Source organism: Bactrocera neohumeralis, unplaced genomic scaffold (genome assembly GCF_024586455.1).
Source record: "Bactrocera neohumeralis isolate Rockhampton unplaced genomic scaffold, APGP_CSIRO_Bneo_wtdbg2-racon-allhic-juicebox.fasta_v2 cluster09, whole genome shotgun sequence".
In the NCBI taxonomy this organism is placed as follows: Eukaryota; Metazoa; Arthropoda; class Insecta; order Diptera; family Tephritidae; genus Bactrocera; species Bactrocera neohumeralis.
In genome coordinates, this window is record NW_026089622.1 from 21,724,711 (window position 1) to 21,868,889 (window position 144,179).

Consider the following 144,179-nt stretch of genomic DNA (forward strand, 5'->3'; position numbering starts at 1 on the left):
CAAACACAAAGTACTCTTCTTTGCCTCCATTTTCATCGAAAGTTTCTGCAATAGAATTTAAATATGAATATAAAAATATAACTAGAAATCTATTAAACGTATTTCACTTACGAGGAGTGGCAGTGGCGACAGTGAAGGCCTCATGGGGGGAGTCTGCTTAAGAAGCTTCAAAAAATCGATATTTTTTTGCTTAAATCTCTTTAGAATTTATCTAAGAATATGTCCCCAAAGTTATAGATGGGTATTCAAAATACTTTCGAAGCAAGAAGGGAAATAGTGACCGAGTGCCTAGAAAATAGACATATTAACGCTTGGACAAAAAACGAAAATTTGACGCGTGATTTTTCGGTTTTTCACTTTTACGATTTTTTTTTAATTAGCGGGTAGGATAAAAAAAAACTAAACGTCGTATGGAATTAGGCAAATTTTATTATCTTTCGCATTAAATTACCTTCCGTTTAAGTCTAAAAAACTAAGAAAAGTCAAGTTTGAACATATTTTTAAACAACATAGAGTAAAATATTGTTGGTCAAAAACCACCGGCTAAATGAGTCTCAGACCCCCCTCACAATATTTCACTCCCAGACCACACACATTGCATACACCACATCATCATTACATTCCACATCACGCGCACACAATATCACGACAGCACGAATCCAACACACATGAGGACATCGTACAAAAATAACAAAAGAAACTGACGGACAGAGTGCCAGCCTCTTTCTCGGATCGCTTGCGTTCCTCCGGACTTATTTTCGCCTACAATTTCGGTGCGCATTTTTTCAACTTTCAACCTACAACTATTGCAGAGTCCTACGAGCCGTACCGGACGGCACCATTGGGTAAAATATAAAAATAGGCAAGTGAAGTTAAACAAAAAGAAAAAATGTTTTTAATAAATCTTATATATAAAAATGAATCGTAAAATGTGTTGCTAAGCGCATAACTCAACAACGCCTGAACCAATTTGGCCATTCTTTTTTTCTAAATGTTCGCTGAGGTTCAGGGATGGTTTATACGGAGAGAAAAATTCGAATAAATGCCGGAAAACCCCTAAAAACAGCCCTTTTCTTTTTCCCATACAATCGAATGAATGTTTATTTATTAGCTAATGCTCGAGAATGGCTGAACCAATCTTGATCAAATTTTCAGAGGTTGTTCGCTGTGGATCGGGGAAGGTTTAGAAATAAAAAAAAGTATACCTTTTGTGAGGAAAAGTCGGAAAATTGGATAATTCCAAAAAGTAATTTTTTTTCATACAATTTTTTTTTTTTTAATTTTTTTGCTTTGTTTTTCAATTATTTGAATCGTTAAAATTTTTCGTTCGCTTTCTTTATTCCGGCTATTAAAAAGAAATGATTGAAAGTTATTCAGTGAAAACGTTATGTGTAGATTTTCTACGATGCCACGAAAAGGTCACGCTAATATCGCTCGGCGTTATTTTTGGCGTCAACACAAATTGGCTGTCCAAGGCACATGACCGAATACTCCCAGGATACGATGACATAAATGCGGAATTATGGATCGCGGTCAATCAGCAAGCGATCGTCACGATGTCACAGCACGACTTTTCAAACAATAGTTACGATGTTTGATGGACTTTAAGCAACGTACAGTGCCGCACATAAGTATTGGCACAGCAACCATTTTGTTTTTTTCGGCTATTTTAAAAGCAGACTAATAGGTTATTTGGTGTAAATATATTTTCCCTTGTTAATTCCATTCATTAACTACCACCTACACTAATTTTTTATAATAATTCATTTTTAATTATGCTTTTTAATTCACATTCATAAAAAATAAGCAATTTCTACGACACAAAAATATTGGCACACCCGGTCTGTTAATTAAAAAATACTCAATCTGGCCACTCCTTTTCCGAGAATACAACACTTTTCTTTTCATTTATTAACATAGACATACGGTTTGGGAGTATTTCAAAGTGATGCTCGACAAAAATATTGATTTTGAAGCAAATATAACAACCCAAGATATCTTAGAAGATGAAGTTCATACATTTACGAAAGCTATTCAGGAATCGGCTTGGAGAAGTACTCCTGTTCCTAAACAAAAAATCTTTTATATTAAATATCCATCGGACATTTTAGATCTCATAAAGAAAAAGAGAAAACTACGCAAAAAATGGCAAATCACGCGATTTTCCCAATATAAAAAAGAACTGAACAATTTAACCAAGCTTCTCAGTACTAAAATAAAGTTATTCACGAATCAAAATGTTTCTAATTATATTGAGAAACTAACGCCAAACAAACAATCCGATTATTCCCTTTGAAAAGCAGTAAAAAATGCTAGGAAACCAATATTGTCAAATGCACCTCTCAGAAAGCCAAACGGATCCTGGGCCAAAAGCGACGAAGAAAAAGCGGAAGTTTTTTCAGAGAAACTCGCTAAAACGTTTAGTCCTATTCTATTCCATGGAACTTTACCTCAGATGGAAGGATCGCAATGCGTTGAAGAAATCCAACCAGCAACAATTAAAGAAGTGGAAAATATAATTAAAAGTAGATTTAAACCAAGAAAAGCGCCCGGTTTCGACTTGGTGACAGCTGAGGTACTGAAAAATCTAACACGGAAAGCATTAGAAAAACTTACATCGATAATAAACGCTTGCTTAAATCTCAGATACGTTCCATTGTCATGGAAGGTATCTGAAATCATTATAGTACAAAAACCCAGGAAAAGCGCACAGGAAGCATCATCATATCGTCCAATCTCACTGTTGCCTATTTTGTCCAAATTACTTGAAGTTATAATTATAAAAAGACTTCAGAACATAATTGAAGAAAAGGACCTTATACCAATTCATCAGTTTGGATTTAGATCGCAACATTCTACAATCGATCAAGTTCATCGAATAACAGATATAATTGAGGATGCGATGGAAAAAAAAGCAAATCTGCACAGCTGTTTTTCTTGATGTATCTCAGGCGTTTGACAAAGTATGGCACCAGGGCTTACTTCATAAATTAAGACTTCTCTTCCCACAGCATCTTACTGAGCTACTTGCCTCTTACGTTAGCAACCGCTACTTCAGAATCAATCAGGGACAATCATGTACTGCGTTACAGCCAATAAAAACAGGAGTACCCCAAGGAAGCGTCCTGGGACCACTCTTATACATTTTGTTTACTAGCGACATGCCTGTTTGGCGGCACAATCGCCACATTTGCAGATGATACCTGCATCATTACTACTGGTAAAAATGTAGTAGAGTCGTCGAACAGAATGCAGTCTTCAATCAACCTAATTGTAGAATGGACACAAAAATGGAATATTACTCTCAACGAGTTGAAGTCAATACATACAAACTTCACTAACAAAACTGATACGTATATCCCCTTATATATTGGGAATGAAGTAATTCCGTACTCCACCTCGGCGAAATATCTTGGTTTGACGCTGGATGCAAAGTTAAAGTGGAAGGAACATATACAAAGAAAAGTTGCAGAACTAAAACTAAAATACAACAAAATAAATTGGTTAATCGGCAAGAAATCACCTCTAACAACCTCAAATAAAATTTTAGTCTACAATCAAACGTTAAAGCCCATTTGGACATACGGAATTCAGCTATGGGGATGCGCTGCACCGTTATACATCGAAATAGTGCAAAGATTCCAAAGTAAAGTCCTGCGAAAAATTGTTAATGCCCCGTGGTACATACGGAACTCAGATCTACATCGTGATCTTCACATAAAAATGGTTCGGGAAGTCATTCGCGAAACGGCATCGAAACATGCCACAAGGTTGCAAAACCACGTAAACGCTGAAGCCCGACAACTAGGAGAGGCTAGAAATAGCAGGCGCAGATTGAAAAGAACAAAGTTTTAATACAAAGTTTATTTTTGAAAAAGGTTCTTACCAGAGCTTTTATTGTTTTACCGTATATGTTATGGAAAATATTGCTTGTTAGTACATTTGTCACTAGTTGCAATTCGAATGAAATGTAAAACCATATCTTGTTACGTTTCAATAAAACACAAAAAAAATTTATTAACAATTATTCAAATTTTCAACCAGTTTTGCTTTGTGAAATTCGTTTGTGTTCAATAACGTGAAAAGCTAAATTTTTTTATAAAAATGTCTTCAAAACAAAAAGAAACCACTATATCTCAGCGAAAAATTATTTTACATATGCACAACCAAGGCAACTCGTGAAATTGGTGAAATGATGGACAGAAGCCGGTTCACAATTCGCAATATCATAAAGCGGTTTAAAGGAGCATCATGTTTAAAAAGTGCTGAGCGTACCGGTCGTCCTCAGGTTTTAAGCGATCGCGAAAAGCAGCACATTGTTCGAAAAGTCAAAATAGATCCGAAAATATTAGAAGAGTACTACATTCGGCTGGCTATAATTCGCGTGTTGCCCAAAAGAAGCCGTTGATATCTTCACGTAACCAGAAGAAGCGCCTAGACTACGCAAAAGAGTATAACAAAAAACCAAACACATTCTGGGACCAAGTACTCTTCTCAGACGAGAGTAAGTACAATATCTTTCGGAGCGATGGTCGTACTTCGGTGTGGAGAAAGCCAAACACTGAATTTGAAAAACAAAATCTTGCTCCAACAGTGAAATACGGTGGTGGTGGTGTGATGGTGTGGGGAAGCAGCCCACCCACGACGAGGAGTGCCGTGTCGCAGCGGAGAGAAAACAGGCTGCCTACCTCGCAAAGTTACGATTGACCACAACACGTGCGGGATGGAATAGATACCGAGAGCTGAAGAGGGAAGCGAGACGCATTGGCAGACAGAAGAAGAAAGAGGTCAAAATGCGTGAGTACGAGGAGCTTGATAAGCTGGCCGACAGGGATAATGCTCGAAAATTCTACAAAAAAAATGCGGCGGCTTACAGAAGGTTTCAAAACTGGAGCATACTCTTGTAGAACCCCCAAAGGTGATCTAGTCACCGATGACCAGAGCATACTTAAATTATGGAGGGAACACTTCTTCAGCCTGCTGAATGGAAGTGAACATACAATGCCAGGAGAAGGCGAATCCGATTCCCCAATCGACGACGATGGAGCAGACGTTCCATTACCCCACCTTGGAGAAGTTTGAATAGCAATTGCCCGCCTGAAAAACAACAAAGCGGCAGGGGTCGACGGATTGCCGGCAGAGCTATTCAAACACGGCGGCGAAGAACTGATAAGGTGCATGCATCAGCTTCTTTGTAAAATATGGTCGGACGAAAGCATGCTCAACGATTGGAATTTAAGTGTGCTATGCCCAATCCATGAAAAAGGAGACCCCACAATCTGCGCCAACTACCGTGGGATTAGCCTCCTCAACATCGCGTATAAGGTTCTATCGAGCGTATTGTGTGAAAGATTAAAGCCCACCGTCAACAAACTGATTGGACCTTATCAGTGTGGCTATAGACCTGGCAAATCAACAACCGACCAGATATTCACCATGTGCAGAATCTTGGAAAAGACCCGTGAAAGGAGAATCGACACACACCATCTCTTCGGCGATTTCAAAGCTGCTTTCGACAGCACGAAAAGAAGCTGCCCTTATGCCGCGATGTCTGAATTTGGTATCCCCGCAAAACTAATACGGCTGTGTAAACTGACGTTGAGCAACACGAAAAGCTCCGTTCGGATCAGGAAGGACCTCTCCGAGCCGTTCGATACCAAACGAGGTTTCAGACAAGGCGACTCCCTATCGTGCGACTATTTCAACCTGCTTCTGGAGAAAATAATTCGAGCTGCAGAACTAAATAGAGAAGAACATTTTGTTAGTGTAAAAGCAAAAATATGCTCGCTTATTTGCAATTGCAAAGATGCAAAACCATTTGCACCAGATTCTGAATTGCCCTAATTAATTTTGCTAGAATTGGAAATTTTTACTCGGGAACTTTAAACTTGAACAATATTGACGATTTGATTTTAAATAAAATTATTGATGTTCCTGTCATAACTATGTATGTATATTAAAATATCCAGATATCCACCTTTGTTCGTACAGGAATGCGGTAATCAGAATTTATAAATTACTCATCATTAATAATAAATGTAAATTAAACGATTTAATTCCGTTAGTCCATAACGGATCTATTACAAATTGCAAAAAAAATGGCAGAATGCGAAAATGAATTTATAAGAATATTTAAGTGTAAAAACAATGTAGGAATAAACATTTGTAGACACGAATTGCAAGATAATTGTACCATCCTTTTACTAGATGAGGAAAAGGCAAATGAAATGAAATGAAGGCATTTCATTTTAACTCCCCTCTGTTTGAGCCAATATCATTCTCTTCTTCTTCTTCTTTACTGGCGTAGACACCGTTTACGCGATTATAGCCGAGTTAACAACAGCGCGCCAGCCGTTTCCCCTTTTCGCTACTTGGCGCCAATTGGATATTATAAGCGAAGCCAGGTCCTTCTCCACTTGGTCCTTCCAACTCTTCCTCTGCTTTAATCGGCGGGTACTGCGTCGAATACTTTCAGAGCCGGAGTGTTTTCGTCCATCGGGACAACATGACCTAGCCAGCGTAGCCGCTGTCTTTTAATACAGACTTATAGAGTTTGGTTTTTGTTTGTCGAGAGAGAACTTTACTTCTCAATTGCCTACTCAGTCCAAAGTGGCACCTGTTGGTAAGAGTTATCCTGCGTTGGATTTCCATGCTGAAATTATTGGTGATGTTTACCCTGGTTCCTAAGTATACGAAGCTATCTACAACTTCAAAGTTATGATTTCAACAGTGACGTGAGAGCCACGTCGCGTGTGCGACGACTGTTTGCTTGATGACAGGAGATATTTCGTCTTGCTCTCGTTCACTGCCGGACCCATTTGCTTTGCTTCCTTGTCCAGTCTGGAGAAAGCAGAACTAACGGCGGGGGTTTTGAGGCCGATGATATCAATATCATCGGCATTCGCCTACACTCTTATAAAAGATTGTACCTGCTCGATTACGTTCTGCAGTTTGAATTATTTTCTCCAGCAGCAGATTGAAGAAGTCGCACGATAGGGAGTCGCCTTGTCTGCAACCTAGTTTGGTATCGAACGGCTCGGAGAGGTCCTTCCCGATCCTGACAGAACTTTTGGTGTTGCTCATCGTCAGTTTACACAGCCGTACTATTTTTGCGCCGATAACAAATTCAGACATCGCGGCATAAAGGCAGTTACTTTTCGTGCTGCCGAAAGCAGCTGTGAAATCGATGAAGAGGTGGTGTGTGTCGATTCTCCTTTCACGGGTCTTTTCCAAAATTTGGGGCATGAATATCTGGTCGGTTGTTGATTTGCCAGGTATAAGGCCGCACTGATAAGAGCCAATAAGTTTATTGACGGTGGGCTTTAATCTTTCTTACAATACGCTCGAAAGAACCTTATACGCGATGTTGAGGAGGCTTGTCCCACGGTATTTGGCGCAGATTGTGGGGCCTCCCTTTTTATGGATTGGTCATAGCACATTTAAAATCCAATCGTTGGGCATGCTTTCCTCCGAGCATATTTTACAAACAAGCTGATGCAGCTGAAGCAGTTCTTCGCAGCCGTGTTTGAATTGCTCGGCCGGCAATCCATCTTTTTTATTTTGCAATATCTTTTTATTTATTGAATCTGCTTTTGGTTTTAAAAGCCTAAAAATAAGTTATAAAATCTTAAATCTATTTAAAAACTAGACAAGCTCAAGCAAGTGGTTGAGCTGTTTTGGTGATATGTTGCTCCTGAGTACGCAGGCTTATCTCTCCTTTTAAGGCGTGTTTGATCGCGGGAACCCAAAGCATTAGCTAAAGGGTTTGGGTGATCTCGGAGTTTAGATATATATTTTATCCTGCTGTCTTCTACTTCTTTCTTTACCATAGAAATACCAAGGTCTTTATGGATATTTTCATTACGCATGTACCATGGTGAACACGTGATTGTTCTAAGCATTTTTGATTGGAACCTTTGTATTATATCAATACTAGTTGCACAGGTCGCACCCCACAGTTGCATGCCTTACATCCAAATCGGCTTTATGACCACATTATATCGGGTGATTTTTTAAGAGCTTTATAACTTTTTTTTAAAAAAAAACGCATAAAATTTGCAAAATCTCATCGGTTCTTTATTTGAAACGTTAGATTGGTTCATGACATTTACTTTTTGAAGATAATTTCATTTAAATGTTGACCGCGGCTGTGTCTTAGGTGGTCCATTCGGAAAGTCCAATTTTGGGCAACTTTTTCGAGCATTTCGGCCGGAATAGCCCGAATTTCTTCGGAAATGTTGTCTTCCAAAGCTGGAATAGTTGCTGGCTTATTTCTGTAGACTTTAGACTTGACGTAGCCCCACAAAAATAGTCTAAAGGCGTTAAATCGCATGATCTTGGTGGCCAACTGCCCATGCATCCCGAAAAATGCACTGTTTGGTGTGGTTTGTACGCTGGTGGAATCATTGGACCGTATTTTTTCAAAGATGCTGTTGGACGCAACGTTACGGTGAATGGCGATCGCTATCGTTCGATGCTAACAAACTTTTTGTTGCCAAAAATGGAAGAACTGAACTTGGTTGACATGTGGTTTCAACAAGATGGCGCTACATGCCACACAGCTCGCGATTCTATGGCCATTTTGAGGGAAAACTTCGGAGAACAATTCATCTCAAGAAATGGACCCGTAAGTTGGCCACCAAGATCATGCGATTTAACGCCTTTAGACTATTTTTTGTGGGGCTACGTCAAGTCTAAAGTCTACAGAAATAAGCCAGCAACTATTCCAGCTTTGGAAGACAACATTTCCGAAGAAATTCGGGCTATTCCGGCCGAAATGCTCGAAAAAGTTGCCCAAAATTGGACTTTCCGAATGGACCACCTAAGACGCAGCCGCGGTCAACATTTAAATGAAATTATCTTCAAAAAGTAAATGTCATGAACCAATCTAACGTTTCAAATAAAGAACCGATGAGATTTTGCAAATTTTATGCGTTTTTTTTTAAAAAAAAAAAAGTTATCAAGCTCTTAAAAAATCACCCGATATAAAAGCACTTTGTTGTCTATGCTAAGTTTGGAGTTTTTATTTAAAAGCCAATTTAAATTTGCAGCTTATTTTACTAGGTATGTGTTTTCTCCACGTAAGTCTTCTATATAGGTGAATACCAAGATAAGTTACTTCGTTTGCTTAGGGTACTAAAATATTGTTCTTTTTTACTGCCGGACACATTTTTGGTCTTAGCGAAAACGTAGCATGCTTGCTTTTTTGTTCATTCACATTTATACGCCAGCTGGCTAGCCATTCTTCGACTGACCTTAAGTGCTCGGCTAATATTCTTGATGCTATTATGTGGCACTTGTTACGGCTCACTAAAGCTGGGTCATCCGCAAAATTTGAGGTCAATATATTATTAGTATAGAGTTGGGCCTAAAACACTGCCCTGTAGTACACCAGTGTCGTTCGTCAGATATGAAATCTCCCACTTTTACCATAAATTGTCTACTTTTTAAATAAGACTCCAATGCTTTATACAATTCTAAAGGTAGAATGTTTTTAGTCTTGTATAAAAGGCCTTCATGCCACACCTTATCAAACACCTGAGTCACGAACATATGTACATAGCTGAACAGTACTTTCTACGCTCATATGCTTTTTTTATTTCGTTAGTAAATCTATTTACTTGCTCTATCGTGTTATGTTTTTAACGAACCCCGAATTGGTGCGTTGATATTATATTATTTTCGTGGAGGAAATGAGTCATCTTTGAGTAACACTTTTTCAAATATTTTAGAAATATAAGGTAAGAGACTTGTGGGTCTGTAGGTAGAGGACTTTGTTTAATTCACATTCATCTATCATGATAATCTGCGACTTTTTTGACGAAATTGGATAGTATCCGCAACAAAGAGACTTAACTACCATTCACTGTCACTCACCTTTTCTCATTTACAAGCTTTTCTATTTCATTATACGTGATCTTTCTAAAACCAACTGGTTTATTGTTTCTTTTTGTTGTTGCCAATACAGCTGATTTAGTTATTACATCATTAAATTCTCTTACAATTCCATCAATGTTTCTTCCCGTATATATTTTGCAATCAATATTGAAGTGGCTGCTGACATATTTTCTATACTTTAACCAGTTAGTTTTGTGAGATGTTAGAGAAACTTTTGGCTCAAATATCATGGGCTGTTCGTATAACTTTATTAGTACAGGAAATTGATCAGATGATAAGTCTGCACATGTATCAGCTGTCATAAGCCGTTTATCAATATTTTTGACTACGGCAAAATCTATTAAGTCTGGTATTTTTTTCTATCACTGAACCAGTAGTATGTCGGCTTACAAGGAGATATTATATCCAGGTTAATATGCTGATTCATAATAGTGCAGTACAGCTGCGACGAAATCCACTGTTATTGGGTTATAACGTCGTATACGAAAGTGTGCGACGGCAGAAAAAGCTAATTCACTAGCATCAACGAGTATGTGCAATTGTATTTCGGAAGATGGTTTTCTGTCACCCTTTCCGATGCACACATACCTTCCTCAATGTTAGTAGAACTATCCATCAAATATTTTAGAAAGACAGGGTAGAAGACTGATTGGTCTGTATGAAGATGACTCTGTTAAGTCTTTCCCAGGTTTATCTCTCAAGATAATTTACGACTTTTTCCATGAAATTGGATAGTATCCGAGATTAAGAATTGCATTGAAGAGCAAAGAGAGCACTTCTACAGCAATATTTGATAACTCAATTAGCATTTTAATATTATTATATGGTAATATTACCATGTCCTAGTGACTTTTTTGGGTTAAATTCTTTTATGATTCCAATAATTTCAGAGGGTGAAGTCTTAAAAGACTCGAGTGACTCGTTAACTGTGTTGGGTAAGCTGGACAGCTCAAATTTGTTCTTTGGGCAATTACGTTGAAATACCTTTTCTAGGTGATTTGCAAAACAATTAGCCTTTTCCTCGTCACTGGGAGCATAATTTCCACCCATGTCTCGTAAAGGCATGTTGGATTCAATTGGTGGCTTCATGGACTTTTGGGCTTTCCAAACTGAAGTTTGCTTGCTTGAATTTGGACAAAGCTTCAGCGCTTTTTTTAATTTACGTACAGCTGATTTAAATTGAAGCTGAGCGATTTATCTGCCATATTCGTCTTGCACGCCTTTTGTCGTTTAGAAGCTTTTCGATTTCTCTATTAGATATTTTTCTGAAACCAAGAGGCTTATAGTTTTCGTTAGGCGTTGCTACGACAGCTGCGCTATGATCAATTAATCTGGTATTTTGTTACGATCACTAGACCAATATGTCGGCGTACCAGGAGATATTATTTCGAGGTTATTGTGCCTATTTATAACAGTTTGATACAGCTGCTGACCTTTTGGATTAATTAGTCGGGAATCGTGTGTTTTGCATTGATATCTCCACCTGCTAGATATATATGACCTAGTGTTCAAAAAAACTTTTTAAATTGGTTGTCTGTAATTTTAAACCGAAGTGGGTCGTCAAATTTAACTCCCCGCAGCGTTTTTTTATAGATATTGTTGTAGCTTGTATCACGGTGTAAAAAAATTGTTTTTAATCGTAAGGTGAGTTTCTGACAATAGGATTACATCAATGTTGTTTTCATCCAGAAATCTAATAAGTTCCAGTTTATGTTGGGTACCACCGTAAGTATTCCATATACAAATGTTCAATACACTCATTATTTAATTAAAAAAGTTTGCAAGTTTGCAAAAGTTTTGGTTTTGCATTGTAATTTAATGCTTCCATTTGGTTGGTTTGGGACAATTGCATTTGTGCAGTACTGCCTTTGACCACGTTTTCATAGCTCCTTTGTGTAGCATTGTCTTTAGGAATTACTGGTCTTGAAATATGGACGGGGACTTCAATATTTTCGCTAGAAGGAATATTCATCATTTGATTACGACGTGATTGAATGCCCTGTGATAACTTCGATTTCCAACCTTTATATACAGGGCAACCCCTGTAGTTAGCAGTGTGATTTCCTCCACAATTGCTGCATTTTTTATTTAAATCCTCTTTTTATACTCTCGCAACAATGTTGCTAAGGAGAGTATTATAGTTTTGTTCACATAACGGTTGTTTGTAAGTCCTAAAACTAAAAGAGTCAGATATAGGATTATATATACCAAAGTGATCAGGGTGACGAGTAGAGTCGAAATCCGGATGTCTGTCTGTCCGTCCGTCCGTCTGTCCGTCCATCTGTCCGTCCGTCCGTCTGTCCGTCCGTCCGTCCGTGCAAGCTGTAACTTGAGTAAAAATTGAGATATCATGATGAAACTTGGTACACGTATTCCTTGCCTCCATAAGAAGGTTAAGTTCGAAGATGGGCAAAAGCGGCCAACTGCCACGCCCACAAAATGGCGGAAACCGAAAACCTATAAAGTGTCATAACTAAGCCATAAATAGAGATATTAAAGTGAAATTTAGCACAAAGGATCGCATTAGGGAGGGGCATATTTGGACGCAATTTTTTTGGAAAAGTGGGCGTGGCCCCGCCCCCTACCAAGTTTTTTGTACATATCTCGGAAACTACTACAGCTTTGTCAACCAAACTCTACAGAGTCGTCTTTTTCAGGCATTTCCATACACAGTTCAAAAATGGAAGAAATCGGATAATAACCACGCCCACCTCCCATACAAAGGTTATGTTGAAAATCACTAAAAGTGCGTTAACCGCCTAACAAAAAACGTCAGAAACACTAAATTTTACGGAAGAAATTGCAGAAGGAAGCTGCACCCAGGCTTTTTTTAAAAATTGAAAATGGGCGTGGCCTCGCCCACTTATGGACCAAAAACCATATCTCAGGAACTGCTAGACCGATTTCAATGAAATTCGGTATATAATATTTTCTTAACACTCTAATGACATGTACGAAATATGGGTGAAATCGGTTAACAACCACGCCCTCTTCGAATATAACGCTATTTTGAATTCCATCTGATGCCTTTTCTGTATAATACTAGTATATATGTACTTTAGGAACCAATGATGATAGCGGAATAAAACTTTACAAAAATACGGTATTTGAAAAATATGTAAATGACGGATAATGAAATATCGATTATCACTTTATCATGCGAGAGTATAAAATGTTCGGTGACACCCTTACTTGTTTTGCCATGCATTCGTCGATGGATTGAAATGGACTGTCGCTTCTTACACGCATGAAGCGGTTTTTCATGCACGCGATGACTTCAGCAAAATAGTAATCTTTTTGGAGCATTGTTTGGTTCGTTGCAATCATTCAAATATAACTTCGAAGAAACTAATGTGAAGCGATAACGAGAAATACTATTTTTTATCAATTAATTTCCCATTGACACTTGTTTGCTCCAATAATCCCGTAAAGACGGTAAATGATTGTAGTGCATGACAATTAATACACCTAGAAATACCAAAATTTCATGTTCATCCGTTAGGGCCCAATTAGCATTTTCCTCTCTATTCAGTTTTCTTATTCGCTGAGTTGTACACTGTACGATGAAAATGCACAAACTTTTTGGGAAAAGCTTTCTGAATGCATTGAACTCGACAGCTCCTCAAGGAAAAGATCAGAACTTGCAAATCTCTTTTCAAAGGCATTTCAAATTTGGGTTCAAAGTTCACCCCTTCCATTAGGTAACTGATTCATTTGCGGCATTTTCACATAGTTCTTCTTCCTCTGCGGAAATTGAACCTAAGTCGTCTTCAGGCTGTTCTTCGTCGTCCGATTCAGAATAGGTACCATCCCTGCCATCTTCGCCCGCTTCAGTAATATTTACCTCGTCTGACGAAGTTACATAGCTGCTCTCAGAAAGACTAAAATCTTCATCGTCGAAGCTTTCGCACAATACTATATATCTGCCATCTCTTCTTCTGTGTACTTTTTTGACATCTGTAAAAACAATATTGGGACAAATAAATCCCATATTAAACTCATATTGTGGTAATACACCCCAAGAATTTAAATTTTTATAAAACTCACCGTTCTGAATATTTTTTAAATGTTTTAAAAATATATAGATTTTCGAATCCAGGTGGGATATATTGTTCCAGTAGGCGCGACAGGTTTAAAAAAACAGCAGTTTTTTGTTAACCCAAAACGTATTATAACCTACAACGCTCACATCGCATACCTACAAAGAAGGGATGCAACACCTTATGATCACCTCAGGGGTTCCATGGCCAGAAACGATTCTTTTACACATGGCTCAAGCAGCTCACTACTTCCGGTCTTTGACCAAGTATCCTCTGGGTAGCCTAAGAACATCCGTTTAAAGGCGAGCTAAAGTGAGAAGGCAAAACATCCCCTGCATAGGGTTGTGCGCTAGGTTTGAGACCCGCCACGTAAAACAACCCCCCCAGTGAATAGGTATAACCAGCCTCGGATGAGAGACCCCCCTTTTAATGACGACCATTGCAAACGAAATAAGGACTACGAATTGAGGGCATGCACCTGGAATGTCCGGTCCCTTAATTGGGAAGGTGCCGCTGCCCTGCTGGTTGATGTCCTCGTAAAAACGAAGGCTGACATCACCACCGTCCAAGAAATGCGATGGACGGGACAAGGACAGAGACGAGTAGGTCCTTGTGACATTTACTACAGTGGCCATATAAAGGAGCGCAACTTTGGTGTAGGATTCGTGGTGGGAGAGAGACTACGTCGCCGAGTACTATCATTCACTGCGGTGAATGAACGTCTAGCCACAATCCGCATCAAAGCGAGGTTCTTCAACATATCGCTGATTTGCGCCCACGCCCCGACGGAAGAGAAGGACGATGTGACCAAAGATGCCTTTTATGAGTGCTTGGAGCGCACTTATGAAGGCGCCAGGGTGGGGTGGGCAAAGAAGGTGTCTTTGGCACTACGGTCGGTAAATTCGGCCTCCACGACGAAACATCCCCTAATGGGTTGAGGCTGATTGACTTCGCCGGGGCCCGAAATATGGTTATCTGTGGTACTAGATTCCAGCACAAGAAAATACATCAAGCTACCTGACTGTCTCCGGATCGCAAAACCACCAACCAGATCGGTCATGTTGTTATAGACGGAAGACACGTCTCTAGTGTTCTAGACGTGTGTACGCTCCGAGGTCCTAACATTGACTCGGACCACTATATTGGTGCAGCCAAGCTTCGGACGCGCATCTGTGCAGCAAAAAACGCACGTCAACAAACACAAGGAAGGCTCGACGTCGAGAAGCTGCAATCACAAAAGACAGCCGAACGATTTTCTACTCGGCTTGCACTCCTGCTCTGTGAGAGCACTCGTCAACAACTCGGTATAAGGCAATTGTGGGACGGCATTTCAAATTCCTTACGTACAGCTGCAACCGAAACCATTTTTTTTCGGAAAGTGCAAAAGACCAGCTGGTACGAAGAGGAGTGATGTGTCGCAGCGGAGAGAAAACAGGCTGACTACCTCGTAACGTTATGATCGACCACAACACAGGCGGGATGGCATAGATATCGAGAGTTGAAGAGGGAAGCGAGACGCATTTGCAAACAGAAAAAGAAAGAGGCCGAAATGCGTGAGTATGCAGAGCTTGATAAGCTGGCCGACAGGCGTAATGCTCGAAATTTCTACCAAAAATTGCGGCGGCTTACAGAAGGTTTCAAGACCGGAGCATACTCTTGTAGAACCCCCAAAGATGATCTAGTTACTGATGCCCAGAGCATAGTTAAATTATGGAGGGAACACTTCTCCAGCCTGCTGAATGGCAGTGAACGCACAACACCAGGAGAAGGAGAACCCGATTCCCCAATCGATGACGATGGAGCAGACGTCCCATTTCCCGACCATGAAGAAGTTCGAATAGCAATTACCTGCCTGAAGAACAACAAGGCGGCAGGGGCCGACGGATTGCCGGCCGAGCTATTCAAACACGGCGGCGAAGAACTGATAAGGAGCATGCATCAGCTTCTTTGTAAAATATGGTCGGACGAAAGCATGCCCAACGATTGGAATTTAAGTGTGCTATGCCCAATCCATAAAAAACGAGACCCCACAATCTGCGCCAACTACCGTGGGATTAGCCTCCTCAACATCGCATATAAGGTTCTATCGAGCGTATTGTGTGAAAGATTAAAGCCCACCGTCAACAAACTGATTGGACCTTATGTGGCTTCAGACCTGGAAAATCAAAACCCGACCAGATATTCACCATGCGCCAAATCTTGGAAAAGACCCGTGAAAGGAGAATCGACACACATCTCCTCTTCGTCGATTTCAAAGCTGCTTTCGATAGCACGAAATGGAGCTGCCTTTATGCCGCGATGTCTGAATTTGGTATCCCCGCAAAACTAATACGGCTGTGTAAGCTGACGTTGAGCAACATCAAAAGCTCCGTCAGAATCGGGAAGGACCTCTCCGAGCCGTTCGATAACAAACGAGGTTTCAGACAAGGCGATTCCCTATCGTGTGACTTTTTCAACCTGCTTTTGGAGAAATTATTTCGAGCCGCAGAACTAAATAGAGAAGGTACCATCTTCTATAAGAGTGTACAGCTGTTGGCGTATGCCGATGATATTGATATCATCGGCCTTGACACCCGCGCCGTTAGTTCTGCTTTCTTTAGACTGGACAAGGAAGCAAAACAAAGGGGTCTGGCAGTGAACGAGAGCAAGACGAAATATCTCCTGTCATCAAACAAACAGTCGTCGCGCTCGCGACTTGGCACGCATGTCACTGTTGACAGTCAAAACTTTGAAGTTGTAGATAATTTCGTCTATCTTGGAACCAGCGTAAACAGCACCAACAACGTCAGCCTAGATATCCAACGCAGGATAACTCTTGCCAACAGGTGCTACTTCGGACTGAGTAGGCAATTGAGAAGTAAAGTTCTCTTTGTTTGAATGTTTTTGGGTGAGCTGTATGTGACGAATTTCGCAAACGAATGTATCTGCTATCCTGTTGTCCCTCCTTTTTGTTTAGTGGGTTGGTGTACTGATGAGGTGAGTTCCGTTGAAGTGTCATCAGCTAAGGTGAATAGAGCAGTGTTATTAGGATGTGCCACTTTTACTAAGTACAGGGGGTGGATGTTTAACTCATTTAAGCATCCTGGGCACCCTAGGCGCATATTTTGTCTAGTTTTGTATGTAGACAAGAAACATGTTATTCGGCATACTGTTGGTGGAATAGCCGAGGGCGCAGAATATTAGCTGTAAGAAGCGATTTTGGTTTTAATAAAAAATTGTATTTTGTGGAATTATTGGTGCTTGAGGTAGTAATTGTTTTTGCGTGTTTTGACGACTTATTGTATTACATTATTATAGCAAAAAATTTGTTTGCTTTTGTTAATTTTATTGGCGGTTTTTTAGAATTTCTTATTTTAACGGTTTGGTATACCTATTGTTGCCTTTTTTGTATGATCGGCAATTGTTTGCATTTAATTTATTGTCGGCTTATGAAGGATTGTAATTCCACGCCCGGTTCAGATATGGCCAGAATGGGTACTTCTTAGCCCAGGAGTTAGGGCCGTGACAGTGGAGGGATCTTGCGTGAGAGTGGCCGGGAATGGAGAACGTTCGCCTCCTGAAATAGAATTCTTCATAATTTATTTGAAGCTTTGTACAGCTGATTCCCATAACCCACTCATATGAGGGACGCTTGGATAGATGCGATAAAAGCGGCCTTAGCTTTGTAAACGTAAGTGCGTCGCATTGGGGGTATTGTGATCCCTTAACTTCCAATTTTGATTTTATTTATTTTCGAAAATTTAAACCTCTATGGGACAGAATGTATAAAATGTGTAGATTTTTCGACTTTTGGAGACAATTTTGTTATATTTTATGTTTAAGTGCATATGCACTAATTTGGCGTTTAGTAGCGTGCCACATAACTTCAGATTTTTTAAGCAGCTTTTGGTGTCTTTGAGCAATATGGTATCTCTTGGCAATTTTTTGAATTATGGGTTTCGGGCTTTGCTTTTGTAATTAAACCCGTAGCACTTTTTGTGTAAGCGCTTCTTTGGAATGAGATAGGATATCTGCTGTAATAAAGCATTGAGTTGTGTCTTTTTAAAAATATAAGCAATTTAATTTGCTCTTGAAATTTTTAAAATTGTGTGCATTGGACAAGCAGTTTGTACAGAGTCTATTTGATCTGACAAAGTTGTTCTTTTCGTTAATATTTAATATTAATATCGTTTTGTATTTACTTGCAGTGATGATATTTTTATTTATATTTTATTTTGAGTATCTGTTTCAATTGTAAATTACTATTAAAAACCGCGCTTTTTATTTATTAAAATATTCGATGTCCGAAAGTTGTGTATTTAGGTATACCCTAATACCTTGACTTGCATGTATATGCGTATGTCGTACTTATATTTTGTCTCTCATCTGAGGCTGATTGCTAATTTCCATTGGGGGTGTTTTTTTTACGTGGCGGCTCCCAAACCCATCGCATAACCCTATGGGGGATGTTTCGCTTTCTCACTTTAGCTCGCCTTCAAACGGATGTTTTTAGGCTACCCAGAGGATACCTGGTCAAAGACTTGAAGTCGTGAGATGCTTGAGCCATATGTAAAAGAATCGTTTCTGGCCACTCCCAAGTGAATGGCGATCAGAGAACTTCCCTCACTTGCGTGAACTTCTACACATGACTCCATCCTTCTATCATACTCATGCACCTAAATCACTCAACACATCCAGCTGTAAAGAAGCAATAATGCATCGAAACATACATATCTCTGCAGCTAATAGATTACACAACCCGATAAAATTAAAAAAAAATGTTTGCTTCTTTGAATTTATCAACTGATTCTAGTTATGTAATTTGGATGCGCCGAATTCAAATCTGTAATCAGTTTGTCTTTATCAGCTCTAGTTTTCATGATATAGCTTTTTTATACCCTCCATTTATCTTATGACCTGAAAAAAAATTTCGCCAAAAAAATTTCGCGTTAACAATTTATCAACAGATTCTAGTTAATTTGGGTGCGCTGAATTCAAATCTGTAATCAGTATGTCTCTGTCAGCTCTAGTTTTCATGATATAGCTTTTTATTTTTTTTTCAGTTGATAAATTCAAAGAAGCGAATTGAGTGTCGGCCTGTGTTATCATTATATTTATCAGAGAAGGTAAAAACACATCGAAACATATATTATATATTGAGGCAGAAGGTACATATGTCTATGTATGCACAACAGAACAACATCCGTGTTCTGCGAGCGAATTGTACTTTAGCCTTAGTAGTGCCATTAACCAAGAATGTACATATACAAGGAGCATTCCAAAGTAAACAGGACTTTTTGAATCTAGCGCCCCCTGATGGCGCCATCTATATCTTTATCGATTGTCCAGTGAGAATTTCGTGATATATAATCGATTGGAAGTGAAGTTATTGAGTTTCGAACGAAAAACCAACATTAAATTTTGTTTTAAAATTAGTAAAACCTTTACCGAAACGTTTCAATTGATAAAACAAGTTTATGGCGATGATTGTCTATCTCGTAGCAGAGTGCACGAGTTTTTTCAACGTTTTCAAAGTGATCGTGAGGACATAAATGACGATTAACATGTGGGCCAATCAAAATCCGTGATCAACGGAAATTCCATCGAAACTGTGCGTAAATTCATCAAAAATCAGCCGAAATCATCATTGCAATTCATGGAAATGGAATTAAACATCTCCAAAGCATCGATTTGTCGCATTTTGACTGTACATTTGGGCTTAGGAAAGGTGTGTGACGGTTTGTTCCACACAAATTGACTGCCGACCAAAAATTGCTCAGAATCCAACATTAGAAGGACATCATTAAAGAAGTCAAAAAGTCAAAAACTTCTTTTACAATATTGTGACTAGTGACGAAACGAGGTGTTTCCAATATGATCCCGAAACGAAAGGCCAGAGTGCTGAATGGAAGGCACCGGACGAGCCGAAATCCAAAAAATCGCGCATGCAGATATCAAAAGTGTAGCTGATTTGTTTTTTATGATTCCAAGGGTATAGTCTACAAAGAATTTGTTCAACCGGGCCAGGCGTTATTGACGTATTCTTCCTTGTAGTTTTGAAGCGTTTGGTGAGCCGTATTCGACGTGTTCGGCCCGGATATCGCGAAGATGAAAGTTGGCGTTTGTGACCGATTATTTGATCAAAAATCACATTTTAGCCATTAATCACTCTCCGCATTCACCTGATATTGCACCGTGCGACTTCTTTCTTTTTGGAAAAATGCATTTGCCCATGAAAGGAAAGCGTTTTGTAGACGTAGAGGCCATTCAAAAAGCTTGCACTGGCATCCTGGCGGCCATACCGGCCAACGAGCTAAAACACTCGTTCGACATGCTTTTGGACCGTTCAAAAAGCTGTATTGAAGCAGAAAGAAACTATTTTGAACAAAATAAATTGATTTTGCCGAAAAAGCCATTTGTTTTATTTTTTCTTTAAAGTCCTGTTTACTTTGGAACTCACCTTGTATTATACTCAAAAAAATAAATTCAGTAGTAAATAAATAGCATGTATTATTTAATTGGCGCGCAGGACAGAAAGTTTGGACTGGAGAGAAACTTGTAGAGAGGGACAAGACGCACGCACACATACGAAAATACATTGCTTCCAAAACTACTTGGTGGAAATCAATGTGAGTTGTACGCATTTCCTTTAATATTTTGTATATATATGTATATATGTATTTTTAACATTTTACACTTACGGTATTTTACGATAAATTCGTCTAAATAAAAAACAAACAACAACAGGGAAGGTCTAAGAATTGAACTGAACATTTAATACTTTTGTGTTGTGTCGACAAAACTGTATATAAAAAATGTTACAAAAAAATTTAACATTCGTTGTTTGACGAAATCGTTAAAAGATTACAATAAAATTGATATATTACTAGCTGACCCCGCAGCCGTTGTTCTGCGTGAAATTATGTGTTTTGAAATGAAAAGAAAGTTAAATTTTTCATTTCTTTTTTTCAATGTAACGCAGCTTGATAAACAACATTTTTGGTTTATGTTCCGGTGTACAGAAAAGATGGCTTTCCAACTCGTGAGCACACCACGTATATCTGACGGTGTGAAACACATAGCATTTCGAAATTTATGCCACACACTATCCGACTCTCATTGCGTCCTGTTGATTGTCATCTCAAATGCAATTTTCGCTGGAAACGGAATACGTTTGAACTGAAAATGCAAAACGTTAGAACTCAAAGGAATTCTTATCAAGCATTCTGCCCCCTTGTCTTCAATAGCGCAGATTGCGGAACATAATAGCGGCAGATCCAACTTTGAGACGCAAATGATGCGGTGGCATACCAAGCCTGTCCAAGGGATTTAGAAATTCCACTGAATAATTCACGGCGTCGTCTTCATTGTCAAGACGATCGATCGATTTGTCTCAGCGCAAGTCTCCCGGAATTTGACTCTAAATCTTTCAGTTTAAGTCAACAACTATTTTTGGCAGTTAACATTGTGCGTACTTAAGGAATCGTAGTAACGCTAATTTGGCCAATGTCCGTACATTCATGATGAGTTCATCTTTCGTGAAATGATAAAAGGAAAATGTAATTGATATCAAACCACCGGAAGTATCAACCTGAATTGACCCATTTCCAAATTTTAGCGAAGACGATGTAAAATGTCTTCGACAATGCCATTTTTGTTCGTATCCCATAATTGACGCGGATTTGAAGACTGATATATCGAAATGTTTATCGCGAAAAGTGTGCGAACTTCATTTGCATTCCAGTGATTAACATGTTCCAGTAATTGTAATTGCTGGCTAACTTCTCCAAAACTTGCACATACCGTACCATTCACAGTACGCAATGACTCAAATGAAGTTGAACCGCGTACATTAATCAATAGCAACCGAAGGTAGAAACAATCGTCGTTTTTCGAGTGGATTGTGTAAATTCGTCCTAATGCATTAGTTGAGAACACACCTGGATGCCCATCTACTGGTTGGCCTTGCTTTCTGCGTATAGTTACGACGATGTATTCCAGGTATAATATCAAGGTATTTCCGAATGGAGCAATGTTCTCGCAAACGGATCACAGACGAAAGTTGAGAAAAAACTCGTCAATGTTAACTTAGTTGCTGGCGGTGTTTCACTGTCTGTACTGGGCTGAAATACACTCTTTGGCCACTCTCCAAATTAACTACGAGACGCACAACAGTCGGAAAGCGTTCATGAATTGCAAAAGTAAATATCCTACAACCGCCATGTTGCTTCCTTTAGTGACGTAATTACAAACGCATTTTATCAATAAACTAAATAGCAATACTCAACATTGATATGAGATTTGAATGTGAATTAGACAATATGGTGAATATAGTACGATCCGTGTGCCGTCCACTTCGATATTCACTATTCTGAATTGAATGCTAAATGTTCTTCCATTGTCGTCCGATGAACGACGCCGATAGAGTGGATATCCATCTTTTCTAGTTTGTGTTTCCGAAAAAAAAGCACGTGGATATTGTTTGGTGCATTTATTTTCAGATATTCAAACCGAAGTGGGATTGTGGTGTCCGCAAGGCCCATGAACCATATTGGTTTTCATCACTTCGTATAATACTCGATCTTTCTCTGCATCAGGAATTTCCGCAGAAATGATTTCATCAATTTTGATCTGATGTAACCACCATCCACCATCCAAAGAATGATGTGCGCGTGCAGCCACTTTTGTTTTTTAGAGACAGAGTACATCTTATCTAACGGCACCACATATATATATGTACGTTGCTTCAAGATAAAGTTCATCAAACATCGTAACTGTTGTTTGAAAAGTCGTTCTGTGACATTGTGACGATCGCTTGCTGATTGACCGCGATCTATAACTCCGGACGTACATATGTCACCGCATCCTGGGAGTACTTCTTACCTTGCCTTGCATTGGGCTGCCATACGTTCGTGGTAAAAAGAACGCCGACCGATATTAGGGCGACCTCTTCGCAATTGATCAATTTGTGTGGAACACACGTAGAGTGTAAGGCAAGCTACTGAAAATAAACGATTCAAATAATTTACAAATCAAAATATTGAAAAACAAAACAAACAAAAATTTGAAAAAAAAATTTTATGGAAAAAAGTTACTTTTTGGAATTATCAAATTTTCCGACTGTTCCTCATGAAAAGTATAAGGTATTTTTATTTCTAAACCTTCCCCGATCTACAACGAACAACCTCTAAAAATTTCATCAAGATTGGTGCAGCCGTTCTCTTAGCGTTACTAACAAATAAACATTCATTCGTTTGTATGGGAAAAAGAAAAGGGCTGTTTTTAGGAGTTTTCCGGCAATTATTCAAATTTTTCTTGCCGTAAAAACCATCCTTGAACCTCAACGAACCTTTAAAAAAAAAGAATTGGCAAGGTTGGTCCAGGCGTTGTTGAGTTATGCACTTAGCAACACATTTTGTGATTCATTATACCCTGAACAGGGTATATTAAGTTTGTCACGAAGTTTGTAACACCCAGAAGGAATCGTCGGAGACCCTATAAAGTATATATATAAATGATCAGTATGTTGAGCTGAGTCGATTTAGCCATGTCCGTCTGTCTGTCCGTCTGTCCGTCTGTCTGTATATATACGAACTAGTCTCTCAGTTTTTAAGATATCGTTTTGAAATTTTGCAAACATCATTTTCTCTTCAAGAAGCTGCTCATTTGTCGGAACGGCCGATATCGGGCTACTATAACATATAGCTGCCATACAAACTGAACGATCGGAATCAAGTTCTTGTAGGGAAACTTTCACATTTGTCAAGATATATTCACGAAATTTGGTACAGATTATTTTCTAAGGCAACAATGTAATCTCCGAAGAAATTGATCAGATCGGTTAACTATAGCGTATAGCTACCATACAAACTGAACGATCGGAATCAAGTTCTTGTATGGACAACTTTCACATTTGACAAGATATATTCACGAAACTTGATACATGTTATTTTCTAAGGCAATAATGTAATATGGGAAGAAATTGTTCAGATCGGTTAACTATAGCATATAGCTGCCATACAAACTGAACGATCGGAATCAAGTTCTTGTATAGACAACTTTCGCATTTGACAAGATATATTCACGAAACTTGATACATGTTATTTTCTAAGGCAACAATGTAATCTCCGAGGAAATTGTTCAGATCGGTTAAAACTTTCACATTTGACAAGATATATTCACGAAATTTGGTATATGTTATTTTCTAAAAGCAACAATGTAATCTCCGGAATCAAGTTCTTGTATGGAAAACTTTCACATTTGACAAGATATATTCACGAAATTTGGTATATGTTATTTTCTAAAGCAACAATGTAATCTCCGAGGAAATTGTTCAGATCGGTTAACTATAGCATATAGCTGCCATACAAACTGAACGATCGGAATCAAGTTCTTGTATGGACAACTTTCACATTTGACAAGATATATTCACGAAACTTGATATATGTTATTTTCTAAGGCAACAATGTAATCTCCGAGGAAATTGTTCAGATCGGTTAACTATAGCATATAGCTGCCATACAAACTGAACGATCGGAATCAAGTTCTTGTATGGACAACTTTCACATTTGACAAGATATATTCACGAAATTTGGTATATGTTATTTTCTAAGGCAACAATGTAATCTCCGATGAAATTGTTCAGATCGGTTAACTATAGCGTATAGCTACCATACAAACTGAACGATCGGAATCAAGTTCTTGTATGGACAACTTTCACATTTGACAAGATATATTCACGAAACTTGATATATGTTATTTTCTAAGGCAACAATGTAATCTCCGAGGAAATTGTTCAGATCGGTTAACTATAGCATATAGCTGCCATACAAACTGAACGATCGGAATCAAGTTCTTGTATGGACAACTTTCACATTTGACAAGATATATTCACGAAACTTGATATATGTTATTTTCTAAGGCAACAATGTAATCTCCGAGGAAATTGTTCAGATCGGTTAACTATAGCGTATAGCTACCATACAAACTGAACGATCGGAATCAAGTTCTTGTATGGACAACTTTCACATTTGAAAATATATATTCACGAAACTTGACATATGTTGTTTTCTAAGGCAACAATGTAATCTCCGAAGAAATTGTTCAGATCGGTTAACTATAGCATATAGCTGCCATACAAACTGAACGATCGGAAACAAGTTCTTGTATGGAAAACTTTCACATTTGACAAGATATATATTCACGAAATTTGGTATATGTTATTTTCTAAGGCAACAATGTAATCTGCGAAGAAATTGTTCAGATCGGTTAACTATAGCATATAGCTGCCATACAAACTGAACGATCGGAATCAAGTTCTTGTATGGACAACTTTCACATTTGACAAGATATATTCACGAAACTTGATATATGGCTTTTTCTAAGGCAACAATGTAATCTCTAAAAAACTTGTTTAGAACGGATTACTATAGCATATAGCTTCCATACAAACTGAACACATAGTTACTAACAGAAATGCACCTGTGAAGGGTATTTAGCTTCGGTGCAACCGAAGTTAACGTTTTTTCTTGTTTTTATATACACTTAAATAAGAATAAACGTATATTATAAATCATAGACTAAAGTGGTTTTATAACTATATTTTACTTATTCACCTTACCGTCAGTGAAGACGCAAAATTTCTTAATTAATTTCACTAAAATATCACACATTTAGACCAACCTAAACGGTTCAAAATAGGCGGGAGGTTCGAAATCACTAGATAGGATGTTTTTATCTAGTTTTGGCATTGCTACATATTAATATAAAACGATACTTTCTGAGTTTCAAAACGTACCTTTACTATTAGAATGAGAAAACTGTTATCGGGAAAGACTGTGCTCCAAACTTCTGTCATATATTTCACAGATTGGCAAACATTTAAATAAAAATAATAAAAGTTCGCAATAAAAACTGAGGTCTACATTTTCGATATCTAGCAACTTGAACAGCTTTATTTGATTTTGACAATTCTTGGTCATAAGGGGGCACTACTTGTTCAAGGTTTTATTCCGATTCAATTATTGGTTATTGATTTACATACTGAATAGTCAAAGAATGAGAATTAATGTAAAAAGTATTTTTTATGCAAAATAGTCGTGGCTTTTGTCTGATTTTGTAAATAAACATATGTGGTAAAGTAGGTACCGAGCTCATGGTCCTATTTGGACTCTGGCTTCTATTTATATACTTAACGCACATTTAGCTCTTTTTATTTTTTAACAAATATATTATGGGAGGGGGCGGTATTATAATCCGATTACAGCCATATTTACATTTTCGTAGGAAGTGCTAAACAGATATGTCCTGAGTAAGTTTAGTTGATTTAGATTAAGTAGTTGGGAGATATACCGGTAAACCTGGTATACATTAAACCTAATAAACGCCACGCCCACCGGAGAAAAAAATTATGGTTGACAGATCAACACAGCTATCTCATATTCTCATAAGAGGTGAATACCCCAAAGCGGCTGCGAGAAGCATCGACTTACCCCCCACAAAAAAACCGAAAAAACTACTAAAAAGGTGCAACAAATGACCAGAGAGCTCACGACAGTAATACAAGAAAACATTACTGGTCAATATAGCGCACGTGAAACATGGGTGGATGCTGTGAAAAAAAAAAAGAAACCGATTCAGAAGAAAATAAGAACGAAACCGGACTCTATCATAATAACTAAGAAGGAGGGTGCGTCATATGCTGATATTCTCCGGAAGATAAAGAGCGACAGCGATCTTGAAGAGTTGGGATCAAACGTGACCCACATACGGAAGACGATGAAAGGAGACCTACTGATCGAGTTGAAAAATCAGGCGTACAAGAGAGCCGAGTCATTTCAAAGCGTCCTAGAGGAAGCGGTGGGTGAAATGGCGCTGATACAGCCAAAAACCCATAACGTTACAATAGTGTGTAAGGACTTAGACACCGGAAAAAATCTCCAAGGCATTAAAAAAAGAGTGTGGGAGCCAAAACCGGGAGAAATCAAGTGTCAAAAGCATAAGAAAAACCCGGATTGGCACACAAATAGGTCGAATTTGTCTGCGCGCTCAGGAAGCTAAAGCTGCACCAAAATTGGGCAAAGTTAAGATAGGGTGGTCTATCTGTCGTCTCCGAGAATATTCACCTATTACTCGATGTTTTAGGGGTTTCCAACTGGGTCATAACCACACAAATGTGTTAGTCAGACAGACCGGTCTGCCCTCTGTACACGTTGCGGAGCTGCAGGGCACGTGGCAAAGGTGTGCAAAAATGTCACGAGCTGTATGCTTTGCAAAGGAGAGCACTCCGTCTTAAGTATGGCCTATACGAAGCACGTAGAAATGATGAAAAAATGAAAAACATAGCCATACTAAGCGAGCAATATAGACAGCGTTCAGAAAACATTTGGAGTAAAGATAGAAGTGGCAAGGCAGCAATATGGGCCTGCAACGAACAAGCTTTCTCATCACGCTCCAAAAAAGTCCATAACGGCTTTACATGGGCGAAGATACAAGGAATATATTTTGTAAGCTGCTATGCTCGTCCTAGCCCAACAAGTAGCGAAATTGAAGATTTTCTCCTGAAGCTGTCTATAGAGAGCAGAAACACATCACCAATAATAATAGTGGGTGATTTTAACGCATGTCTACTGTTGGGGTAGCAGAATTACAAATCACCGTGGTCGCCTCATTCTATAAATTTTGAGTCACATAAACCTCACGATTTTAAACAATTTCACAAAAAATACGTTTCAAAAGGGTAATAAAGGTTCTATAATAGACTTAATGTTTGCTAATGACAGGCTTCACAGACATACAAAGTGGAAGGTGTGAGATGTTTACACAAATAGCGACCATATTGCTGTAATTACTGAAGTTTCGTTCTCCCAAGAATGGGAAATGTTTCGGAGAAATTCCTCTCGAAAACGCAACTGGCGTGAAAGAAATTTGATACCGACGTCCTTGAGAGTGCCTGGAGTGCCGCAAAGGCACAAAAGGTGAAGACGCCCACTTAGTATCTGCTGTGGAGAAGGAGCTAGTTGCTGCATGCGACGCAACTAGGCGCAGGTCGAGATATTATAACAATCGAAAGCCGGTATACTGGCGGAGTGACGAAATTGCCTAGCTGAGGAAGCTCTGTCCCTCAGCTAGACGCCGCGTATAGCGTAACCAGGAAGGGGAAAATTAAATCTGCTTCAGAGAAGCATTTAAATGTCCAAAAAGGTCCTGAAGTCAGCCATTATCCGTAGTAAGAGATCCTGTTTCGAAAAGCTCTGTGAAGAAGCGAACATAGACCCGTGAGGAACGGCATAAAAAATTTGTATGTCGAAGTTCAAAAATAAGTCGCAGCAACCTTAGAATGCATCATTTATGAAAAATGTTGTCGAAGTGTTATCCCCATACATGCCTCCATTTCCTTTATTAAACAAAACGAAGCTACGGAGCCACCCCTATTAGTCACAGAAGACGAACTATTGGTTAAAAAAAAATCAAAAACTCTAAAGCGCCTGGAATAGATGGTATACCAAATAGAGCCCTTAAAGAAGCCATAACTCTTAGACCCAGTTTATTTGTTAACATGTACAGTGCGTGTATTTTAGAAGAGGTGTTCTTCGATCCGTGGCAGATAGAGTCTGGTTCTACTCCCAAAGCCAAAAAAGTCACCAGAAGAACCTTCATCATATCGACCTCTTTGCATGCTCGACCCGATTGGGGAAGTGTTCGAAAGCATTATAAGAAACCGCTTGGAGTTAGCAATCCGAAAAGCCTGCGGATTTTCAAAGAGACAATACGGTTTTATAAAAAAAGAGGTCCCCCATTGACGCAATAAGTGGAGAAGATGGAAAGGTGGTACAAAAAATACTGCGCGCTAATAACCCTGGATGTGAAGAATGCGTTCAACTCCGCAAAGTCCGCAAATATAATAAAAGCTCTACACGATATCCACGCTCCTCATTATCTGATAAATATATAATGAGTTACTTTCAAAATAGGCTTTTCGATACGGACGAGAGCACTCAGAGCTACGCTATCTCCAGTGGAGTACCGCAAGGCTGGCATTTAGTTCCATTGCCATGGAACCGGATGTATGACGGGGTCTTAAGATTTTCGCAATCAAAAAATGTGAAAACAGTCGCATATGCCGATGACCTCATAGTGGTAGCAGTAGCTAAACATCTGGATGACCACCGGATGCAATGCAATGACAACATAAATGGTTTACGTCGATGGTTTGCTACCAAGAGTCTAGAGCTTACGTTGCAGAAAACAGAAGTCTTGCTCATAAGCTCTAGGAAAATTGAAGAAAAAATATCGCTCACTTTAGGAGAATGTCAGATTACTTCATAACCAAAGATGAAGTACCTTGGTGGGATAGTGGACTCAAGGCTCAAATTCAAGGAACACTTGGAAAATACGGAATGAAAAGCAAATTAAATCTTTGTATAATGCTTTATCTAGAATGATGGCGAAAAAAGGCTGTGTGCGTTCCAGCCGACGATGTTTAATAGCTAAGGTAATGAGTTCAGTTATACTATATGGGGCTCCAATATGGATACAGGCGCTAGACATAAAATCATATCCTATACCAATCAACATGCAGTGCACATAGTCTTTCTGCAATACGCGTGATAAATGCTTACCCAACCATATCAAATGACGCTGCTGGGGTATTAGGCAGTATTGCACCGAATGACATCCACAGGAGAGAATCGAAAGCATCACAATGTGGCAGCAGCGGTAAAACTACTTTTTTAAAATATTTTTTTGTTTTAATTTTTTATAAAATTTTTTTATTTAAATATTTTTTTTTTTGCTTCAGAAGCTACCTTATCAAATATCGTCAAAACTTTAGTCTATACTGTCCGACGTGTACAGAGTGTATAGAAAACTCTGAATACGTGTTCTTTATTGCCCTGGGATTTCAAGTATAAGAGAAAAGCTGAAAAATATCCTTGGAGGTAGTATAACGATAAAAATTTGACTGCACTTATGTGTGAGTCCTCTGTAAAATGGAAAGCTGTCAGCGAAGCGGCAGCACTAATTATGACAAGACTGAGACATTAACAACAGTTTAGGCAATAGAGAAGACTTTAATGTCTTCTTCTCTCCCACGAAGTAATGCTTTGTCCAGTGGTCCCGTGGGAGAGACATGAGACGGGTTAGGTTTAGCGAAATAAAGTCCGGCACTCTGGCTTTCGATGCTTCCTCCTACTAAAAAAAAATTTCAGACATCTCACTGAACTGGAATAGAAATTAAACGCCTGTGCAAATTTTGTATTGGCCACAAGGGGCTTAGCTAAATTATAATATCAAACACAGTTCTATTTTTCTATAGATTCACAAAGAACTGCATATAGCAGTCCAAGTCCGATCTCTGGATCAGCCATCTAACTTAACAAAACCTAACTTGAATAAAAATTTGAATGACAGTTAAAATCTATACAAGGCATTAATGAATTCTTATGTACATACGTTATGACGCCAATCAACTCTGTAAACGAATGGGTGTGCATTTATTACACAGTCAAAATAGACATCTGCCCCTTCTCTAATTGTATTTTGCTTTAAAGATGTTCCAAGTCGTATTTGAACTTCCGGAATATCTGTAATGAAATAAAAAAGAAATATTCATAAAAGTTGAATATTGTAATAGAATTTACTAAATGCAAGTAAAACAGGCTAAGTTCGGTTGCCACCGAACCTTTTTATTCTCTTGTAACTTGCAAGAATCAAAGCAAGGGAAGTACCTTAAGATGTAAAACGTCAACCTGACGATCGGAATCTAAGCAATTTTATGTATATACATACATATATTTTTGTTAGAAAAATTGAACTCATTATACAATATGTATCTGGGAGTTAGGGTAGCATCGACCCGATTTTATCTACTTTTTTCAAGCTTTTAATATGTCGCATACCAAAAAAATGTTTGCTGTGATTCACTATGATACCATCAACACGCGTATAGAGTAAATTCAGCTGGATATTATATATTTTTTACTGGTGGCTAGGTCAAGTCAATTGCTAAAACTTTATTTATTTTAGGCAGAAGAATGCACTGTTATGAGTAAAACACGCTTTATAATTTTCATTGAGATAGCTCAAGTATTGGTCGATATACTTATTATATCATATATTCGGTATATGAGGGCTCAGGGAAATACTGCCCGATTCAAAACATTTTTGATACAACGAGACACTATTGTAACAGTACCGTTATTTGGGGAGTGAGTGGGGTTATCCCCTGATTTCGTACGTTTTCGTACTGTCGGTAAGGGTTCGTATAATATTTGCGCTAGGCTAATTTGGTTGATGTAGATTTAGTGGTTTAGGAGATATGTAAATTAAACTTGCGAGAAGTTGCGGCCACGCCCACTTTTTCTAGAGTTTTTGCCCACTGGTGCTACTGCCATCCCCTGTGTCAAATTACAGTTCTATATCTTAATTTAGTGACTAGTTATGGTACGTTAAAGTTTTCGGTAAATGACCATATAAGGAACCCATATACCAAGTTTCATCAAGATATCTCAATTCAAGTTCAAATCAAGTTGCAGATTGCACTGACGTACAGACAGACAGTTAACCGGACAACTTTTCTCGTCATCCTGATCATTCATATATATTTAACCCTATATCTCCTTCACTTAGTTTCAGGTAATAAAAACAACCGTTAGGTGAACAAAACTATTATACACTGTAGCCACAGGTTGCAAGAGTATAAAAACAAAATAGATATTTCATAACTATTCATATTTTAGTACAGTATAACTACTCCATATACGTCTGCAGATATGTATATGTGTCAATATGGTCTTCTTCAGATACTGGGGTCGAATCGTTACATCCGTGCACGGATCGGCAAACATACGAAAGAAAGTTACGTGATACGCCAATCGTATGCGGTGATTGGCATTATGACATACGATAGCAAACGGATCGTAATGTATTTTAAATTCACTAAAGTTTTTAATATCCACATTGCTTTGGATCATATGTTTAGGTCACAATAGATGTAGAACTGTCAAAACTGTTGCAAAATTTTCAATAAACTAACAAAAGCTACTTAAATATCAAAATTAATCCAACTTTGTTTTTTCATTTGAGCTCTAGTGAAAGTGATGGGGATAAAAAACTAGTGCGGAGATAGCTAAGAGATCGTAGCAATAGCGTAGGTATAAACAAGTAAGGAAGGGCTAAGTTCGGGTGTCACCGAACATTTTATACTCTCGCATGATTAAATGATAATCGAGATTTCATTATACGTCATTAACATATTTTTCAAATACCGTATTTTTGTAAAGTTTTATTCCGCTATCATCATTGGTTCCTAATGTATGTACTCGTATTATACAGAAAAGGCATCATATGGAATTCAAAATAGCGTTATATTGGAAGAAGGCGTAGTTGTGAACCGATTTCACCTATATTTTGTACATGTCATCAGAGTGTTAAGAAAATATTATATACCGAATTTCATTGAAATCGGTTTAGTAGTTCCTGAGATATGGTTTTTGGTCCATAAGTGGGCGAGGCCACGCCCATTTTCAATTTTTAAAAAACGCCTGGATGCAGCTTCCTTCTGCAATTTCTTCCGTAAAATTTAGTGTTTCTGACGTTTTTTGTTAGTCCGTTAACGCACTTTTAGTGATTTTCAACATAACCTTTGTATGGCAGGTGGGCGTGGTTATTATCCGATTTCTTCCATTTTTGAACTGTGTATGGAAGTGCCTGAAAAAAACGGCTTTGTAGAGTTTGGTTGACATAGCTATAGTATTTTCTGAGATATGTACAAAAAACTTAGTAGGGGGCGGGGCCACGCCCACTTTTCCAAAAAAATTATGTCCAACTATGCCCCTCCCTAATGCAATCCTTTGTGCCAAATTTTACTTTAATATCTTTATTTATGGCTTAGTTATGACACTTTATAGGTTTTCGGTTTCCGCCATTTTGTGGGCGTGGCAGTGGGCCGATTTTGCCCATCTTCGAACTTAACCTTCTTATGGAGCCAAGAAATACGTGTACAAAGTTTCATTAAGATATCTCAATTTTTACTCAAGTTACAGCTTGCACGTACGGACGGACAGACGGACGGACGGACAGACAGACATCCGGATTTCAACTCTACTCGTCACCCTGATCACTTTGGTATATATAACCCTATATCTGACTCTTTTAGTTTTAGGACTTACAAACAACCGTTATGTGAACAAAACTATAATACTCTCCTTAGCAACTTTGTTGCGAGAGTATAAAAAAATTATGAATCCTCATTAACAAAATTTTCCTTGTAGATGTATCGTTGAACATAGCATTGGAATCTTAAAAAGACGGTGGAGAATTTCAGGAAATTAGCAAGAGAGGAAGGTATCACCCCACAAAAGTGGAAGATTTGCTAACGTTTGTGAGGCGTTACATAACATCTGCATAAAATTTACAACAAGTTGCGACCCTCAAATTTGCGATTCTTGTCACACACAAGAAATGGACACCGGGGCAAATAAAGTATTATTTAATAAATTTAATTCAGAAATGTATATGCTCTTAACCTTGCAAATAATTTTATTTTTATTGTCAACTCAAATACAAAAATTTTGTTCATATATGTAAATAAATTTACCAACGACGATGCGAACGAACGGATACGTTTATATACTCGTTCACGTATGTCGTCATACCAGATTACGATAGAAGCGCTACGATCACGTATGTCATAATACGAAATACAGGCTTTTACGTGACGAGTGATATGTTCACGGATGTAACGATTCGACCCCTGAATTTTTTGAAGCTTTTATTTAGATATTGCGTATGAATATGGACCAAATTAGAAGCGATAAAGCAATGTATTAATATAAAAATTTGGTGGGTTATAAGATCACCACTTTTCATATTTCTCTACATACTCTTCGGTTGAAGATTAGTTTTGCTTTTAAAATCGTATATTCAAATCACCACGCTATAACTTTTATAAATAAATCATTTTATGAAATTACCATAATATTTCACCACCCGTTCATTATAAAACAAAATAATTTCACGCTATTCGAGATTAAAATTTTTAGTAAGAACTGACACTCTACTCGGCACTTTCATTAGAATTGCCTTCTGGCACTCCTGCAGCCCTTATATAGATCGTTACCAAACAAATTTCTCTGTGTAGATGATTCTAGAAAGTTATAAAGGATTCTGTTTGATTCTGACATTGTTTTCACCACATTGAAAAAAGTGGAAAAAATTTGATAATAAAACGCATTTCTTCAACTTCACATATCAAATGAACAAAAGAGGATTCATGGAAAAGTAAATACTTTAGTTTTAGTTTTAAATAATTGTTACCCTAATACAGTACAATCTCACATAAGCGGATACTAATAGGACCAATGATTTCATTATAAAACCAAAACCAAAAGGCTAATTTTGGGTGCAACCGAACATTTTGTACTCTTACAACTTGCTAGAATGTAACGCTGGGAAATCCCTTAAAATGTAAAACGTCAAGAAACAGTCGTCGCACTCGTGACTAGACGTGGGTACCTGTTGTCGACAGCCTTACCCCACGGCGCTGAAAAGCACAAGACAATGCCAGGCATTTTCAGTACCAATTGGCAGTGTGGAATGTACACACTAACCACTTTGGTAGAGTTCGAGGCCCTTCTAAAGCCTCCGCCGTACTTTGGGTAAGGCACCCGAGTGCAATGACACTCCACATTCTACTTCACTCCACTGACAAAGTGTCAGTTTTTTCCGCATTTGGGTTTTAACCACAACCACCACGATACTCCCCGAGGGCCCGTCGTATGAGCAGGTTAGAACGAACTTCAAGGTCTCTTGCTCCCCGTGGTACCAGACTTAAGTATCCGGTCAGACCTCGTAGCCAAAACTACCACCAGTTGAGCTTCCATACAGCTCTGGACTGGTGGCCAGGGGTTGAACCCCATACACACACCACTCATACAAAAATTAACCCAAATTGCCAGCTAAACGCCTTCGCCGCTTAAGCAACCGACAAGTGGAGTTCACTCCGCTAATATATGTTCATCCATCCAGTCCACCTAATCCACCTAATCCCCATACCCCCCTGATGTCTGAGTTCGTCGTGCATTTTGTATTCCAGTACTCTGCCCCCGCCCAACAAAAACGACCTGACTTATAGGTCCTTCTGATACATAAATGTATTCAGAGGCCCATGCGCCGTAAGCAGAAAACCCAGACTCAGACAAAGTTTGAAGTTTGGGTTATCTTCAACAAACTCAACGTCCCGAATGTACTCATAAGTCACTCGGCCATTAGAAGTATTGTCCCAACGTTCTTGCCACCTACACCTGATTACCTAGAAGCCTCCTGCTCTCTAGATAACCCTCCTCCTCCACATCATGATCGGAAATCCAGTCATTCCGCAGCATTGACACACTCGAGCCCCTCTTTAACCTAAATGGAATAGCACGTTGAATAAAAAATCAGGTCAACAGGGTGTGCACCTAACAGAACCTGCATAGCATCCGTTTAGACGGTGCGACATACAGGCAAAAAAGCAAGCATGATACGACGCTAAATTGAGAGGAGCTTGGGGTCCAGTCTGTCGAGACTGCTTCTCACCACACAGCTGCTCCATAACTGGCACAGGCTACAAACCAGCCACGATATATGGTGCGAACATGCCTTTTCCCTGACCGAATATCAAATTAAAGAACTTACAAAAAATAATTGCCATTCAAAAATTCGTTATAAATGTAAATTATTTGTTTTAAAAATAATTTTTGTTTGCTATAATTTACACCTAATACCCGGAATTGAGTAAGGATTTGGAAGTATCAATTATTTTATATTTTCCTCAGATTTCCAGCTATCCATAAAAGATAGATAGGATAAGATAAATAACTTTTAAAAACCCCATTATTTATTTCTTTACGAATTACTTATTATTTCAAATCTCGTTTCTTCACCGTCTTCACCAAACTTTCAAATATCACTTCCAACTTTTAAAATTCAAAATTTCTTTTTGCGCTCTTGTTGAGCTATATAAGCTTTATTACTTATCACTTCAATTGCAAATTGTACAATGTTTTCTTATAAATAAATATTTTTACACTTTACGCTTCTTTGATGCAAATAGGCACACTACACCAATTACTATCGCATATAGCGATATTAAAAGTTAAATGTTATTAAGCCAAAGTTAAATATATAAACTGAATGATGAAAGCCGAATAAAAACGAATAATCTTGATATATAATGACCGGATGATGCAAAGGATGCAACGTTCAGGAAAAATGTTCAAATAGACGTTGCGGGCAAGTTGCCTGCTGGACCGCTGGTGGACGTACGGGATGGAGGTCGGAGAAACGTAAACGGTGAATATAATTGATGTGTCGATGCGAACTTTCTAGAATGTTAAAATGGACGGGTTTTTTAAATAGACGATTTCAAATAGACGATTGCGAATAGACGATGCGTGCAGCGGCGAACGTGACTTCTAGAAGAATGTAGAACCAAAAAACGGCACAGCGTCACCTTCTCGTTGGTATAAGATGAAAAATGGAACAAAAACAGTTTGGTGTGGAGATGATCAATGATGCCATAATTAACATGTGGATGTGGAGAGTGTTGTATTCACTGGTCAGTGATGCCCTGTTTTTTTCTACTTAACATGTTGATGTGGAGAGTGTTGTATTCACTTATCAGTGATGCCCTTTAGTTATAGTTCAACATCCCGGCCCCCCTAGGCGAGTACTAGCCTAGTAGACGCTGTAGTGCCTGTAACGTAGCTACAACGCCGCTCAGGCCGGTGGGGCGGTGAGGTTGTAGCCTTATTTGGTTTCGCGTGGATGTCGTATTGAGGGGGCGCCAGGACCATCCAGCTTCTGGATGCCATGCCACACGGTTAGACTGCGATCGTCGGGTGGCCGTACGGCGGCGGAGGACAGTGGGTGAGCCAGGATGTCCGGCGTTCCGGTGGAGTAACGTATGATGCGGTCTTTCACACAACCGGCACAAGGTATCAGATTCGCATTCAAGCGTGGCGTGTGACTGGGCCAAGCAGTTTAAATAATGCCCATGTGCCTGTGCCACCTTCTGACGTTGTACGGGTAACATTCCCTTGATAATAGAGCAATGCTGCAGCCTATGTGAACGGCAACAGAGCGGACATCTGGTGCGGTGCGGTTTCGGAGGCGCCGGCGTCGCTGCTGCGCGTGTTGAGCTTCGTGCCACGGTTGGCGGCGTTGCTGCCGTGATGGTTCGGGGCGCTGCTACTGGAACAGTTCCAGAGCGAGGCACAGTAACAGCCGAACCGAGAGTTGGCGTGGGGGTTACAGGTGTATCGGCATCCATATCAATCTGTGAGAAGAAAGAGAAAATCGTAATGATTATAATTTGATTGCCTGTAAGCGTGCATGAACAGGGTGCCACGTTAGGGGGCATGACTAAATGATCGTCCGTCTATGGGGTTGCGATATATATGTAGGTCTACGTTTGTCTCACGGCTTGAAGCTTATTGTAATTATCTTTGCGGTTTTTTCTTAATGATATTATTAATTTATTTTCTTTTTCCCGTCTTTTCAGATCGGTTTAGGAATGATTATTATTTACGGTTTCGTAAGTGGCAGCAGTTGGTAAGAAACATAATTTGACAAGCGGCCGGGTTAGCGTTCCGTTTTGCGTACGGAGATCCACCACCCGGATGTGACCGTCTGAACCGTAGTGAAGTTTCTCTATGCGGCCAAGCGCCATTCTGTGGGGGGGGGGGAGACAATCGTCGTGGACTAGTACACAATCTCCAAGCATTGGAGCCTGTTCTGGAATTTTCCATTTATACCTTTTGTGAAGGTCTTTTAAATACTCTTCTTTCCATCGTCGGCTGAAATTATGATGGAGAATTTTAATTCGTTCCCATCTGTTTAGTAAGGATGGCGACTCCATGCCTGGCTCAGGTGTGGCCAGAATGGGCGCTCCTTTAAGAAAATGCCCTGGGGTAAGGGCAGCAAAGTCGGAGGGATCTTGCGAGAGTGCAGCGAGAGGCCGTGAGTTGAGAACGGCTTCGATTCTTGTTAACAATGTCGTGAATTCTTCATAATTGAATTTGAGGTTGCCAGCGAGCTTCCTGAAATGAGATTTAAAGCTCTTTACCGCTGATTCCCATAAACCACCCATATGAGGAGCGCTTGGGAGGATGAATTGCCAGTTTATACCTTGAGGGGCGTATTTTTGAACAATGTCAGGTGAGACATGTTCCATGAACTCCACAAACTGTTTCTCAGTAGCTCTTTGAGCTCCAATAAATGTTTTGCCATTATCGCTCATGATTTTTGAGGGAAACCCACGTCTTGCAACGAAGCGAGCAAATGCGGCAAGAAAAGCCTCCATGGTCAGATTAGTACAAAGCTCTAGGTGTATTGCTTTTGTTGTGAAACAGAGTTGCGGTTGCAACTAAACCCGTGGCTCTTTTTGAGAAAGCGCTAGTTTGGGGTGTTTTGGGGAAATTATTGAAGTGCAACATTGAATGATGCCTTTCGTGGCAATATACGCAATTGAATTTGCTTTCGCAATTATTTAGATTGTGAGAATGGGACAAACAATTTCTGCAGAGTCTTTTTGATCCGACAAAGTTGTTCCTTTCATTAGTATTCAATTTTTTAAACTTATCGCAAGATTTGAGTTTATGCCCTCCTGAGCATAGTTCGCATGACGTATGATTGTTTTGTTCGGAAGTGAACGATTGTGTTTTGAAAAAACTACGATTTAAGTTGTTGTTGTTATTAGCTTGGTGTCGCATGAAGCTGCGATTTAGGTCATGTTGAACGTTTTTAGTTCTGACCATTTTTTTATCTACCCGTTCCGCGATTTCATATTGGGTAGTTAGGAAATCTTTCATCTGTTGCCACGTTGGGCACTTTCTTCGCGAAGAGAGCGATTGCTCCCACAAAAGCAACGATTTTTCTGGTAATGCCGCGGAGCATATGTTTACCAGTATGGGGTCCCAATTGTCAGTGGGAATATTTTGTGTCGTTAGAACCGATAAACAATTCGAAACAGTGGATTGAAGTTTTATGAATTCTTCACTTGTTTCTCTCTGAATTTTTGGTAAATTCATCAATATGGTCACTTGTTTGTCGACCAGTATTCTTTCATTCTCGTATCGTTCTTTTAAAGCTTCCCAAGCTAAATTGAAATTGTTGTCATTAAGAGCGAACTGTTTTACTATGACGCCTGCTTGACCTTTAGTTTTGTATCGGAGGTGATACAATTTTTGTGCATTAGATAATTTTGGGTGGTTTATGTAAACGGCGGTGAACATGTCCCGGAAGGACGGCCATTGTTCATAACCCCCTTGAAAAATTTCTGTGTCACATGCTGGCACTTTGAGGTGAATACCTGAACCTGCCTCTTGGGCCTGTGTTTGTGGTAGTTCTACTCTTAGTTGTGGATTTGGTGCGATTGACCTTGTTAATTTTAATTGATCAGAGATCATGGCTTTTGTCTCTTCATATTGGTCAAGACAATTTTCATATTTGGAGTAAGCCGAGGTTTTGAAATTTTCCGGAAGATCCGAATCATCCGTTTCTACAATGGCGTCATAGGCCGCTTGGAGACGTGTCCAAAAATTGTCAAGGTTTTGATTCTTGATTTCTAGTACCGATTCAGAATTATTTAGAATCGGTGAAGATGAGAATCGAGTGCAGTATCGTATTAAGCTGTCACTCTCTGATAAAAATTTAGCGTATGAAATATCTTTACCCCGTTTTCGTTTTGTAGCACCTTGCTTCGAGCGTGTAGCTTCTGCCGGTGTACATGGACTTTTTTCATACGAAATCATTTTTGGTATTTTTAGAAATTGATGAGACTTAGAATCCTTTGAATCTGTGTTCATTTAGATGAAAAATGGTAATATATGTATATATACAATTTCTGATTTAAAGCAAACGGATAAATTTAGAGAACCGTAAAGCTCTTTCACGTCGATAAGAGCTTTAATTTCTGTTAAAAGTAATAAATTGCGCGTTTTTCAGATTTAGCGTTTAAGCGGTTGTATGTAGTTTGGTTTTAAACTTTATATATTATATATATGCGGACTTATCTGAATGTCCCTGTTTGTGAACTCGTTAAAGCGGTCAGTACACTTTGTCAATATGTATGCACGATATGTGCTCAAAGTAATCCTGCTTGTTCTAAGACGAAGAACAAGAAATAGTTGCCGGTATGGTTTAATATATGTACTATGTGTATGTACAGATTAATGCGTATGTAAATTTTATTTTATTAATGTATGTGAATATATATATATGGATATAAATATTGAAGATGGTATATGTTAACTTGTAATATATGGTAATGTATGTATATTGAATATCTATGTATGTTTGATTTTATTTTGTGTATTTAGCAGGTATGTACACCTATGTGTATANCTTTTTTTCTTTTTTTTGTTTTTTACACAACCGCTTTGCAATACTTTGGACTAGTATTGCCAATATGGGCTTCAAACATACATATATACAGTGCTGAGATACTAATGGGAATCGATACGACTCACTTTGGGGGGTGTAAATGTTTCCATATAGGGGGGGGGGGGGGGGGTTGTTTAATTAAATTTTTTTTTTTTTTTTTTTTTGTTTTTGTTCGTATAGTAGATATCAATATTTATTTCACCTTAATATCGATAACTATTTTCCAACACCAATAATAGTTAAGGGGGCAGAAAACTTTGGAGAAGCTAGCCACATACAAAATCTTCACTGCTTTTACTTTATTGCTTTTTTGTTATATTCTTTCACTTTACATTTACACCACCTCTTTCATTTGCTTGGGAATTTATTAAAAAATGTTGTTGTAATCTGTATGCACTGTATGTGACTCTTTCTGTTTCCACTTCGTAAAATAAAAATTTGTTGCAATACGTTTTCGTTTTCTGCGTATTTGTGAAAACTAATTGATTTTACAAGTGAACTCTTTTGTTTGCCTTTTGCAGAAAAATAAGTACACAAATTTATGTGGAGATCTGCTACACGCCGCGCTATCAACCGAATCACTTGTCGTCGTTTGTTTTTTTTTTTTTTTGTACGATTGCATAATATGTGTATATGTGTTCACTTTGTCACTGTACCCTTCCGAAAATCTTTGTCTCTTGTGTAAAAGTTGTAACTGTATTTTTTTTTTTGTTTTAAGCGCATATATATATAACTGTATATATATATATATATTTATGTATATCAATGTATACTGTTTTGTTTTACCGCACTTTATAACCGTTGTTTTAGAGGTATTTATTATATATGTATAAAAAATTTTTTTTTTTTTCCAATACCGCACACCGTCAAGAATTTGAATAAATTGCTGCCCAAATTTGCACACAAAGGCGTTAATCACTTATGCGCATCCTGCATCATTGTTTCTCACAATAATTCACAAAACCAACCGACTTCAAAAAAAATTAAGCAAACTTCTCGATCATATCATGAATTTTTCGTTTTTTTTTTTGAAGATTCACAGTAAATCACAATATTCTTGACGTTGTGAAATTTTTAATCAAATGCACGAATTTACCACAGCCACGAAACTTTTCACCATTCACTTCCTTAGCCGTTTTGATTTTAGTTTTTCACCACAGTGCCTTTCTTTTTCTCTCGAAGGACCATATTTATTTCTTTACGAATTACTTATTATTTCAAATCTCGTTTCTTCACCGTCTTCACCAAACTTTCAAATATCACTTCCAACTTTTAAAATTCAAAATTTCTTTTTGCGCTCTTGTTGAGCTATATAAGCTTTATTACTTATCACTTCAATTGCAAATTGCATGTACAATGTTTTCTTATAAATAAATATTTTTACACTTTACGCTTCTTTGATGCAAATAGGCACACTACACCAATTACTATCGCATATAGCGATATTAAAAGTTAAATGTTATTAAGCCAAAGTTAAATATATAAACTGAATGATGAAAGCCGAATAAAAACGAATAATCTTGATATATAATGACCGGATGATGCAAAGGATGCAACGTTCAGGAAAAATGTTCAAATAGACGTTGCGGGCAAGTTGCCTGCTGGACCGCTGGTGGACGTACGGGATGGAGGTCGGAGAAACGGTGAATATAATTGATGTGTCGATGCGAACTTTCTAGAATGTTAAAATGGACGGGTTTTTTAAATAGACGATTTCAAATAGACGATTGCGAATATTAGACGATGCGTGCAGCGGCGAACGTGACTTCTAGAGAATGTAGAACCAAAAAAACGGCACAGCGTCACCTTCTCGTTGGTATAAGATGAAAAATGGAACAAAAACAGTTTGGTGTGGAGATGATCAATGATGCCCTAATTAACATGTGGATGTGGAGAGTGTTGTATTCACTGGTCAGTGATGCCCTGTTTTTTTCTACTTAACATGTTGATGTGGAGAGTGTTGTATTCACTGATCAGTGATGCCCTTTGTTATAGTTCATCTCAACACCCATAATTCCTATTATTATCAAGTAGTTAGAAATTTAAACTTCTTTTTAATTATTAATTCTCCATACAGCCAGTTTTTTCAATATTATTGATCACAAAAAGAGAAGAAACATAAAATTAAGAAATTAAATAACATCAAATAATATTAAGCATTGCCTACAGTAAGAATGACTAGCAATCCGAATAACTAAATTAGAGATAAATTACTGAAGTTGGATCATTTTTATTTCCTCATCAACCTGTTCTAATTGCTTACGCATATTTTTTCAAGGATACCATTTTTTTACTTTCAATTCTGTACTTGAATAGTAGCTAATTTTATTTTCTTCTCTAATAATTTCGTTGTCTGCTCATTTTATTTTCGCTGTTTTAATGTTTCAGTATAACGAGCAATGCACATCTGAGCTTCGAGAATAAGTTTTTGGGTAATCCCAACATTTTCAATTCCTCCGTGGAGAGTAACCGCATCATATATACACCTTCTAGCCACTAAAAATTCTTCTTTAAGATTTTCCATCAAGCATTCCTTATTTAATGAAAAACCTCTCTCCACATTAGCATTGCCGTGAAAAAGAGTAGTTACGACTTTCATTACTTTTCCAACATTTTCAGATGGTGGAAAATCTTCAAAAATTTGAATCCGAAACGATCCAGTCGTTCTTTTGATGTTAAAAAGTTTTTCAACAATTCTTTAACTACAGACTTAGAGCATATATTTTAAATTCACCATTGACTTCATCGACACTAACACTATCAATCCATTTATGTTTAGTCAATGTCAGTAATAAATTTTTCAATCGCTGTTCACAAACTTCCCAGTTTTCTAAAACACCTTCCGGGTCAAAACATCTGCTCGCTTTTGTCACTTTATAAGCTAGTGGTGAACGCTCTTGTAGCTTCAAAATGAATTTTTCCAAACACTTCTTACATTGCTGCCGGAATTCAAGAATTTCGAGTTGACTTTTATTTTTTATGTTAGATAATGCAATAGTGGTAGCTATCCCAAGATCAATTCGTTTAGGAGATAGTAAGTTCTTATCATTGCTTAAATCAATTTCATGCACAGTTTTTGCCGTTTTCATAATATCATGGTCAACAATGCGATTTACTAGTATATTGGTAAAGGCATTGTAAAGTAAAGGAGCCAAAGGTGCATCTGTTTGAAACTCTGTGGGGAATGGGTTGATATACGTATCATTAGCTAATGATCGAAAAAAAGTGAATTGTGCTGACAATAAAGGATCTTCAAACATTTTTACTATTGTTTGAAAACTTTCATACGTTGGCTATTTTTTCGGTGCAGCTTCAAGTTTTATAATGTATGTTGTCAGGAATGGAAGCATATCTAATGCTTGTTTTGCTACATTACTATTGTTTAACCAATGCACTGAACAAAATTTAAGTGGGAATAAATTTGAACCAGTTATTTCTGTATAAATTTCACGTCTTGCTGGTGAGTCTTTAAATAAATAATACGTAGATTACAAAAATTTCATAATATTCCATTCAGTTTCTCTTATATCTTCATCGTATGAAGCCCACAACTTCCCATTTCCAATATTTCTGGATCGTTTATATCGGTTTTTATTAATCCCTTCAGGTCTTTTAAGAACTTAAAATTGACATTAGCTCCATCCATAGAAAGAAAGAAGATATAGAGATATACCTTTTAAAAAAGCAGTTGCTAAATCTTGCGATTGTGTGAGTCCTAAAAAAAACTGACGTTAAAGACAGGGTCTTGACTTCTTTGGCATTTTTTGACTAATAACTTACATTTATGTCCATTTGTTGTTTTTCGCTATTTTATTCAGAGACTCGTCAAATCCTACAGTCAGGAAATCACAAATATTAAATATCCAATTTTGTCTCTGTAATTGCATTTTTGAGCTATTGCACCGTTTGGAAAAGAGAGTCGAGGAAAAGTTTCACGTGTTGTCCAGCTGAGCGCGGGGATGAATGTGTCATAACAGCTGAAATAGTCCATAGTATTTGTTTGGTCAGAAGCATGCCACTGCTCAAAATCGGATAACCGTGACCATGAATTAGATTATTCACCTTTGTGAGAGCACCGCTTATGCATATGCTCATCAATTCGCATCCCATATACATATGTTACGGTTTTCTGCGATTTGTACATAATTGCATTTTTTGTATGTTCTCATTACCACTTGCACTTTGCAAGCAGGTACATTTATACAAGTTAACTCGAAACGCAAACCACCAAAATACCAAGTCAGCATTGTCTGCCTAACATCCATTTCAGGCAATGCTGAACATTAACACCACCCCAGTCCATGACCAACGGCACGAGTTATGATCCAACGACAAGCAACAACAAACGATACTCACAAGCTATCGTAGCCGTGGGATCCGCTGGCGCAGCACAAATATAGCGCAAACAAGCGACGACTTACACTACACGCAAGTCTGCGTAATCGTGGGATTCGCTAACTCTGCATCTGACAAAACATAGCGACGACAGTGACGACGGCAGCGGCAGTGAGGACGGCTTAGGCTTAGACTTAAGAGTAAGAACGTTTTAGAGTTTAGTTCTGATCGAGCCTGAATAAAGCGCACTAGTGCCTAAAAATAATTGGCGCCCAACCGGGTAAAGGAAATACGAAGGATTCTCCAGAAAGTAAAAATCACCAAGGCATTTTGCGGTGGAGTGTCTTTAATGACTTCAAGGGACCCAAGGACTCATAAAGAATCGCTACACTCTTTAAAAACGTATCCTACAAGGACTCCAAGGATCCGAGGATTCATCAGAAAGCAGTTTATAATAAAAAACATGTTTCGAGTATTGTAAGTAGAGTGCTTATTAAAATAAAACATTATAATTTCTTTTGAATTAAAACTAAGTTTTCAAAATAGACGGAAAGGAATTTATTTTAGAAAATAAAGAGCTAATCATAAAATTTTATGAAACAACTTTTCCAGAGTTCAATAAAAAAGAAACAGTGTTGTCTTTTCTCAAAAACATTGTGTTTAGAAACAGAATTTGTGAAGAAAATTGTAATAAATAACTGAAATTATCTAGCCATGTCAACAAAAGAGTGTGATTGATTGATTCGACTATAGGAACGGTTACAAGTCTATTCACTTTTAATTTCCAAGTCTATGAGTGACTCGGAATTAGAAAACCTCTTAGAAAGAATTATTAAACTACAGGTGACCAGTAAAATGGATTCAAATCAGGTAGCCGCAGTGGTTCAAGCAGCCGTCTCAAGCGCTCTTGAACAACAAAGACAGACTTTCGAGGTTAAGCTCCAAAGATTAACGGAGCAAATCACTACATTGACCACTGGTCAAACGCCAAAAATATACCAACCGGTAAAAATATTACCGAATGTAAAGTGTGACGAACCCCTTGATCTGGTAAAATCATTACCAGAATTTGACGGTCAAATCAGTAGATATGTGTCTTGGCGACAAGCTGCCCATACAACTTACGAAGTTTTCAGAAGTTACCAGGGAAGTTCTAGACACTACCAAGCAGTTGGTATAATTAGAAATAAAATAAAAGCTTCTGCTGATGTCTGATTTTGGCATCCTTCAACACTGTTTTAAATTTCGACGCAATAATTGCGAGACTAGACTTTGCGTACGCAGACAAACGACCGATATATTTAATCGAACAACAATTATCCACCTTACGACAGGGTAACCTATCAGTGCTTCGATATTTCGACGAGGTTGAGAAAATATTAACTCTCCTCACGAATAAAACCATAATGACCCATGAGGGTCAAGTATCAGAATCAATTTGCAAAAAATACGCTTTAAGAGTTTTTATATCAGGCCTTAAAAGACCTTTATGTGACACACTAATTGCCTTTCGCCCCAAAGACCTACCTTGCGCTCTGGCATTAGCCCAGGAGGTGGAGTCAAATAGGGAAAGGTACTTATTTGCTTCAAATTTCGCAACGTCTATTGAAGACCAATATAAACTAGGAATAAACACTAATTCGGAGAAAAAGATGCAACAGCAACAAAAAAATCCGCATTTTGCAAATAAACAGCACAGAACAAATGATACTAGGACTAACAAGCAAGAACAAGTGACCCCATGGACGTTGACCCATCGGTTTCAAGACTAAGACAAAATGTAAATTGGCGTAGGGAACCATCACAGAAAGCCAACCAATACCAACAATAGAATCAAAGTAATAGTAGACAGGGTTATAGTTCAAATCAACAGCAGGGAAAACGACAGCCAGATTCAGATAGGGTTACTGGACCAAAGATGCAACGCATTAATACCTTAAATCAAGAAAAGATTAGTGAGGCAACTTATAATCAGGAAGCCGAAGATGAAGCTGAAGATCTCGAGGAGGAGCAATTGAATTTTTTAGAGGGAAGTTCCTACTCCCGTGGATTGAGCGAGGAGTAGGTTATCGAGGAAAAAAATTAAATTATTAGTGGACACAGGAGCTTCGAAAAATTACATCAAACCATTACCTGAGCTAAAAAATATAATTCCACACTATTTATAGTAAAGTCTTTGCACGGCAATAGTCCTGTAACACAAAAGTGTAGAATTAAGATGTTTGGCGTAACTGCAGATTTCTTTATACTACCAAATATAACAACATTCGACGGCATAATTGGGCTCGATTTGCTCAATCAGGTAAACGCCCAAATGGACCTCAGTACGGGTACAATAAAGCACGATTCTGGAACTGAAAAGCTCTTGTTCCATGAATGTAAAATGTAAACTTTATCAACATAAAAAGTGAAGAATTCCATCTTCAGTTCGTGAGCAATTTTGTGAAATTATCAAAGTAGAAATAAGGCGTTTGCTGACCCTAACAAACTTCAACACTAATAATTGGTACAATCAGAACAAAAACCGAACCGGTCTACTCGAGACTTTACCCATATCCTAAGGGTGTAGCCGACTTTGTAAACAATGAAGTGGCTGAACTTCTCGTCAATGGTATCATTCGACCCTCAAAGTCCCCTTACAATAAACCAATTTGGGTCGTTGATAAGAAGGGAGTAGATCAAACGGGAAATAAGAAGAAACGTCTTGTGATTGATTTCAGGAAACTGAATGAGGTCACAGTCGAAGATAAATACCCTATGCCAAACGCAATGGTAATCTTGTCAACCTTAAGAGGTGCACAATATTTTACCACCCTCGACCTTAAATCTGGGTTTCACCAGATCGAGTTAGCAGAAAGAGACAGGGAGAAAACCGCTTTCTCCGTTAACAACGGTAAATATGAATTTTGTCGTTTACCTTTTGGGCTAAGAAACGCCCCAAGCATCTTCCAGAGAGCAATCGACGATGTCCTCAGGGAGCAAATTGGCAAAACCTGCCACGTTTACGTTGACGATGTAATTGTCTATTCAAAAACTGCAGAAGACCATTTGAAAGATATCGAATGGGTGTTGCGGATTCTCTATGAGGCAAATATGAGAATATCCGCCGAAAAATCGAAATTCTTCAAGACCGATTTAGAATACCTAGGACTTGTTGTCTCAAGGGGAGGTGTGAAAACAAGCCCCGATAAAGTCAATGGAATCAAATGTTATGAGCAGCCAACCACTCTTCGAGGACTACGTTCCTTTCTTGGATTGGCTAGTTACTATCGATGTTTCATTAAAGATTTTGCCAGCCTTGCAAAACCTCTGACTGATATGCTAAAGGGAGAAAATGGCAAAGTAAGTGCCACACAGTCCAAAAAAATTAAAATTCAACTAGCACCAGAAGGTATAGATGCATTTAATAAACTTAGAGAAATTCTGGCATCAGAAGATGTCACGTTAGCTTATCCCGACTTCACTAAGCCATTTGACTTAACAACCGATGCATCCTCAAGGGTTTGGGGGCCGTCCTTTCACAAGAGAAAAAACCCATTACCATGATCTCAAGAACACTTAGAGATAGAGAAGAGCATTTGGCAACAAATGAAAGAGAACTCTTGACGATCGTATGGGCTCTTAACACTTTGAGGAACTACCTGTACGGTGTTAACCAGTTGAATATCTACACTGACCACCAGCCTCTGACGTTTGCGGTTTCTGATAAAAACCCGAACGCAAAAATCAAACGATGGAAGTCTCTAATAGAAAGTTTCAACGCAAAAATTTTCTATAAACCAGGAAAGGAAAACCATGTCGCTGACGCGTTGTCCAGACAGCACATGAATATGGTAGGAATTGAAATGGATGCAAGCTCCGACTGCGCCGCCATGCACAGTGAGGAGTCACTGACCTACACTATAGAGACGGTGGATAAGCCCGTAAATTGCTATAGAAACCAGATAATTCTTCAAGAAAGCGAAATCCAGTCAAAACAGACCTTTATAATATTTGGTTCAAAAAGCAGACATGTAATTTCATTACTAAAAACGCTGCAAGAAGTCATTAATGTGGCGTAGTTAACACAATACATTGCAGCCTACCAGTGTTGGAAAAAATTCAACACCGACTGGTAGAACTTCACCCCAACGTAAGATTCCGTCATACCGAAAAGATGGTTACGGACAAGAAATTATATTTGCTGAACACAACAGAGCTCATAGTGCAGCGCAAGAAAATGTAAAGCAGATCTGGGCTGACTATTTTTTCCCGAAGATGGATAAAAAGGCAAGGGAAATAGTAGCAAATTGCCGAATATGTTCAAAGTCTAAATACAGTAGACATCCCAAGAAGCATGTTATTGCGGCAACACCGGTTCCATGTAATCCTGGTGAAATATTACACGTCGATAAGTTTTCTAAATTTGCTATAGTGCAAAAAATCGCGTCTAGAACCATCATAGACGTAAAACCACCTATACTACAGCTAATAAACATTTTTCCAAACGTTAAAACTATATACTGTGACAACGAAAAGTCACTTAACTCAAATGCTATAAAATCAACTTTGCTAAATTACAACAATGTGAAAATCGCCAAGGCCCCTCCACTGCATAGCACCTCAAACGGGCAAGTGGAACGTTTTCACAGTACCTAAACTGAAATAGCTAGGTGTCTAAAACTAGAAAGAAATCTCGATAACACTGTTGACTTGATTTTGCTTGCCACCATAGAATATAATAAGACAATTCATTCAGTAACCCACGAAAAACCAATGGACATCCTTCATCCCAGCTCAGCTAACATTACGGAACTAGTTCGAAATCGTATCGAAAAAGCACAGGCCAGTGATCGTGAATACAATAATAAGGGTCGTCAGAATGTGACGTATAACGTTGGCGACAAGGTCCTAGTGAAAGTTAATCGAAGGCTAGGCAATAAACTCTCAACACTATTTACAGAAGAAGTAGTCGAACAGGACCTAGGCACCACCGTTCTTATAAAGGGGAGGAGGGTCCACAAAGACAACCTTCGTTCACCTTAATTAATCACTTTATTACTTTAAGTCTTGTATTTTAAATTACAGGATAATATCGACATTCCTATTGACGACCACTTTAACACAAAAGCTAACTGACTACACCAACTCCAACTACATCCCAATTTTGGACGGAAACGCAATAGTATGGGAACATTACGGTTATTTGACGCACTTTACCAACTTGACACTATATGCAACATTGAACGACGAGGCGGCAGGATTTATGGATCTTTTCCCATTGACACACATGAAGAAAATAGTAGAGACATAAAATACAGAAGAAGTAGTTGACATTCACCATCGACAGGCTCGATGCTTAAACTTTTTAGGTACTGCATTAAAAATCGTCGCCGGCACCCCTGACTTTGACGATTTCCAAAGACTACAACTAAGACAGGATATGCTCATTGACTCTAATAACAGACAGTACAAAATTAATACGCATATTCAGCAAAAAATCTTGGAAATCACGCAAACAATAAACACAATTATAAACTCAACAAGAAAGGAAGCAATAGACACAGGTCATCTTTACGAACCAATACTTGCAAGAAATAGTGTAATAATCCTCGAACTGCAATCAATCACAATCTCAATAGCCCTAGCTAAGTTGAACCTAGTGAACCCAATAATACTAGATAATAGTGATATTAATAATATTATCAATGAGCACTCGACTAACATAACTATAATAGAAATAATGGGAATGTCTAGCATTAAGGCTTTACAAAATAAGAATAATTTGTACTTTGTAGTTAAGTATCCAATCCCTCAAATTGTTTGTAAAAAATATAGTTTATTCGCCGTGCCTCACAAAGGACGAGTCCTACACTTTGGGGATACTAATACCGTCGCTGAGTGCGGAAACGAAGCGTATGCAGTTAAATGTGAAAAATCAACTTTTGCAACTTTTTGCAAGAAGCAAACAACCCCTACTTGTTGTCAGCAACTATTCACAGGTGCTGTAGCAAATTGTTCAACTACTACCAATAACGATAAGGGCATCAAACAAATCGATGACGGCATTGTCATTATCAACAATGCCACAGCAACAGGAGATAGCAGAACCGTCAGCGGTACTTACCTTTCGACCAGTTAGTAAAGGTAAGGACTTTCGATTAGTTAGTAAAGGTAAATGGGACCGAGTATCAAAATCGAAATCATACTCCTACTCGTACTCCTGGCACTCCAACGGCTCAAAGAGTCAATCTTTTAGGACATATAGAGACATTGAGTTTGAACTATCTTCATGAAATGAATGCGGAAAATATCAACCATATTGGTACTCTTCGAGGAGAAGTCAACTCAACAACCTTGTTTTTTATAGTAACTATAGCATCAATCTTTATCCTAGTAATCTTGCGACTTGCTCTAAGCAAATATAAAAAACACACCGTGAAAAAGGCAATGAATGTCTTAGTAAGAGAGGTCACCGAGAGAATCGTGGACGATTCCCACTTAGGAAGGGAGGAGTTAACTCGAAACGCAAACCACCAAAATACCAAGTCAGCATTGTCTGCCTAACTTCCGTTTCAGGCAATGCTGAACATTAACATCACCCTAGTCCATGACCAACGGCACGAGTTATGATCCAACGACAAGCAACAACAAACGATACTCACAAGCTACCGTAGCCGTGGGATCCGCTGGCGCAGCACAAATATAGCGCAAACAACGACGACTTACACTACACCCAAGTCTGCGTAATCGTGGGATTCGCTGACTCTGCATCTGACAAAACATAGCAACGACAGTGACAACGGCAGCGGCAGTGAGGACGGCTTAGGCTTAGACTTAAGAGTAAGAATGTTTTAGAGTTTAGTTCTGATCGAGCCTGAATAAAGCGCACTAGTGCCTAAAAATAATTTGTACAGGAGCCCCACGTATAGACTACCACAATTTAGAGAGCAAGTGGTAAATAATATCCGTCAGATAAATGAGCAGTTTAATGGACCATCAGTAGTCCTTGGAGACTTAAACATATGTCGCCTCACAGCAACTGACGATTTAAAGGGTCGATTACAACAGTTGGGATTTCAATCTATGTACATTGGACAACTTCGCCACAACAAAACAGCAATAGATTGGGTATGGACAAACATGGATCCAGCAATGACCTCATGTATCACATAAGAAACACCACATAGTGATCATGACGGAATATTTTTAAATTTTAGAAAATAGATATGTTATATATGTAGATATATATTAGATTCAATATTAATATAACTTAGTATAATAATATTAGGTGTAAGTCATAGATATGAGCAATGTAATTTATATAGTATAAATATATTTTATAGAAATATAAATACATATATATTATATTTGCTCGATGTTTTTATAAAGCAAACTGTAAATATATATATGTAATAATTTATAAATATTATAATTTTTTTCCATTAAGTTTATGCTAATAATAAATCTTCTTAAAATTTGAAATAACTGTAAACGTCGAAAAGATCCATTTTCTTTATTAAATAACCTTTATGTTTCTAGCAAACAACCTGCCTAATCAGAACTAGTAAAATGTTTTCCTTTGGATGAAAACTACTGGCCGGTTACGTCTTTAGATTTACTTAAACACATAGTTACCAAAAGAAATTTACCTGTGAAGGGTATATTAGCTTCAATGCAGCCGAAGTTAACGTTTTTTCTTGTTTTTCGGTTGAAACCATAACAATCTTGGATTTCTTTTTCTCCGGAATAATTAAATTATCGTTGTTTACCTTTTGTTGGATTTTATAATTATTAATAAAAATAGTTTCCGGTCCTCTAAACATTAATTTGTTCCTCTAGAAATAATATCCGCCGGATTGTCTTTTGAGCAGATATGTCCCCAATTATTTATGGAGGTGTTGGTCTGTATGAAATTTACCATATTCATCGCAAATATCTGTAAACGTCCATGATCTAGCTGTAACCAGTTCAGTACTATTGTGCAATCTGTACTAAAGTAAATAGAACATTTAAGACTTTCTAAAATTGTTTGTGTCAATTCTACTAAGAGGACAGCCGCACACGGTTCCAGTCGCGGTATTGTTATTATGTTTATTGACGCGACTCGCGATTTAGCTGCAAGTACATTTACATAAGTTTCGACTGCTTCAGATTTTTCGTAAACTACGGCTTTTCATCCCAATCAGTTTTTGATTTCAACATCTCTTGTAATAAAATTTTTGAAATAACTGTGACGGTATTCACAAAGCCCAATGAGTCGAAACGTCTGAAATAGTGATTCTTTTAGTAATCTTGTCGTTGCACTTCAAATTGCAAGTTATATGAAAGTGGTCGTCGAATGGAGTCCAAGTGACACCTAATACTTTAACTTCGTTGTTAGTTTCCTTGTTTAATTCAAGTTGATTTTCTCTGTCTTCAAGAGGAATATTTTTTAAAAGTTCAATGTTATTGGAACAACATTTTCTAGGGTTGAATCTATATTTTTTAAAAGTGATTTAACATTACCCTGGATTAACTTGACATAAGATCATCCATGTAAAAGTCTACATTAATAATTTCGACTACTTCTAGGTAATAATTTCTTTTCTTTCTTTGTGGAGATCTATCCGAACGTGTCCTTTGGCGTAGGTGAATGAATGTGAGTGATATCGCTCGCCGAAACCAACGTCAAGAAGTGTGGCCGCAAGCCGATTTTCAACTTGCGCTGTGGCGCGCCGCATTTTCGTTCGTATCTCGGGAACGGTTCGTAGTACGGCCATGATCACATATACCATTTCGGTAGCAAATGATGTGACAAATAACTTTTGTTTTATACATTTTGCCATGAGATGCGTATTTCAGGCGCTAGGTAAACAATTTCACGATTTTAGGCGAATTTCCGAAATTTCAAGGCCGGAGTTGGGGTTGAAGATGCAATCCGATCTCAAAACAAAAAGTTGCATTGGAATCAGGAAGTACTAAGGCAACTTTTCCGCACTATTAGAAATCCCGAATCGAAAAAGTCCGGAATCGACCCACCCTAATTCCCAACTCCCTGAGCTGACATGCAGCCTCACAACATGACGGAATCACCGCCATGCTTAACAGTTGCTTTGACGTTTTTAATACTCAATTCTAAATTTGGTTTCCGCCAGACTTTACGTCGACCATGCGATCCAAAAATATTATATTTGCTTTCGCCACTAAATATTACAGTTTTCCAAAAGTTAAAAGTCAATTGTTATTTTTATGCACTTTCCGCACTGATTCATCTGACATTTTTGTACACACCCTGCTCTAAGTTCATCGTTTATTTTTGGGCCTGCTTTTTCTAGGTTACCGCGTTCTTTGAACTTTTTACCACACTTTCTCTACTCAGGCGATATCGGCTAAACATATCCCTAATATAATTTGTGGATTTACCTTCATTATGAAGGTGCAAAATTATTTCTTTCTCAGTAGGAGTTAATTCTTTATAATTAGGCATTTCTAATGTGCACGAACCCACGATCACAATAGAAATTAATGCAACTACAACTAAATTCAATTCTAATATGTACTAGAAACCATAACATTATTAAAGAATAGAAAACCAAACGTAATCCGCACCAACTAGCAGATTTGAAATCGAAGGCAAAATACTTTTGTGAGCACAGAATTTCGTCGAAACGCATATTTTTTGTTTGATCTGCGTAACGGAGGAGGAGAAGAGGAGGTCTTCCTCTTCCTCTGCTTTCTCCAGCGGGTACTGCATCGAATACTTTCAGAGCTGGAATGTTTTCATTCATTCGGACAACTAGCGTAGTCGCTGTCTCTTAATACGCTGAATTATGTCAATGCGGTCGTATATTTCATACAGCTCATCGTTCCATCGAATGCGATATTCGCCATGGCCAATGCGTAAAGGACCATAAATCTTTCGTAGAACTTTTCTCTCGACATCTCGCAACGTCGACTCATCAATTGTTGTCATCGTCCAAGCCTCTTCACCATATAGCAGGACGAGAATAATGAATGACTTATGGAGTTTGGTTTTTGTTCGTCGAGAGAGAACTTTACTTCTCAATTGCCTACTCACTCCGAAGTAGTACCTGTTGGCAAGAGTTATCCTGCGCTGGATTTCCAGGCATTGTTGGTGATGTTTATACTGGTTCCAAGATAGACGAAATTATCTACGACTTCGAAGTTGTGACTATCAACAGTGACGTAAGAGCCAAGTCACGAGTGGGACGACTGTTTGTTTGATGACAGGAGATATTTCGTCTTGCCCTCGTTCACTGCCAGACCCATTTTCTGTGCTAACGGCGCGGGTGTTGAGGCTAACGATATCAACCAGAAGGTTGAAGAAGTCGTACGATAGGGAGTCGCTTTGTCTGAAATCTCGTTTGGTATCGAACGGAGCTTTTGGTGTTGCTCAACGTCAGTTTACACAGCCGTATTAGTTTTGCGGGGATTCCAAATTCAGGCATCGTGGCATAAAGGCAGCTCCTTCTCGTGATTTCTAAAGCAGCTTTGAAATCGACGAAGAGGTGGTGTGTGTCGATTCTCCTTTCACGGGTATTTTCCAGGATTTAGTTCACGGTGAATATCTGGTCCTTTGTTGATTTGAATGAATATGTGGGATATATAAATAAAATTCAAGGAGAATCCTTCCCTGGCACTAGTATATCTGTATGTCAAAAATGGGTTGAATCGGGGTAAAATTTCTCTTAGCCTCCGGGTAACTTTGTACTGTATATATAGGCCAATATGTGAGTTATCCCAATGAAAATGAGATATCGTATTGGACTAATACAATGTATTTTTGTGTCTAAAATAAACAAATTTGAACGAAAACTTGACCTAGCCTCTATATAATTAATATCAGTATTTTTGAACTTCCGGCTGACTTTACTCTATATGATTAGTTTTTATCTGGTATGTTAAAACTATGTGGTATTGGGAATAATATATAAAATCGTATCGATTCTACCCCAACTCCCATATACTACATACCATGATTTTCGTTTTGTCTGTCAGTATATGAGTTATATAGTATTATAACTATTCTGTGCACTTGACAAATTAATAAAATATTGAAAATTAATTAAAATATTTATCAAGTAAGAAATATTTTGGTATTCTGTGGCAATCTTGATATAAGTAAAGGCTTTAGTTCGCAAAGCTTTTCCCCACACGTGTGATGAACAAAATAATGTAAATAGAAACAGCTGATTTTTATTCAAATTATATTTATTCGTTAAAATGGACTCTTCTGCAACGTAAGTGTTGAATTATATTAATTAGTTATTAACAAAATTTAAATTTTAACTTTTTTTTGATAGTCAACCAAAACACGATCGAGCTACTCACGAGCAGCTGGAGGCTTTTGTTTCATTTTGCCAAGCGCATCCAGAAATGGGTACGGGGAAAAATTGTCCAAAAACGCCTCAACAAACGAAGGAATTGTGGCAACAGCTGGCAGATGAACTGAATTCTTGTAGATACAAAGTGCTGCAAAATGGAAAGAGGTAATATTTTAGTTTATGTTGATACATATATTCGTTTATTTATTATATCGTGTTAATTTATAGATGTTATGCGTTTGGAAAAGTCAGCTGCGCACTCGTGCAAGGCGATTAAAAATGAGACAAAGGCTTACAGGTGAGGTCCAAGTTCCAAGCCGATGACCGAGTTTGAAGAAAAGGCTTTATCCACCTTTGGTTCGGCTGTTGTGGATGGGATAAAAGATGTCCAAATCTTTGGTTTAACGTCAATAGAGCCTTTGACGGTTGAATGCGCAATTTCATCACCCACGGGTAGTCCTCTCCAATTATGCAGTCCCGTAGAAGCAACCCCAAACCCCGAACACCATCTGGCAAGTCCATCGACACCATCTACATATCCATTCCTTAGCTTGGAAAACCAGGTAAGTTTTCATTATGATATAACTAGCTGACCCCACAGTCGTTGTGCTGCGTGAAATTATGTGTTTAGAAATGAAAAAGTTGAATTTATCATTTCACTTTTTTTCAATGTATCGCAGCTTGATAAACAACATTTTTTGGTTTCTGTTCCGGTGTATAGAAAAGATGGTTTTTCAACTCGTGAGCAGGCCACGTATACCTGGCCGAGTGAAAAACATAGCATTTCCAAATGTATACCATACACTATGCGACTATCCTTGTGTCTCAAATGCAATTTTCACTGGAATACGTTTGAACTGAAATGGCAAATCGTTAGATCTCAGAGGAATTCGTAGAATCAAGCATTCTGCCCCTTTGTATTCGATAGCTGCGTCACAATCAGTCAGGTTCCATTACACAGTTTCGGCGCCTGAAGATTGTGGAACATAATAACGACAGATCCAACTTTGAGACGCAAATGATGCGGTGGCATACCAAGCCTATTCAAAGAATTTAGAAATTCCACGATCGATCAATTTGTATGAGCGCAAGTCTCCCGGAATTTGACTTTGAATCTTCCAGTTTAAGTCAACAACATCGGTATTTTTGGCAGCTAACATTGCGCTTGCACTTAAGGAATTGTAGTTACGATAATTTGTCCAATGTCCGAATATTCGTGATGAGTTCATCTTTGGTGAATTGGTAAAGGGAATTTACCCATTTCTAATTCTTAGCGAATACGATGTAAAATGTCTTCGGCAATGTCATTTTTGTTCGTACTCCATAATTGACGCTAATTTGATGGCTGATCATCGCGAAAAGTGTGCGAACTTCATTCCAGTGATTATCATGTTCCAGCAATTGTAATTGTAATTGTATGTATAATATCAAGATATTTCCGAATAGAGCAAGTTCTCGCAAACGGTTCACTGACGAAAGTTGAGAAAAAACTCGTAAATGTTAATTTTGTTGCTGGGGGTGTTTTCTCTGTCTGTACTGTATTCTCTGGGTTGAAATACACTCTCCAAATTAACTGCGAGACGCACAACAGTCGGAAAACGTTCATGAATTGCAAACGTAAATATCCTACAAAGCGCTTTATTGCAGATCACGTATCGACCGTATCGTTCAAGACCAATAACCGCCATGTTGCTTCCTTTGGTGACGTATTTACACACGTATTTTATCGATTACACCAAACTGCAATACGCAACATTGACATGACTTTTGAATGTGAATTAGACAACAGTGGCGAATATGGTACGATCCATATGTTGTCGACTTCGATGTGTTGTTAACTTCGATATTCACGCCTCTAAATTGAATACTAAATGTTCTGCCATTGTCATCTGGTGAGCGACGCTGATACATTGGATATCCATCATTTCTAGTTTGTGTTTCCGAAAGAAAAGCACCTGGATAGTGTTTCGTACATTTATTGTCAGACATACAAACCGAAGTGGTACTATGATGTCCGTAAGGTACCTGAACCATAATGGTTTCGTATAATTCTGCTTCTATCTCCGGATCAGGAATTTCCGCAGAAATGATTTCATCAATTTGATTTGGTGTAACCACCATCCACCATCCAAAGAAGAATATGTGCGTGCGGCAAACCTCTCTTTTGCCACTCAACAGAGTACATCCAGCATCTAACAGCACCACATATACGTTGCTTTAAGATAAAGTTTACAAAACATCGGAACTGTTGTTTGAAAAGTTGTCCTCTGACATCGTGACGATCGCATGCTGATTGCCCGCGATCCATAATTTCATTCGTATGTCATCGCATCCTGGGAATACTCGGTCATGTGCCATGGGCTGTCAATATACATACTTATGTTGATGCCAAAACGAACGCGACCTCTTCGTGGCATCGTAACAAATTTCAATCTGTAGTTGAGCACTTTGTGTGAAACACACATACGTTTTAACGGAATAAATTTCACTAATTTTTTTTTGAATAACGGGAATAAAGAAAGCAAACGACAAATTTGACAATTGAAAAACAAAAGAAAAAAAGTTGAAAAAAAAATTTTGTATGAAAAAAGTTTTTTTTTTGGAATTGTCCAACTTTCCAACTTTTCCTCACGAAAAGCATACGGTTTTTTTTATTTCTAAACTTTCCTCGATCCACAGCGAATAACCTCTGAAAATATCATCAAGATTGGTTCAGCTGTTCTCGAGCATTAGCGTTACTAACAGCATTCATTCGTTTGTATGGGAAAAAGAAAAGGGCTCTTTTTATGGGTTTTCCGGCAATTATTCGAATTTTTTTCGCCATAAAAACTATCCTTGAGCCTCAACGAACATTTTAAAAAAGAATTGGCAAAATTGGTTCAGGCGTTTTTGAGTTATGCGCCAGCATTTAAAATCATGTTCGTTTTTATATCCTTTTTAAAATCGTATTTAAAAATTTATTTTCTTCATAATTTTTTTTTTCGGAAAATTTTCCAGAATTTTCTTAAGTATTCTCCTTGTTTGGGCGGAGACCTGTCCGAATTGGTGGTAATCACCGAAATCGGTCCAGGCGTTCTCCAGTTATAAGCGTAGTAACTAACGTCACTTTCTTTCATATATATAGATTAAAAAATACACATATACAATTTTTTGCAATTGCTGTTTACGTTTTTTCTTTTAAGGATGCTTCAACTTCGGTGCTATGTATCACGAAGTGCACGCAACAAACTCATCAGCACTTTGATAGCTGATATACCAAAAAGGAATGCTGCTGAAGAGGAGAGGCGACGGGAGAATCGTGAAATGATGCAGGCCATTCAAGGCCTAACTAATTCCATAACGCTATTAATAAAATCTTATAATAATAATCAAAAACAATTTTTAAAGCTTAATTAAAATAATACTAAGTTATGTGTAATACTTTTATTTAATTAATATTTATTGAATTCAATAAGTTTGGTTTTTTTGTTTTATTATAAAAAAAAATGAATACAAATTTCAATTTGATTTCTTTTAACAAAAATGATAAATAAATAAACGAATAATGTAAGTAAGTAGTGTATTTCGAAAGTCGAATTGTGAGAATATTTATATATGTACATTAGGGTGTTTTTTTTTAAAGTATTAATTTTTTTCAGTCCCGTCACGAAATTTCTATGGAAGTACCCTAAAAAAACTTCCGTGAAAATTTAAGCCTTTAATATTAATATTAAGAACTGGACCAAGGCCTGTAAAAATTTTCCATAGAAAATACACTACATACAATCTTGAGTTTTTATCTTTAAATTCCTACAGATCAGAGGTATTTTATGGCATCGCTTTGACTCTAGACCAGTGGCGCTCAACGCAATAAAAATCCAAACACGCGTGTTTGACTGATAATTCTGCTACTACGAAAAATATCACACGAAAGCGGCTGAACACGTACGCCAGATACGTACGAAAATCTATAGCAAGGTTTGTGCAGCGCAAACGTAAAATGTAGTAGTATTGAGGCGTGCGCACCACTGCTCTAGACGCATATTTCTCAGAACTGTTCACTCTACAAAAGTGCCCCATGCAACAAAGTCGTAACTCACACCGACGAGGTAGTTCCGGGCTCTAAGCCCGATTTTTCCAAGAATTTCGTTTTTTTTTATATATCTCGTAAATGAGAAGAGATATAGAAAAAATGTAAATGACAAACTTGTAGGAAATTTTATTTGCTACAAAAAAGGTCTGAGGGCAAAATCGCTATCATTAATACTTCTTAAGATATTCGGCTTTTTAAGAAAGACTGTATGCAATTTTCATAGATTTTAATATACATATATCATCTATAAAAATTCTATAAAGCCATACCCATTATTACACTTTTTGGGATTTTCTTTTGACTCTATTGACAATTATGTTTTCTCATTCAAATAAATCAAGAAGTGACATAATTTTTTTCATCGCATCGCACCACCAACTACATACATATATATGTACGAGGTGTGTTCCAAAGTAAACAGGACTTTTTGAATCTAGCGCCCCCTGGTGGCGCCATCTATATGCTGACTGGTGCGGTCTAATCTGCTATCTTTATCGATTGTCCAGTGAGAATTTCATGAGATTTTATCCATTGGAAGTGAAATTATTGCGTTTTAAATGTCAGTATGTTTGTATTATCGGTGCGAAAATGAGCTTCGAACAAAGAGCCAACATTAAGTTTTGTTTTAAAATTGGTAAAACTTTTACCGAAACGTTTCAATTGATGAAACAAGTTTATGGCGCTGAATGCCTATCCCGTAGCACAGTGCACGAGTGGGTTTTCAACGTTTGCAAAGTGGTCGTGAGGACATAAATGACGATCAACATATGGGCTAATCAAAATCCGTGATCCGGAAATTGCATCGAAACTGTGCGTGAATTCTTTAAAAATCAGCCGAAATCATCATTGAAATTCATGGAAATGGAATTGAACATCTCCAAACCATCGATTTATCGCATTTTTACCGAACATTTGGTTCGGTTTGTTCCGCACAAATTAACTGACGACCAAAATTTCTCAGAATCCAACATTCGAGGGACATCCTTAAAGAGGTTTATCGGACCAAAAATCACATTTTAACCATTAAACACTCCCCGTATTCACCTGATATGGCACCGTGCGACTTCTTCCTTTTCGAAAAATACATTTGCCCATGAAAAGAAAGCATTATGCAGACGTAGAGACCATTCAAAAGGCTTCCACCGGCATACTGGCCGCCATACCGACCAATGAGCTAAAACACTCGTTCGACATGATTTTGGACCGTGCAAAAAGCTGTATTGAAGCAGAAGGATACTATTTTGAATAAAGCAAATTGATTTTGTATATCGGTTCTGCCGTTTTCAAGTTTTAGCGAGACAAATGAACAAAGTAAAATCGCGGTTTGCACACATATTTTTCTCATTTTCTCACTGCATGAATCTTCTCTGGATCTCCACGAATGTTTTAAGACTAAAACAAGAAAAAACGTAAACTTCGGCTGCACCGATGCTAATATACCCTTCACAGGTGCATAACTATGTGTTCAGTTTGTTTGGAAGCTTTACGCCATAGTAATCCCATCTGACCAATTTTTTCGGAGATTATGTTATTACCTTAAGCAGAGAATGGAGTCATGTGTAGAAGTTCACGCAAATGAGGAAAGTTCTCTGATCGCCATTCACTTGGGAGTGGCCAGAAACGATTCTTTTACACATGGCTCCAGCAGCTCATTACTTCCGGTCTTTGACCAAGTATCCTCTGGATAGCCTAAGAACATCCGTTTGAAGGCGAGCTAAAGTGAGAAGGCGAAACATCCCCTGCATAGGGTTGTGCGCTGGGTTTGGGACCTGCCACGTAAAAAAACACCCCCAGTGAATAGATATAACCAGCCTCGGATGAGGGACCCCCCTTTTGATGACGACCATGACAAACGAAATAAGGACTACGAATTGAGGGCATGCACCTGGAATGTCCTGTCCCTTAATTGGGAAGGTGCCGCTGCCCAGCTGGTTGATGTCCTCGTGAAAACAAAGGCTGACATCACCGCCGTTCAAGAGATGCGATGGACGGGACAAGGACAGAGACGAGTAGGTCCTTGTGACATTTACTACAGTGGCCATATAAAGGAGCGCAAGTTTGGTGTAGGATTCGTGGTGGGAGAGAGACTCCGTCGCCGAGTACTATCATTCACGGCGGTGAATTAACGTCTAGCCACAATCCGCATCAAAGCGAGGTTTTTCAACATATCGCTAATTTGCGCCCACGCCCCGACGGAAGAGAAGGACGATGTGACCAAAGATGCCTTTTATGAGTGCTTGGAGCGCACTTATGAAGGCTGTCCCCGCCACGATGTCAAAATCGTGCTTGGCGACTTTAACGCCAGGGTGGGCAAAGAAGGTATCTTTGGCACTACGGTCGGTAAATTCAGCCTACCCGACAAAACATCCCCAAATGGGTAGAGGCTGATTGACTTCGCCGGGGCCCGAAATATGGTTATCTGTAGTACTAGATAACAGCATAAGAAGATTCATCAAGCTACCTGGCTGTCTCCGGATCGAAAAACTACCAACCAGATCGATCATGTTGTGATAGACGGAAGACACGTTTCCAGTGTTTTAGATGTGCTTGCGCTCCGAGGTCCTAACATCGACTCGGACCACTATCTTGTTGCTGCTAAGATTCGCACCCGCCTCTGTGCAGCAAAAAACGCACGTCAACAAACACAAGGAAGGTTCGACGTCGAGAAGCTGCAATCACAACAGACAGCCGAACGATTTTCTACTCGGCTTGCACTCCTGCTTTCTGAGAGCACTCGTCAACAACTCGGTATAAGGGAACTGTGGGACGGCATTTCAAACTGCTTACGTACAGCTGCAACCGAAACCATTGGCTTTCGGAAAGTGCAAAAGAACAGCTGGTACGACGAGGAGTGCCGTGTCGCAGCGGAGAGAAAACAGGCTGCCTACCTCGCAACGTTACGGTCGACCACTACACGTGCGGGATGGGATAGATACCGAGAGTTGAAGAGGGAAGCGAGACGCATTTGTAGACAGAAGAAGAAAGAGGCCGAAATGCGTGAGTAAGAAGAGCTTGATAAGCTGACCGACCTGATAAGTTGCATGCATCAGCTTCTTTGTAAAATATGGTCGGACGAAAGCATGCCCAACGATTGGAATTTAAGTGTGCTATGCCCAATCCATAAAAAAGGAGACCCTACAATCTGCGCCAGCTACCGTGGGATTAGCCTCCTCAACATCGCATATAAGGTTCTTCGAGCGTATTGTGTGAAAGGTTAAAGCCCACCGTCAACAAACTGATTGGACCTTATCAGTGTGGCTTTAGACCTGGCAAATCAAAAACCGACCAGATATTCACCATGAGCCAAATCTTGGAAAAGATCCGTGAAAGGAGAATCGACACACACCACCTCTTCGTCGATTTCAAAGCTGCTTTCGACAGCACGAAAAGGAGCTGCCTTTATGCCGCGATGTCTGAATTTGGTATCCCCGCGAAACTAATACGGCTGTGTAAACTGACGTTGAGTAACACGAAAAGCTCCGTCAGGATCGGGAAGGACTTCTGCGAGCCGTTCGATACCAAACGAGGTTTCAGACAAGGCGATTCCCTATCGTGCGACTTTTTCAACCTGCTTTTGGAGAAAATAGTTCGAGCCGCAGAACTAAATAGAGAAGGTACCATCTTCTATAAGAGTGTACAGCTGCTGGCGTATGCCGATGATATTGATAGCAGTATCCGCCGGGGGAAACAGAGGAAGAGGAAGACCTCCACTCCGTTGGGAGGACCAAGTGGAGAAGGACCTGGCTTCGCTTGGAATATCCAATTGGCGCCACGTAGCGAAGAGTAGAAACGACCGGCGCGCTGATGTTAATTCGGCTATAATCGCGTAAGTGGTGTCTACGCCAATTAAGAAGAAGAAGCAGTAATCCATGTCAAATTTCGTGAAGATACCACGTCAAATGCGAACGTTTCCATACAAGCCCTTGATTCCGATCGTTCGGTCTGTATATGCAGCTATATGATATAGTGAGCCGATCTGAACAATTTCCTCCGATATTACTATATTTCTATGAACAATAACTCATACCAAATTTCGTGAAGATATATCGTCAAATAAGGAAGTTTCCCATCCAAGCGTTTGATTCCGATCATTCAGTTTTTATGAAAAATTTCATGAATATAACTGGTCAAATGAAAAAGTTTTCTAGTGAAACAGCTTTCCATACCAGCACTAGTTTTCGATCGTTCCGTCTGTATAGCAGCTATATGCTATAGTGAATTTCTTCCGATATTACCTTATTTCTATGAACTATAACTCATACCAAATTTTGTGAAGATATATCGCCAAATGAGGAATTCCCATGCAAGCGTTTGTTTCGGATCATTCAGTTTGTATGCTATAATAAACCGGTCTGAACAATTTCTTTGGAGATTACAATATTATCTTCGAAAATAACCTGTGCCAACTTTTGTGAAGATATATTTTCAAATGTGAAAATTTTCCATACAAGAACTTGACTCCGATTTTTCAGTTTGTATGGCAACTACATGTTATAGGGGTCCGATATCGGCAGTTCGGACAAATGAGCAGCTCCTTGAAGAGAAAATGACGTTTTCAAAATTTCAAAACGATATTTTAAAAACTGAAGTACTGGTTCGTATATATACAAACGGACATGGCTAAATCGACTCAGCTCAACGTGCTGATCATTTATAAACTTTTATGTGTATACTTTATAAGATCTCCAATACTTCCTTCTGGGTGTTACAAACTTCGTGGCAAACTTAATATACCCTGTTCAGGGTGCCATAACTTACCATTAAAATAAAATATATAACTGTAATTTGATACAGCAGATTGTATTAGCAACGGACACTTGTGGGTCAACAACTGTCAAAAAATGGGCCTAGTTCCGCCCTCTAATAGGTTTAATATATATGTATCTCGTAAATTATTCAAGCTAAAATAACCAAAGCGTCATTAGAGAAAGAGTATGTAAGCGGATGACAATTCCGACTATTTTTCATATAACTGTACAGGTAAAAACTACTAACAGTGCGTTATACGTCAGGGACATTAAATTTTATCCCCGATGTAGTATAAGAGCGTATTATAGGAGACGGGATCAAAAGTGGACGATAGGCATGGCCCCGCCCACATATTTGCCCGATATATTACAACCAAAAAATGAGCGAAAATTGCGAACAATGTGTGAGATATGTATATGTATAATTGAAATTCGAAGAAAATTCTTTCTTGATAATAGATAGATACTTCCACAGTCTCCGATTTTCGAACTTCCGGGTGACTTTATACTTCATATATCGGTCAATAAATGAGTCATCATAATAAAATTAAGATAACGTGTTTTTATGATAGTTGCACTAGCTTTAATCCCTTCTTGTTTTATACTAATTTTGGGCATTGCGTGGCGGCGAAGAACTGATGCATCAGTTTCTTTGTAAAATATGGGCGGATGAAAGCATTCCCAACGATTGGAATTTAAGTGTGTTTTGTCCAATACACCGTGAGAAAAGCCTCCTCAACATCGCATATAAGGTTCTATCGAGCGTATTGTGGGAAAGATTAAATCTTACCGTCAACAAACTGATTGGACCTTACCAGTGTGGCTTTAGACTTGGCAAATCAACAACTGACCAGATATTCACCATGCGTCAAATCTTGGAAAAGACCCGTGAAAGGAGAATCGACACTCACCATCTCTTCGTCGATTTCAAAGCTGCCCTTGACAGCACGAAAAGAAGCTGCCTCTATGCCGCGATGTCTGAATTTAGTATCCCCACAAAACTAATACGACTATGTAAGCCGACATTGAGCAACACCAAAAGCTCCATCAGGATCAGGAAGAACCTCTCCGGACCGTTCGATACCAAACGAGGTTTCAGACAAGCCGACTCTCTTTCATGTGACTTCTTCAACTTACTTCTGGAGAAAAAAATTCGAGCTGCACCGAAAAATCTTCTAAATTTGCACCTAAACGAATGGGTGTGGCAGTGAACGAGGTCAAGACGAAATATCTCCTGTCATCAAGCAAACAGTCGTCGCACTCGCCACTATGCACCCGCGTCACTGCTGACACTCATAACTTTAAAGTTGTAGATAGTTTCGTGTACCTGGGAACCACCAGCAACACCAAAAACAATTTCCGCCTAGAAATCCAACGCAGGTGCTACTTCCGACTAAGCAGGCTATTGAGAAGTAAAGTCCTCTCTCGACGAACAACAACAATATTCTAAAAGTCATTCATTATTCCCGTCCTGCTATACGATGCAGATGCATGGACGATAACAACATCTGATGAGTCGACGTTTCGAGTTTTCGAGAGGAAAGTTGTGCGAAAGATTTATGGTCCTTTTCGCGAATAACCACCTAAGCGGTTTCTACGCCAGTAAAGAAGAAGAAGAACGCGTAATATGTGCAACACGTCTCATAATGATACCTAAGTTTTTACTAAGATTCGCTTGCCCAGTTGGAAAGACGGACGAGCTTAGATTTATATTTCTCTCGTTATTTCAATCATATATATGGTATATTTATTAAACATATAAAATTCTTGTGTCACGATGATAGTTGCCAAATTCTTCCTAAACGATATATTTTATCGGTGAAGAAGTGTTCCTTCCATAATTTAAGTATGCTCTGGGCATTAATCACTAGATCACCTCTGGGAATTCTACAAAATTATGCTCCAGTCTTCAAACCTTCTGTTAGTCGCCGCATATTTTCGTGGAATTTTCGAGTATTACCCGACATGCTTCTCAAGCTCTTCCTACTCACGCATTTCGGCCTCTCTTTTTTTGTCTGCATATGTTGTGGTCGAGTAGAAAATCATTGGACTGTCTGTTGTGATCGCAGCTTCTCGAAAAAATACATACCATCGCATTGACTGTTGCGTTATCTGGCATTGCTGTAACTTGTCAATTGCATTTAAACGCACAACTTTAAGTGGCATGCTTTTGCATGAGAAAAGCATCCAATTTCTTTGTTTCCTAAAAAGGCCCTGTCCAAAAATATTATACACTCCATTGAGATCAGAGATTAATCTTTGTATTTTTAATTGAAATATTAAGTAGCAGAAGTAGTACTTATATTCGAAATATAATTCAGTTTTCGTCTTAATTCTTCTTTTCTTCCGCCTTGCCTTTAAACCCATATATTGGCAAATATGTGGGTTATCTTAATAAAATTTAGAGAGCGTATTTCTTATAACGGTGAGTATTTGTGCTTAGAATAAATAAAATTGGGTTAAAACTTGCCCTAGACCCCAATAACCAACATGCCTTATATACCTAAAAGTATTAAAGCGGCTTTATTCCTTTCAAGTTGCAAGAGTGTAAAATGTTCGGTTATAGCCTTTCTTACTTCTTTAATAAACAGTTTTACCAGCACTTGAAGGATTTTCCCAAGCTTTGATTTTTGCAAGTTGCAAGAGTTAGTCGAACTTAGCGTTTTGCCTTTCCTTACTTCTTTAAAATGTCTATATAATATAGTAAAAGTTTCTCAAAACATTATTATTATTTTGAATGATTTTCTAACATCTTTAATAGTTTCAAGCTTTTTGAAAAATATTTAATTCCTAAAACTTACACTGTATATCTAGAATCCATCCGTCTTCTAATGGCATTACTGGTTTAGCAAGGTTATATGCTTTACAGGACAGGAATTTGCCAGAATCAGATTTCTCGAAAATAATTGATAATGTACTCGTAGTTTGGTTCCCATCGCTTGATATCTGAAATAGTAGAAATAAATTTGTGCTAATTAAATCTTTTCTAATTTTTTATTTATATTAAGAGAAAATATTAAATAGTGGATAATCTTGTAGAAAATAGATAACTCCAATTATACTAGGATTTCATTGTATAGAATTATATTGTGTTTAATTCCATTACATTTGTATTATATTTGTATTTTAAATTTTTTGTTTTTCCAAATTAGATTACACAGATTTTATTTTTATGTCCCTATACCTATGAAATTAAATCACATATGAAACAATAGCAAAATTGTGCAACATCATTAGGTGAGCGATCAGGCGCTTACCTCGTGTTTTAATATTTCGTCGAAATTGAGTTTTTTGTTAATGTTATTGAAGATTGAATTTTAGAGCACGATAAAATTGTAAAATTGTTTTCTCATAAACTACTGGAAACAAATCGATGCAATTTTGTGTACTCAAAGAAAAATGTTCGTGCAATATTATAAATTTTTATCAAAGTGAATTTGTTTATTTTAAACACATTTTTGTTAAAATTTGTATGCCTTCTTCACGATAAAATAAATTGCAAACTATGTGACACAACGCGGAAAACATTCCGAAGATATTGAATTCTTTGTACCCGGTGCGCTCCCAAAACATCGGCCCAGAGATAAAGAGATGCCCAGTTCTCCTGTCACTGGAAACGTGAGAACCGCTTACCAACCGAACTTTGACAGTTGACTGGATTGGGGAGGTTTTGACGTTTAGCAATTGGAAACGACCGATGGCCAGATTGAAATCTTACCAAAAAAATATATGAACGGAGTGAGATGTTGCATCGTTCAAGACCTCTTATCAAAAATGCAAAACAATTAAAATTAAATAAATTTGTGAAACTTAAAGGTATTTGATGAAATGTTTTGTAATTTGAAACATCATAGTATTATTTTCAATTGAAAATGATTAAAAACATTTAATGATTGAGAGCTAACAACCTTAAATCCTATTATTGGGTATTGAAAGGACAAAAGTCAGTTGTTATAATATTCTTTAAAAAGATTTAAATAGTTTCTCCATATAATAAATACCCACTGTTTAGTAATTTATATTCGTACTAAATGTTGGGTATTGGGTTAATAAATGCCCAAAAATTGTTATTTTGTTCGATCTGGCCATAATGGAAAATGTTATAAAAAACGCTTATTTTGAGGCGCTCTCACACTGGAATAAGTTGGGCATCCCATTATTCCTGATATGTATGTGAACGGAGGAATTTGTTGTGCCGTTCAAGATTACTAATAAAAAATGTAAAAAAATGAAATTCAAAAAAAAAAAAAATGCGAAATTTAAATGTATTTCATGAAACGTTTTGCAATGTTTTGCATAGTAGAATTAATTTTCATTTACCAATATTTAAAAACATTTATTAATTGAGAACTAACAATCTTAATTCACCTTATTAAGTATTCAAAGATCAAAATTCATATATTTTAATATACCAAAAAATCATAAAAAAGGATTTAAGTACATAGTTTTGCCCAATATATAATAATTTGCAATCGTAATAAATGTGGGGAGTTTTACTTTAAATTCCCAAAAATCATTATTTTGCCAGATCGGTTATTTTGAGACGCTCTCACACTGGAATAAGTTGGGCATCTCTTTATCCGTGGTAGGTAAATACATTTGCAATTCATGTCGTATGAAAATGTGTGGAGATTCATATATTCACTAATGTACACATACGTATATGTATTTACATATGTATATTTCAAATAATATACGAAATTGAAAACATAAATCCAAAAATTAAACATGAAACTTATTGTATTGACTGAACGTCAAATGGTATCTTTGTAGTCCTAAAAAGCAAACGAGGATTAAACAAATTTTTAAATAATTGCAGAACATACAAATATTTAGATCTCACTAATTTGCTCTTTTAAGTGCTCAGTGCTTCCTTTAAGTTAACATACGTATGCGCTTTTTTCGACACTTTACTTATTTTTATTAAAAAACGAGCTGACCCGGCGAACTTCGCACCGCCTAATTATTGGAGGCATATTTAGTAAGTCACAAACACACGACACAATACTTTTTTAATATTATTGAAATTTGCTGCTTTTAGATTTTTAGGAATATTAAAGAATTATAGTATAGATGCACTGCAAAGAGACGTTAACATTTCAAGTGACATTTTACCATAGACAATTTTTTTTGAGTGAATACTGACAAATATTTACACTATAACTATCAAACTACATCTGTCGTTTTTTTTTTGACGATGGCCATGGTTAGGAAAAGAAGAAGAACTACATCTGTCATCGAGAAAATAAAGAATTTAAACAACTATAATATAGTTATAGTGAAGCTATATATCCCTCAACTCCTTAAAATGCATTGTCCGTTTTGTAAAAACATTGTATTAAATTATTTTAAAGATGCGACGAATGCTACAACATAATCACTGTTACCTTCAGATTTTGCACCAAGTGTGGTAAGAATGTAGAACGAATAATACGCGTGAACAGGGCAAAAGTACAAAAAACAAGTAAGGAAGGGCTAAGTTCGGGTGTCACCGAACATTTTATACTCTCGCATGATAAAGTGATAATCGAGATTTCATTATACGTCATTTACATATTTTTCAAATACCGTATTTTTGTAAAGTTTTATTCCGCTATCATCATTGGTTCCTAATGTATGTACTCGTATTATACAGAAAAGGCATCAGATGGAATTCAAAATATTGTTATATTGGAAGAAGGCGTGGTTGTGAACCGATTTCATCTATATTTTGTACATGTCATCAGGGTGTTAAGAAAATATTATATAACGAATTTCATTGAAATCGGTTGAGTAGTTCCTGAGATATGGTTTTTGGTCCATAAGTGGGCGAGGCCACGCCCATTTTCAATTTTTAAAAACGCCTGGGTGCAGCTTCCTTCTGCAATTTCTTCCATAAAATTTTGTGTTTCTGACGTTTTTTGTTAGTCCGTTAACGCACTTTTAGTGATTTTCAACATAACCTTTGTTTGGGAGGTGGGCGTGGTTATTATCCGATTTCTTCCATTTTTGAACTGTATATGGAAATGCCTGAAGGAAACGACTGTGTAGAGGTTGGTTGACATAGCTGTAGTAGTTTCCGAGATATGTACAAAAAACTTAGTAGGGGGCGGGGCCACGCCCACTTTTCAAAAAAAGTTACGTCCAAATATGCCTAATGCGATCCTTTGTGCCAAATTTTACTTTAATATCTTTATTTATGGCTTAGTTATGACACTTTATAGGTTTTCGGTTTCCGCCATTTTGTGGGCGTGGCAGTGGGCCGATTTTGCCCATCTTCGAACTGAACCTTCTTGTGGAGCCAAGAAATACGTGTACCAAGTTTCATCAAGATATCTCAATTTTTACTCAAGTTACAGCTTGCACGGACGGACGGACAGACGGACGGACGGACAGACAGACATCCGGATTTCGACTCTACTCGTCACCCTGATCACTTTGGTATATATAACCCTATATCTGACTCTTTTAGTTTTAGGACTTACAAACAACCGTTATGTGAACAAAACTATAATACTCTCGTTAGCAACATTGTTGCGAGAGTATAAATATATTAAAGCAAAAGCTGCTATCTAAACCAAAACACGTTTCTACAATGCCATCTTAATCATCTGAGAAGATATTCTGTGAATTAAATTTATCTGCCGAAGACATACAGGACATTCAAGTTATTGAAGACAGCCAAAAACCCAACATCAAGAATGTTCTGGTAGATAATACCACAGCCAGCAGCTCAACACTGATAATGTTCTGATCGAATCAAATTTGTCCGAGTCGCCTAGTACTTCCACCATATTATCATGTCCTGGCGAGCCAAGTGGTTCCCAAGTAGATGGAAATAAAGAGTTACTAATACACGTTGACATTAAGGATCCAAATGCACATATTATATACATATTAAGTCATTTATTTATATTTATACACTTCATATACAAAAATTTAAAATTTTCTTGGATGTGCTCGTTTCTGGACTGTGAACATGATAAACAAATCTTTGCTTAAATTAAATACAACACAGTTATGATCATATACAGTTAATTTTTTATTTATTTATTTTTATTTATAATAATTCATATAACAAAAAGAGTTTTATTATATAAATACATAAACGCAGCACTGGCTACGAGGCCTTCAGCCGTCTTGTAATTATGTATAACTAGGTGAAAAATTCTATTTGCTAAGGGTTAGTAAAGATGTAAGTTGCTTAAACATATTTTAACAAATCGTTGGTTTTTAAGAATCTATATACAATCATCACATTTTTTTCTGAAGGTTCACTTATTAGTTTTATGAGATCAATGTTGCCAGAGTTGTGGGCTGTTGAGTGAAGCATCGGACAGAGTGTGAGTAAGTGTTTGATAGAAGCGGTGTCATCGCAAAGGGGGCAAATGGATGGGCTTTTACCCGATAGTAAGTGGGCGTGTGTTATGATAGTGTGTCCAATCCTTAATCGAGTATATGTCTTCATTGCGCTAGTTGGAACTGTTGACGAGTAGATTATACGATTTCTGGCTGGGTTTATGACCGCGTAGTGATGTTTAAATGTTTTCCATTCGCTTGCGTTTTTTTGATGCCTTTTGTGCTTAATAAGGTTAAAAATGTCTTGCTTGGATGAGACGTAGTATGTTAAGGCAGGAGTCCTGGCTACATTTTTCGCAGCGAGGTCTGCAAAGTGGTTGCCTGTAATACCAGCATGGCCAGGGATCCACATTACTTGGATTTTCTGAGGGCCACCAACGACCGCGTCCCTGATAACTTCTATTATGGGGTTGCGATTGGAAGGAGACGTTATTGCAGACATACACGATTTGCTGTCTGTACAGATGAGGAACTTTCCTTTAGTCTTTTTTGCGTAATTAACTGCATGAAGGATAGCAGATCCTTCAGCGGTAAATACAGAGCTCGTTGAAGGAAGAAGCCAATTGCAAATAATTTCTCCTGTTGCAGTGACAACTGCTAACGAAGTGGAATCGATGGACTTGGAGCCATCCGTAAACAATAACTTCCAGCCATTATTTGTGTAATTAGATTCCAGTTCAGCAAAGGTTTGTTGAAAGACTTCGTTTGGTGTGTTTTGCTTGGACAAAAACATAAGCTTATTCTGTAGTATTTTATCATTGATCAGACAGGGAGGTTGTCGAGGGGTGAATTTGCGTGTTGCGTTACGTAAAATATTATTTTCTGCAGCGAAACTTAAGCACCTCGAAATAGCCGATTGTATTCTTGGAATTTTTCTTTTTTTCGTGGCATGGGTGATAGTTGTATTTAGTAATGGGTTGGTGTTCTCAGCCGTTTTCGCAAGAATTTGAAGCGAAGAATCTATAATTTTATTTTGAATAGTTGGTAAACCAGATTCAGCCATTATCGTTTTTATTGGCGAGGTTGGAAAGGACCGGAGACTTCGCCGTATTGCGCAATGGTAAGGTGCATTTAAAAGGTTGATACTGTTTTTGGAGCAATTGCCATAGATGGGGAGCCCATAATCTATTTTTGAAGTTAGCAAAGCTCTGACAACATTGACTAGTGTGTTCGGATGAATAAATGAATGCTTAGACGAGAGATATTTAACAATATTTAATCGTGACATTAACGAGTTTCTGACATATTTACAGTGAGCATTAAAATTATAATTAGAGTCAAAAATTAATCCTAGTATTTTCAGCTGTGTTTTACATTCGATGTTAGTTTGGTTGTGGGTTAGTGAAATACCGTTGCAATTGTGCTTCCTACATACATGAAGGATATATGTTTTGTCTAAGGAAAGTGAAGCACCAGACTCCAGTGACCAAGTCTCAATTCTGGCGAGTATATTAGTAAATAAGGATTGAGCTAAATTAACGTCAGAGACTTTTGTGTAGATTAGGACATCGTCAGCATAGATCTGGTGCTATGTAATTTTTTATCATCCTACTAATATCATCGAAAGCAATGATAAAAAGGAGGGCTGGAAGAGGTGAGCCTTGCGGCGTACCATTAGAAAGCGGGAGTGTTGAAGAAAGAAAACCATTTACGTTGACTTTGAGTTTTCTGTTTGTGAAAAAGTTAGTAATAAAACGTATCATGTTCTGGCCTATTTTCCATTTTCTAAGTTGTCGAATAATAATATTGGCTCCAATTTTGTCGAAAGCTCTGTGAAAGTCCAGAGATAGTACGGACACGTGGTTTTTGCTGGACAAAGCATTAGTAATGAAGTAGTCTGGTTGGATTAAAGCATCTAACGTGCCTTGACCTTTTTTCTAGGTGACTTGATCCGGTGATATGAACTTGTTTCGCTGAGCATACCACATCAAGCGGTTAGCCTTGATCTTTTCCAAAATCTTGCCCATACATGGAAGGAGGGAAATCGGCCTATAGTTAGCAAGTTCATCGGAGGATTTGTGTGGTTTAAGTATTGGTATAACACAGGACGTTTTCCAAAATTGGGGGTAGACACCAGTATTGAAAATTTTGTTATAAAGCTTTACCAATCGGAGCTTGAGGCTTTTTGGCATATGTCTGATAATTGGATAAGAAATTTTATCTTGCCCCGGGGACTTACCCTTAACGGTAGATACAACAAACTCGAATTCAGACAGTGAAATGCTGGTTTCTATTTGTTTAGCAGAAAAAGAAAGAGGGGAGACAGAGTAGGAAGTGTCGGACAGTGTGGTGGTTTTAGAGGTTTGAAACTGTGTGCTGAATGAAATATCTGAGCTTGTTTCAGAATAGTGGTTTGCAAATAACTCGGAAATATCGGATGGATTGGTTACCAAACCTGTTGGCCCCTTTACGCATTGAATGGTTAGATTTCTAGGCACTCCAGAAAGTTTTTTTAAAGCGTTCCATATTAACTTAGGACTAGACGAAGGATTTATTTTGCTTGTGAAATCATGAAAACATTTACGCTCGGTCTGTTTCGCGGAACGACGGAAAAGAGCATTGGCTTTCCTGAAAGATATTAAGTTGACTAGTGATCGAGCGCGTTTGTATTCATACCAAGCTGTCTGTTTTTTTGCCCGCAATTCAGCGATTTCTTTATTCCACCAAGGAACACTCTTTGAACTTGCTATTGGCTTTGTATGAGGAATGCTAACATTCGCTGCTGAACGGATAATTTTTGTTAACCTCGCACTTTCTTGGTTAGGGTTGTCAGATATTGGGGTATTATTGCCATTTATCTCGCAATGTGTCTGAAACTTCTCCCAATCAGCGTAATCAGTTTTGAATACCTTATTTATTTTGTGCTTTTTAGTTGTTGAACCTAGGTGTAATTTTAGTACAATGGGGAAGTGATCGCTTCCATGCAGGTGATCGAGTATACTCCATTCGCACTCTGTGGCAAGTGTGTCGGTGCACATTGTAAGATCTACATGGGAAAAAGTGGGGTGAGTGGAAAAGTGTGTCGCGGATCCGTTATTCAAACATATTAAGTTAGAGGAAAGTAAAGCGTCTTCAATGCATTTACCCCTCTTGTTGGCTATTGGAGAGCCCCATAGGGGACTCCATGCATTAAAATCACCAGCGAAAATTAAAGGAGTAGAAGCTTGGTTGATTAATTGCAGGATGTCTGTACTGGTAAAATGTTCATCTGGTGCAATATAGGTGCAGATAATGGTGAATTTTTTAACTAAGATAATTTCGATCGACATAGCCAGCAAGTTGGATTGAATGACATTAATTTTGTGTGGAATATCTCTTCTTATGAGAATCGCAATACCTCTTTTACCTGTGCTTATATGTGGAAGATTGTGAAACATGCCAATGTACTGCTTAGGAGTAAAAGCCGACAAGTTGAAAGAGATGTGAGTTTCATTTAAGAGTATAATAGCTGGGGCATGATCTTGTATTAATAATTGAAGCTCATTGTAATTATTAGTGTAGCCGTTTAAATTCCATTGCAATAATGGAATCATAAGATCTATGTAGGAAAAAAAGAAAAAGCTAAACAGAAGAGAGCTAGAATATCAACTCGTATGAGCAGTCAGTTGAAGCTGAGTGTCACCAATTGAGTACTAGTTTAAAAGAGAGTAAAAGCTAAGCGTATTTATTCAGAGTCAATTTCTATTTGTTCAGTATGTTCAGTAGAGTATTGATTATCGTTGGAATTGCTTGTTGTTGGAAAGAGATTTTCGGTAGTGTTGGTAGTAGTGTTGTTGAAGTCAGTATATTTATTAAGCGAGTTTAAGGAGTTGTTTAAGTTAGAAATGAGAGAGGCTGTTGTTGGACTGAAAAGTTTGGGATTTAAGAAAGAGGCTTGTTGGGTACAGTTGTCGCTGATATTTTTAGCTGAATGTGAGACGTTGTTGTAGTCTGAACTGATCGATGCAGGCTTGTTGATGGAAATATGTTTGTTGTTGGCGTTTGATGAGTGTTTTTTTCTAGTTAAAGAGTTTATTGATGAGTTGGGTGCAGAGGTGACCTCTGCGTTTTGTTTTGATGTACTAGGCAAGTCATTGTCGGCAATTCTATGAGTATTTTTAGATTGTGTGGAATTGTTGATGGCTGAAATTTTTGTTGGTGGGTTGGATACAGAGGATACCTCTTTTGTAGGTTGAAGCACATGTGCAAAGCTAGCAATGAGGGAAGGGAGGGAAGTATTTTCTCTATACTTTTTAAGGGCTTCGTGCATACTGCACTTTTCTAGTGTCTTTATTTTTAAAATTTCTTTGGTTTGCATATACTTTGAACACGTATAGTCCGAAGAACGATGCTCGCCAGAACAATTCGCACACATAACTCGAATGCAGTCATTATCGTGTGGAGAAGGGAAATTGCAAATTTCGCATGTTGGGGAACCTTTACAATGTTTTTGCGTATGACCCAATTTTTGGCATGACCTGCAGCGCATTGGATTAGGCACGTACGGTCGCACAGAGGTCATCCTCCATGCGATGTTTATTTTGTTTGGAAGGGAATAACTGTTGAATGATATTAGTATAACACCAGTAGGCTTTATAACACCTTCAACTTTGCGAGTGAACTTATAAACCGCGGAAACTTCGTAAGGACTCAGTCCTTCTATTATTTCGCTTTCAGGCACATTGTTTAAAAACGGTGCATAAATGGTGCCTTTGTTACATTTTGTTTTTATAAACTTTTCTGCTACTTGCTTATTTTTCACTAGCAGTATAGGCTGCCGTCGCGTAATTCACTAATTTTGTTTATATCTTTGCTCAGGGTAAGTAAGGCATTGTAAACACGAAAACAAGAAACCTTCGAAAGGGGTGTAGAATTCTCGTCGGATTTAATCACAATATACTTTGGGTCATCACTTTTTATTGGCGGTAAGTCAGGAAAAGCATCTTGCAGTTTTTGATACGATTTTTTACGTTTTGGTTGGGGACCTTGGGCCAGCGCAGAAAACCTGTTGTCCCCGAACTGGAAGTCCGCCGGGGGCATAGTGGAAAAATTATAATACACTGATATAAGTATTGGATTATATTTCTCACTTAAAATAAGTATTAATCGCGTTACTTAAGTAAGCAGACCGTAGTGCAAAAAAAAGAACACCAAAAGAGAGCTATATGAATAGCTATAAACTCAGAGAAAGACGCTAACTCAACTACTCAGTACGAGGTTTAGTCGGTGACTGATACAGTTAATTAATATATTGCTTTCTGGTAGACAATATTTTTAGTTTTTTTTGCGGTGCGTAAATAAATAAGGTTGTTGGTTTTCCGACACGCGAACACGCAACGTATAATTGTCCATGTGCGAAACAGGGAAACTCTAAGTTTATTCCGCAAACTTGCAACGATTGGCCTTGCGATTTATTTATGGTCATCGCAAACGCCAGACGCACGGGAAATTGCAACCTCTTAAAATCAAATGGCAAATCCGTTGGAATCATAGGTATTCGTGGGATTAAGACATCCTCTCCTTTGTATTTTCCTTTGATTATTTTAGCTTCGATGATGCTATTCATGAGTTTCTTCACAACCAATCTCGTTCCATTGCAAAGTCGAGGTTGATTAATATTACGCAGCATGATGACAACTGACCCTTCTTTTAATTTCAAATTATATGGTGGTAGTCCAGGCAGAGAACTTAAAAGTATAGAGAAGGTGCAGGTTCGACTGCGAACATTTGATAGATTCAGATCAAGGAATTCGCCTCATTTGTTAACATTGTAGGTCGGAATTCGCCTCGCAATTTTAACATTTTTTTACAATTCTCTCACATTTTCTAACCGAGAATATGAAGAGACAGAAATATTTGTATTTACGGCGTATGATGACATGGCATACATGCCGAAGCAGAGAATAGGAAGAGACAGAAATACACTCTCAACGAAGAATTTCGTTTTGCTTTTCGTTTATATTTTATTTCATTTTGAAGAGCGAAAAATGTGTACAAAACACACCTCTCACACAGAGATAATAAACAAATTTTTTATGTTCTTGTCTCACATGCCCAAGAATATGAAGAGACATAAATATATGTATGCATGCTCCTTATGCTGCTCCCAACAACAGCATTGTGATATTTTCATGCTTAAATTTTTCTTTCAGCTTGGGAATCGCAATGTATGTAAGCATACATATTTGCTTTTGCGTTTTGCCGTCGGCAATTCAATATTGACATGTAAACATAATTATGATATGAGTATATTTTGTATGAATGCATGCATAGTAATATTTATAGTCAATTTGGACTTGCATATTCAATAATTTTCTTTGATTTTTACATAATATGCTATTCTAATAAATATTTTTGTATTATATTTCCTACTAATAGAAATTAAATTTATCACAACAATATATACATATGTATGTATATATGCATATATGTACATCTTCTATCATATTAATCTTATGTCTCTGCACATGCTCTTATCATAATCTTATTATGTATGTATACGCATGTGCGCATTCAGAAATTCAAATCATGATTTTATCACTTATCAATATAATGTGTTACATGCGCGCGCATTGATCTGCATGTTGATACATTTATATATACTTATATGTACATACATATATTTGCATACATTGCCGAACAAATAATGCACAAGCATACAAACATACCACACCAACAAAAAATTTAAGCATTGTTCTACAAAAACAACAATTGTCTAAATAGCAAAAGCACCACAAGTCAATATGGCAGCCGAATTGGCGAAGACCAAATGTAGTAAATTTTACAACAAAAACGATTTCATTCATAAACGCAGGCGCATATGCCACAAGCGACCTCGCTTCATTCATAAAAACAGACGCCGTAACATCTCCCCGAGCATGCCTTTGTATACAAGCGTCTTTTTGCGACGATGGCAAAAGCTAAAAATTATAAATTGAACCTGATGATTCTTCACAGAAAGAAGTGACAAGAGTGGCAACATAGCCGTTGTCGATTTACAATATTTGTCTAAAATATTTTTCCGTGACTCGCAAAAGTCTGCGTCGATATGTATGCAAGCTCATACAAAAACATACATATTTACGCTAGCTTGTTGGCGACGCTGTTCGAGCAGCAAGGGAAGCGGTAACAATCGGCGATCGTTTGTTAGTTTCTTTCAGCACAGCTCGGACTTTCTACCAACAACACAATGTTGTAGCGCTTTACCGTCGCGTCAGTGTTTCGACACATTGAAGTGCTGAACACATTGAGCGCGACAGGCTGCAAACGAATATTAGAATACACACGTTCTTAGGGACACAGTTATTGAGCCAGCTGCACAACTACATAACTGTGTCCATAAGAACGTGTCTATTTTAATATTTGACAGATGTCGCTTGCAGTCTGTCGTCCTCAATTTGTTCAGCACTAGACTCTTTGACAAAACGCAAGTTTCGGCCATTGGTTGACCGTGACAACGGAGATACGAAAGAAGTATGTACGTACATATGAATGTGGCTGGCATTTGCTTTCGTAAACATACAGACAAATGTGCCAAAGAAATAATATATGTATGTATATGCCATAGAAATTCTATTGGTACAAATATGGAAATGATAACGAAATAATGCGAAAATGCATATTTCATGAAGGTCATTAATTTTTTTTGAAGAAATGAAAGGAATGAATGAAGTGTTTATATGAGCACATTTAAGTTCATTTTATAATAGTCGAAATTAATATAATTTTTGAAATAATAATTTATTGAAAATTATTTTTTATTTAATTTTATAACATAAAATTTTTACCATTTTTCGGAAAACAATGGTTTTTATAACACAAAGTAATCACGCATATGTGACAATGGTTCATATAATTCAATATAAGCATGCATAAGTCACACAGAGAATGTAAAAAAGCAGTATATATTTAGTATATTTTTCTACAAAGCAATTCTCTTTATTTATTCTCAGTCATTTTACATATATTTCTGCCACTGAAAGTGCTCAATTCTGCTAAATAGCCAGAGCTCGGCGAATTCCTTCATCTGATTCTATCAGCTCTGTTAACCGCGTAATCGAACCGTCATACAGATTTCGATTTGCACCTTCTCTATACTTTTAAGTTCTCTGGTCCAGGCAAGTCCAATGAATTTAAAAATTCGGTAGGATAGTTGACAACGTCATCCTGGTTTGTGGCCGTGTCCACTGATTTGTACGTAAACAACTCTTCTGGAAGGAAATTCTGAATGGTAGCATTGAGATCATCGACATCTTTGTTTTTTGCTGCCAATATTGCTCGTTCACTTAGCCAATCGTGGTTATTATATTGTTGTTTAATGTCCGGAAAAACACGCTGAATAAGCTCCTTTTTCGATTCTGTGAAGTGACAGAAATCTGTGGGAAAAGTCATTAATCCGGTCGAGCTGTCAACTGCGACCTTACCATTGCCAATATCCAGCAACTGCTTCGAAAACACAGTCGCAGTTTGATCTTGTTGCAAAAACACTCGCATGTTAGTAGTTAATTGTAGTGTCTTTACGTGCCGCCACAAATTTGATGATTTTAGACATGCGTTTATTTCGTCAGCAACAGTCGATCGAGGAATTACTGGAAGAGTCTGACGAAAATCACCTGACAACAGTATCATAGCTCCACCAAAAATGTTTTGGTTATCACGTAAATCTTTTAGCGTCCTATCTAGTGCCTCCAGCGACCTCTTGTGAGCCATTGTGCATTCGTCCCAAATTATCAATTTGCATACTGGGAGAGTTTTCGCCATAGCGCTATTTTTGGCAATGTTGCAAACTGGCGTTTCGTTGATATGCATGTTTAATGGTAATTTTAAGGCTGAATGTGCAGTTCGTCCGCCTTCTAATAAAGTTGCTGCTATTCCAGATGAAGCCAACGCTAGGCATTTTGCGATCGCATCTTTGCTAATAGCAATGAAATTAGGAACGTTTTCCCAGTACCCCCAGGAGAATCAAGAAAGTAAATCCCCCCAGACCCACTGTTTACAGCTTGTGTTAAACGATCGTACGCAATCCTTTGTTCTTCGTTCAATTGCGGAACAGTTGTGCGAACTGCTTCGGTCATAGCTTGAGTATCGTACTGGAGTTCTCTTTGCAACTCATGGTTTAATGCATCTTGCATAGCACGATTGGGTGCTGTCAGGCCCAAACACGACAATACTTTATTTGCCATCAACAAACACATATCTTCTATTATGATCAATGTGCCATTGTAAATCTCTGCCGTAATTTCCAATGTAGGATTCAAAGTTTCACAACGCACGCGATGCAACACATCCTCAGACATGTCATCCCTATATTTCATCCACAAATCATTCGGATTTGAGGGGAAACATGTCGATATTAGAATCACAAACAGTGTGCGAATTTGATGCGGCGATGAAGATATCACGGGATCCTTGAGCGTATCATCCCAATGCGAATCGTTTTCAAGCAACCGTAATAATTGACACGCCTCACGATAAGTCGCACACAGATGTCCATCAACTGTTCGCAATTGTTGAAAAGATGTCGGACCAGGAACATTCACCAATAACAATCTAAGATAATAACATTCATCGTTATTAGGATGTAGTGCATATACGACCTATAGCATATGTGGCAAATACATTTTCATATAGTTCAAGTGGTGTTCCTTGTTTACGACGCTGAAAAGACTTTGGTGATGCGTTCCATGTGTAGTAGCGCGGCATATCAGCATACAGAAAAGTGCGAGCGAATTGATCAGTTGCACAAATTGAGAAGAAACCTGTCAATGTGTTCACAGGTGGACGTGCCGCTCTATCCACAGCGTTGTTTGGTTGAAATACACTCGTTGTCCATTTTCTAAATGAACTGCCAAATGCAATACAGTGGGATGTCTTTCATGAATTGCAAACGAAAATATGCGCCAAATAGCCTCATTGCTGCTTACATATCGACCCATCTGATAGTGAGACACTTCATCATTTGTGTTTGTTACTGCGAACATGGCCATGTCGCTACCTTTGTTAACATATTTACATACGTACATACTTTATGGATTTCACAGAGTTACAAAATTCCACGTAGATGTGAGCTTCAAAAGTTTTGGACAATATGGGCGAGAACGTTACAATCCAACGATTGTCTACATGAAAATCTTGTCCTTTTATCTTGACATCTACAGATCGTCCACCGTCCTCAACTGATCGCCGACGATACAATGGGTAACCATCGATTCCCGAGATGGTTTCAGCAAGCAAGTTTCTCGGGTACCGTTTGGAGCACTTGCCATACATCATACAGGGTGAGCTGTTGTTGAAAACTCCGCAAGGTCCATGTATCATGTGTTTAGTTACTATCGTATGCAATTTTGGGTCAACCGTTTCATCAGGAAAAATAAGGAATCAATTTCTTCTGGCCTTATTTTGTCAACCAACCAGACTAATATATGAGCATGTGGCAAACTACGCTTTTGCCACTCAACAGAGTACATCCAACAACGTACTTGGCCATACACACGATGCTTTGTAATGAAATTCATTAAAGATTTTAATTTTTGCTTGTAAACTCTGGCTGTGATGTCATGCCTATCAAGTGGTGTTTGGTTGTGTAGCAGTTCTTTTTTATTTCAATCCATTGTGGGTTACAGGTGAATGTAATAAATAGGTCTGGACGGCCATACTTTCGAACATAAGACATCGCATCTTGAGCGTACTCGTGCATGTGGCGCGGGCTTCCGATGTAAGTGGCCGGTAAAATTGTCATTCTTCCTACATTATTTACATTGCCGTCAGCATTGATTGCATCGCGAAGATGAATGTACTCTTCAGATCGAAGCTGCTGTTGGTTAAGACGGATGTATGTCAATCTTTCAGTCTCAATTTTGACGTACATGTCCACTGCATACTGGTGAAAGAGCCGTTGACACATCAAAATGTGATTTACTTCACCTTCACGGATCATGAGTCTGTATGCATAATAATTCATGGCACTGACTGTTTTGTGTGTATCAGCACCTGGAAGTACATATGATAAAAAAATACATTTATATATTGACCATATAAAATATTTTATTTTGTATAATCTAACTACCTGTTGTTGGATTAACCATTTTGATATTAAAATGGTACCCATCTTCTCCCTGCCAGAAAATTAATGGGTATTGTAAAGCATCATAAGCTCTATGCGTTTCATATACACGTTCCAATTCATTGTCCCGGCGATGAAGTACAATATCTCTTGATTGCAAATTCTCTCCAACAACGACAATAGCCACTTCATCTATTGTCGGTGAATTAAACCTCCTTGCATGCTCTCCAGCAGGTGTTTTGTCGGCTCTTATTACAATATTATGGCTGTCTGATGGCATCCGATCCAGTGCCATTTTGAACATCTTCACTAATTCATTATTCTCGTGAAGAAATGTTTGCAGTTGTTGGACAATGATTCGCTTGGCGGTTGGATTATGACCACAACGTGTATCAACTTCCACATCTTGATTGCCCATAAAATAAATTTGCAAAAAATGTATGATCTGCATCTGGCACTGGCAGCATTGCCCCCAGTAGGTGATGAATTTGTCCTTGTATCTGTAATTGTTTAAGAACTGGTTAAATTAATTGTGATACAAATACAAATTAGAATTTCACTAAAACAATTATGGTATACTACCTTGAAAGAAGGCATGAACCCGTCTTGTACTATATGCGTTGCACCAAACGATGTCATTTGGAAGCAATTATTATATTTTTGGATGTTAGCCAAGAAGAAGTGTTTAGACTCACTTTCCATCCCATTAACTAATGAGTGTAACGGTTCAGGTGGTGGAACCAATTGAGGCAATTGTACATTGCCACCAGCACAACATAATCCTGCAGGTTCACTACTGTACTTTAATGCTTTACAATGTTGACAAATGATTGACATTTTTCCAATCGTCACAGATTTGTCGGCACTATAATCAAGTTCCGGATCGTAGGAAAATGCTCCTCGTTCGAGGTTTACAGGAGCATTGCGTCTGCGGAATCGATTAAATTCGTTATCCCGTGCTCGCTGCTGTTGTGATCGATGTGCACGAACTCGTTCCATTCTCCCCCTATCCACTTGATAGTTATTTACTCTTCAACGTAATTCTTCCATACTTGTACGACTGTTATCATTATAAGCATCTCGCTGGTCATTAGTGCGGTTGGAGCGTAAAGTAGCTCGTTGCACATTTACACGACTTCGACGACCTATGTCAGGTCGTTTTCTTTTCCTCGGCATTGTAAGCAGCGAGAAGAAAATCACTTTTAGTAGTATTTCAATATTTCTCCAATTAAATGTTTCTTTTTTTTAACATGAGATGACAAAACCAAGGATGTTAAAGTAGGAGCGCAGCAAAAAGTCTCTAAATTTATGGACAAAACAATGTAACGTTCGGATACACGTGCTTTTTACATGAGATGACAAAACAATGGAACGTTCGGATACACTTATTACAGGGCATCTCGACAGGATAGAATTTATAGAATACTAATTGTTATTGCCATTGCCAAATCTGTATGTGGGCATTTGCTATCATGAAATAATCATTTGCGCAAAAGCGTAGGGTAGGTAGGTTCGAGATGATGTAGCGTATGCTTTGAGCTCTTGAAAAATTTATTTCATCATTTGGGAAATGTCGTCGGGTAGGTAGCTGATGTAGGGCACGTTTTGAGGTCTTGAACTCCTTAAATCTTTTGTGTGGAACATAAAAAAAGGATAAATATCCTTTTGTTTACAAATGTATTTTTGGAAAAAATAAGATAATAACAAAGGATAAAGATCCTTTTATTACAAATGTATTTCTGGGAAAAATAAGAATTTATATTTTTGGACTACTATATAATAATTGTGGCATAACTTTTATAAACCAATTATAATACTAAATTTTAAATGAGAAATGATATTTTGATTTATGCTTGTATAAGTTTAATCAATTTAAGACTTCCCAACCCAATTTGCATAATATTTCTATAAATTAACAATATTATACTAAATATTAAATGTTATTTTGAAAATGTACTTTATTTTTATAATATAACACAACCGTCTTAACTCGCTCTTCTAATTTTCATATTACCAATATTAAAATGCCGTCGGCATATGTGGAAATGGGATATGTTGCCTCTTCGAAATTTTCATATAAATGAAAACTGCGCTGTTAAACTGCTGAAGAGACAGCTTCTAGCTTACGATATATGGCAAACTATGTAGTATTCTATATCTAGTAAACAATGAGCTATGTGGAGTCTGCCCAGGCAGAGATGCCCCGTTATTGTAATGAAAGTATTTTTGAGAGGTGGTAACACTGTAAGGTTGGCACCATCAAACATGTCAACACATTAATTATATTTATATATTTTGAAATTTGAAATTGAAATTTAAATACACGATGTTATGAGCAAAGTTGATATTATGTTGTCGATTCAAAAGTCTTGTTTTAATGCGTTCTTCAATTCGAGTGGAACTGAGAGTACAAATACCGTCAAATGTTTGACAGCAAGTAAGTGGTCAACTTTTATATAGGAAAATGGAATTGTCGTTTTACTCTATCTTACTCGTAATTTTTTCTTATTTGCTCACCGTTTAGACCTACCCTGGACTACGACAAACATTTTAAAACCAAAGTCAGCTCAATCGGCCCAGCCGTTCTCGAGTTTTAATCAGACTACCGAACAACAATTCATTCTTATTTATAAAGAAGATACAGCTCTCTAGGTGAATACTGGAATTAATGAAAATTTTTATGTAAAGAACTGAATTAATAAATAGTGTGTTCCTTATTTATGAAAAATGTTGTAATTAATATTTGTGTACTTTAAGTAACTCTATATCGTATATTTTGGCTTATGTGCAAAATAATGTAAACAAATGAAAAAAATACCTATATATCTTGAAAAATAGCATTTCCTTACTATGTACTTGTTTGCCCAGACGCTAACTTTGAGTTTAGGCGGATAGACCCAATCTTAGCCCTTCCTTACTTATTTTTTCTTATATAAAATTAATTAATAGGTGAATAATTTTTCGATAGTGTAAATAATTATCTATTACAGGAGCATGGAGTCATGTGCAGAAGTTCACGCAAGTGAGGAAAGTTCTCTGATCGCCATTCACTAGGGAGTGGCCAGAAACGATTCTTTTACACATGGCTCAAGCAGCTCACAACTTCCGGTCTTTGACCAAGTATCCTCTGGGTAGCCTAAGAACATCCGTTCGAAGGCGAGCTAAAGTGAGAAGCCTCGGATGAGAGACCCCCCTTTTGATGACGACCATGGCAAACGAAATAAGGACTACGAATTGAGGGCATGCACCTGGAATGTCCGGACCCTTAATTGGGAAGGTGCCGCTGCCCAACTGGTTGATGTCCTCGCGAAAATAAAGGGTGACATCACCGCCGTCCAAGAAATGCGATGGACAGGACAAGGACAGAGACGAGTAGGTCCTTGTGACATTTATTACAGTGGCCATATAAAGTTTGGTGTTGGATTTGTAGTGGGAGAGAGACTCCGTCGCCGAGTACTATCATTCACTCCAGCACAAGAAGATACATCAAGCTACCTGGCTGTCTCCGGATCGAAAAACTACCAACCAGATCGATCATGTTGTGATAGATGGAAGACACGTCTCCAGTGTTTTAGATGTGCGTGCGCTCCGAGGTCCTAATATCGATTCGGACCACTATATTGTTGCAGCTAAGATTCGCACCCGCCTCTGTGCAGCAAAAAACGCACGCCAACAAACACAAGGAAGGTTCGATGTCGAGAAGCTGCAATCACAACAGACAGCCGAACGATTTTTTACTCGGCTTGCACTCCTGCTCTCTGAGAGCACTCGTCAACAACTCGGTATAAGGAAACTGTGGGACGGCATTTCAAACTCCTTACGTACAGCTGTAACCGAAACCATAGGTTTTCGGAAAGTGCAAAAGAACAGCTGGTACGACGAGGAGTGCCGTGTCGCAGCGGAGAGAAAACAGGCTGCCTACCTCGCAAAGTTACGATCGACCACTACACGTGCGGGATGGGATAGATACCGAGAGTTGAAGAGGGAAGCGAGACGCATTTGTAGATAGAAGAATAAAGAGGCTGAAATGCGTGAGAACGAAGAGCTTGATAAGCTGGCCGACAGGGGTAATGCTCGAAAATTCTACGAAAAAATGCGGCGATTTACGGAAGGTTTCAAGACCGGAGCGTATTCCTGTAGAACCCCCAAAGGTGATCTAGTCACCGATGCCCAGAGCATACTTAAATTATAGAGGGAACACTTCTCCAGCCTGTTGAATGGCAGTGAACGCACAATGTCAGGAGAAGGCGAACCCGATTCCCCAACCGATGACGATGGAACAGACGTTTCACTGCCCCACCACGAAGAAGTTCGAATAGCAATTACCCGCCTGAAGAACAACAAAGCGGCGGGGCCGATGGATTACCGGCGAGCTATTCAAACACGCTGCGAAGAACTGATAGGGAGCATGCATCAGCTTCTTTGTAAAATATAGTCGGACGAAAGCATGCCCAACGATTGGAATTTAAGTTTGCTATGCCCAATTCATGAAAAAGGAGACCCCACAATCTGCGCCAACTACCGTGGGATTAGCCTCCTCAACATCGCATATAAGGTTCTATCGAGCGTATTGTGTGAAAGATTAAAGCCCACCGTCAACAAACTGATTGGACCTTATCAGTGTGGCTTCAGACCTGGAAAATCGACAACCGAATAGATATTCATTATGCGCCAAATCTTGGAAAAGACCCGTGAAAGGAGAATCGACACACACCACCTCTTCTCGATTTCAAAGCTGCTTTCGACAGCACGAAGAGGAGCTGCCTTCATGCCGCGATGTCTGAATTTGGTATCCCCGCAAAACTAATACGGCTGTGTAAACTGACGTTGAGTAACACGAAAAGCTCCGTCAGGATCGGGAAGGACCTCTCCGAGCCGTTCGATACCAAACGAGGTTTCAGACAAGGCGATTCCCTATCGTGCGACTTTTTCAACCTGCTTTTGGAGAAAATAGTTCGAGCCGCAGAACTAAATAGAGAAGGTACCATCTTCTATAAGAGTGTACAGCTGCTGGCGTATGCCGATGATATTGATTTCATCGGCCTCAACACCCGCGCCGTTAGTTCTGATTTCTCCAGGCTGGACAAGGAAGCACAGAAAATGGGTCTGGCAGTGAACGAGGGCAAGACGAAATATCTCCTGTCATCAAACAAACAGTCGTCGCACTCGCGACTTGGCTCTCGCGTCACTGTTGACAGACATAACTTTGAAGTTGTAAATAATTTCGTCTATTTAGGAACCAGTATTGACACCACCAACAATGTCAGCCTGGAAATCCAACGCAGGCTTGCTCTTGCCAACACTGAGTAGGCAATTGAAAATTGAAGTCCTCTCTCGACGAACAACAACAAAATTCTACAAGTCGCTCATAATTACCGTGCTGCTTTATGGTGCAGAGGCTTAGACGATGACAGCAACCGATGAGTCGACGTTACGAGTTTTCGAGAGAAAGCTTCTGCGAAAGATTTATGGCATTTTGCGCGTTGGCCACGGCGAATATCGCATTCGATGGAACGATGAGCTGTGCGAGATATACGACGACATTGACATAGTTCAGCGAATTAAAAGACAGCGGCTACGCTGGCTAGGTCATGTTGTCCGGATGTACAAAAACACTCCAGCTCTTAAAGTATTCCACGCAGTACCCGCCGGGGGAAGCAAAGGAAGAAAAAGAACTCCACTCCGTTGGAAGGACCAAGTGGAGAAGGACCTGGCTTCGCTTGGAATATCCACTTGGCGCCACGTAGCGAAAAGAAGATACGACTAGCGCGCTGTTGTTAACTCGGCTGTAATCGCGTAAGCGGTGTCTACGCCAATTTAGAAGAAGAAGAAGAAGTAAATAATTAACCTAAATCTGATAACGAAATATTTGGTAGCATGTTTTAAATCAGAAATAAATATTTCCTGTAATTTTCTTTTATGTTTTAGTTTCTAATAAAGCATTCATACTTCATGTTGACTTTATGACCATATATTATAAATTTGTAAGTAATATGAAGCAGATTTCTAACTTTTTCGTGAAGGAAAACGAAAGAAAATAAAAAGTTTTGAATTAATGGAAACAGTAACCTTTATTTGCATTAAGTATTACAGAAACTAAAGGAAGAAAACTTACAGTTTCGGTAGTTTTTTCCAGACGTATATTATTTTGCCACCATGTTATAACTGCAGGTGGTCTCCCTCCAGAACTTTGGCACAATAGATCATAACGGCGCCCGGCAGAAAGAGGCTGGTGTGCGCCAAGTAAACGAATACTCAACGGAGGAACTATGTAAAAAAAATACCATAATATATTGAATAACACTATTTCAGAAAAATGTGAGATATTAACATATATACACTTTTATACGCGCAAAGTAAATTGTGCAGAGCATAATAGTTTTGATTGACTAACGGCTGTTTGTGACATCTAAAACTAAAAGAGAGCCACATAGGGTAACACACAATATACATATAAAATATTCAGGAAACGAATTGATTTCTGCCTGTTTAAATTTTAACTTAGGTAAGAACTGATATACCTTTAGAATACCAAGGAAACGTATTCAATTCCTTAGCACTCTGTGTGGTTTTCGAATTACTGCTAAGTCACGAATTATACTATGAAATTTGATATCGGTACCGAGCACAATAGTGAAAGAATGTGTTATTTAAAATTTCCTGTGAATAAAGATAGGTAAAAAACCAAAACAAACACTCTTCTAAAGTACTTCAAACTAAAAGGTACAAAAAATTCTTTATGCTGACAGTAATGTTGATTAAAAACTTCTTCTTCTTTACTGGCGTAGAAACCGCTTACGTGATTATAGCCGAGTTAACAACATCGCGCCAGTCGTTTCTTCTTTTCGCTACGTGGCGCCAATTGGATATCCCAAGCGAAGTCAGGTCCTTCTCCACCTGGTCTTTCCAACAGAGTGGATGTTTTCATCTTCTCCTACTTCCCCCGGCGGGTGCTGTGTGGAATACTTTCAGAGCTGGAGTGTTTTCGTCCATACGCAGAACATGACCTAGCCGCTGTCTCTTAATTCGCTGAACTATGTCAATGTCGTTGTATATCTCATATAGCTCTTAGTTCCATCGAATGCGATATGCGCCGTGGCCAATCCGCAAAGGTCCATAAATCTTTCGCAGAACTTTTCTCTGGAAAACCCGTAACGTCGACTCATAAGATATTGTCATCCTCCATGCCTCTGCACCATATAGCAGGACGGGAATAATGAGTGACTTGCATAGTTTGGTTTTTATTCGTTGAGAGAGGACTTTACTTCTCAATTGCCTACTAAGTTCAAAATAGCACCTGTTGGCAAGAGTAGGATTTCGAGGCTGACATTGTTGTTGCTGATAATGATGGTTCTAAGATAGACGAAATTAACTACAACTTCGAAGTTATGACTGTCAACAGTGACGTGGTAGACCCATTAAATTGATTGGAAACTAGTTGTACTATTTTGAAAAATGTGTAATATTCCCAATATACGAAAAATATGGCACAAAGCATCCCACGCTTTTCTCGAAATAATACAAGTATTTTTCTGTTAATATTACTGTCAGTAATATAACGAATTATTTGTCACTTGAGTATGAAGTGCTTTAAAAGCAAGTTTTTTTAAATTTTTTTTAACTATATTAATTTTTAACTCTTAATCACTTGGCGTTATGTCCGGGCTATATGGCGCATGCGATAAAACCTCCCAGCCGAGCTTCCGTAGCTTCTGACGAGTCATCAACGAAGTGTGTGGTCTGGCGTTGTCCTGGTTAAACACTACACCCTTCCTGTTGGCCAATTCTGGACGCTTCTGGTCTATCGCTTGCTTCAAACGGTCCAGTTGTTCGCAGTTGATGGTAGAATTAAGGGTCTGGCCATATTGGAACAGCTCATGTTATCCATTTTTCGTCGCAAGTCACTATCCCCTTCAAAAATGGGTCGAGTTCGTTCCGTTTCAGCAGCATATCGCAGGCGTTGATTCGATCCAGAAGGTTTTTTTTGCGTCGAATCATGTGGCACCCAAACATCAAGCTTTTTTGTGTATGCAGCCTTCTGCAGATGGTTTAATATGGTTTGGTGACTAGCTCCCATCTTCTGTGCGATGTCACGATATGTCACATGCCGGTCTAACTCGATGTTTTCCATGATTTGATCGGTATTCTTCGTCACAGGTCTTCCGCCGGCTGCCTTATCCATGGTGTCGTTTTCACGCGCTCTGAATCCTCGAAACCATTCCTCCGCAGTGGCTATAGCTTTAGAAGCATTTTATTTTCATGCGCCTTGTGCTTATCAAACTGTTGATTATTTTGTCAATGTCATTCAGTTTCAGTACTAGAAATTACAAACATACAAAGATGAATGCATATATACAGACATACAAGTGAAGCTATTAAAAAAAAATATTGCACCATTTTTTTGGGCAAAAGATTAAATGCCTTAGGGGCGCTAATTGTGCAAATTTCACAGTGTATGAGAGGAATGGCGGGATAATCTCACAACCACATTTGATTAGGTGGGATAAGATATAGGATTTCATCTAACGGTGGGCGGTGCCAAGCCCATTGTCCAATTCTTACATCTGTTCCTATAAAGCTCTTCCCGACCATCTTTTTTCTGAGGATTAATACTTGTGGCGTATTTATTCAGAGAGTTATGCATTTTAATTTTCTACATAAAAGTGGTTAATTTCTGATTTTGCATATACTCATAGTGTACAAATAATTGCTAAAAAGACTTCCTCCCAGCAGGTTTGGTCGAGTTAGCTTCTGTGGTTAAGAAGATTTTATGGGCGGTGCCACGCCATTAAAAAAATGAGAGAGGAGATGTCCTGGCGCGATTACTACCATCTGCAATGCTGACTTCTCTTGGGTGTCAAGGAACTCGTCTTCCAAGTTTCATCAATATAATTACAGAGAGACTAGAAAAAGTTGCAACTCACACATAGGTGCATTCAGGCGAAGCTAATGAGAGCATTATAAAAATATGTTTAGCCCCGTTCTCTTAATATATGTAAATATGAATAGAAAAAACGGTGTATAAGCCAATCTGGGGAGAAACATTTTCTTTATATATTTCAAAGTAAATAGCGGATTCATATAGTCTCATAAAGTTCTACTTCTTTCTGTACCTTAGAAATAACAAGATCTTTATGGCAATGAAAATGCTGATGTACCAAGGTGAACACGTGATTGTTCTAATCATTTTCGAATGAAACTTTGTATTATATTAATATTAGTTGCACAGTTCGTAACCCACGGTTGAATACCGTACATCCAAAATAGTAAAAATTTTGTTCAGAATTGTAAAATTTTTAATTCATTGTTCAAAATCTATGTCGCCTCTCTCAAAGTAATCCGCTTGACCCCACTCTACTTGTGCCAATTGACTCAAAACGGTTTCCCCGGAGCAGTTTCTTAAGTTTGATGAATAACCAGAAGTCATACGGTGCTAAATCAAGTGAATACGGTTCTTTCGAGACGATATTGGTTGAAAATTTCAAAAAACTCAGGAAGAATCAATGTAGTATGCGATGATGTAAGAACCGGCACGCAATTCTGGCCTATTTTTATAACACTGAAATAATATTCTTTGTCGACATTTTGGCCGGTCGGAAGGAATTCCGAGTGCACCACACATCGTTAATTGAATAAAACTCTCATTAAGTGATTTTGGAACCAATCGTACTTTATTTTTTCTAAAATTCTGGGCCTAAATTATCTTACAGAATGGTTTTCAATGGTCACATGAATTCCCTCATTTTATTAACTTGTTCATTATTAGTTGATGTTGATAGTCGTCTTGGATGTGGTTTCTCGTCATCGCATTCTCCACCCTCTTTGAATAACTTGGACCAATCAAAAAACTTGCTCGCGAGAAACAATTATCTGAGAAAGCCTCTTCCAACATTCTGAACTTTTCGGCAGCTTCAATGTGCGCATTGATTGAAATCCTCCTCCTTTCTTGAATTGCTTTCCCCGCATTGGCTAAAAAAACGTATTATTGAAAAAAATATAGCTTTTAATTTCCCCAGTTAATTGAACAAACGAATTTCGTTAAAAAAATGAACTCTGGCATCAGCATTTGAAAACAGATGATTCTTGGTGAAGATATTATGGGTGGGGCTGATGCTGACGAGCAAGAGAAAAAATATGTTCTCCAAAGCCTTCGTCAGTTTTCGAAGTTTTCAAATGTTATGTGTACATGCATACAAAAAAACATTTTTACTCATAAAACAAGCTTTTGTGTGAATTAAGTTATATGTAATATATGAACATGTAACATGCGGAACAAAGTATAACAAAATTTACAAACATTTTTATTAAAATTTTAAAAATGTAAAGCACAATAACAATGTAACAATTTAGAATGATATAGTTTGTTTTTGTTCCTTTAATTTATTTCATGTTTTTTATTGATTAGTTTGTCAAAATACTTATACGGAATTATTTATTCAAATAAATGAGTAAAGGATAATTGATACCCAGGTTATTTGAACTGAGGATACTGTATACTTATACTATACACTGTTTGCATCATAACGGTTTTCAGAGCTATGTGGCCTCAGGGAAGGCAATTTAGCCTTTTTGGCGGGTAATTGGAGTGCTACAAGTAAAAATCAACGTTAGAATATAATTTGATACCTTCCGGCAAGATAAGGACCCAAAGCAAATGGTGCAAATTATTAAGGATTGGCTACTTTATTAGGGTCCGTGACTATAAAACATACCACCTCAAAGCCCAATTTAGAATATTTCTAAATATATTTAGGATATTTTGAAGGGCAGTAGTAGAAATAGCATATTTTTGTCTCTGTTATACTCAAAATAAATATAGTTTAAAAAACACGCTTTTAAAGCACATCAAACTAAAAAGTGAACAAAAATTCTTAGTATAAGCTGAAGTAATAATAAACCAAAAATTGGGGGATTATTGTGAAAATATTCCACGCTATTATACAAGTATGATATATGAAAAAATATATCTCAAAGCACTTCACGCTTTGCTTACAAAAATATACGAACTTTTGGTGCCATTATTATTGTTAGCTTAGAATTATTGTCTTTTTAATTTGATGTGCTTTAAAAGCGTGTGTTTTAGTTTTCTAAACTATATATGTTTTTTACTTTTTACTTTAGTTTGATGTGAGAAACCCCAAATTAGTTAAAATATTAACTATGAAATGTTGTATGTATTGTTAAAGTAAATTGATAATTAGGCAGTATTTAATCTTTATTCTGACCCTTTAGTGACTAATTGTTATATTATTTGCGTCCAAGTTCTATCGACAACTTTATGAACTCTTACTTCTTCATTGAATCATTTCTTCTAAGGCTTTACTGTTAAGTTTGAGGCTTTACCTGTCAAGTTTGAGCAGTCAAGTTCTTCAATTCGAATACCTTCCAAAGATCTACAACTACTAAGTACGAGGACCCAGATAAATTACTGCATGATCAACTGTACGACCCTGCATCTTAAGAACGGGCGACGCCCAACTCAGTATTATTGGCAACATTCGTCTTTCAGCAATTCCTTAGCTATATTTTGCTGGAAACTGTATAGATATTGGCTTAAATACGTGTGCACCATCTGAGCCGAAATAAATACGGACTGACGGGATATCTTCCACATATACTTGGTCCATGCGAAAATTCGGCAAGATAATTTCTTTAACGAATCCCATGTTACCATTCACTAAACCTTTTGACACGTCAATGTTCGACCTTAACATCACGTTGGTGCAAAGAATATTTTAATACATTCGGAAGACCTCTTGCTTTATTGATATGATTAGGTATTGTAGTATTTATGTCCTTATTACCTAAATTTCGTGTGGTATTAATGAGTTGGTCTTGTTCTTAAGCGTATAAAGAACTTTTTCATTACGACTAACAACTGGGCAATAAGTTGGGTAAACTCTTAAAGCTTTCTCAATCGAGAATTCTTCAGTGGTATCTGTTGACACTTTTCCAAGAAGAACTTGAAGATTCTTAGACGTCTTCTTCCAACTTTTATAACATCAAGCACATTTATAAATGTCGTGTTTTCTTGTTGACGCATGTTTTGTTGAAGTCCAACCAGACGGAATTGTCGCCACAGATGTCCAGCGGGTTTCATATGTTCTGGCTGTTGAAATACTTCATGTTCTAGGACAAGTAGTAACTGCATTAGATCACCAAAGAGTAAGACATTTATACCACCAAAACAAGCGTCCGGTCTCCTCAGTTGGCGCAAAAATGAGTCGATCATGCAAAGCATCTCTTAAGGTACCATAGAAAGTTCGTATATAAACAGAAACTCAACGTTATGTCATAACTGGCACATCCCTTTCAATGAATTACAAGTAAGCAATGGCATGTTAATTATTACGACATTTTTTTGTACTGGTAGTTTAAGCAGACTGTGTAGTGTAGAGTCACCAACCAACCGTGCTGCAATTCCAGTAAGAGCACTAATTTTCACGACCGATTTTCCATAACTTCGGTTAATTTGGTTTTTCGATACTTTAAACAGGAAAGTTTTTCCGGTGCCTGCTCCACCTGTTACGAAAATTTTCTCTCATCTAATATCACATTTAAGTTGATTTTTAATACTCCCCTATCATAGTAAACAATTACTTTTGATCAATATTCACTCAGTGTTCTCTAATTCTTTTTCTCTACCTTCAGGAAGTATAATCTCTGGCTGTAATAAAATTTCAAATGCATGTACTTGATTGAATGCATTTTAAGCCCTCGAAATTGGGGTATGTGGCTACTCATTTCCTTCAAACGATTCTCTTGACGTAAAAGGTCCTCTTTTGCACTATCGAAACTTTCAAATAATTCAGTTTCCGAACGATAAGGTATATATTGAAAGAGTAAGCTATAGAAAAAGTTTTCTGGATCTTATGCGGGAACTGCGGGAACTTTTCTCGCAACCATTTTGCTCTTCTGTACTAACGTAATGAGCGGACTACGTATGTTTCGATATTCTTCATAGGCATAATGATCAACACTTTCATCAGTTTCGCTTACTTTTTTCGGTTAAAATGGTCAAACAATATTGCAAACTCTGTAAGGCTCATGTTGATAAAATCGTAGTCGGGAGATTGTAACGAACATTTTTGATATCATTTAAATATATTACTGTAATAACTAGTCACGTGTTCGCTTCTGCAAGATTGCAATACTCTGTAACGCGGTTCTGGTTCTCTTGTTTTAAAACAAGTAACGAAGGGCTTTGCCGCGATGTCTGAATTTGGTATCCCCGCAAAACTGATACGGCTGTGTAACCTGACGTTGAGCAACACCAAAAGCTCCATCAGAATCGGGAAGGACCTCTCCGAGCCGTTCGATACCAAACGAGGTTTCAGACAAGGCGATTCCCTATCGTGTGACTTTTTCAACCTGCTTCTGGAGAAAATAGTTCGAGCTGCAGAACTTAATAGAGAAGATACCATCTTTTATAAGAGTGTACAGCTGCTGGCATATGCCGATGATATTGATATCATCGGCCTTAACACCCGCGCCGTTAGTTCTGCTTTCTCCAGACTGGACAAGGAAGCAAAACAAATGGGTCTGGCAGTGAACGAGGGCAAAACGAAATATCTCCTGTCATCAAACAAACAGTCGTCGCACTCGCGACTTGGAACTCACGTCACTGTTGACGGTCATAACTTTGAAGACGTAGATAATTTCGTCTATCTTGGAACCAGTATTAACACCACCAACAATGTCAGCCTAGAAATCCAACGCAGGATAACTCTTGCCAACAGGTGCTACTTCGGACTAAGTAGGCAATTGAGAAGCAAAGTCCTCTCTCGACAAACAAAAACCAAACTCTATATGTCACTCATAATTCCCGTCCTGCTATATGGTGCAGAGGCTTGGACGATGTCAACAACTGATGAGTCGACGTTGCGAGTTTTCGAGAGAAAAGTTCTGCGAAAGATTTATGGTCCTTTACGCGTTGGCCACGGCGAATATCGCATTCGATGGAACGATGAGCTGTACGAGATATATGACGACATTGACATAGTTCAGCGAATTAAAAGACAGCGGCTACGCTGGCTAGGTCATGTTGTCCGAATGGACGGAAACACTCCAGCTCTGAAAGTATTCGACGCTGTACCCGCCGGGGGAAGCAGAGGAAGAGGAAGACCTCCACTCCGTTGGAAGGACCAAGTGGAGAAGGACCTGGCTACGCTTGGAATATCCAATTGGCGCCACGTAGCGAAAAGAAGAAACGACTGGCGCGCTGTTGTTAACTCGGCTATAATCGCATAAGCGGTGTCTACGCCAATTAAGAAGAAGAAGAACGAAGGGCTAAGTTCGGGTGTTACCGAACATTTTATACTCTCGCATGATAAAGTGAAAATCGAGATTTCATTATCCGTCATTTAAATATTTTTCAAATGGTTCCTAATGTATATGGGCCATTCCATCAATTGGCGACATGGTTTTGTACCCGTGGTTCTCCAATTTTGACGAGACTTTAGAATATCCCAATATAGACCAAAATAAGAATATCTGTAAACTTTTTAGTGGTCAAAGTTGCTCCATTGTTGTTTGGCGCGGAATTCAAATTGAGATCAAACAAAAAAATGACTACTTTTCTTATTTTCTAACGACCTCAAAATTGAGTGAAAAAAATTTTGCAGTTATCCAATTACACAGTCCAACAGCATTTTTGGAACAGCATAGCGACCCCATAATTCTGAAAGGGTATGTTGAGTAGATCATTTTTGTAGAACAAACTTATGGTCCAGCACGTCTGAGTTTTTTTTTACAGTGGGTCAAAATTTTCATTTTTTGGTCGAAGGGAGCATTATACTATATGAAAAAAATGTGGTAAGTTGATGCCTGAGAGAACTCTTATGGTCAGAGTTATATTGTGGAATTGTATGAGGATTATTTTTGTGGAAGATCTTAATCCTCTAATTGGTTTCTTTATGGGTCAATTTGATCAAAAATCAAATCAAAAAATATCCTTTAAAAAAGGACATTTAAGGATTAAAATATTCTACGAAAATGTTTGGCGGAAAATTTCAGCGGGGGTCACCAAAAACACCATTGTTGTAAATAAAGCTCTTTACGATTGATAAAAAAAATAAAATTCGGACGGGCCAAACACTGAGTTCTCGCGTCTAGTCAGCTGTGACTTACAAATCGGGTATGATAAAATTAAGCATAATTGACTTACTAAGCAGTACATATCGGGTGTGATTTTTACTAAAATTAATATAAAAAAAGAACAATTAAAGCTTAAAAAAGTATGGCGGATTCTGTTTGCAAATTAAGAGATTGGTTTTGTTTTACTTGTGGACATTTTACGCACCTTCAAAGCAGAAGAAAGATATTCCCTACAATTGAAGAATTGAAGATTTTTATGTGAAGCTTGGATACCAAAAACTGTTTGTACTACTTGCGAAAGTGGTCTTTTGACCTGGTACAAAGGCGGTACTAAGGCGCTGCTGTTTTCTGCGCCTATTGTATGGATTGAACCTGAAAATCACAAATCAGATACATGCTATTTTTGCGTAAATTACAAATTTGGTAGAAGCCAAATGCACTACGCGATAATGACATACGAAGCAACAAATAATGTCATTTTACCAGAAGTGCGCTGTGAAGGTGTTCCGGTGCCTCAACCGCCTACACATACATTTTCGGCCAATATGACATACGCCAATACAGAAATAACAGCGGCGGTTGAAAACATATCAGATATAAGTTACTTGTCTCCTGGTGGTTGAAACATATGTCCTAATTTGATAGACCAAGCTTATTGTGAAGATCTTGTAAGAGATTTAGGACTAACAAAAGAGAAAGCTGAAATATTATGTTCCAGATTGAAAAACAGGAATTTGATAAAAGCCGATGTAAAAGTTACAAGAACAAGACACGCCAATTTGGAAACTTATTTTAAAAAATCAGAAGAACTTGTATACCGTTGCAGTATTGCAGAGGTTCTAAAATATCTAAAGCTTCCACTGGACTCTTCCGCTTGGCGACTATTTATAGATAGTTCAAAACATAGCTTAAAAGCTGTTTTACTGCACAATGGAAATCAGCATCCATCAATACCGGTTGCGTATTCCACAAAAAAGGAGGAAACATACGCAAATATTTCAAATCTCTTAAATAAAATTGAATACTATAAATATAAATGGGAAGTATGCGCAGACTTTAAAATGATTGCAATATTGACTGGAATGCATACAGGATACACAAAATATATGTGCTTTCTTTGCAAATGGGATTGACGTGCTACCAGCAGCCATTATCATATTAAATATTTCGAAGAACGTAAAGAAAATATTATTGGTGACTTAAATGTAATCAATGAATCTCTTGTCCCAAAAGATAAGGTCATACTTCCACCGCTGCATATTAAATTGGGTGTGGTGAAAAATTTTATTAAAAGCTAAAATACACAAGGATATGCTTTCAAACGCATTCAAACAATTTTCCCCAGATTGTCTGCAACAAAATTAAAAGAAGGTAAAATACGGTTTTAAGAAATAATTTATTTCATTTAATGTAAACTACCTTTTCTAGGAATGCTCGTTGGACCCGATATAAGAAAATTATTACAAGATGAAGAATTTTATGGTCATCTGTCGGATATGCAAAAGACAGCATTTGACTTTATGCAGCTGGTTATATCAGAATTCCTTGGAAACTCAAAAGCACAAAACTATGCAGAAAATATTGAAAGCATGCTAATCGGTTTTAACAATATTGGCGTTAAAGTGTCACTAAAGCTGCATTTTCTGCACTCTCATCTCAATTTTTTTAAAGAAAACCTTGGAGCGGTTTCAGATGAACACGGTGAAAGGTTTCATCAGGATATAAAGGTATTGGAAGAAAGATTCAAAGGGAAATCCCAAAGTGTAATGCCTGCTGAATACGTATGGGGCTTGTACAGAAACCTTGGCACATCGGAATATTCACGTCAAGCTAAATACAGGAAAGCATATTAAGTTTAAACTTTAATCCATTGTCCTACTACTGCTGAAGCAAAAAAATAAATATACATACTATAATAAACCACTATTAAAACAAAACTATATTTTTTTTTATCAATCGTAAAGAGCTTTATTTACAACAATGGTGTCTTTGGTGACCCCCACTGAAATTTTCCGCCAAACATTTTCGTAGAATATTTTAATCCTTAAATGTCCTTTTCTAAAGGATATTTTTTGATTTTCTCGAAAAAAGGGTCATATTGACCCATAACGAAACCAGTTAGAGGGTTAAGATCTTCCACAAAAATAATCCTCATACAATTCCACAATACAACTCTGACCATAAGAGTTCTCTCAGGCATCAACTTACCACATTTTTTTCATATAGTATAATGCTCCCTTCGACCAAAAAATTAAAATTTTTACCCACTGTAAAAAAAAAACTCAGACGTGCTGGACCATAAGTTTGTTCTACAAAAATGATCTACTCAACATACCCTTTCAGAATTATAGGGTCGCTATTCTGTTCCATTCAAAAAGTCTTCATTTGTTGGACAGTGTTATTTTAAAAAAAAGTTGGTGGAAAAGCACAAAAAATGGGATTTTTGGAAAAAAGTTGTTTTTTTCGGATTTTGAGCGACAGATTTGAATTTTTTTTGCTGTTCATGGGATCAGAGTCCCATATTTTTGAACACTGATTCTTATGTAAAATTGAACAAGGAATCGAATGAAAAAGTCAATTTTGGAAAAAAAATTGGGGGAAAAGCACAAAAAACGGGATTTTTGGAAAAAAATGTTTTTTTTTGGATTTTGAAAATTTTTTTGGTTTTTGAAAATATTTTGATCAGAAAGCTGAGATTTTTTTAACATAAAATTGGATAACTGCAAAATTTTTTTCACTCAATTTTGAGGTCGTTAAAAAATAAAAGAAATTGTCATTTTTTTGTTTGATCTCAATTTGAATTCCGCGCCAAAAAACAATGGAGCAACTTTGACCACTAAAAAGTTTACAGATATTCTTATTTTGGTCTATATTATGATATTCTATGTAAAGTTTCGACAAAATCGGAGAACCACGGGTACAAAACCATGTCGCCAATTGATGGAATGGGCCATATATTATACAGAGAAGGCATCAGATGAAATTCCAAATAGCGTTATATTGGAAGAAGGCGTGGTTGTGAACCGATTTCACCATATTCATCATCGTACATGTCATCAGGGTGTTAAGAAAATATTATATACCGAATTTTATTGAAATCGGTAGAGTAGTTCCTGAGATATGGTTTTTGGTTCATAAGTGGGCGGCGTCACGCCCATTTTCAATTTTTAAAAAACGCCTGGGTGCAGCTTCCTTCTGCCATTTCTTCCGTAAAATTTAGTGTTTCTGACGTGTTTTGTTAGTCGGTTAACGCACTTTTAGTGATTTTCAACATAACCTTTGTATGGGAGGTGGGCGTGGTTATTATCCGATTTCTTCCATTTGTGAACTATATATGGAAATTCCTGAAGGCAACGACTCTATAGAATTTTGTTGACATAGCTACAGTGGTTTCCGAGATATGTACAAAAAACTTAGTAGGGGGCGGGGCCACGCCCGCTTTAAAAAAAATTACATCCAAATATGCCCCTCCCTAATGCAATCCTTTGTGCTAAATTTCATTTTAATATATTTATTTATGGCTTAGTTATGACACTTTATAGGTTTTCGGTTTCCGCCATTTTGTGGGCGTGGCAGTGGGCCGATTTTGCCCATCTTCGAACTTAACCTTCTTATGGAGCCAAGAAATACGCGTACCAAGTTTCATCACGATATCTCAATTTTTACTCAAGTTACAGCTTGCACGGACGGACAGACAGACATCCGGATTTCAACTCTACTCGTCACTCTGATCACTTTGGTATATATAACCCTATATCTGACTCTTTTAGTTTTGGGACTTGCAAACAACCGTTATGTGAACAAAACTATAATACTCTCCTTAGCAACTTTGTTGCGAGAGTATAAAAATGCAGCTTCTAGAACTGTCTCGTAAGGAGATACGACAAAGTCTATGTGCACATTATGCAGCTGATACTTGTCGTTCATGAAGAACCTTCAAACGTATTATGAACAGTTTTCGTGAAATATCTTTTTAATCGCGTTGAATTTATGTTGCCTGCTAAATTTTAGAATCTATTCCTTCAGGTTCTGCTTTCGATAGGTTCTTTGCTATATAGTACGTAATCGCTTCGTTTGATCGGCATGGCTGAATATCTACTTATGTTGACTGCCCACAGACATAATAACTCTGGGTGGTAATTATTTACCCAAGCAACTTTCTTTCCAAGTTTAAGTAAATAAATTCTACCTACGTTACGCTGAAAATCATCTGAAGAATGTGACACAATTTGTGTCTCGTAACATTCTTGACGTCGAAAGTTGAAACGGCATCTTATCGAGGTATTATTTTGTGTGTGTCGAAAAATTTGACACTTTTTAACCAATTCATGAAGCTCTGGATCTTCTTCTTCTGGATTAATTCTATACCAACAATTACGACCCAGAAGAAGTTTTCCTTCTTCTGAGTCAAATTCTGCATAATTTTCGATCCAAATCAGCAAATGAAGATGAGGACTACTCTGATTCTGGAATTCAATACGCCACCAATGCTCTTTCACTTTGCCGCCAAACACATTATCATTGTTTTTTATAAACAGAGCACTTACTCTTACCATAAAATGTCGACTCAAAATTACTGGATACTTTTCGATTAGTCGTTAAGTCGAAAAATGGACATCTTTGATTGCTACTTCTTGATTAACAATTTTTTTTGCCTATTGCAGATATAGGGTTTTTGATTCTATAATATTCAAAGAAAGATAATGTATAATGGAGACAGTCGTTACATTGAAATCTTGTGTCATTTCTAAAAATTCTGAACTGAAAGTAGTCTAACGCGACAATATTTATAGGTCTTTGTTCTTTAATCCCGTTTTTTTTCGTAAGGAAACAAGAAGTACCAGGCAAATTATTTTGCTTTCAGTTAATGTTCAATATTAGCGATATTGTCTTTCATTTTGTGAAGGTTTGGTGAAACCTGATTCGTCTTCCACATTCGGCTGCATTATGTCAACCGGTGCCATCATATTTTCAGTAGTATTATTTGATTAGGTAGTTCATGTTGAGAAGTAATCATTTTAAACACTGCCGTTACCATCTCAGTACTCTATTTTATTTCAATCTTCCTAGTCTCACCATGTTGACATACAACATCAACGTAATCAAGAGTATACTGTACATTTTTGCTACCTGTTGTACCTTCACAAATCCTTACAAACTCGTCTAAACTGTCGCATTTTCCCATTGTTATCGTTAGCTCTAGATCCCTTTTGACCACAAGAATGTGAGTAACTGAAGTAATGTTTGCTATCATAGTACATCATTCCGAATGATTGTCCATCTGTTATTAATATGTCAGAGCTACATATGTTCCATGAACAGATCCTCCAAACCTTGACGAAGGGTGTGTCCAAAAAAATTTATTGAACCAATCGTTACAATTCTTTAAAAACTTTTAAAATAGACCACTTCTACGTCGATGCAGCGCTACCAGCGCGATTTCTAAGCATTGAAGGCATTCTCCGTAATAGCCTTTAAACCCGAGGTGCATGCTGCTTGGATCCCCTCTGTCGTCTCAAAATGCGAGGGCTTGGAGGGATCATACTCAAAGATTCATGACTCGTCACCTGTGATTAAGTTATTCAAAGATTGGTGATCACTTTCACACCTATTAAAATTTTCTTGGCACACTTTCATTCTCCACAATTTCTGGTTCTCAGTGAGCACACTTTGCGCATGTGCAAGTGCTCCGTCACAATGCCTTGAACCACAGATTTTGATAAATTTACCATCAACATTCGAAATCTGTCGAATACTTAGTCAACGATCTGAGTTCAAAAATTTTGGCACACGAGTCACATTGTCTGTGTTTGTCGAAGTCGCAGGGCTCCACCATGGTCTTCCTCAGCGATCTCTCCTCCAAAAAGACCTGGTGCCACGGAAACACACCACTTCTTGCTAAAGCAACATTTGGCTAAGTCTGCTTGATCATATCAAACTTATCTGTCGCAGTTTCACAAAAAACTTAATCGCTTACCTCTGCACTCACATAAACACGTCGCACACGTCGCGCGAAAATGTTTGTCCTGACTCTCCAGGTGCTCGGAGACAACTCACAAGCCGATCGTTCGTTAGCTAGGAACCCTCACTACCGAATACAGTTGGTACGCGGGTTAAGGAATGTATTCCTTATGATATAGACAGAATGCATCAAAACAACCTTGAGTTTGAATACAACAACAACCTAATCTTAGAACAAAAATATAATGTATCTAATCAAAATATAAATGTGTAAACAAACTTAAACAAATGATAAAGAGTACACATCTCTGTGCAGCTCAAAAATGTATTACTTTAACTAATTTTTATTTCATGTAAAATTAACTCGCGCACGCTCCGAAGTACAGTCGCGGCGGAAAAAAATTAGTCCTGTTACTTTTCGGACAAACCCTATACGCTATATGAAACAGTTTTGGAAAATGATGTTTAGAATCTGTCCAAAAGGATTTTCATTTAACCAACCAACTGATGTCTTAAGGTAGACTGATAGGTCATCGGAAGCGCTTTTCTCGCTTCTATTGGGTTTCCATTTTGTGTGCACTAATTTGAGGTGGTCAGTCCAAAAACTGAAATATTCTAAAGTCCCGGCGATTTATAAGATTTGATATGGTTTTCGCTACCACTAATACATATTTATAAGATCCTTAATTTTTTGGATGGCATTTGCGTAAGCTAACGGATCGTGGAAATGTGTTCCAATATCGTGGAAATAGCTAAACCTGTAATATTTTTAATAACACCCATTAATTTGTTAATTTCTTTTAGAGTGGAATTTTGTACCTCCAATATAACCGGTTCATCAAACACAAGAGCTTTGATTTTTGAAACCATGCAATGCACTAAGAGAATCACTTTACTACTTGTGCAGTATTTTTCCCATGATATTTTTTTTTGTCGCGGCTTCAAGAGGATGTGAAATATTTAGCAGTTATGACGCAATATTAAGTTCTATGCCCATTAGCTATTTGGATTATATTTCGGGATGTCCTAAGCTCTTTCGCGTACCACTTCTTTCGGTATTGGGGCTTTCGGCCGCGCTTTAAAAAGGTTATCAACTTTTTTAATCATTTCGATCCTTTGGCAAAGTGTGCCCAAAAAATAAGGTGACATTGTATTTATTTCGAAAATTCTTTGTTTATTCTGCCAAATCAATTTTATCCCCTTCAAAGTAATCCCCTTCCGATGCAATGCACTTATGCCAACGGATTTTCCAATCTTCGGAACACTGGTTGTAGTCACTTTCCGAGATGTCCTTCAGTTCCGTCTTCGCTGCGGCTTGAATCTCCTCTGTCGTATAAAAACGGTGTCCTCGGAGCGGTCTTTTGAGCTTGGTGAACAGCCAGAAGTCGCACGGCGCCAGATCAGGTGAATACGGTGGATGCGAAACGATATGGGTTGAGTTTTTAGCGAAATGATCACGAATTACGAGGGCAATATGGGATGGTGCATTATCGTGGTTGGACACGTTCACGGCCGGCTGGAACTTACTATACAACTTGTAAACATTTCTTTAGACATAGTCTCATCACCAAAGGCTTTCTGCACTATCCTCAACGTATCCGCAGCAAAAAATTGATTCCGTAAACAAAATTTAATGCAAATTCTTTGCTCAACAAATTTCGACATCGCAAAAAACGAAAAACTCACTTTTAACCGCTCACAAACCGACACGTATCTCAAACACTAATGAATATTTTCACATGAAATTTGACTTAAATGTGACTGACCGTACTACCAACCTAAAAAAAAATTCTCAAAATCCTTCGACGCGCGCAGTTTAAATTCAAATGTCCGCTTATTTTTTGGGCACAGTAGTATAAGGCAATATTCATCAACAAGGAACTCTTTTGGGAGTTGTGTAAACAGTTATATGCTAGTTAAAGCAAATCAAAAGAGAAGCAGATCACCTCAATCCAACCATACCCATTTTAATCCTGAAATCGTAGGATGGTGTACTAAAGGGTACTCCGATGCTATACTCTCTTATTTAGAATTTAACTACTAGTTTCTGTTAAAAGCTCCTCCAATAGAATGTTATCCTGCTATATGGACACTATGTCGCGGTAAAAACTCTCCAGTTTATTTTTCTCTATTTGTAAATAGTCTGCCAATCCTAGCGTAATCCTATATATTTATATATTAAGTGACACTTACTGGGCTATAAGCTACCTGTCTTATGGGCCTTATCATAAAGTGCACGCAGTGATAGAAGTAATGTAACGTTGTAAACTTTGTTATTCTCTTACAAATACTTAAAAAAAAAAACTTTATAAATTGTCTGTCTTCCAAAAGCCAATGCATTCAAATACTCTTTAGAAAACGTGATAAATAGCACGGTAGAGGAGGAGTAAGGTCACTATCAGCTGATGTTATGTAAACAAAGGCACAGCTGAGTGGTGCCACTGTAGAAACGCCAAGAGGAGTCCAGGGTAGAGTTTCTGTTGGAATCCAAGATGGCCGACTTTTAACCGGAAGATGGTTGCATTGTGTAATTTTCTTAAAATTTATGGAAAAGTTGTCCCAAAAATATTGGTTTTATATAAAACTTTAATGTATTTTCAAAAGAAAATCCATTTATTTTAACATATATTCTTAAAGATGAGAACGATATGAGCAAATACATGAAAAATTAAGTTTTTTATTTATGCCTCTTTTTAACTTACCACAAGTTAATAAATGTTCACCACAGAAAAATGTTAGGAACAAATAAGCAACCATGCCGAATAGTGGGGTCCAGATTATGCTCATTCACAGCCATATTTATATATTTTCCATCGTAACGAAGGTTTTTTTAAGATAATTTATTTGAGTTTATTTCATGGTACAATCCTTTACGATGGTTTATTTAATTATTTGAATCTGGAAGAAGTGTGCAAATTTCCCTTGGGACGATAAATAACAGATCGGTTGAGATTTTATTCCAATAAAAGTACGGAATAACTAAACATGGCCTCGTTAATATTGCTGCGTAATGGGTCAGGTGCTGTTCCAATTTTATGATTTAAGAGATGTAAAAGCGATACGCGATGCTGTGAAGTACTCAAATGTATTTATCAACTTAGTTGGTCGTGAATTCGAGACAAAATTTTAAATTCAATGACGTGCTTGTGGAAGGTGCACTTCGCATTGCTAGGCAAGCTAAAATTAAACTTTATTTCAAAAGGTTTACCATGTAATTTTTCATTTTTTTTATAGAATTAGCAAAGAAGCTGGTGTAGAACGTTTAATTATCTGTCTGCTTTAAACGCTAGTCCCAAACCAATGAGCTTTGTGTTTGAAGGTGGAAGCAATTTTTTGAAGAGCAAATACTACGGTGAGCACATTCGGATGTTGTACAAGCTATTGTTAATTGCGCTTATGATCCCGATACTGCTGGTCAGGTTTATCAAGCTGTTGGGTAGGTTTTGAGCAAAATTGTATTTACATACTTTCTAATATGCTAAACACCCACCTTGCAGATCAAAGCGTTACCAGTTGAGCGAATTAATTGACTGGGGGGTTACTCTGTAAGGCGTTACGAATAGCAATGCGTTGCGAAAGTGAATTGCGTTGCGAAGGAAAATCGGTACTCTGTAACACTTTCGCATTGTAAACAGTGTTGCACTGCTTTCACGTTGACAAATTTCCAGTATAGTTGACATTACTGACCGAAACGAAGGAGAATGAAAACAAAATCAATAACAGAAAAGTGAAGAAGTGTAGAAAATTGACAGATAAACATTAAATTAAATTTGAAGAGTTTTATAAATATATAAAAGTAATTTTAAATAAATAAAAAAAGTGTGAATATAGATTGCGTTGTGTTGTGGGAGGAAACGAACGAACGAAATGAACGAGTGGAGCGGAAAATGATTAGAGACAAGTCCTATGTGACGAGTCTTAGTGAAAAAAGGCAAGTTTGAATGATAAAGTGCAATGCAATTCTTTAAACTTGTTTGTGCTTTTACTCGTAAATAGTTTCGTGCAAAACTTTCGCCTAAGTAAGGAATCATTCAAATATGTGTTGGACAGCATAAGTAGTGAGCTAAAAACTCCACGCAGGTCGACAGGAATACACGAAATTGTGAAATTAGCGGCCACTTTAAAATTTTTGGCGCAGGGAGGGTATCAACAGCAAATTGGACAAGATCACCACACAGGACTAGCTCAACAAACTGTTTCCCGTTGTGTGTTTGAAGTTTGCAAAGCGATTGAGAAAGTGCTGTGTCCAAAACACATAACTTTTGAAATGACTTCAGAGGAGAAAAATGAAGCGAAACGAGCCTTTTACTCAGTGTCTGGAATTCCAGGAGTAATTGGAGTGGTGGATGGTACTGACATCCTAATGATATGACCGGCAGTAAATGAACATTTATATTTTAACAGGAAATTAAAACATAGTATAAACGCTATGGTGGTAAGGCAATTGTTTTTTAATTTTTCTTTGTTTTTTTATAAATATTGTTTCCAAAACCTAGATATGTGATCATAAGATGATGATCAAAGCCGTTAACGGTCGATTTGCTGGGGCGTGTCATGATTCACATGTGTGGAATTTGTCAAGCGAGCGCCAATATTTACAAACCAACTATGTGAATGGAGAAATAGGAACTCGCATTCTGGGTGAGCATATACACATTCGTTAATTTTACTTGTTAGCAATTATATGCATCAATTATTTTGCTAACTTAATTTTTTTCTCATAGGCGATTCTGCTTATTATCCGCTTGAGCCATGGCTTTTAACTCCATATAGAAATGCTGCTGAAAACTCTGCTAAAAGTTACTACAACTACAAATTTTCAAAAGCCAGATCCTTTATCGAACGAGTATTTGGAGTATTAAAAGCGCGGTTCCGATGCCTTTTAGCTGCTAGAGAACTACATTATGCCCCAGAAAAAGTGGTGCAAATTTTAAACGTATGTTGTGCACTTCATAATATTTGCACTCTTTTTCTTTTCGTGGAATCACCTGTAAATATAGCAGGTAGAAGTTGAAGAAGTCGATACTAGTTATACTGAAACCATAGGAAATGCGAATGAAACCAATATTACGTTTAAGAGATCAAATAAAAAACAGTACGATTAGTTTATAAACATATAACACTATTCAATAAAGTAAACTTTTTAATTTTTCATATTTTCACATTTATTTGATTAAAATTCACATTAATGATATAAAGCTTTAGTCTCTTGCACATATGTAATAAAAAGAAAAAACTATCACATAAACAAAAAATACATTTTTAATTCAATAAATAATTATCAGTAAGTATTAAAAAATAAGTAACAGACTTCAATGTCAATAACTAAAATACAATATTTTTATTGGGCGGGCCGTTCAATTTCTAGCATTTGCTTTTTTAGTTCTAATGTTGCAAATTTTAGTTTTGTTTTGTCCAAATCAATCCTTTTTTTGTGTTCGAATTTTTCAACAGCCAATTTTTATTTTTTTTTACTCATTTTATGTTTTTTTTTTATGCATTTTGAAATCACTTTTAGGTTTACATTAATTTCAGACAACACTTTTAATGAACCTTTGTGATAAGCGATTTAGTTATCCACCTGCTTATTTAAAAGGCTATCTTTCTTTTGCGGAGCGACTCTCTGACGTGAACAATGTGTCATTTCATCCACTGGCGTTGGTTCATTCTGTCGGAATTCGTCGGTTGTAATGTCTGACCCACTTGGTTGTGTTAACTGTGCTGCACCAAATTCTGAGGTACCGCTTATTCCACTGACGGATATTTCCATTGCCAGAAGCTCACTAACCTGCTCCTCCAACGGTGTTAAGGAGCAATGACTTGGACGACCAGTTCCAGAAATACTTATTTTATTCCGACGCATTTTTGCTTTCAAATGAGTTTTATAATCCGACCAAACCTTTAAATAAGTAAGTAATATGTGCTTCAAAAATCATTTATAATTAATCTTTTTTACCTTTTTCCATTTTAAAACATCGCGCGATGGTGGCCCCGCAGCATTAAGGTCACATACCAACTCTTTCCATAAATTATTTGCAGCATTTTTCGCGTCCACAGTTTTCAGTTGTCCTTTGGAAAGTTCCGAATGTGTTTTCATGTAATTGATTAAAATTTCGAACTGTGTTGGGTTTGTTTGTTTATTTTTAAAATGTTCCCTGTTAAATAAATTTTTTTTTTTAATTAAAACTACAAATATGTCTTATAAACTTACATTTTTTGTCCGTTGCGCTTGCCAGTTTGATATCGAATCAAAAATACGTTAAACGCACAGATTTGACAGTCGTTTACGCAATACAGAGTGCTGCCATTGCGAATGCGCTTGTCGCCCTACAGAGTTGCTTTTTGTCATTTACGAACTTTTTCACTTGCGCAACGCCTTACAGAGTAACCCCCTTGTTTTCATCGTGTTATGCGCAAAGATTAAAAATTGTGGAGATACCGTCGTTAAGACATGCTTATCTGTCCTGGACAACCTATTGGTGAGCCACATATGGAACGCATCGATCGCGAATGTATAACCGATGTCGTTCCCTCCGACATGCCGTGGTTGAAGAATTTTGGTGTACAATTGACCTCCATGGAAGAGCAAGTACCAAGGGAATTGTGACCATATCATGATGCCGAATTGTGAGAATGGGGGGAACCAGCTCCACCAAAACCGATAGAACATCGGGAAGAACTACGCAAATAATAAACAATACTCATCAAATGCAATTTGGCAGCGTTGGTGACCAAGCAGCAATTTGAAAAAGAAACATTTGCATCTACGCGAATTACAATTCGTCTTTACATCTAGTGAATTATGGTCGATTATGAATGGCGTGGAAGTTGATATTTAAACTTTAAAAAACAAATAAATGTAATTTGGCTAATAATGAACCACTATTAAAAATTATAGAATCTGAGTTGTATTTTTAATTGGGCCAAACAAGTTATTATCGATTTGAATAATTTCAAACGGAATATATTTCGAACAATAATTTATTTTTTTAAATACTATGCCAGTATTGCTACTGAGCATGGCAAAATAGTGTTGCGTAAGCTAACTTAAACTACTTTTTACTACTACATATGTATATATTGCAAATTCAAAAAATAATTTATTTAAGAATCCTTTTTATTTAAAAACTTAGCTTAGAACTAAAAAATAATGTGGTAAATCTGTTAGGATAATCAAACACTCCATTTGGGAACGAGTACCATTCCTGATCGCCGGCATATAGCTAAATTCTGACACATAAAACGTGTATGTAATTTGTGATTACAAAAATGTATACTTAAAATTCAGAAAACATGGCTATTATAATTATCTCTTGACTTATCTTACATCAAAAAATTGTGCTTTACTGTTCAAATGAATTATTTTGATATGTAATACCAAATTTTTCCACAACAGTTATCTCTTTTGGTACACTCATTATCAAAAATAATTTTCAATTTGTCCATGAATAAGTTAACTACAACGCTTAAAAATATATAGCGTATTTATTTATATCAAGAAGATATAATTAAATCTTTTGATAACAGCATTAAAATTCATTTTATAACAAAAATTGAAAATAGCATTTATAATACTATAAATTTATAATTTAATATTACATCATTTTCGCTTTCTGCAACCCGTTTTGACCTCTCGCCACCCTTATTCACCAGAGGTGACCATGATATTTTTATTGTGAACGTACACTTGAGGGGTAGGTGAAGGACTGTGAATGGATCTTTTACTATGGTGAATAGCACTTTCCCTACTTTTTTTTGCACCCCTAATGTGAATATGACTGGTTTGCTTGGGACCATTAAGCACGTACATTTCTCGAAAAATCACTGAGTCTTCTGTAAGCACTAGCATCATTGATAAGTTCTTCATTAGTTACATTCACAATCTCTAGTGGTGCTTAATCTACTCTTATAATATCCTTTTCATTCACTTTGACGTTTTAATCTATAGTGACGTATTTTTAAAGAGATTATCAACAACTAACCAATAGTTCATCATATACCTTTGTCTAGATACTGAAAACTGTAGCGTTATTAATGTTTTCAAGAAACTCAGTGATAACAATTAGTCCAGCATTATTAGCAGTTCTTGCTAACATGTTCGGAAGATTTTCAGTAACTTCGTAAACATTCTGAGCAAACAGCACCGCTTGATCTTGAAAACTATATTGCCCAAATATACTGCTTAATTTAGTAAATTTAACAAATAGAATAATACGTGAAATCAGCCTTTGCTTGCCTTGAGATAACTCCGCATTCACCGCAATACAGCCTGGATCCAGATTGTTCCGATGAGATTTCGATTTTGGAATATTTTTGATTGAATTTAAATGGGTCTTGCAACGATTGCAAACCACCAACCATATTTTTTGCTTCAATTCATTAAGCAAATGTGAGTTAGCTATAGAGTTTACAATCCATTTAGAAATTTGATGTTTATAGCACCGTTTAATACAAACTTCGCATATGGTATAAAAACCAATTCATTGCTTGCCTAAAGAACGCTACACTAAGTTTATGTAACCTTTTTCGTACATATAAACAACTCGTTAAATAAATTTAATTATCTGTTTAAAATAAAAAAGTTTTAGTAATAAATATTATATAAAAATAATACAAAACACAGTCTTTTTGATCTACTATATATACTTCTTCTTCTTTATTGGCATAGACAACGCTTACGCGATTATAGCCGAGTTAACAACAGCGCGCTAGTCGTTTCTTCTTTTCACAACGTTGCGCCAATTGGATATTCCAAGCGAAGCCGGGTCCTTCTCCACCTGGTCCTTCTAACGGAATGGATGTCTTCCTCCTCCTCTGCTTCCAGCGGCGGCTACTGAGTCGAATACTTTCAGAGCTGGAGTGTTTTCGTCCATTCGGACAACATGATCTGACCTGCGTAGCCACTGTCTTTTAATTCGCTGAACTATGTCAATGTCGTCATATATTTCAGACAGCTCATCGCTCCATCGAAAGCGATATTCGCCGTGGCCCACGCGCAAAGGACCATAAATCTTTCGCAGAACTTTTCTCTCGAAAACTCGCGACGTCGACTCATCAGTTGTTGTCATCGTCTAATCCTCTGCACCATATAGCAGGACGGGAATATTGAGTGACTTATAGAGTTTGGTTTTTGTTCGTCGAGAGAGAACTTTACTTCTCAATCGCTTACTCAGTCCGAAGTAGCAGCTGTTGCCTGTCTATCAATGTCATTGGCATACGCCAGCAGCTGTACACTCTTGTAAAAGATTGTACCTGCTCGATTAAGTTCTGCAGCTCCAATTATTTTCTCCAGCAGCAGATTGAAGATTGAAGAAGTCGCTCGATAGGAAATCGCTTTGTCTGAAAACTCGTTTAGTATCGAATGGCTTAGAGATGTCGTTCCCGATCTTGACGGAGCTTTCGATGTTGCGCGACGTCAGTTTACATAGCCGTATTAATTTTGCGGGGATACCAAATTCATACAACGCGTCATAAAGGCAGCTCCTTTATTATTTCCTAAAGCAACAATGTAATCTCCGAAGAAATTGATCAGATCGGTTAACTATAGCATATGTCGATTCTCCTTTCACGGTCTTTTCCAAGATTTGCCGCATGTGGAGTATCTGGTCGGTTGTGGATTTGCCAGGTCGAAGGCCACACTGATAAGATCCAATCAGTTTGTTGAAGGTGGGCTTTAATCTTTCACACAATGCGCTCGATAGAACCTTTTATGCGATGTTGAGGTAGCTTTTCCAATGGTAGTTGGCGCAGATTGTGGGGTCTCCTTTTTTGTGGATTGGGCAAAACAAACTTAAATTCCAATCGTTGGGTATGCTTTCATCCGCCCATATTTTACAAAGAAACTGATGCATCAGTTCTTCGAAGCTCGGCCTTCAATCCATCGGCTCCCGCTGCTTTCTAGATCACCTTTGAGGTTTCTACAAGGGTATGCCCCGGTCTTGAATTTTACCCCTGTCGGCTTATCAAGCTCTTCATACTCACGCATTTCGGCCTCTCTCTTTTTCTGTCAGCAAATGTGTTTTGCTTCCCTCTCCAACTCACGGTATCTATCCCATCCCGCACGTGTTGTGGTCGCAACACGGCACTCCTCGTCGTACCAGCTGTTCTATTGCATGTTCCGAAAACCAATGGTTTCGGTTGCAGCTGTACATAAGGAGCTTGAAATTCCGTCCCACCGTTCCCTTATACTACTATGTGCTATATATACACTAGTCAGAAAAAGTTTGCGTGCACAGTCTGCTATGACTTTGTAATATCTATTGGAATTTATATTATTATATATTTATACCCTGAACAGGGTATATTAAGTTCGTCACGAAGTTTGTAACACCCAGAAGGAATCGTCGGAGACCCTATAAAGTATATATATAAATGATCAGTATGTCGAGCTGAGTCGATTTAGCCATGTCCGTCTGTCTGTCCGTGCGTCTGTCTGTATATATACGAACTAGTCCTTCAGTTTTTAAGATATCGTTTTGAAATTTTGCAAACGTCATTTTCTCTTCAAGAAGCTGCTCGTTTGTGGGAACAGCCGATATCGGACCACTATAACATATAGCTGTCATACAAACTGAACGTTCGGAATCAAATGCTTGTATGGAAAACTTTCACATTTGGCAAGATATATTCACGAAATTTGGTATGTATTATTTCCTAAAGCAACAATGTAATCTCCAAAGAAATTGATCAGATCGGTGAACTATAGCATATAGCTGCCATACAAACTGAACGATCGGTATCAAGTTCTTGTATGGACAACTTTCACATTTGACAAGATATATTAACGAAGTTTGGTGTATATTATATCCTAAAGCAACAATGTAATCTCCGAAGAAATCGATCAGGTCGGTTAACTATAGCATATAGCTGTCATACAAACTGAACGATCGGTATCAAGTTCTTGTATGGACAACTTTTGCATTTGACAAGATATATACACGAAATTTGGTATACATTATTTTCTAAAGCAACAATGTAATATCCGAAGAAAATGTTCAGATCGGTTAACTATAGCATATAGCTGCCATACAAACTGAACGATCGGTGTCAAGTTCTTGTATGGACAACTTTTACATTTGACAAGATATATTCACGAAATTTAGTATATATTATTTCCTAAAGCAACAATGTAATCTTCGAAGAAATTGCTCAGATCGGTTAACTATAGCATATAGCTTCCATACAAACTGAACACATATTTACTAATAGAAATGCACCTGTGAAGGGTATTTAGCTTCGGTGCAACCGAAAATAACGTTTTTTCTCGTTTATTTAGAATCTTAAACATAATATTTTAGAGTTTAACTTAATCCTTTTTGTTTAAAAATAATTTAGCAACATCGATGTTATCGACTAATCTTTCAAAATAAAGCAGAAAAAGTTTAGGTACACAGTTTTAAAAGGGAAATTCCACATTACAAATTCAAACGAAACGGTAAAAAAATATTTATTTAAACGTAATTAATGTTCTTACGATAATTTTGACAAAAATTCGACACATTAATTAAATGGCTAGTAAGAAAAAACAACTATTACACTTAAATTTTTTATATTTTTTTACGCACTCACCTTCTCGGTCACCACAAATTTTTTATAAAATGAAAAATTGAGAAACGAATTTTTTCAAATGTATATACGAGTCTATATACATATTAGGGCGGGTCGATTTAAAAATCGCGCATTGATCTATGAAAGTCATATTCTAGGGATCAAAATAAGATACTTTGCCGAAGGAACCATACCTCTAAAACGAATTTTGATGTCCCACAATTTGGGTCGAACCTTTGGGTAGGGGGAAATTTTGAAAAATCCCACTTTGAACCATTTAGAGTGCTCCAATCGAGTCCAAATGTATGACCGACCCCCACTAACTTTGGACGGCCGATCCACCCATGATAGTGGCACACCACCTGGAACTCCCCTGGAAGGTTCCCCATGCAATCATTTCAAAAAATCATCATTTTTGGTGATTTACATGAAAAAATCAGCTAAATTGCTATGTTTTTTTTTTATTTTTATTTATTTATTTATAATAAAATCTATTTTTTCTCTTAAGAAATTTATTTAGTCAGAACATATGTAAATGAAGGATAGGGTCATGTGTAGAAGTTCACGCAAGTGAGGAAAGTTCTCTGATCGCCATTCACTTGGGTGTGGCCAGAAACGATTCTTTTACATATGACTCAAGCAGCTCACGACTTCCGGTCTTTGACCAAGTATCCTCTGGGTAGCCTAAGAACATCCGTTCGAAGGTGAGCTAAAGTGAGAAGGCGAAACATCCCCTGCATAGGGTTGTGCGCTGGGTTTGGGACCCGCCACGTAAAAAGCCTATTCCAATGAAAAGCGACAAACAGCCTCGGATGAGAAACCCCTCTTTTGATGACGACCATGGCAAACGAAATAAGGATAACGATATCAGGGCATGCACCTGGAATGTCCGGTCCCTTAATTGGGAAGGTGCCGCTGCCCAGCTGGTTGATGTCCTCGTGAAAATAAAGGCTGACATCACCGCCGTCCAAGAAATGCGATGGACGGGACAAGGACAGAGACGAGTAGGTCCTTGTGACATTTACTACAGTGGCCATATAAAGGAGCGCAAGTTTGGTGTGGGATTCGTGGTGGGAGAGAGACTCCGTCGCCGAGTACTATCGTTCACTCCGGTGAATGAACGTCTAGCCACAATCCGCATCAAAGCGAGGTTCTTCAACATATCGCTGATCTGCGCCCACGCTCCGACGGATGAGAAGGACGATGTGACCAAAGATGCCTTTTATGAGTGCTAGGAACGCACTAATGAGAGATGCCCCCGCCACGATGTCAAAATCGTGCTTGGCGACTTTAAAGGCTGCCTACCTCGCAACGTTACGATCGACCACTACACGTGCGGGATGGGATAGATACCGAGAATCCTTCATCTGTTTCCAGAAGAGGGCTACTGCGAGACGCATCTGCAGACAGAAAAAGAAAGAGGCCGAAATGCGTGAGTATGAAGAGCTTGATAAGCTGGCCGACAGGGGTAATGCTCGAAAATTCTACGAAAAAATGCGGCGGCTTACAGAAGGTTTCAAGACCGGAGCATACTCTTGTAGAACCCCAAAGGTGATCTAGTGACCGATGCCCAGAGCATACTTAAATTATGGAGGGAACACTTCTCCAGCCTGCTGAATGGCAGAGAATGCACAACGCCAGGAGAAGGCGAACCCGATTCCCCAATCGATGACGATGGAGTAGACGTCCCATTGCCCGACCATGAAGAAGTTCGAATAGCAATTACCCGCCTGAAGAACAACAAAGCGGCGGAGGCCGATGGATTACCGGCCGAGCTATTCAAACACGGCGGCGAAGAATTGATAAGGAGCATGCATCAGCTTCTTTGTAAAATATGGTCGGACGAAAGCATGCCCAACGATTGGAATTTAAGTGTGCTATGCCCAATCCATAAAAAAGGAGACCCCACAATCTGCGCCAACTACCGTGGGATTAGCCTCCTCAACATCGCATATAAGGTTCTATCGAGCGTATTATGTGAAAGATTAAAGCCCACCGTCAACAAACTGATTGGACCTTATCAGTGTGGCTTTAGACCTGGAAAATCAACAACCGACCAGATATTAACCATGCGCCAAATCTTGGAAAAGACCCGTGAAAGGAGAATCGACACACACCACCTCTTCGTCGATTTCAAAGCTGCTTTCGACAGCACGAAAAGGAACTGCCTTCATGCCGCGATGTCTGAAAATGACGTAGTGTACAGCTGTTGGCGTATGTCGATGATATTGATATCATCGGCCTCAACACCCGCGCCGTTAGTTCTGCTTTCTCCAGGCTGGACAAGGAAGCACAGAAAATGGGTCTGGTAGTGAACGAGGGCAAGACGAAATATCTCCTGTCATCAAACAAACAGTCGTCGCACTCGCGACTTGGCACTCACGTCACTGTTGACAGTCATAACTTTGAAGTTGTAGATAATTTCGTCTATTTAGGAACCAGTATTAACACCACCAACAATGTCAGCCTGGAAATCCAACGCAGGATTGCTCTTGCCAACAGGTGCTACTTCGGACTGAGTAGGCAATTGAAAAGTAAAGTCCTCTCTCGACGAACAAAAGCTAAACTCTATAAGTCGCTCATAATTCCCGTCCTGCTATATGGTGCAGAGGCTTGGACGATGTCAACAACTGATGAGTCGACGTTGCGAGCTTTCGAGAGGAAAGTTCTGCGAAAGATTTATGGTCCTTTGCGCATTAGCCACGGCGAATATCGCATTCGATGGAACGATGAGCTGTACGAGATATACGACGACATTGACATAGTTCAGCGAATTAAAAGGCAGCGGCTACGCTGGCTAGGTCATGTTGTCCGAATGGACGAAAACACTCCAGCTCTGAAAGTATTCGACGCAGTACCCGCCGGGGGAAGCAGAGGAAGAGGAAGACCTCCACTCCGTTGGAAGGACCAAGTGGAGAAGGACCTGGCTACGCTTGGAATATCCAATTGGCGCCACGTAGCGAAAAGGAGAAACGACTGGCGTGCTGTTGTTAACTCGGCTATAATCGCGTAAGCGGTGTCTACGCCAATTAAGAAGAAGAAGATATGTAAATGAAAAAAATTAATTTAAGTGAGTTATAGAAAAGAAATTAAAAAATATTATTGTTTGAAGTCTTTTTTACTTTCAAGGTTGGGCAATTTCGCACGGCTCTCTAATGTCGTCGCCATAACAGCCTCTACATTTTCCGGTATAACCCGTTTGGAAACGCTAGCTAGCAATTGAACATGTCGTTCCGTTCCTTGTATGTGTGATGGAATTTTTGGATCATTAAACGGTGGATCATCTTAATTTAAATATTCTTTCAATGTATCGCACGGAATGCTTCGCGTGAATGGTGGTTCAAATACGATATTTATATCATTCAAATTGATCATTTCCGTATAACTTGTGCAATTAAAGTTTATATCTGGATTTTTATAAACTCTAAGTTCCATTGGCTCGTCAACATCGGTTCGATAAGGTAGACTTTTCTTGATGGCACAGTCGCGCTTTTCTTTCCTATCATCAAACAACATTGATGACAAGATATTTTCCGAATGCGCATAATATGAATTATCTTTAATTACTTAAATGACAATTTGCGTAAACGAGAAATCATGACCAACCAATGAACTTGAAAAATAATGCACTGCCGTACACGACAGAGCTGTAATACTTGATATTGAAGTACATTGGCACATAACATTTAATTATAAATTCAACCAGAATTCTTAAATTTGCATCTGGATTTTCCGTTGTCACACATATAATCGCAATAATCTAGCGGCCTTGGTGAGCCACCGAGAATGTACAATTTTCCCTGGTTTGATGTTAGCCAGATCCACCGGAACCACGCCGCTAGAAATTGCATGGGCCATGTCGTATAAGTACTTCGAATCGGTGGAAAATTCTTTTTTTTTCTGGAGCAGGTGGCATATTTTGCAACTCAATTTTCTGGAAGCCGTCCACCACCTAAAAATATATAATAATAAAATAATTAAAAATGGTTGACAATTATAATAAATGAGTGATAGCAATAACTTGCCGGAAGAGTTTCACAAGTTTCGATTTGACGGCTCAGTTTTCCGGTTGTCGATCTTGGTCCAGTGCTGGTTGATTTATCCAAAGCTTCAAACAAATGCCGAAACGGAAGTTCGTTAAGTGTAGAAGGCAAACAAACCAATGCAATGGTCTTTTTAACAGCAAATCGAATCGTCGTATAATTCCACCGTGTGGGCCAGTGTTTGTTGGCTCACCGTCAGTGCATATTCCAATTAATATATCCAGTGATATATTTTTATCGTTGAAAAAACCATTTAATTTGGTTGTTTTGTATTCAGCGGTTTCATGTTCCAGTCTTACGTAACCAATCAATTCAGAATTGGGTTCTCTCAAAATAACAAGATGAGGTTCTTTTACCATCCTAGTATGATACTTCTCATCAATTTTATCTATCGTTAAAGTATCATCTTTTCCGCCATCGATTGAAAACGCTAACAAATTGGTATCATCTAACCGTTTGCGAAGCACATCTTGTCTGCATTTCTCTTTTTCTCTGCGAACTTTCGATTTATCCATGATGAGAGGTTTCCCATGCTTATCTTTAATTTTAAAATCTTGCAAAAGAGCATTGGGAACCGCTCTGCTGATGCTACTCTGTCAGGCACACCAAATCTGTCACATACCAAAGCAAAGTTAAAACAATCGTTTCTCTCTGTGTATTGTGAACTTGTGCTTCTATCCATATCTTCTTGAACCGGTGGCGGTGCGTATGTTGAATCATCGGGATCTTGGTATGTTGGCATTGATGATATAGACGTTGCTCCTTACTCTTCAGTTTCCATCATAAATGAATTCATTGTTAGTCTTCTCTGATTATGTTGATCGTGCATGAACTCTTTGAGGCGTTCGGGAACCCAGCCGCATGCTCAAGGAGCTGTCTTCAAATCGCATTTACATGTTCCAATGTAAAAAATTGTTTCCAGAGATTTTACATACTCTGTAAATTGTTGGGTGTTGTTTCTTCTCTTGATTTGCTCTTGATACTTGTCAAGCAATTTATTCAATTTATTACATACACTTTTTTTCAGCATTATTTCCATACCAAGTTTTTCCCAAATTCCAATCAACTTATCTTGTACTTGAATAGTGAATGATTTATGGGAAAACTTTTTTGTTCTGTTTTTGCACGTTCGCTTAAGTAAAAATAATATCTCAAGATATCCAGATGGGTTGGTAAATTAAGATCAGTCAAATCAGTAGACACACCAAAAACAGTAACATCATGCTTGGGTATATGACTCATTGGGTTTTTCGATAGTTGTTGATGGAGTTGCTTCATCTTGCGGTGTAGAGGATGGTGGATTCATTGTAAACTTTTTGAGGTAATAAGAATGAAATGGTAATTGTAAAATAAGACGCGTAGGGTTTCGGTTGTTAAATAGAACTCAGCTCTGGTTGCCCAGAGCTCCTTTATTTATAGCATTCCTTATCCTAATTTATGTATGCACCACATGCTGAGTGCATACACACATCTTAACACTAATCTACTGTACATACAGACAGTATGTACACATATCTTAAGCATAAGTGTTTTCAAGGGAAAGTTTGTTAGTTTAAGATCATTTGCGATCTTCAGGGCAAACATAATTGTCTATTGTTAGTTTAGGATCATTTGCGATCTCAAGGGCAAACACAATTGTCTATTGTTAGTTTAAGATCATCACTTAAATTAATTTTTTTCATTTACATATGTTCTGACTAAATAAATTTCTTAAGAGAAAAAATAGATATTATTATAAATAAATAAATAAAAATAAAGAAAAAACATAGCAATTTAGCTGATTTTTTCATATAAATCACCAAAAATGATGATTTTTTGAAATGATTGTATGGGGACCCCCCAGGGGAGTTCCAGGGGGTGTGCCACTGGCATGGGTGGATCGGCCGTCCATAGTTAGTGGGGTCGGTCATACATTTGGACTCGATTGGAGCACTCTAAATGGGTCAAAGTGGGATTTTTCAAAATTTTCCCCTACCCAAAGGTTCGACCCAAATTGGGGGACATCAAAATTCGTTTCAGAGGTTTGGTTCCTTCGGCAAAGTATCTTATTTTGATCCCTAGAATATGATTTTCATAGAGCAATGGGCGATTTTTTTGCCTCCCCACAAATCGACCCGGCCTAATACATATATTGCGTTTTTTTTGGTTTGTATAAAATTATTAGTGTTTACTTTATAAAATATAATTAGGTGTTAATAATTCCGAAACTGGATGAAAATGAAAAACTGGATGAAGGAAAAGAACGCTGATGTCGTTCCGTTGAGATGTTCGCACACGCGTACAGGTCGCTGCTGAGATCGAAAGCAAAGAGAAGTGGGATCTCCTTGTCGGTCCCTTTTTTCCCTTTTTCGTGGGATCAGATGGTGTGATGTGGTTGTTTGGTGTACGCGTATGTGGATGTCGATGTCTGGTGCTCTCGTGAGTAATGTGGAATGTGGGTTGCAAGCGGTGATGGTGAGTGTGGTGAAAGTGCGTGTCAGTGTTATGAGGTTGAGTTGATGTGGTGTGATAAAGTGGTGTATACGTGGATGTCCGGGGAGGATGCTCATTTTTACATCCTGGCCTCCCTAGGCGAGTATTTAGCCTAGTAGCCTCTGAAGTTGTTGTTGAGTTGCTACAACGTTGCTGAGGCCTATTGTACTGCGGGCTTGTGGCCTAGGTTGGCGCCTCCGGTGATGGGTGTTATAACGATAGCGCCAGAAGCGGGACTCCTCCGAAGGGAAGGCTTGCCTTCGTCGTTGCGGTCGTGGGCTGGTGTAGGTACAGTGGCCATCTCGGCATCCATGTCGATCCATGCCGTAGAAGAGCTTTTCTATGCGTTGTTTTCCATCGGTACCTTCTGCGGAGGTCCTTTAAATATTCGTCTTTCCATCGGCGTTCCTTTAAGAAAATGCCCTGGCGTGAGGGCAGTAAAGTCTGAGGGATCTTGCGAGAGTGAAGCGAGAGGCCGTGAGCTAAGAATGGCTTCAATTCTAGTTAACAGTGTCGTGAATTCTTCATAATTAAATTTGTGGTTGCCAGCTATCTTTTTAAAATGAGATTTGGAGCTTTTTGCCGCTGATTCCCATAAGCCGCCCATATGAGGAGCGCTTGGGTGGATAAACTGCCAATTGATACCTCGGGGAGCATATTTTTGGACAATGTCAGGTGAGACTTGTTTTATGAAGTTTACAAACTGTCTTTCGGTAGCTCTTTGAGCTCCGATAAATGATTTATAATTATCGCTCATAGTTTTCGATGGAAAGCCTCGTTATCCGACAAAGCGAGCAAAAGCCGCAAGAAAAGCCTCCGTCGTCAGATTTGTACATAGCTTAAGGTGTACTGCCTTTGTCGTGAAACAGACAAAAACAGCCACATAGCCTTTCATGAGGGTAGGAGGCCTTAACATGGACGCCTTTAGGCAGAGCAAAATTGCAACGTTCAGGTGGAGGTGCTGCCATAATCTGCGATCGCATTTTCTGCTTATGCATAGGTCAGATTTTGCACATGAAAATGCACTTCTTTATTTGGGGTATGCACATCTCCTGGCGGACGATATGCTGCATGAGGCGATGTTCGGCGTGGAGCATTAGTATGTGGATATATCTGATAAATAAAGTGGCAAATGGACAGCTCTCTGGTATAATTATAGGGTTCAATATATGTTAGGCTTAAATTAGCGACCATTCGCACAAAGCAGACCCTTTGTGTCTAGAAATGGGTTTAGTACTAAGAGTGAGCTCTTTTTATCAATCGGCTTCGATTCGATTAGTAAAGATATGTCGCAGCTGAAGTAGCGCGACTGAGTTGATGCGATAAGAGCGACCTTTGCAAGTCTTGGTGCGTCAATGTATCGCAACGCGGGTAAGTTGCTCCTTTATTTTTAAGTTTGAGCCGCTCTAAGAACTTGAGCATATAGGAGGGCTTGGGGAAACGATAAAAATCGTTCAAGAATGGGGCAAGTATGTTGTGCATGGGCGATTGTGGCCAAGAATCGGGAGATTCTGTTAACCATCGCGGGCCATTCCTCCATAGGGTGGTGGTGGCGAGATGCAGGGGTTTGGGCCTAGATCATCAGGATTGTCAGCACTAGCTAGATGCCGCCAAGTGGGTGATCCTACTAGGTCAAATATTTGCGACGTTCGATTAGAGACATAAGTTTTCCTCGTATGTGGTGCCTTTTCTAACCAGGCTAGAACTATTTCGGAATCGGACCATAGATATAATTTGTATTTCGTCATGTTTAAGTGGGGCTGCACCATGGAAGCTAATTTTGCAAGTATCAGAGTACCACAGAGTTCAAGTCGTGGGAGACTTATTGTTTTTAGAGGCGCAGCTTTTGCTTTTGCCACTAGTAGGTGGCTTGTAGTTGAGGTATTGCTTTGTGTGCGCACATATTGTATAGTGGCAAAATATGACTTTTAAGAGGCGTCGCAGAAGCCGTGTAGTTCTTTTTGTATTCGGGAGAATAGTTTACCCACCGTGAGATTTGTATCTGAGGAAGAGGTTTCACTTGTTTGTCCCAGTCGGTTCCGTCTAGCTTCTACGTTATGGCGGATAATGCGGATATGGACTCAGTCGTGTATGAAAACTGGTCCTATATCGGATTCCATTGGATGCCCAATGTTTTTGTTGTATGTACTTATCTTTTCGAATATAAGGAAATTAGTATCCAACAAATTGTCGTTTGGTATATGTTTTAAGATATTTGGGTGATTAGCTGTGATATTTTTTAGGGGAAACCCTGACTTTATCACTTGTGATAAGGACTCGTATGCTTGTGAGAGGCTGTGGCATCCAGACAGGATATCGTCTACATACGTTTGCGTTTTTAAGACTTGTGTTGCCAGAGGAAATTCTGACTTTGTGTCTTCTGCCAGTTCGTGTAGTATACGAATGGCTATATATGGGTCTTTCGACATCCCGATTGAATGTGGGTCCCGTAAATAGAATATCATTAGAGGAATTCCCCGAGCTAGTGGATCTTGAGGCATTGAAGACAATTCTAACCTTTGTTGTTTTCTTGTCAGGCTTTACTACTGCATGTTGTGGCAGGTAGAATGAGTAATATTTGCCTCTTATGATTTTTTAACATGGGTTTACTTCCTCCATGTGATCTATGTAAATGGAGATATTCTTCTAAGGCACCATCATAATCTTGTTTGACCCCACCTTTTCTAAGTAGGGTTTTTTCCTTACTTAGAAACTGCTGTATTGCAGAGGTATCAGAGTGACCTAAGGCGGGTGTGTCTGGAAATTGTTGCTTTAGTGGTTGTCGTATGAGATTCTGCCCTAGACGCTATGAATGATCGTTATGATCCTTGATCTATTAGGGCTCTTAGTTAGAACAGTTCTCCTCAATGTTTGATGGAAACAACTGCTGTAGTAGTAAGCCCGTGGCTTTTTTTGAGAAAGCTCTACTTTGAGGTGTGTTGGGAAAGTTATTGAGGTTCAACATAGAATGATGCCTTTGTGGCAGATGTGAACGATTGTGTTTTGAAAAAAACTTCTATTTAAATGAATATTGCTTTCTACTTGAGTTCTGTTGAAGCTTCGAATTAGGTGTTGAACGTTTTTGGTTCTGACTATTTTTTGTCTACTCTTTCTGCAATTTCACATTTGGTAGTTAAGAAATCTTTCATCTGCTGCCACGTTAGTTATTTTCCTCTAGATGAGACCGATTGCTCCCACAAAAGTAATGATTTTTCTGGTATTGCGGTGGTACATATGTATACCAGAATAGGATCCCAATTTGTGTGGGAATATTTTGTGTCGATAGAACCGACAAACAATTTGAAACAGTGGATTCCAATTTGATGAATTCTTCACTGGTTTCTTTTTTAATTTTAGGCAAGTTCATAAGTATCGTTACCTGCTTGTCGACCAATATTCTCTCATTTTCATATCTTGAACTTAGAGCTCCCAAGCAAAATTGAAATTATCGTCATTTAATGCCTTTAGTTTTGTATCGGAGGTGATACAATTTTTGCGCTTGTGATAATTTTGGATGGTTTATGTACATGGCTGTAAACATGTCAAGTAAGGACGGCCACTGTTCATAACCTCCATGAATTATTTCCGTATCACACGCTGGCGCTTTGATATGAATGCCTGAACTTGCCTCTTGCGCTTGCAATTTTGCTATCTCTACTCTACTATGGGGAGTAGGTACAATTGACTTTATAAATTTTAATTGATATGAAAGCAGTTTTCGTATTTGGCGTAAGCCGGGAATTTAAAATTTTCAGGTAGATCTGAACCATCAGTTTCTACTATTGCGTCGTATGCACCTTGGAGGCTTTTTTTTCTCTGTACCAGCTTGCTTTGAGCGTGTAGCTTCTGCAGCTGTACATGGACTTTTGTCGTCAGTAATCATTTTTGGAATTCTGAGGAATTCTGCTTTAGATTCTTTAGAATCTGTGCTCATTCAGAAAATTTGAATTAATAAAATATATACTATGTATATATAGTATACAGAAAATAGTTCGAGCCGTAGAACTAAACAGTGAAGGTACCATCTTCTATAAGAGTGTACAGCTGCTGTCGTATGCCGACGATATTGATATCATCGGCCTCAACACCGGCGTCGTTAGTTCTGCTTTCTCTAGGCTGGACAAGGAAGCACAGAAAATGGGTCTGGTAGTGAACGAGGGCAAGACGAAATATCTCCTGTCATCAAACAAACAGTCGTCGCACTCGCGACTTGGCTCTCACGTCACTGTTGACAGTCATAACTTTGAAGTTGTAGATAATTTCGTCTATTTAGGTACTAGCGTTAACACCACTAATAATGTCAGCCTGGAAATCCAACGCAGAATTGCTCTTGCCAACAGGTGCTACTTCGGACTGAGTAGGCAATTGAAAAGTAAAGTCCTCTCTCGACGAACAAAAGCTAAACTCTATAAGTCGCTCATAATTCCCGTCCTGCTATATGGTGCAGAGGCTTGGGCGATAACAGCAAAAGTCGACGTTACGAGTTTTCGAGAGACAAATTCTGAAAAGATTTATGGTCCTTTGCGCATTGGCCACGGCGAATATCGCATTCGATGGAACGATGAGCTATACGAGATAAATGACGACATTGACATAGTTCAGCGAATTAAAAGACAGCGGCTACGCTGGCTAGGTCATGTTGTCCGGATGGATGAAAACACTCCAGCTCTGAAAGTATTCGACGCAGTACCCGCCGGGGGAAGCAGAGGAAGAGGAAGACCTCCACTCCGTTGGAAGGACCAAGTGGAGAACGACCTGGCTTCGCTTGGAATATCCAATTGGCGCCAGGTAGCGAAAAGAAGAAACGACTGGCGCGCTGTTGTTAACTCGGCTATAATCGCGTAAGCGGTGTCTACGCCAATTAAGAAGAAGAAGAAGATGTATGTATATTTTATTATGATAGAGAAATGTGATACCGAAAACTCTTTTCTATAAATAAGAGTTGTTATTTCCGAAAAATAATTTAAAAACGCGTCTTTAAATGAGTTAAGCATCCCCCCACTCTACCTGGCGCACCCTAGCTAGACAGCAGAATACACCACATCCGATGGCACCATACACTTACTTCACCACAGCTGATGACACCAACACAACTCACCATATCTATGCAGCCACTCATCAAAAAGGATGGTCAGCGGGAAAGCAGACACAATTCGTTGGAAATTTTCGCCATATACACTTTCGCATCTTAACATTCCTCTACAACACATTCATTTACACACTTCGCCGCGTCGACACCTTTCGCCCGTTCCTTCGATCGACATCCCGCGCTGACCTACAGCGATCCAACAGTGAACCTCAATAGATTATTTTGCAGAAATTATATTTTGTGAAGTGTCAAAATTAATCCTTTCTAATAAATTAAATTATATTAAAAATATAAGAGTACTTATTCTTCCCCCGTTTAATCAACGCGTTTATCGCTTTTATTGATCGTGTTTGTATTCACTTGTTGTTTTGTTTTTGTTGAAAAAATATTTTTATATGCATTTATTCGTATGCCCTTGTATCAGCGCGCACTGAAACTAGGTCAATATCCATTGTACTAGTATGAGTGGACGTTATGTGCATATAGCATGCGTTAAATATTTTATGTACAATAATGCTTATTCTTGTTTGACAAGGAACAAGATACATGCTAAGAAATCGTCAAATTGGAATTTCAATTTATGTATGTATGTACAAAGGTAGTTAGTATGTAAAATATTTAATTTGTTAAACCAAAGTTGTTTTGATTCACCGCACCGTTTATGTATTTTCTTAATTTGTGTTATCTAATTGCATCCTATCTGTAGGTATACGGGCATTGAAAAATATACGGCAAATAACAATAGTTTGCGTTTATTTATTCGCGTTTAGATATAATATATGCGCGAAAGCGAAAAAATACGTATTGAGGGCATGCACCTGGAATGTCCGGTCCTTTAATTGGGAAAGTGCCACTGCCCAGCTGGTTGATGTCCTCACGAAAATAAAGGCTGACATCACCGCCGTCCAAGAAATGCGATCCGCATCAAATCGAGGTTCTTCATGATTTGCGCCCACGCCCCGACAGAAGAGAAGGACGATGTGACCAAAGATGCCTTCTATAAGTGCTTGGAGCTCGCTTATCAGAGCTGCCACGGTCACGATGTGAAAATAGTGCTTGGCGACTTTAACGCCAGGGTAGGCAAAGAAGGAATATTTGGCACTATGGTCCGCAAATTCAGCCTCCACAATGAAACATCCCCAAATGGGTTGAGGCTGACTGACTTAGTCGTGGCCCGAAATATGGTTATCTGTGGTACTAGATTCCAGCACAAGAAGCTACATCAAGCTACCTGGCTGTCTCCAGATCGAGAAACTACCAACCAGATCGATCATGTTGTGACAGACGGAAGACACGTCTCCAGTGTTTTAGATGTGCGTGCGCTCCGAGGTCCTAACATCGATTTGGACCACTATCTTGTTTCAAAACAGGAGCATACTCTTGTAGAACCCCCAAAGGTGATCTAGTCACCGATGCCCAGAGCAGACTTAAATTATGGTGGAAACACTTCTCCAGCCGGCTGAATGGCAGTGAACGTATAACGCCAGGAGAAGGAGAACCCGATTCCCCAATCGATGACGATGGATCAGACGTTCCATTTCCCTACCATGAAGAAGTTCGAATAGCAATTACCCGTCTGAACAACAACAAAGCGGCGGGGGCCGATGGACTGCCGGCCGAGCTATTCAAACACGGAGGGGAAGAACTGATAAGGAGCATGCATCAGCTTCTTTGTAAAATATGGTCGGACGAAAGCATACCGAACGTTTGGAATTTAAGTGTGCTCTGCCCAATCCATAAAAAAAGAGACCCCACAATCTGCGCCAAATACCGTGGGATAAGCCTCCTCAACATCGCATATAATGTGTTGTGTGTGTGTGATGTGTGTGATAAAGGTTTTATCGAGCGTATTGTGTGAAAGATTAAATCCCACCGTCAGCAAACTGGTTGAACCTTATCAGTGTGGCTTTAGACCTGGAAAATCAACAACCGACCAGATATTCACCATGCGCCAAATCTTGGAAAAGACCCGTGAAAGGAGAATCGACACACACCACCTCTTCGTCGATTTCAAAGCTGCTTTCGACAGCACGAAAAGGAACTGCCTTCATGCCGCGATGTCTGAATTTGGTATCCCCGCAAAACTAATACGGCTGTGAAAACTAACGTTGAGCAAAATGAAAATCTCCGTCAGGATCGGGAAGGACCTCTCCGAGCCGTTCGATACCAAACGAGGTTTCAGACAAGGCGACACCCTATCGTGCGATTTCTTCAACCTGCTGCTGGAGAAAATAATCTTTTATAAGAGTGTACAGCTGCTGGCGATATTGATAACATCGACCTCAACACCCGCGCCGTTAGTTCTGCTTTCTCCAGACTGAACAAGGAAGCAAAACAAATGAGTCCAGCAGCGAACGAGGGCAAAACGAAATATCTCCTGCCAACAAACAAAGAGTCGTCGCACTCGAGACTAGGCTCTCAAGTCACTGTTGACAGTCAGAACTTTGAAGTTGTAGACAATTTCGTCTATCTGGGCGACAACACCACCAACAATGTCAGCCTGGAAATTTAACGCACGACGACTCTTGCCAACAGCTGTTGCTTCGGACTGAGTAGGCAACTGAGAAGCAAAGTCCTCTCTCGACGAACAAAAATCAAACTCTATAAGTTACACATAATTCCCGTCCTGCTATATGGTGCAGTGGCTTGGACGATGACAACAACTGATGAGTCGACATTGTGAGTTTTCGAGAGAAAAGTTCTGCGAAAGATTTATGGTCTTTTGCGCGTTGGCCACGGCGAATATCGCATTCGATGGAACGATAGGCTGTCTGAGACATATGACGACATTGACATGGTCCAGCCAATTAAAAGACGGCGTCTACGATGGCTGGGTCATGTTGTCCGCATGCACGAAAACACTCCTGCTCTGAAAGTGAGCATCGTTGTGCGGTGGAAATGGAAACTGTATCGGGTCCATAAACTTTTTTTTTTGTTTTTTTTTTTTTCAAAATTATTTTATTTATTGAGTCTGCTTTTTCTTAAAGCCTAACAATAAGTTATAAAATCTTAAATCTAATTAAAAGCTAGACAGGCTCAAGCAAGTGATTGAGCTGTTTTGGTGATACGTTGCTCCTTAGTACGCTGGCATATATCTTCTTTTAAGTCGTGTTTGATTGCAGGAATGTACCAAAGCATTAGCCAGAGGGTTTGGGTGATCTCGGAGTTTAGATATATATTTAATTCTGCTGTCTTCTACTTCTTTCTTTACCATAGGGATACCAAGGTCTTTATGGATATTTTCGTTACGCATGTACCATGGTGAACACTTGATTGTTCTAAGCATTTTTGATTGAAACCTTTGTAATATATCAATATTGGTTGCACAGGTCGTACCCCACAGTTGAATGCCATACATCCAAATCGGCTTTATGACCGCATTATACAAAAGCACTTTGTTGTCTAGGCTAAGTTTTGAGTTTTTATTTAAAAGCCAATTTAAATTTGCAGCTCTAATCTTCATACATGTTATTTTACTAGAGATGTGTTTTCTCCACGTGAGCCTTCTATCTAGGTGAATACCAAGATATGTTACTTCGTTCGCTTGGGGTACTAAAATATTGTTTATTTTTACTGCCGGGCACATCTTTGGTCTTAGCGAAAATGTAATATGCTTACACTTCTGTTCATTCACGTTTATACGCCAGTTCGCTAGCCACTCTTCGACAGAACTTAAATTCTTCGCTAATATTCGTGATGCTAAAATGTGGCATTTGTTACGGCTCACTATAGCTGTGTCATCCGCAAAAGTTGAAGTTAATACATTATTAGCTGTTGGAAGATCTGCTGTATATATGATGTATAGTGTTGGGCCTAAAACACTGCCCTGGGGTGCACCAGCTCTTATCTGTCGTTCATCAGATATGAAATCTCCCACTTTTAAAACTGCACAAATTTTATTGGCGGCTTGAGATGCATTTTTGCCTTTATCGTAGTAGTACTGTAAAATATGCCGTATTTTCTCTTTATTTTGCTCCATGTTTGCGGCGCTATGACTCACGAACGACTTAAAGGAAACGGCAATCAATCAAACACGTGTTAGCGCGTGAAATGAGCTTTCCAAAAAGGTATAGCATGACCCGATTCGACAAATAAAACTAGAACTACGCGCTTTCAGCGCCAACTAGCGAAAATACCGCAAGACTTTTTTGACAACCTATATATATAATATATGTGACCTGGTCTACAGAAAGGGGGCTTAGGTGTCAAAAAAAAGGAGAACAATTAATGAGATAACGAGAAACCTTAACAGCTTTTCACAGAAAACTAGTTTTCGCACGTTAGCTCTCTTTTCGTAGACCAGGTCACATATATATATTTTTTCTTTATACTCTCGCAACAAAGTCGCTAAGGATAGTATTATAGTTTTGTTCACATAACGGTTGTTTGTAAGTCCTAAAACTAAAAGAGTCAGATATAGAGTTATATATACCAAAGTGATCAGGGTGACTAGTAGAGTTGAAATCCGGATGTCTGTCTGTCCGTCCGTCCGTCCGTCCGTCCGTGCAAGCTGTAACTTGAGTAAAAATTGAGATATCATGATGAAACTTGGTACACGTATTTCTTGCCTCCATAAAAAGGTTAAATTCGAAGATGGGCAAAATCGGCCAACTGCCACGCCCACAAAATGGCGAAAACCGAAAACCTATAAAGTGTCATAACTAAGCCATAAATAAAGATATTAAAGCAGTGGTCGGCATGAGAAGTTCTGTCACTGTGTTGGTGAGCACGAAAAAAAAGTAGCCCAGTGAGAAATTGGAATTAATAAAAAAAAAAAAAAAAAAAACAAAACAAAATGTCTTTTAAGGATATATTCCCTATTATCTTTAAAAGATTAGAATCATAAAATATTTCTCGCAGGGCATATTTGGTTTTGCGCTATAGTTTTGCGTGATGTTAATTCGTTGCTGGCTCGACAACGACTGAACGACAGAGCGTAAGCGTACGTGTGAAGTAAGTTTGCACAATTGTGCTAAGAAATGCCGACCACTGTATTAAAGTAAAATTTGGCACAAAGGATTGCATTAGGGAGGGGCATATTTCGACGTAATTTTTTTGGAAAAGTGGGCGTGGCCCCGCCCCCTATTAAGTTTTTTGTACATATCTCGGAAACTACTATAGCTATGTCAACTAAACTGTACAGAGTCATTTCCTTTAGGCATTTCCATATACAGTTCAAAAATGGAAGAAATCGGATAATAACCACGCCCACCTCCCATACAAAAGTTATGTTGAAAATCACTAAAAGTGCGTTAACCGACTAACAAAAAACGTCAGAAACACTAAATTTTACAGAAGGAATGGCAGAAGGAAGCTGCACTCAGGCTTTTTTTATACCCTGAACAGGGTATATTAAGTTTGTCACGAAGTTTGTAACACCCAGAAGGAATCGTCGGAGACCATATAAAGTATATATATAAATGATCAGTATGTCGAGCTGAGTCGATTTATCCATGTCCGTCTGTCTGTCTGTCTGTCTGTCCGTCTGTTTGTATATATATACGAACTAGTCTCTCAGTTTTTAAGATATCGTTTTGAAATTTTGCAAACGTCATTTTCTCCTCAAGAAACTGCTCATTTGTCGGAACGGCCGATATCGGATCACTATAACATATAGCTGCCATACAAACTGAACGATCGGAATCAAATGCTTGTATGGAAAACTTTCACATTTGACAAGATATATTCACGAAATTTGGTATATGTTATTTTTTAAGGCAAGAATGTAATATCCGAAGAAATTGTTCACATCGGTTAACTATAGCATATAGCTGCCATACAAACTGAACGATCGGAATCAAGTTCTTGTATGAACAACTTTCACATTTGACATGATATATTCACGAAATTTGATATATGTTATTTTCTAAGGTAACAATGTAATCTCCGAAGAAATTGTTCAGATCGGTTAACTATAGCATATAGCTGCCATACAAGCTGAACGATCGGAATCAAATGCTTGTATGGACCACTTTCACATATGACAAGATATATTCACGAAATTTGGTATATGTTATTTTTTAAGGCAACAATGTAATATCCGAAGAAATTGTTTAGATCGGTTGACTATAGCATATAGCTGCCATACAAACTGAACGATCGGAATCAAGTTCTTGTATGGACAACTTTCACATTGGACAAGATTTGATATATGTTATTTTCTAAGGTAACAATGTAATCTGCGAAGAAATTGTTCAGATCGGTTAACTATCGCATATAGCTGCCATACAAACTGAACGATCGGAATAAAGTTCTTGTATGGACCACTTTCACATTTGACAAAATATATTGACGAAATTTGATATATGTTATTTTTTAAGGCAACAATGTAATCTCTAAAAAACTTGTTTAGAACGGATTTTTTATAGCATATAGCTTCCATACAAACTCAACACATAGTTACTAACAGAAATGCACCTGTGAAGGTTATTTAGCTTCGGTGCAACCGAAGTTAACGTTTTTTCTTGTTTTAAATTGAAAATGGGAGTGGCGTCCCCCACTTATTTACCAAAAACCATATCTCAGGAACTGCTGTACCGATTTCAATGAAATTCGGTATATAATATTTTCTTAACACCCTGATGACATGTACAAAATATGGGTGAAATCGGTTCACAACCACGCCTTCTTCCAATATAACGCTATTTTGAATTCCATCTGATGCCGTCTCTGTACAATATATACGTTAGGAACCAATGATGATAGCGGAATAAAACTTTACACAAATAAGGTATTTGAAAAATATGTAAATGACTGGTAATGAAATCTCGATTATCACTTTATCATGCGAGAGTATAAAATGTTCGGTGACACCCGAACTTAGCCCTTCCTTACTTGTTTTTTTTTATCGTTTCAGCAATGTGCCGTTCTTTATGGCTCGAAGGACCATGTATTGCACTTCACATATTTTATATTTTTTCACGCACTCACCTTCTCGGTCGCCACAAGTTTTTTATAAAATGAAAAATGGAGAAACGAATTTTTCAAATGTATATACGCGTGAATATACATATATTGCGTTTTTTTTTGGTTTGTATAAAATTATTAGTGTTTACTTTATAAAATATAATTTGATGTTAATAATTCCGAAACTGGATGAAGATAAAAAACTGGATGAAGGAAAAAACGCTGATGTCGTTCCGTTGAGATGTTCGCACATGCGTACAGGTCGCTGCTGAGATCGAAAGCGAAGTGAAGTGGGATGGAATTTGGGTTGTAAGCGGTGATGGTGAGTGTGGTGATAATGTGGTGTATGTGTGGATTTCGGGGGAGGATGCTCATTTATACTAAACGTAATTAATGTTCTTACGATAATTTTGATAAAAATCCGACACATTAAATAAATGGCTAGTAAGAGGAAAACAACTAGTGAAGGGGAAATAATCGTAAGATTATGAAAGAAGGCGTGAAATCGGCAAAACTCACTCTTTCGTTCAAAGGGTGATTTGTAGTTATGAATCAGGAGGTTCCACACTTGCTAAGCTTCGTTCTGGACGGGTTTCTAAGCTTAGTTACCGAGAAAAGCGGTACATTATTAAAGAAGTACAGCAAAATCCTTAACTTAAGGCTTCTTAAATAGCAAAAGGTGTCCAAGAAAGATTTAGTAAATCTATTTGCTGCGATACTCTCAAAAAATGAACTCATTAATAAGCCACCAGAGTTTTAGGAAAACGTGATATTTTCTAATGAAAGCAAATTTTGCATATTTTGAGAAAAAGGACATAAATTGGTGCGGAGAATGCAAGGTACAGGCTTAAATAAAGAAAACTTAATGTCTACAGTGAAGCACGGCGGCGATGGTGTTATGGTGTGGGAGTGTATGGCGAGTGGTGGAGTAGGTAACCAAGAATTTATTGGTACTATTGTGGATATGAGGTTGTATCTTGATAATTTAAAGCAAAGTGCTCAAAAACTTGGCCTCGAAAATGTGTTTCCCTTTTAACAGCATAATGATCCGAAACACACAGCACACATAATCAAGCTATGGCTGTTATATAATGTGCCGAGACAATTGCATAAACTTCCTCCTCAATCTTATTGAGCACTTGCGGGACTTATTAGAGCGCAGAATTCGGGAATACAGTATTTTATCCTAACCCGACGTGAAAAATAACATTCTCGAAGAATGTAATAAAATTTCTGCAGAAGAGACGGATTAATAAAATCAATACCAAAGCGGTTAGTAAAAGTATTAAAAGGTGAGTTATTAACCGTTTACTTAATTTTGTGATATTAAAAAAAATTTGCCTTACTTTTGTACGCAAACTTTTTCTGAACTATTTTTTATTATGCATGGCTATTTCGTTTAATTTTGATTTTGTTTTGATATTTTTCTACTCAAAACATTTTTTATGGTAAAACCGAATTTCAGTATATAAATAAAAAACTGAATTTAAATTCGAAATACTGAATTTCATATCCGTTTTTTCAAATAGTTTAAAGACTAGTCTATGTGTACAAAAATTATTTCTGACTAGTGTACATACTACAGTGATCAAATTGAAAGGTATAACAAAATATTTTTAAAATCTTTATTTATTCTTGCAAATCTATTTCATCTCCTTCAAAGTAATACCCTCCCGCTGCAATGCACTTATGCCAACGAATTTTGCAGTCATCATAGCACTTCCTCCGTTGGGATGGTCAAAACGATGTCCTCGGATTGGTCGTTTGAATTTGCTGAATACAGGGCCAAATCAGGCGAATACGGTGGTTTCGGAACGATATTTGTTGAATTTTTGGCGAAATGATCAAGAATAACCAATGCAGTATGAGATCGTGCATTATCGTGGTGCAAAAATCAAGAGTTTTTGGCCCACAAATCTGCCCTCTCGAATAGCATCACGTAAACGGAGCATAACGCTCAAATAATATTCCTTGTTGAAAGTTTGGCACGGCGGAAGGAATTCATAATGCACCACACCGTGATAATCGAGGAAAACTGTCAACATGACCTTGATTTTTGAGCAACTTTGACGTGGTTTTTTCGGTTTCGGCTCACCTTTAACAGAACATTCGCTCGATTGATCGATTGTTTCGGGATCGTTAGCGTAGATTCAAGTCTAATCTACAGTTATGATGCATTTCATTACGTTTTGATAGTCAGAAAACATTCTTTCACAGATGTTATCACGAAGGCCTTTTTTCGAAAAATGGTTTTGGAACCATTCGAGAATTGACTCTTCTCAAACCCAATTCGTCTTTCAAAATCGCCTGCAATCCCAATGATATGCCCAAACTATCAGTAACGTCTCTAACAGTTAATGGACGATTTTCAAGCACCATTCCTTTGACTTGTTTGACGTGATGTTAATCAGTCGATGTTTTGGCCGATTTGATACCAACTTTTTCTCAACACTGACACGACCGGCCTTGAACTCGTTATACCACTTGTAAACACTTTTAGAAGACAGAGTTTGATCTCCAAAAACTTTTTACAACATCTTCAATGCTTCTGCAGGCGCAAAAAAAATTTAATCGCACTTCTCTGTTCAATAAAATTCAGACGTAGTCAAAATCGAAGTTTTCACTTTTAGAGCCTCACAAAACGACGCGTATCTCAAATACCAACTTACAGAAAAAAATTTACCAATGCGATAAGCACGCGAAGTATAAATTAAAAATTCACCTTTCAATTTGATCACAGCATAATTATAATTTTAGAATAACACAACCACACTTTCACTGTTTTAATTTATTTGATTGTATACCTGATATTATCCTTATATTTATGATGTGTCAGTGAAACCAAAAACGATAAAAATTTGGCGTAAGCCATTTCTATTATTCTTGTGATAGTTCAGTATTCGACGCGGACCATGGTTTTCCCGCGGACAATTTTATGTAACATGTTCTCGCGAGGGCAAACTGTCTGGTTTGTTTGTATTTATTAAAAACAGACTAACCACTCCATTGCATTTAGAGAATAATCTTATTTATTCTTAATTATTACCAAGCTACTCACCCGCCTCTGTGCAAACACAATGAAGGTTTGACGTCGAGAAGCTGCAATCACAACAAACATCCGAACGGTTTTCTACTCGGCTTGCACTCCTTCTCTGTGAGAGCACTCGTCAACAACTCGGTTTAAGGGAACTGTGGGACGGCATTTCAAGCTTCTTACGAACAGGTGCAACCGAAACCATTGGTTTTCGAAAAAATCAGAAGAATAGCAGTTTTGATGAGGAGTGCCGTGGGGCCGATGGATTGCCGGAAGAGCTATGTATTAAAACACGGCGACGAAGAACTGTAAAGGAGCATGCATCAGCTTCTTTGTAGAATATCGAGCGTATTGTGTGAAAGATGCACAAACAGACTGGACCATATCAATGTGGCTTTAGGTCTGGAAAATTCACGGTGCTTTCTATTGCTAGAAGCACGTATGTAGATCAATACAATGCGTTGATCAGCGCCCCAAAGCCTACGTGCATTCCACAAGCACTCATAGCTTGGAGAACCAAAGCATGCGTGCATGTACCTGCACCTATACTTTGGTTCCAATTGGTTCGGGTGGAAGGAAACACCATAGCCGCCTTGGTCGGGTTCGAGACCGACTTAAAACCTCTGCCGTACTCTGGGTCCGGCACCCGGCTGAAATGCGGCTCCACATTGGACAAATGCCCTGCCTGCATTTAAGTTTAAACCACAGCCACCACGAATCTCCACAAAGAGCCAAACCCAGTGAGCACATTGGAGTTGCCTCCAAGGGCTAACTGCTCCCCCTGGTACCAGGTTTAAGTCTTTGGTGTAACGATGTAGCTTGAGAATGTACCGACAATGCCTTATATTAATTATAATCTGAAGCTTAGAATGTGAATTCAAGCTGAATATTATAGCACTTTTCTGACTTTAGACCATTCTGATATTCAAACAATGAATATATGGTGCAGAGGCTTGGACGACGACAAAATCTGATGAGTCAACAAGTTACAAGTTTTAGAGAGAAAGTTCTGCAGATGTACACTTATTAACTATTTCTAATATTGAACTACTTTCATCTGGTAACACTGTATTCAGCAAACTAAAATATTTAATCCCGTTACAATATTGATCACCTCATATTAGCTTCTCTAATTCGTCCTATTCCTTTTGATCATCGGACGAGATACAATGTTCTATCGCACGCAACATAAAATATTTATATTCATATTCAAAATATATTTGTAAGTCGGATTTACTTGTAAGTAAATAAATATAATAAAATTAAGTAGCTGGTTAAATAGTGTTTTACTTATTAACACCTTAACCACCACATTGGTGACCCCGACGACTGAAACTAATATACCGACGTTAAAATCACATTGGCGACGCTCACAACATACCCGACGTCTTACGCCCGGGGTACAAGCTAAAAATCAACGTGATTTATGGATAACACGTTATTCCGATGTGCGTATCACAACCTCTACATAGGTGAGCCACAATCGTCAAAGTAAATCTCGATAAAGGAGTTGCACGCGCAAACTCAACCATACTACGCCACGCGGCTTAAGCGATAGAATACTAAACCTGTCACATCACTCCAGTACCAACTCGGTGCAAAGATGACCAACTTAAAGCAGTCACCATCGGAAGACAATTCCGAAGACAGGAAACCTCCACAACCAACATCCAACGTCATACGACCTATACAGTTTAATCCTGACAAGCCATCGCTTTGGATCGCCCAAATCGAAGCACAGTTTAGGATTCTGGGAGTGGTAAGAGATGTTGACAAATTTTATCACGCGGTTTCCATCCTCGACACGCGACATGCGGCAGAAGTGGAAGACATCATTGTTGATCCTCCAACATCAGCACCTTTCACTGCTCTCAAAATGGCACTAGTTAGCCGTTTTTCTAAATCGAAAGAAGCGAAGCTACAACAACTTCTCGAAGGTGAGGAGATTGGCGATCGTACACCATCACAACTCCTGCGCCATCTTAAAGCACTGGTTCCAGGCGTCGACGAAGATGTACTTAAAGCTAAATGGTTGTCCGCTTTACCGAAGGACACTCGCGCCATGTTAGCATTGCAAACAAATACAACGCTGGAAAATTTAGGAGCTAGTGCAGACAGACTCCACGAAATCATACAAGGTATGCACGTTTCATCAGTATCCAAAAATACCAACAACACTAATGGTGCAGACTTCGCACAACAAATATCAGACTTAACCAAACAGTTAGCAGCACTATCAGCCGTTATTAACAAACGGGAATTCAGATCAAATACACCACAGCATAACAAGCCGAGGTCACGTAATCAGTCCCAACAACGTAGGCTGAGCTCTAACGGGTTTTGTTACTACCACTCGAAATACGGTAAAAACGCTATTCGGTGCAAACCAGGTTGCACATTTTCGGGAAACGCTGTAGAGAATCTCTAATGACGGGTAGTGATTCTCTGCAAAATTCTCACCGTCTGTACATTAGAGATCGAGCCTCTGGTACCCAATATCTGGTAGACACAGGTTCCGATTTATCGGTTTTCCCAAAAGAAAAAGTGCAACACCAACATTTGGTCATATGCTACATGCAGCAAATGGATCCATCATCCAAACATACGGAAAACGGTTATTGTCTCTTAATCTAGGTCTTCGCCGTGATTTTTTGTGGCAATTTATCATCGCCGACGTCACGAAACCAATCATCGGGCTGACTTCTTGAGTCACTTTGACTTATTAGTCGACCTCAAGCGAAGATGTCTACTCGACGGACGTACTGGATTAACATCACCCGCTTTAATTGCTCCAATAACGAATACAATTTCCATCCGATCAATTAAAGAAGATACAACATACCACAAACTACTACGAAATTTTCCGCAGATTACAAATCCAGACAGCGTAACAAGAGGAAAGAAACACAACACTTTCCACCATACACGTACTTCAAACGGACCACCAGTGACCAGCAAAGCACGCCGTTTACCACCGGATAAACTACAAGCTGCACGTCACGAGTTTGATGACATGCTCAAACTGGGAATCGCTCGACCTTCGAACAGTCCATGGTCATCGCCACTGCAGCTAACAGTGAAAAGCACTGGAGAATGGCGACCATGTGGAGACTACCGCAGTCTAAATGCTCGCACAATTCCAGACAAATATCCCGTACGCTGCCTTGAAGACTTTACCGCAACATTACATGGTAAAAACATTTTTTCAACTATAGATTTGGTTCGTGCATTTAACCAAATCCCGGTCGCACCAGAAGACATTTCTAAAACGGCCATTATAACGCCTTTTGGACTATTTGAGTTTCCTTATATGACCTTTGGTCTAAGAAACGCAGCTCAAACGTTTCAAAGGTTCATCGATGAAGTAACACGTGATCTTCCATTCTTATTCGTATATATCGACGATATCTTGGTTGCTTCAGCCAACGAGTGTGAACATTTGCAACATCTTGAAATATTATTTAAACGCCTTCAAGATTATGGATTAGTCATTAATCCCACAAAATCAAATTTTGGTTTAACCGAGGTAAAATTCTTGGGCCACACCGTCAACAAAAATGGCATAACGCCATTAAAAGATAAGGTTAACGCTATCCTAAGTATTGAATTTCCTACTACTATCAAAAATTTAAGAAGATTTCTTGGTACAATAAATTTTTACAGGAAATTCATCAAACAAGCGGCCGAAATCCTCGCTCCTCTAAACTCACTGCTGGAAGGACCAAACGTCAAGAATTCGCAAAGAATAGAATGCACGAAAGAGCTTCAATTATCGTTCAACAAGGCAAAGCAGGCACTTGCTCAAACAACATTACTGGTACATCCAAATACAAACACGCAATGGGCAATTTTTACAGACGCTTCCGAACATGGTATAGGCGCCGTTCTACAGCAACATGTCAATAAAACTTGGCAACCATTAGCATTTTTCAGTAAAAAGCTTCCACCGTCAATACAGAAATTATCTACATATGATCGTGAACTACATGCAATATTCGAAGCCGTAAAATTTTTTCGACACATCTTCGAAGGACGTCACGTGATCGTCTTCACAGACCATAAGCCGCTACAGCATGCTTTCCACCAACGCACAGAAAGAGCCTCCCCTTGGCAGTTCCGTCGTTTGGATTTCATTGGTCAATTTACTTCGGATATCAGACACATTTCAGGACACCAGAACATCGTTGCAGATACGCTCTCCCGCGTCAACGCGATTTCTGAATCCGTCACTTCAAAAAGTTTAGCAACAGCACAGCAAAATGATACAGAATTGCAGCAATTACTCAGCAATCCGTCAACATCACTATCACTGCAGAAAATACAGGCAAATGCCACCGAACCAGCTCTGTACTGTGATATAACTACTGGATCTATACGACCATACGTTCCAGTTTCACTCAGAAAACGTATATTTGATTCTTTACATTCCTTGGCACATCCCGGAATAAAGGCATCACAAAAGCTAGTGAATAAACGATTTGTGTGGCCGTCAATAAACAAAGACTGTCGCACATGGGCAAAAGCTTGCATCGATTGTCAACGTAACAAAATTCAACGACACGTATCATCACCTATCGGCACTTTTCAAGCACCTTCACAACGATTCCAACACATACACATAGACTTGGTTTCTTTACCAACTTCTAAAGGTTTTAATCAATGTTTAACAGTAATCGATCGTTTTACGCGTTTTCCAGAAGCAATTCCTTTAGAAAACGGTACAGCAGACACGGTAGCACGAGCACTACTTGCCCACTGGATCGCTCGGTACGGTGTACCAAAAAGAATAACATCCGATCAAGGACGACAATTTGAGTCAAAACTGTTTAACTCACTGTCGCAGATCCTTGGCATCAAACATCTGAGGACTTCTCCATATCATCCGCAATCAAATGGCTTAGTCGAACGTTTTCATCGCCAACTCAAATCTGCACTCCTTTGCCATCGAGAAACTTGGTTAGACGCTTTACCGGTTGTACTACTTGGCCTTCGAACAGCATGGAAAGAAGACATGGGCACAACGCCAGCTGAACTCGTTTATGGAGAACCAATACGTTTGCCTGGAGAATTCATTGCTCCTTCAAACAATCAAACAACCACTGCCGAACTATTACAGAATTTAAAACAACATTTCAAAAATCTAGCACCAGTAGAAACGTCAAGACACGGAAAGAGATCAATTTTTTATTTTAAAGACCTAAACACCTGTTCTCATGTTTTGGTACGAAATGACCACATAGAAATTTCTTTCTCATCGCCCTACGAAGGACCGTTCAAAGTTATTGCTCGCCACGACAAATATTTCGTCATAGACTACCGAGGCAACCCAACCTCTATTTCAGTGGATAGACTTAAACCAGTATACGTAGCCGATAGCGACGTAAACGAACTAGAATTCTTCACATCAGCCGAAAAAACTCATCATACTTCTTTTGGAGTTAGGTTTAGTAATAAGAACGCCTATATTCCAAATTAATGTATAAAAATTAAAATCCTTTTAAAAAAACTTTAATTTTTTTTAAGAAGGGGAGTATTGTAGCGATTAGCATCTCTCCAAATTGTAATAGATTCACTTATTAATTATTTCTAATATTGTAACTACTTAACTACTTTCATCTGGTAACACTGTATTCAGCAAACTAAAATATTTAATCCCGTTACAATATTGATCACCTCATATTAGCTTCTCTAATTCGTCCTATTCCTTTTGATCATCGGACGAGGCCACACGTGTTCTATCGCACGCAACATAAAATATTTATATTCATATTCAATGTATATTTGTAAGTCGGATTTACTTGTAAGTAAATAAATATAATAAAATTAAGTAGCTGGTTAAATAGTGTTTTACTTATTAACACCTTAACCACCACATTAACATTTGTGAAACAATGTTTTCTGACAATGAAAACGTAATGAAACGCATCATAATGGAGATGAGATGATCAAATGGAATTTAAAATTGTGGTATATGGGAAGGAGGCGTGATTGTTGTCCGATTACGTCCACGGTATAACATAAGATTGTAAGGATAATGCCACGCACTAACTTTTGTCGAAATCGGTTGGATGGATTCCGAGATACGGGATTTTACCAAACTGTGGGCGGCGCCACGCCCATCGTTAGATTTTCACACCAGCTGCCATAAAGCGCTCTCATACCATCTCAGTGGTAAAATTTAATATCTCTAGCGTGGTTAGTTATTGATTTATCGCGCTTTTAGTAGTTTTTAACAGTAAAGTTATATGAAGAGTGAGCGGGCTTATCCCCCGATTTATTCCATTTTCACACTGTCGGTAGAAATTCTTATAAGTTTTGCACTCAGCGAATTTGGTTGTTGTATCTTAATTGTTTTAGGAGATATGTACATTAAACTTGTTAGAGGGCGAGCCCCAACCCACTTTTTCAAAAATATTTTCTGACAGGTGTGCTTTCCTACTGCGATCCTCTGTACTAAATTACAGCTCTATATCTTAATTTAGTGTTTAGTTATGGAACTTTATTTTCGGTTAATGGCGATGTTTTGGCGTGACAGTGGTCGGATTACAATTACGAAAAAAGGCGAAAACGTTTTTGTCTGTAAAATCCAAAGTATTTTAAAGATTTAATTTTGAATATGTTCATACAAATAAATTTCATTGGATAAAATAACGAATTTAAGGCTGCTTTTTTAATGTCTGGTTACCACCCTTTCTGTCCAGTTAATAGAGTTATCCGCCTATTAACTATTGACTGTATACTTAATAAACATCAACTAATTTTGGACCGGCGAATGGTCATGGTTAATGGAGATCTCTGCTTAATAGAGTGTCCATTTAATAGAGCTTTCACTGCATTTTTTATTTATGAAT

General features: G+C 38.2%; 1 protein-coding gene, 1 long non-coding RNA gene and 1 pseudogene across 2 annotated transcripts; 1 reads left to right on the forward strand and 2 right to left on the reverse strand.

The window, feature by feature from the left end:
• Window positions 1-30,275: 30,275 nt before the first annotated feature.
• LOC126764666 (cell adhesion molecule 2-like) lies at window positions 30,276-91,824 on the reverse strand. The gene is made up of 5 exons (XM_050482323.1): window positions 91,743-91,824; window positions 89,296-89,447; window positions 67,603-67,747; window positions 30,369-30,499; window positions 30,276-30,302 (listed from the first exon to the last, which is right to left on the reverse strand). Exons 1-5 carry the CDS (start codon window positions 91,822-91,824, stop codon window positions 30,276-30,278), a joined length of 537 nt encoding a protein of 178 aa, XP_050338280.1.
• A 7,558-nt stretch (window positions 91,825-99,382) lies between these two features.
• LOC126764166 (uncharacterized) lies at window positions 99,383-100,129 on the forward strand (annotated as a pseudogene).
• Window positions 100,130-110,034: 9,905 nt separating this feature from the next.
• On the reverse strand, window positions 110,035-110,740 carry LOC126764353 (uncharacterized). The gene is made up of 3 exons (XR_007667966.1): window positions 110,449-110,740; window positions 110,194-110,392; window positions 110,035-110,136 (listed from the first exon to the last, which is right to left on the reverse strand). It is a non-coding gene; the product is annotated as an uncharacterized LOC126764353 (long non-coding RNA).
• Between the last annotated feature and the right edge of the window lie 33,439 nt (window positions 110,741-144,179).

What these genes read in the sequence shown, in the direction of transcription:
- LOC126764666 (XM_050482323.1), bottom strand. Translation starts at nt 91,824, where the DNA reads ATGCATAACTCTCTGAATAAATACGCCACAAGTATTAATCCTCAGAAA. An exon ending in AGAGCTTTATAGGAACAGAT is followed by an intron (nt 89,448 to 91,742) that starts GTAAGAATTGGA and finishes TTTTTTACATAG; the next exon opens with TTCCTCCGTTGAGTATTCGT. An exon ending in GAGTTGATTGGCGTCATAAC is followed by an intron (nt 30,303 to 30,368) that starts GTATGTACATAA and finishes TTTTTATTCAAG; the next exon opens with TTAGGTTTTGTTAAGTTAGA.